The sequence below is a fragment of the Notolepis coatsorum genome (genome assembly GCF_963971535.1).
Source record: "Notolepis coatsorum genome assembly, chromosome: 1".
NCBI lineage: Eukaryota > Metazoa > Chordata > Actinopteri > Aulopiformes > Paralepididae > Notolepis > Notolepis coatsorum.
Genome location: NC_140165.1, coordinates 143,904,358 through 144,028,470, shown reverse-complemented (window position 1 = coordinate 144,028,470; position 124,113 = coordinate 143,904,358). Strand labels below are relative to the sequence as shown.

Here is a 124,113-nt window from a genome sequence, read left to right as displayed (position 1 = left end):
GAATAACTGTCATAATTAAATGTTTGTAAGAACAACAGTAATGATACTAAATATAACGTGTGATTTTTTTTTTAATGTGTGTGGGATGGCCTTTTTCTTTATTTTGTACTGTGAACCTGGGTTGAGCCTGACTAGCATGGCAGGTTCCTTGCACAAGCGACCGTAATTTATTCATGACAGGAGAGAAGATCATGGCTGACATTAGATCGGGGTGTCAGTGGAAATAATAATAATAATAATAATAATAATAATAATAATAATAATAATAATAATAATAATAATAATAATAATAATAATAATAATAATAATAATAATCACGGATGGATAATAATTCAATTTGCTGTGCACATTCATGACCCCATATTGAAAACATATTGATTTTGGTGACCCCATAACCTTTCTGCCGCCATCAGGCCAAGCTTTCAATTTTCTAATTGGTGTATCTCCTCAGCCACTATGGCCTGGAACACAGCAGCAGCATGTGTGCACTGTGGAACACCTTGCTTTTCATTTCAGCACTGTGTGAACAGGTTAGAAAAGCAGCACGTCATCTAGAGATTCAGCCTATTTTCAGACAGAAATGTTCCCATTAACCCCACCTGCAGTATCGAGGACAAAATGACTGGTAATGGGGAAAGACCATTAATTTTATAGGTGGGGGATATGTCATAATGACATGCAAGTGTGAGAGGGCAATATTGGCAACTCTTCTCTGTCGTCTACCCAGTCAAAAATGTTGAGCATGAAAGTAATGGCAAAATGGGGAGATTGTGAGGCCGTGGTGGAGATCTGCACTCTGCTGAGTGCATTCTTCTGGTTGTATACTGTTTTCCATACTCCTAATGACAACTTAGTAAATAAATATATTTTTAGATCTTCCTTTTGTGACTCATGCTATGCCTGCCCTTGTGCTGGTGCCGCAGGTGTTAAAGGATAACTCCACTATTTTGGGAAATTAGCTTATTTAACATCTTCCCTGGAGTTAGACAAGAAGATGCATACCTTTTTTGTCTCTGTGCGTGCATTTTAGCTTTGGGAATAGATGCTCCGTTAGCATAGCTTAGCTTCATCACTGGAAGTGAGGCAGGACAGTAGCCTTACAGTGCCTTACAGTGTATTGCAAGGTCTGACATTGACCAAACTTGATATGCATGACCTTGGTGGGCTCTAGGTCAACTCCTGAAAAGGGGGTCAATGTCAGACCTTGCAATCAAAAGTTAGGGGCGCACTGAAATTATGGCAAGGGTTATTAGCCCCCTAACTTTTGATTGCAAAGTCTGACATTGACCCCCTTTTCAGGAGTTGACCTAGAGCCCACCAAGGTCATGCATATCAAGTTTGGTCAATGTCAGACCTTGCAATACACTGTAAGGCACTGTAAGGCTACTGTCCTGCCTCACTTCCAGTGATGAAGCTAAGCTATGCTAACGGAGCATCTATTCCCAAAGCTAAAATGCACGCACAGAGACAAAAAAGGTATGCATCTTCTTGTCTAACTCCAGGGAAGATGTTAAATAAGCTAATTTCCCAAAATAGTGGAGTTATCCTTTAACTGAATGGAACTTTAGGAAACATACTATTCTTGATTTTTATTTTATTTTTTTAAGTCTGTTAAGTCTGTTGTGGGATTGACACAAGGGAGAACACTAGCATATCTGTTGATTGGCCATGTGGGCGTAAATATTGGCTGATGCGGATTGCTTCAAAGTGCCAGATATCGATCCGACTCATCAGTTGACCAATGAATCGGTATCCTATCAAATACGGATAAGATCGTATAGTATGATTATGGTGCAAACCCAAACTCGTTTTTCGTTTCCATTTATTTTTCTTTCTATATTGTTGTCTGTTTTTTGTTGTGTATCTGTGTTTCACTGGAGATAAATGATATGTCCAGGTTGTGCTGAGAAAAATCCAATAAAAAAAGAACTGTAATTTCCAGCAAATTCCTGATTTGTTTAGAGTGAATGAGGCTAATATGCCAATAGTCACTGCAACGCCCCCATAACAATAATCCAATTTATAATAATACATGCTGTTGTTATTATAACTACTACTGTTGCTGTTATTATTATTATTATTAGCCTATTATTGTTGTTGTTAGTAGTAGTAGCCTAGTATTCCCAGTGATACCCCTATCTGATGTCAGCCAAACCCTTGATCTGCTCTCCTGTCATGAATAAATTAGAGCGGGTCTATTGTGGAAGGAGCCTGACTCAACCCCATAGTTAATATATAGCCTAGTCCTAAATAAAGCCATCCCACATCCAAAAAAAGAATCGTACTTTAAATCCAACATCATAGTTTTCTCAGAACCATTCTTTCTCGCAGTATATTTGGCGGGTATATTATATTGTGCTTAATGACTTCAAGAAATCGGGTAGTATAGTTACTACCTTTAGCTGGCGGCCTGGCTTTCTGCTTCACAGAGAGAGGGGGGGGGAGAGAGAGAGGAACCAAAAGGGGGCAGAGAAAGAGCAGAGCAGAACAGGCAATACTAGCTTGTACAGATACTGCAGCCGTATGCTCAGCTCAAGATCTCGCTAGAGGCTTTATTCTCAGCGAGCAATTAAAGGCCACAGCTCAGCAGTGAAACAAGCTGTTGAAGCGGATCATGCTCGTTAGTTAGAAGCTCATTTGGTGGTTATTTGACCGGGTGGGAACACGGGGATGGTGCCCCATATCTGCTGGAGGTTAGAGAGAGGGGGCTAGCTTGAGCTAGCTGGCTCGTGCAAGAACCAAGTTCCCTGGATATATATCGACCTCTCTTGGATGCTATTTGGACATATTCGAGAAGTTATTTCCATCAACGTCTCTGTGTTTTACCGACACACGTGATTATTAATGCAACGAGGGCTGGTTTGGCGGATTACAGACTGCAGAGCTACGGCAGGAGGGCTGGAGACGGAGGAAGTAGGGACGGTAGGTCTGGAAGCCAACAGGAGCTAACATTACAAGGGCCGTCCGGGCATCTGCGGGGCGCAGCTAACTGGCTAATGATGCTATCAGTCCTCCTTCGGCTCGCCTGTTAACATTACAATGTTATTATTTAATATGACCCTTTACGGTCTGGTCATAGCGCTAACAACCAAACACCTCACTGTTAACATAGCTGACAGCATTATCGACTAACGTTTTTTTTTAAATGTAAGTTTATTCTGCCGCCGATCTAAAAGTAGGTGATCTGGATGGGAATGTACACAAGTGTGTGTGCCCCGCTTAGCCCCGCCTCTGTGTAGATCCATTGTCACAGCCCGCTAGCTTAGCCAGTTGGCTTGCTAACAGCTGTAGATGTCGTTTTTTTGACAGTCTAATGAATTGCGGTGAATTTCTGATCTGGCTGTTTTGAAAAGTCACCTCACAGGCACACGGGTCGCAGTGGTCAGACATATTGTTGACTACTGTATGTGGAGGTTTTCCACGCAGCTTCTACGCTAGCAAGCTAATGCTAACTAGCAGGAAGCTCGTAGTCCAACTGAATACACATTGATCTGCCATTGTAAACACTCGCCACCGGTATGCAGCTGCTTGCTACTAGTGGTTTGTCTTTGGTGACCAAAACGAGAGCATTCAAAATGTCCTCCCTTGACATTTTCATTATGTCTGTATTGACAAATAATACATGTATGACAGCTTTATTATAAAGAAAGCATGCGTGTGGGCGTGCACACAGGTAACGGAAGAATAGGTGGCTGACTTGCATCCGTGTCATTTCCCCCTCATAGTTAAGTTGAAGCATCTGTTGTTGTTTTTCAAAGTCTGGGTTGGGACCTAAAATGATACCATAATGAATATGTTTGTAAGGCAGAAGTCTTCCAAAGTATCTGCAGTGAAAAGAAGGTTGAATGATGGAACCAGTATAGTTGGTATTTACATTTTAGACACTGTTCATACTAGTATTCTCATGGGTAATGACAACCACCTGCTATTTGATTTAAATCACCTGTGATTTGCGACCAAGATGGCCAAGATTGAATACAATGAATAGTTAGCATGGAAGTTAGTTCGATCTGTTTTGGTTTTCCAAGAAGTAGCCTAATGTTTGTTCCCTGAGAAAAAGTTTGAACCCCACTGTTTGTTTGTCACATATAAAGTACATTACAGTCAAATGCTTGGTTCTGTATGAGCCCCCTGAGGATGTGCTTCATACAGTAAAAAAGTCCAAACACTATACAACATACAATATATAATACTATTGACGCAGCAGGGAACAAAATAAGTACCCGCCAACCGCCAATGGCGGGCAGATTTAAGGTTTGGCGAGTAACAATGAGAGGTCCTCTTATTTTGAAATCCTGTGGCGGGTCTCATTTCCGCCCCAAGCGCAGCTCCAGCTATAATATCTATGGCTCCGGCAGCGACGTTCGGTTCATATCCATATACTCTTATTTTGAAAATCCCCACGGGCCGTGGCAACTCGACAAGTCATATCCGCCCAGTCCGTGCTGTCTGCATTAAGCAGAGCAGGGCTACAGAGCAGTGCGCATATTTTGCGACCCGAAATAAGTCTGTGGTGTTTTGAGGAAATGGAAATGGTTGGGGGGGGGGGGGACGCGTTATTTTTTTTCGTAGCCGCATTTTGCGGAGACACACTCTGATTGGCCACTGACATGTGCGCCCAATCGCGTGACGAGCTGTGTCTTTGCCCATTTCCGGGTCTAACAGCCTGCAAACTACCTAACGCCTAGTTTATCACTGGTTAAGCTTAGGTGACTCTTTCGAAGTTGGTTAAGGTTAGAGTTTGGAATCAGGGCTGGTGTTCTATCGCCCTGCTCTAAGACAAACTCTAACCTTAACCAACTTCGAAAGAGTGCCTAAGCTTAACCGGTGTAGAAACGGGTGTCACACGATTGGGCGCACAGGTCACATGAAGTGGCCAATCAGAGAGCGTCTCCGCAAAATGCGGCTATGAAAAAAAATAACGCAGGGGGGACTCTCCCTTTCTCTGTGTGTGCGTGCGTTTGGAAAGACGATGAAGTCACTAGTCAGGACTCAGGACAGGAGTATATTATAGTAAACTGAGGATTACTGAGGATGGACAGATAATGTTGATATTCAAATATAAAAAAGTTTCGAGAGGAGTGGAAGTTTGAAGACAGACTAGACTACAATATGATGCGGGGGTGGTGAGTTGAAACAGTGTGTGTGTCCCGAACCCACTTCTATGTTTCAATAAATGATTTGCATTTAAAACTATTAACGCTGACTCATTCCTTCAGTCCACTCAAAATTATGCTAATATTCCTTATGTTGTTTATGATATTAATTGAAAATAGCATATGAGAGTATTATAACACATGGCGATATACTAAAAAGCTATTTATAATTTTTGGCTGGTAAAAAATCTGCCTGGCTGGTAGTTTTTAAAATCTACGAGCCAAATGTCTGGTAAGTCAAAAAGTAAATTTGGTTCCCTGATTGACAGTGTCTTAATGTTAGGATACTGCAATGTATGGTTTGGGTACTCAAAACCAGGCCCATTACTGAATTGATGCATCCCTGCATGAGGAGAACAGGCTACTAACATGTGTTAATAAGGCCGCTGGGGCCCACTGGGCTAAATTTGATCAAGTTGGGTCCCAGAATAAAATAAGTTGAAAAGGCTCTTTTTTGTCTGAGTCACAAGATTCCAGTGGGACGAGACAGGAATACCATGATGTATACCATATAGGCCGACTATTATTGTTAGAATTGTTATTATTTATATATATATATTTTTTCCCCCTGCCTGTACCCCCCCCCCCCCCCCCCTCCCCTATGCTGCTATGACACCTGCATTTCCCCAAGGAGATTAATAAAGGAACACTTGACTTGACTTGGGCCTAACAAAATTAATAGTTGGTTTCAGGTTGGTTGTCAGTTTGGCCATGGGTAGGTAGGGAATTTATTTTATTTAATTTTTTTATTTTATTCTTTCCCATGGCGACTATGGATAGGGAATTTCTTTATTTAATTAAAATGTTCACAACAACATGGATGCATGTACTCTGCCAGCATGTTTAATATCCATAATACTAAATGTTTGACTAAGATTTCTATGAAACTTTATTCTTAAAAAAAAAAAAAAAAAAAAAAAAAAAAAAAAATCGGATTTTATTTTTTTTATAATTTTTAAAAAAAACTCATAAAATATATTGGGTCGCACCTAAATCGGCAGGGTCGGTCGGCAACCTGAAACCAACTATTATTTTTGTTAGGCCTTAGGCCCCGTCCACACGAACGCTGGGTTTAATGTAACCGTGATTGTATGTGCGCAGTTGCACTGTTCGGCCACACACAACCGGGGATTTGCTACACTGCAACCGCGGTCTTTTGAAACCGGTGGCCAGGGTGAAGTTGTGCGGTTTTGCAGTTGCGTGTGGGCATAGCAACCGAGGTTATTCCCAGTGTTTACAGCAGAGCTGTCGCAATTATTCCCCATGTTCACGGCAGACCGCGGGGTAGAGAGATTAGAGCAGAGCCAACTACACCAGTGTTTACAGCAGAGCTGTCCCAAGTAGCGTTATATGAAAATGATTGTAACAAACTTTTGTTCAAAACGTATCGTCTGTGTTGAAGAGTGTTGTGATCGACTGATGTCCGTTGACGCTCAGAGTAAACATGTAGCTGCAGCTAAACTAAACTCATGTGTTGTCAAGTTATTGTTATAAGGAACCCAGTCCAGACTGCATCCCCTTAACAATTGTTTGTATTGAGCCGTATTGTATTGTACCCATTCTGCAATCTGTTAAATAACGTTTACATCCATTTCATATCGGTAACGTTACTTCTTCTTCTTCAGTTAATTAATGGCAGATCGCGACCCAACAGGAAGTTTAGTGAGCGTTCAGTCTTTTCTGATTGGTTGAAATGGCCTTCATGTCTGAACAACATCGCCGCCTACTGCTTTGGCATTGTATTACATTGTACTAAATGTATCGGTTGCTGGGTTCCAGCTCTGCCGTGAGTACGCAGTTATACACGGTTGTCCACCTGTGTTCACCGTGTGGACGGAGTTTTATTTTTTCAAACTTCGGTCATATTAAATCCAAACTCTCGTGTGGACAGGGCCTTAGGCTAAATAAAAATCATTACCGAATTGACATAATGACGATGTCCACAGTAAAAAACATTGCGATGGGCAAGTATTTTGGGGGGTGGGGGTTGTGTTATGGGCTACTCCTATAATTAGACAACATCACACTTAACACATTGGGCGCCGTGGGTTGTGCCCATCTTATACCACTCTCTGCCACCGTTGAAAGCCTATGGAGATGTTTACCTTCTTTGCAGGGCTATAACTTTTTAAATTGTATTGCTATATTGACATTACTATGGCCCATTCAACATCGATTATCTATCGTTCAGGATGTGGGAACGTTATATTTTTTCATTCATACATTGTTGTGTTAATACCTTCGAGAATATAAGTATGTTTTTAATCTTTTCTGCTGTAATTCCAAAAACAGTATAGGCCCTGAAGCATATAGATTATCGATTGGCGTTTCTTTCCCATACACGCTATATTAAAAAATTCAAATGTATATGATCGGTATACATTATGCTTCATCATGCGGGGAGGATTGGGGGGGGGGGCGTTTATAATTCCCTATGGGTTGATATATTGATCAGACTGTTTGCAAACAAGGAAATGCACAATTAGGTTGAAAATAACGTTACTGCCCTCTTACCGTGCGCCGATGAGACTGGCGGAGAAAGATCCCAATTATTCGACGCCGATCACCTAGATCCATTTCCGGTTTGTATGGCGCAATAATAATAATCATATAGATTATTGCGTTATGGCAGCAATCCATATGCACTATAGTGTGTCTCTGGACCCACGTAGCGAGATGTGACTGCCGGAGGAATTTCCTCGACGCACCGATGACACTTTCCGGTTTTTGAGTGTGTAACTCGCCCGACCATCCACCAGGCGGCGGTATTGAGGCGTTGCAGTCCCATTTAGGGTCCCGCTAGACAGTGTTTTTGTCGCTGGATATGTTAATTGTCTTGCTGTTATACTGAATATCAACACAGCTGTGTGCAGGGGGCGAAATTAAAGCCCGCCACCCGCCATTTGCGGGCAGTTTTTACGTTTGGCGCCTCCCACTGAGAGGTCTGCCCGCCGTGTGGCGGGCAATCAAATAGTCATGTGAAAACCGAAAATCATGATCCAATTCTGAGCGGAGTTCTCACTCGCTGTCTCAGCACAGTCATGCAGCGCACCGCGCACTGCTCCTCCTACCCCTCCCGCACCTGTTTCTGTATGCTGCATGTAAACAGAGGACAGTCACCGTGACGTTAGTCTAGTCAGAGGGACCTCCGTGAGCTAATGTTAGCTACTGTTACAAAATTACCCAGTCAACTATTCACTTTTAGTTTAATACATGAGGCATTGTGTAATGTTATCCAGTCGGCTAGCTACTGATGGCTCCCGACATCAACAACTGCTCCAGCAAGTGTCCAGTGCATAATACCTCCGTTGGCTAGGTACTTAGCTCATGTTAGCCCACGTTAGCTCACTAGTCACTACGAAATGTCCCAGTAAACTAAATAGTTCAGAGGCGTTGTCCTAACGCCATCCAGCAGTAGCTACAGATAGCTCCTGACATCAATGTCCTACAACATGCGTATTCGAGCCCCTGGCTTACATCGCATGAGGGCTGCTGAATAGGGTCCAGCTGGAGCGCAGGAGAATCCTTTCATGCTGAATGTAGAGTTTAGGGTCCAGCTGCAGCGTCGGAGAATCCTTGCTGGAGCTGGAGGCCACTCGAGTATACACACAGACAGTGGAGCTGTTTGCAGACAGCGAGGTGGCGATGTCTCGCAGATAATACAACTACAAGTATGATTATATAATATATATATTTTATTAAGAAAAATATTTCTTTTATATAAAATAATAATTATTATTTTTTTAATCAAAAAAAAGTTGGCAGGTAAGAAATATGCTTGGCGGGTAGATTCTTCCCATCTACCCGCCACTGGCCGGTGAGTCAAAAAGTTAATTTCGCCCCCTGGCTGTGTGTAGGTACGAGGATAATCGCAGCCGTGCTGATATTCAGTATATATCCAGTAGGGATGTCCCGATCACATTTTTTTGCTCCCGATCCGATCCCGATCATGTGATTTTGAGTATCTACCGATACCGATCTTTCCCGATCCGATCAATATCCCAATTTCTCACATTACATTCACCTTGAATGTTGACGTTATCCAGGTGAAAAGTTAACTTCATTTCCTTTGATTTAATTATACATCAAATGATTTATGAAGTTAACTTTTCACCTGGATAACGTCAACATTCAGGGTGAATGTAATGTGAGAAATTGGGATTAAAATAAAATATATATATTTATTTGGGTCTGAGAGTGTGGCTGGTCTGCCGTTCTGCAGCTGGATACTATTGGTTTGTTTTGGCAAAATTCTTCTGCTCTGTGTGACAATAAATAAATGAATGATAATATGCAATTTAAAACCAAAACTAAGGCCTCAGTATGAGTTTAAGACGTGAACATGGTCATGTTTGTTGAATAAAAAAATTCCCCCTTTTTTTTGCCAATCCCGATCTTCGGAAAATCACGTGATCGGCCCCGATCATCCCTAATATCCAGCATGAACTCAAGTGTAATATTGCTTTTATACAACAGTTTTACAATCACCATTTATTAGTTAACAGTAATAAGAGACAACAGATTATGATTTGTTTATTTAATCATTTATTTAGTTCCGCCAACAAATAGTTCCACAACTGCACTCTTGAACTTGGATCATTGCCAGGCAACCTGAACACAAACATTTTCCTGCACGTCTTGCTACTTTGTATAGGTCTACTATGCTTTGCCACTGGCTAGCTACTTTGTATCAGGGAAATATATCCACCTTTGCTGTGCAAGTTTGTTACAATCTGTTATTGATAATGGCCGTTATTGTAGCCTAATTAACGGTTATTAGAACACCTGTGCAGCGGAGTAATACCTATAGTTAAAGGTCCCAGTGCTGTTATACTGAATAATAGCACTCATGGAATGCCTCTTGTCCAATCAAATTACTTGGTTGGAACTAACTGTTCTATTAAGGTACTATTTTTATGTAACACATTTGAGCCCATTCACAGCCCATCCTCACTGTCTCACTTGGTCTTTTCTTACTTTCCCTCCCTATAGCCTAAAAGGAGTCGACTTCCACTGGGAGCGGGACAGGGGGATTTCGTTCATTGAATCACAGGAGCAGGACGGGATGGGAGTAATCTTGCGGGAGTGAAAATCCACTCAGGCTCTACTAGTCTGATTATTGTTACTTTAGATGCCCAGCATCTCTATACTATTTCTCACTCACTCACTAAAACACACACTTTTACCCCATACTTACCCCCACTATCTCTAGGTGCATTTTTACACAGGAACAGATCATCCGATTTTTTTTACCTTGTGACACAGATCTGATGGGTTTTCCATGCTAAACCAGCATGAAAAGATCAAATAATGAGATGGCAGTAATATAAAGGTTACTGTGACTGGAGGGAGCGTTGCTGGTTCAAATCCTGTTAGTGGTCAACAGTGTCAGACTGTGGTTGTACTGGGCAGTTGTTAGTGGTCAACAGTGTCAGACTGTGGTTGTACTGGGCAGTTGTTAGTGGTCAACAGTGTCGGACTGTGGTTGTACTGGGCAGCTCCTAGTGGTCAACAGTGTCGGACTGTCATTGTACTGAGCAGCTCCTAGTGGTCAACAGTGTCAGACTGTGGTTGTACTGGGCAGCTCCTAGTGGTCAACAGTGTCAGACTGTGGTTGTACTGGGCAGCTCCTAGTGGTCAACAGTGTCAGACTGTGGTTGTACTGGGCAGCTCCTAGTGGTCAACAGTGTCGGACTGTCATTGTACTGAGCAGCTCCTAGTGGTCAACAGTGTCAGACTGTGGTTGTACTGGGCAGCTCCTAGTGGTCAACAGTGTCAGACTGTGGTTGTACTGGGCAGCTCCTAGTGGTCAACAGTGTCAGACTGTGGTTGTACTGGGCAGCTGCTAGTGGTCAACAGTGTCAGACTGTGGTTGTACTGGAAAGCTCCAGCTCTTAGTGGTCAACAGTGTCAGACTGGTTGTACTGGGCAGCTCCTAGTGGTCAACAGTGTCAGACTGGTTGTACTGGGCAGCTCTCAGGTGTGAATGTGGAAGAGTGGGTGTGGAGAGCATGACACTGCTGTGTAAGAGCATGCATGCTGAGTAAATCTTTGATGTAGTGAGGAAACCTTGTATCTCCAGAAATACAACTTTTCACTTGTTAGGCCTATGTCTTCTTGAAATTCTGTAGTGTTTTTTTTTATTATTTTTTAAAGATTTATTTTAGCATTTTTACAGCTTTTTCTGGCCACGCAGGACCGATAGAGGAGAGGGAGAATGGGAGGAGAGGTAGGGAAGACATGCGGCAAATGGTCACCGGGTGTGGGAAGCGAACCCAGGACGACCGCTTCGCGACTCAGCGCGCTATATGGTGTGCTACTGGAGCGCCCCTTCTGTAGTGGGTTTTAATGGATTTCATATGAGAGCGAGAGAGAGTCATGAAACACCAAAAATGTATGAGTTACTAGTCTTTCACGTGGCAGCGGCAATGTATTCTCTGGATCAATAAATGTAAAAAAAAATATCTCGGTCACATGGCGTTAGGCTAAATATCAGATTTTCCTATGTTAATCCACTCCCCCATTGCTCTCTCTCTCAGTCTCTCTCTCATTCTCTCTCATTGGATGACCAGATCATGGTGTAATCTGAGGTCAAGCCGTGTCTCTCCACAATGTGCACCACAGACAGACAGATGGACTAACAGACAGGCAGACTGACTGGTGGTGAACAGAACAAACAGACTTGCAGTCAGACGGACATCTTCTTCAGGGGTTCTCAAACTTTTTTATACCACAACTCCATTTTATTTAGGATTTTTTTTTGGCGACCCCACACTTAATGTATCGTGTAATTTCAAAGAATATCAAAATAAAAGCACACGTTGTTGAACTTGATCATTTTCAGAACTTTTTATTACAGCACTATGTATACACATTTATAAAACAAGGCATATTTAGCCAAAATATGTTGCCAGAACATTTAATAAAAAAAACGTGCCAACTGTCGCCTACCCATGACCCCACTTTGGGTCGAGACCCATAGTTTGAGAACCGATAGTTTTTGTTTTTAGGTGAGGACAGCAGGACACCACACACTACATGATGTATCTGAGAGTGAGATGTCTTGTTTTTAGGTGAGGACAGCAGGGTACCACACACTACATGATGTATCGGAGAGGTCTTGTTTTTAGGTGAGGACAGCAGGGTACCACACACTACATGATGTATCTGAGAGGTCTTGTTTTTAGGTGAGGACAGCAGGGCACCACACACTACATGATGTATCGGAGAGGTCTTGTTTTTAGGTGAGGACAGCAGGGTACCACACACTACATGATGTATCTGAGAGTGAGATGTCTTGTTTTTAGGTGAGGACAGCAGGGTACCACACACTACATGATGTATCTGAGAGGTCTTGTTTTTAGGTGAGGACAGCAGGGCACCACACACTACATGATGTATCGGAGAGGTCTTGTTTTTAGGTGAGGACAGCAGGGCACCACACACTACATGATGTATCTGAGAGGTCTTGTTTTTAGGTGAGGACAGCAGGGCACCACACACTACATGATGTATCGGAGAGGTCTTGTTTTTAGGTGAGGACAGCAGGGCACCACACACTACATGATGTATCTGACTGAGAGGTCTTGTTTTTAGGTGAGGACAGCAGGCTACCACTAGGGCTGACCTTCGAAGTAGGGCTGGGCGATATGACGATATTATATAAATATCGGGTACAGTTCATTAACGATACACTTTTTTAACGTATCGTGGATATCGTGATGTTTTGCCCAAGAGGATTGTGCCGCGTCAATCTGGTCCACACCCGTTCAAACGTTTGAACAACGCCGCCCCCACACACACACACTACTGCATCAAAGTTACTACTTATTATTAACAAAGGCATTCGTTTTGTGGCATTAACGTTATATAGTTACACGTTCAATAACATCAGCGTATTTACCCAAACATAGCAACGTCCGATGACGACATAGATAGCAAACATTACTGTTCATATCTCAGCCCGTGCTGAGTTGTGCGTGCCCATTCTGCGGTCTGTTAATAAAGTTTTCAATCAGACAGATGTATGGAAAGGCTTTTATTATAACATCCGTTGCAGTAAAATCATTATGCCTCGTTTAAGTCATGCTGCGGTGCGCTGGTGATCACTCGTCGGCCGCGGGGAGCTGTTGTTGTCGTTGAGCTGAGCTCTCGTTAAAATCAATGGCGGACAGAGTGGAAAGTAAAAAACGCATAGCGCTTGCCGATTGGTGCTAAGAACAGCAGGGCGGGTGCAAGCGGTGTGACGTAATTGGCAGACTCGACTGTCAATCAAAATTATTCTGTTGCCGGCTGAACGATTGAATGAATGAAAACGTTATTAACGATTGCAGAATGGGTACAATACAGTACAGCTCAATACAACAACAGTGGACTGACTGAAGGATGAAGACCAGAAAAAGACTTTCAGCTTTTTTCATAAGGGTCCTCTATTTTCAATTCATCAAAACATTTAGAGACATACAAATATACAGTAGTTTCATAAAAATGCTATTGATTGATTGATTTAAAACTTTAACATATTGCAGAATGGGTACAGTACAGCTCAATACATACAATTGTTAAGGGGATGCAGACCAGAGAAAGACTTTCGTCTTGTTTACATCAGGGTCCCCCATTTTCAATTAATCATATTTCATATCTAAATTATATAATATCTCATTGCTAAATATATGCAATATATAATCTAATCCAATAATCTAAATCTAATATATAATATAAAAATGCTAAATGCATGGGTATTTTATTTTGTCTTTAATGTTAGCTTGCAAACTCAAATACATTCTTGGTAAGCCTCATAATGAATTGTTTGGGGAAAAAAAGAAAAACATTGTGATGTGTATCGTGTATCGCCGAAAGGTCAGAAAATATCGTGATATCATATTTAGGCCATATCGCCCAGCCCTACTTCGAAGCTTTTTTTGGCAATTGAAGCTTCGGGGCCGAGCTTCGATTTTAATTCGAAGCTTAGAGAAAAATAATATATTAATTTTAATCTTATGTTGTGGGACTTGTACAGCACGTTGGTAAACTTTGTTGTTTTTAAATGTGCTCTATAAATAAAGTGGATTGAATTAATTAAGTAGCCCCTTTCGTGACTGACGCAGCCAACAAGGTTTCACTCGGCTGCGCTGCCTGGGTGCAGTGGGGCTGCTCTCACAGCCAACGACATGACATTACATAATTATGTTGCAACCTTCGTCTTATCAAGCAAACAATTATATTATATTTAATTTATCATTTATAATTATATCAGACAATGCACCTACAAAAGCAGATGATTACAATTAAATTAGCCAACTTGGTAACACATTAGTCATAGCAGCATAGGCCAGGGTTTCGGTTAGAAAAAATTGTTGCCGGCCTCAGTGTCCGGTAGATTTCAATCTACCGGTCAAATGAGAGAAATTCCGGTCAGAGTTTATTGAGCTTAAAAACAATTGATAGGCAAAAGAATGACAACAAAACAAAAGAATGACATCATCAAGGCATGTAGATTTATAATATTTTAACTTAAAACTAGGCTACTTTTGCGTATAGTCATTATATTCCAAATAAAATAAGTCCAGAGACTCCGTGCTGCTGCCGACTTTAAATCAAATAGGTGTCTGTGGGCAGTCGCCCGACATTAATAAACAGCAGTCTGTTATAATCACATTTTTATGAGCTAACGAATTCTGTTATATTGGACATTTGTATTAATTATATCAAGCGAAGAACTGAGAAATTTGGCAGAGAGAGACGGCAACATTATCGTGGGTTTGCGTGACGACTCTCTCTCTCCACCTCCCAACGACTTATTTGCGAGAGTATGTCGATGCAGAGCAGCAGATTCAGCTGTTTTCTGGCTCTATCTGGGGACGCTCAGCAGACGCTCAGCAGCGCCCCCCACCCAACAGCTGAATTGCCAATGGCTGAATTGGAGTACTGCACTGTGCCGCTGCAGCTCCGGCTCTGCAGCTGCACATGCATTTCGCAAACCCAGCACTAAGCTCTCGCTGACAACGTCGTTGTCATTATTAGAAGCAACGATGAAACAAATGTAATGATTGTTTCGTTCATCGCGTAGGCTATTTAATTTTAGCCTATTTTAATACAATTTAAATAATCAAATTGTGCTTAGAGGGAATTATTTTCACCGGACATTAAGACCGGAGAGATTAAATATGTCGGACTTCAACAGATTTTGCCGGCATAGGCATAGCCTTATTAATGTTTTGTGTGGCGTCGCCGTCGTGTACAACGATACTTACGTTTTTTAGGTGATTTGACAAAGTTGTTGTAGAGTTGTGATATGCCATTTTCTTCTGGCATATCTGGCACTCTTCTTTTTGGGCATTGTCTTCGCATATTTTAAAGTGTAACCACACGTCTGATGACTTCTTCGTCGACATGTCTGCTGCTTGTTGTTTTCAACACAGATAATCTCCACGTGCTTGTTGTAGAGAGGTGGAGTCGAGGCGCCGCTTACTTTCGTTTCATTTGAATGGAGGCGGGAAGGCGCCGCTTACTTTCGTTTCATTGGAATGGAGGCGCAAGATTTTGGAAGCAAAAAAAAAAATTTTTTTTTTATTAAATTTTTTTTAAAGTATTTAAGACAGCCCTAGGTACCACACACTACATGATGTATCTGAGAGGTCTTGTTTTTAGGTGAGGACAGCAGGGTACCACATAGAGCTGCCGCGGTATTGATATTTTCCTTACCGCACACATTTGCATAATATTTCATACCGCCGGCAATATAACCGCAAAAATAAAATAAAATAAAAAAAAGTTGGAATGCATTTTTATTTATTTTTTAGTAGTAGTAGTAGTAGTCTACTCTTTATAGCATATAGCCTGCCTCTAGTCTAAATGTCTATCTTTAGAGGATGACTTTGCAGCATGAATATTGTTTGGGATTCGGCAAGCACGCATTCGTTATTGAAAGTGAAACACTGATTCGAAGTCTCCCCTCTGGTTGTGCGCCGTTCACTCGGTGTCGCGGGCAGGGGTGGTAGGCTGGTAGCGCCCGGTGGTTACCCCCCCCCCCCCCCCCGACCCTTTCTTCTTATTATTATTATTATTATTATTATTATTATAAAGTTACTACTTGATTAACAAAGGCATTCGTTTTGTGGCATTAACGTTATATAGTTACACATTCAATAACATCAGCGTATTTACCGGACCATAGCAAGGCAAGCATTACTCAATTCATATCTCCGTTCCTTCCTTTGCTCAGAGCGTGCTGAGTTGTACCCATTCTGCGGTCTGTTAATAAAGTTTTCAATCAGACAAGTGTATAGAACGAAGGGCTTTTATTATAACATTTGTTGCAGTAAAATCATTATGCCTCGTTTAGTACTCCTGTGGACTGGAGCTCTGGTAGTCCACTCCGGCGGGCAGCTAATGTTATTATTAGCCTTGTTGTGATCAATGGCTAACATCCAGGAAGTAAAAACCGAATAGGCGCTTGCCGATTGGTGGTAACAGCAGAGGCGGGTGCAAGCGGTGTGACGTAATTGGCAGATTTGACTGTCAATAAAAATGTTCCCGTTGCATTGCTTTGGTTGAGAGTATTATTATAACAAACAGCGTAGGGCTGGGCGATATAACGATAACGATAAATATCGCGATATATTTTAATAATCGATATCGAATATCGAAATAAAATAAAAAAATCGAAAAATCGTTTTTTTTTATATATATATATATATATATATATATATATATATTTTTTTTTACCTGCAACAGGGCAGTTTTAAAACCAGAGACAGTGGACAGAATTGTCTTTCTTGCCTGCAACTTAAAGTAATGGCTTTGCTTGTCCAAATGACAATACTGACCAAATTGAGATTTATTTTTCTCTTGTCCATTTATTTTGTTTGCTTTCTAATTTAAAATACAGTTTGAAACCATCTCTACACAGTAGGCTATGTGTGCTAGCAGAACTAGACTCCAGTCATGAGTCACGGTGCACATGTGCGGTGGTTTGTCCACCAAAAAAGCGCCAAAATATCAAAAATAAACTAGCAGAGCCAGAACTGTTCAACTCCCCTGGAGCCACAGCCAGCAGAGAAGCCGGTTTACTTTCGCTTTTAAACCAGCTGCAGCCTGAGAACTGGAGTGTGAGGGGATGTAACACTAAAGATGGCGGCAATGACAAAGAATTGCTGCAAAATAAACATACATCTGTTGTTAAAAAAAAAAAAAAAAAAAAAAAAATTTAATACTTGTAACAATTCGATAATTATTGATATCGAGAAATATGATAACATTATCATATCGTTATCGCGATATGATTTTTTTCCATATCGCCCAGCCCTAAAACAGCGTTGATGCGGTATTCAGTTAAACGCTGCGGTGGGCGTGACGTAACAGCGATACCGCGGTATTGCGGTAACCGCGGCAGCTCTAGTACCACACACTACATGATGTATCTGAGAGGTCTTGTTTTTAGGTGAGGACAGCAGGGCACCACACACTACATGATTTATCTGAGAGTGAGAGGTCTTGTTTTTAAGGTGAGAACAGCAGGGCACCACACACTACATGATGTATCTGAGAGGTCTTGGAGACTCTTGAGACTCGTCCCAAGTACCTCTAATCTGGCAGAAAGTTGCCTGGTCCAACATGACACCAGTCAGAACAACAACGATTGTCCTCCTGATCCTATTCTGTCCCACATTGACTGCGGTGGGACTGGGCGAGACTGTGTCATGGCCAGACAGTTGACCTGTCTTGTCTGCTTGTGTATATGTTTGTGTTTCTGTCCTTCTTTGTGCCTGGAGGTCTCTCAGCTTGTGTAACACTCCCCCCCCCCCCCCCCCCCCCCCCCCTCTCTCTCACTCTAACGCACACACACACACATTTCAGTGTTGGTCCAATTAGCCAGTCAAGACTGAGGCACACCTGTCTGGAGAGAGTAGAGCTTGTTGGAAGGTGACCTAATGCTGTGTTCTTGTTGCTCTCTCTCTTCCAGGTGTGTGTGTGCATGCGTGCGACTTTGTGATTGAGACATCTGTTCTGAAAAAACACTATAACTATCCCCCCCCCCCCCCCCCCCCCAAACACACTCATTACCCATTCACACAGAAAGTCGTCCAATTGGCATAGTGTAATGTGTAACTAGACTGAAGTAGATGACGATGTACAGCACTGCCTGCATGGATGTTCATTTAGACATGACAACGGACAGAACAACACCCACACACAGATACAGAGATGCATACACACACACAAGCTCCATACTAACTTTCTTATGTGTGCGAAGGATTTATTTGTGTTTGCAATGTTTCTATGCCTGTGTGCAGGGCTTGACATTAACACGGTCCGCCAAATGCGGGTAGAATTTGGCAGTGGCGTGTAACTCTTACCAGCCACTTTGGCGGGTAGACCGTGCAGTGTCACCGTTTTTGAATCGTAGTGAAGAGTCTCTTTCTCTCTCTCTCGGAACACAGTGCGCGCTTACTTACATCGCACGTAACTAATGAGTGTCTCTTTCTCTCGGAACGCAGTGCGCACTTACTTGTGTCGCACGTAATGAGAGGTGGTCCATCTGTGCCTCTGATCACTTCCTTTATCTCTCTCTCTCTCTGTCTGTCTCAAGTAGCCAAACTTTACACTATAAAAACGAACTGGATATTTGGATAGTGTGTGTGTGTCTGTGTGTGTGATTTTTGGCTGGTGAAAATGCTGAGTGGCTAGTGACTTTGGAAAACCACTAGCCACAGTGGCTGGTAAGCCAAAAAGGTTAATGTTAAGCCCTGCCTGTGTGTGTCTCTGCATTTGTTCCTAATACTGTCTCTGTGTGTCTCGTTTGCTTTGTGTGTATGTGTGTCATTACTAGTAGGCTGCTGCAGGTGACTAAACTCAGAAACCCGAAAAACACTGGAGAGAGAGAGGTTACTACAGTTGTGTGTCAGCCTAAAGCCAGGGACACAATGTCAACATTGTTGCTGATTCAAAGTGGAAAGAAAATGACCAGGTTTCATGCATTGCCTATGGAGAGTGAGTGAAATCTCAGTAGTTGCAACTTGCAAGTCACAGTGCAAAAGACTAATCTTCATGAGTTGACTTTTGAGAGTGAACTCCATCCGAGAGCCTTTGTAAGAGGTCAGTGGTCCATCTGTGTCGCGTCTATACTTTCCGTAGCCGCATTTCTGCAGGACGCTTTCTGATTGGCCGACGCCAGTTTCTACACTGGTTAGGCTTAGGCACTCTTTCGAAGTAGGTTAAGGTTAGAGTTTGTCTTAGAGCGTGACGGCAAGTTATTTCGACGGTTAAGCTTGGGCACTCTTTCGAAGTTGGTTAGAGTTTGTCTTAGAGCATGGCGATAGAACGCCGGGTAGTTTGCAGGCTGTTCGACGCGGAAATGGGCAAAGACACAGCTCGTCACGCGATTGGGCAAACATGTCAGTGGCCAATCAGGGAGCGTCAGTCAGTGGCCAATCAGAGAGCGTCCTGCAGAAATGCGGCTACGGAAAGTATAGACGCATCTGTGCCTCTGATCACTTCCTGTCTTAACTTGTTAGGCCTGAACCCGTGTGCATCCTTTTATCAACGCATCACATTTTGTAAACAAAACCTTTGTTCTTCGGAGTGACTGCAGGCAGTGCAGGGTTAAGATTAAAGCAATATTTCCTATTTGAAGTGTAGTTAAGTAAAAGGGCAAAGGTCTCTAAAACTTTTATATTCTTAACCCGTAGAATACAAGTTACCAACTTTCCAGCCCTGATTCAATGACCTGTTTCCGGCTCAATCTTTTAGGGATTTTCCAACATTGTTTTGTGTCATAAAATGTATGAATGAAAGAAAAAATTTGTGAAGAATAACAAAGAACACCGCTATATGTTTGGTTTTGGCTATAGTGTGTGTGTGTGTGTGTGTTCTAACACCACAGAGATGTTGAGGAATGTGTGAATTTCCCTCCCCCACCCATCTTCCTCTCCTCCACCCCTCCCCCCTTCTCTCTCCTCCCTCCTCTGTTCTAAGCTGCCCCCCCCCAATTCTCTGCTCTGTAGCAACTTCAGTCTTTCTCTCTCTCTCTTCTCTCACTCTCTCTTTCTCTCACTCTAGTCTCCAACACACACAGGGACCAAAAAGGCTTCTCCGCTGTGTGTGTGTGTGTGGTTATATTTCTGATTTGGCACGGCATAATCTGGAAAATTTTGCACTTCAGCACACACACACACACACACACACACACACACACACACACACACACACACACACACACACACACACACACACACACACACACACACACACACACACCTCCCCTCCCTGTTGGTTTATTTACACAGTTTGGGGAGGGACAGTAGGGGCCATGTTACACAGCTAATGGCCATTGGACATAGTACTTTGATAACTTAAACTTAAACATACTTAATAAAAACTATTCTTCCAAAAAGTTCCAGATAGCTTCAGCCTGTTTCCTTTGATGGAGAGCACCCCTGAAAGTGAAATCGTCATGGAACCTATTCTGAATGGCTTTACATTGGTGGACCACGTAATAGACACCGCTGGTGCTGTAGGGGTAAGTTTCCTCTGTTTATGGAGTGCCCTCAAAATGTTGATTGAAATTGAAAAAACCACTAGTACTGCTTTCAGAGTATTTCCCCCAAGTACACAAATTCTGTCACATGACAAAAGATGAGTGTCTTATTTACACACTGAAGTATGTTGGATCTCTCTAATGGACAAAATGGATTAGGCTATATCTCTATAGTTTTTTTTGTCCGGTGACTTCAAAGAAGAGATTGGATTGGTCCTCTAGTTACAGTAACATCCAAGAGTAGTTTTTAAAGCAACCATCCACCTTTTTGATCCACCATAAGTTCAGTCTGCAGGGAGAGGCTGCCGCTATTTCCTGAACTAGCTTTCGGAGCGTGGAAAAATCAGGTTGTGTCATTTTGACGTAGCTTCAAGTTTGAAAGACAATAGGGGGGGTTATCCAAAACGGTTTTAGTAGAACTGGTTTTGACTGAAAGAAATGTGTTTCCCACTCAAACATTTCTATCCAGTCAGTCAGCACACCCATCACTCCTTGGTAGTTTAGTAGTTGAGAAAGACTGCTTTTTGCTGGTAGCGCAGTAGTTACTCAGGCTACGTTTAGACGGAGAGAGTCTGAACAGAAACCGCAAAAGTCGTCTTGCGGTCTCACTTTTAATTTTGCGTTTAGATTAGTGTTTTGGGATGGATTTCTGCGTGCAGACGAGGCTGAAAGACTCGAGACGACGGAGCCCCGCTGTCACACGATTGGCGCAGATGTCACATGACCAGAAACGTCAGTGGCCAATCAGATCGCCTCAGGTCGTTGAGACCATAGATATCTATAGAACACTAGATAGCTTAAGGCGGAGTCACCAGCGTCACTGAACCGCCGCCATCTTGCCAGGGGCAGCCTTGAGTGAGAGTGAGTGAGCTGCACAGACAAAAATACTCATAACTCGCTGAAATATTGACGGATTTACAAACGGGTTGGTTTGCTATAAACATCAAAGATGTAGTTATGATACTGCATACTTATAAAAAACGAAATTTTTAAAGATGTTTTTTTTACAAACCGCTTGAATCATAGCCACGTTAATAATGCTTGTAATAAACCAAACAGTTTGCAAATCCGTCAATATTTCAGCGAGTTATGAGTATTTTTGTCTGTGCAGCTCACTCACTCTCACTCAAGGCTGCCCCTGGCAAGATGGCGGCGGTTCAGTGACGTCGCTCTCCAGTTTCAAGTTTCAAGTTTCTTTAATAGTTGTCATACAGAAGTACAGAATACTTTTATACAAAATGCTTCTTACTGTTACGCTCCAGGCCGGCAGCGCGGGCAAGCTATCTAGTGTTCTATATATATCTATGGTTGAGACAACCAGACGTGCTGTGAAGACCCGCCCTACTCTGCCTCTGATTCGCAGACTGTGGGTGGGGGAATGTGATTGGACCAAAGCAGAGTCACTCACAGACAGTGGGTCCAGTCACTAATAGTTGTGATAGCCGCGGGACAGATTATTGTGTATTTAAAAGTACTGCCAATGTAGCCTTCAGGTGATCGCCATGGATAGAATCAGACATGCTTTGTTTACGCTTCTAGGCTACTGGCGCATGCCTGTGATGTAACCGTACACGCGACGAGAGCCTTGAGAACCCTTTCGTCGTCGTTTTATGCGGTTTGACAGTTTAGATGATAGCGCAAAGGTTTATCGTTTCTAGGAATTCCACCCTGGAAGGTGGTCTCACTTTTTTGCGGTTTTACCCCGTAAAAACGCTGTTGCCGTATAAACGAAAGGCACATCCGAAAAAATATTTTTGCGGATTCACCTGCTAGCGTTTCCGTCTAAACAGGGCCTCAGAGAGACTGCTCCTTGGTAGTTGGTAGTTACAGAGAGACTGCTCCTTGGTCGTTACTAGAGTTGGTAGTTACAGAGATACTGCTCCTTGCTGGTAGTGCAGTAGTTACAGAGAGACTGCTCCTTGGTCGTTAGGCCATGTTTAGACGGGAACGCTTGCGGGTGAAACCGGCAAAATATTTCTTCGAATGTGCCTTTTGTTTATACGGCAACAGCGTTTTTGCAGGGAGAATCCGCAAAAAAGTGAGACCACCTTCCTGGGTGGAAATCCTAGAAACGATAAACCTTTGCGCTATCATCTGAACAGTCAATCCGCATAAAACTATGACGAAAGGGTTCTCAAGGCTCTCGTCGCGTACTGCTTACATCACAGGCATGCGCCAGATGCCAGTAGCCTAGAAGCGTAAACAAAGCATGTCTGATTCTATCCATGGCGATCACCTGAAGGCTACATTGGCAGTACTTTTAAATACACAAGAATCTGTCCCGCGGCTATCGCAACTATTAGGCCCTTGTTACACACACTGTTGTTGTGCTCGTTTTTATACGTTTTTGAATACGTTTGCTGTAGGGATGCCCCGATCCATCGGCCACCGATCGTTATCGGCCGATAATCAGTATAAATATGCGATCGGTGATCGGTGATAATGCTTTATTTTCGCCTATCGTCAAAGCCGATCTCACTCGCTGTCGCTGAGTTCTGTCTCAGACACCGGGAGCTGTGCGGCGTCTGCTCATCCCTCCAGCACGCATGTAAACACGGGTCTAGTAGTCTAGTGGGACGGGACACGGGAGGACGGCGTCTCCCTGAGCTAACGTTAGCTTAGCTACTAGGGATGGGTACCTTTCACATTTGAACCGATACCGGTACCTGTGAATTGATACCGGTACCCAACGGTACCTTTTTTCTGTACTTTAGTCTCAAGAAATTTAATTTACCTACCTGAGTCGTGAAAAAAAATAATCCAAACTTCAAATAACTACAATTTCGACAGTTTTCGGCTTGCCATTGCTCCGACTGCTTTGTTGTTGAATCAAGTCAAATCCTAGGTAAGCATATATTGTGCGTGTGCGTGTGAACGTTGACATGAAAAGAAAAAAAGTAAAAAGATTTTTTTTTATTTTATTTTTAATTTTTTTTCAGTATCTCACTTGATTCGATACTCGGTAGTACCGACGTGTTTCGGTTCGGTACCTCAAAAGTACCGAATTCGGTACCCATCCCTATTAGCTACCATTACAAAATGACCCAGTCAACTATTCACTTTTAATTTAATACATGATGAGGCATTGTCTAACCGAACGGTATCTAGCCGGCCAGCTACCGATAGCTCCTGACATCAACAAACGCTCCATCAAGTCTAGTAGAGACGTGTATACCTGTTAGCTGTTAGCTGTTAGCGCAAGTTAGTTCACTGTTCAAAACGAAATGTCCCATTGAACTAAATAATTCACTGAGGCGTTGTATTAACGTTATATATCCGGCTAGCAGTAGCTACAGATAGCTCCTGATATCAATGTCTTATAACACTGATTCGATGCGTATTCGAGCTGAGGGCTTGCTGAATGTGATATGACCACAGTAACGTTATACCAATAGGGTCCATCTGCAGCGCAGGAGAATCCTTGCCGTAGCTCGAGGCTACTCGAGTATAGGGTCCAGGTGCAGCTCCGGAGAATCCTGGCCGTAGCTGGAGGCTACTAGAGTACACACAGACAGTGGAGCTTGTTGCGTGGTGGCGATGTCTCGCAGATAATACAAGTACAAGTCTAATTATATAATATATATATTTTATAAAAGAAAATTATATAAAATTAAATTAAAAAAATTGTAATCAAAAACGATCGGTATCGGATCGGTATCGGCCGATATGGCTCACGACGATCGGTGATCGGTATCTGTGGCAAAAAACGTGATCGGGGCATCCCTGGTTTGCTGTCCCTATTAGATAGAAATGCCGTTTTTGCCGGAAACATTGTGGCCCTACTGAAAACGCTAAATTGTGTTTCCGTTTTGGAATAGCGGTAAAAACTCGCCGACAACATGGCGGAGCCGCTGTTGCTCAATGCCCATGCGCAGTAGATACCATCTGCGTGCCCTTCCGGTGACAACAGAGCTGTCCCAAATAGCTGCAGCTACCATGTGTTGTCAAGTTATTGTTATAAGGACCCCAGTCCAAGCTACAACAGTCTGCATTCCCTTAACAATTGTTTGTATTGAGCCGTATTGTATTGTACCCATTATGCAATATGTTAAATAAAGTTTACATCCATTCATTCTGCTAGCATTACCGATTGCATGAGCACTGCCGCTGGCTAACGTGAGCTAGCGTTAGCTATCAGACCCTGTTAGCTCAAGCTCCTCTTTCAATCTTAACAAGCATTAAACAAGGGGAGCTCCAGTAGCTCACCATGTACCTCGACGCGATTTTTCTCCCATCCCACCCTTCCTGGTTGTTGCGCACTTTCCCCTACTGTTGGTCCGAGAGACCGGAGACTGTCGCATGCTTTCCTCCGACGCATGTGCAGCCAGCCGGCAGGCCAGCCTGGCCGCGCAGATTCTCACCGGGGAGAGTGTAGCGTGTGGGAGGCCGGCCCGCACTATCTCTCCCTAGATACTACCCTTGCTGAGCAGGCGCCCCGACCGAACTGTAGGGGTCGCTGTCCACAACGCCCAGGACCCACCCTTCAGCTTTCCCACCCTCTAATACTGCCAATTGTATTAGTGTGAACGACCAGCAGGCCACGTGAGCGGATCGGCGCGGGCGAGAAATCCGCTCTTCGCTCTTTAAAGCTTGGTCCGCTCCGCTAATCGCTCATGTTGACCCCGCCCCCAAGTCGCTCACCGCTCACCTTGAATCGAGCGCTCCCCGCGCCACATCGCGAGGCAGATTTTTTTTAAAATTTTTGGAGCATGGTGTAAATTAGCTCAAACTACAACAGTCTACACCCCCTGGGCCCCTTAACAATTGTTTGTATTGAGCCGCATTGTAATTGTACCCATTGTGCAATGTTAAATAACGTTGTTTATCCATTCACTAGCTCTATTAAGCGATGATAGCTAGCCTAGCCACAATGCTATGGTCGCTGCCATTAACGTTAGCATGTAAGCTAACAACAACAACAATGGCGTCAAAACTTTTTCTAACTTTTTCTAGTGAGTGACAAAGCCTGAACATGAACAGGATATCACAGGTTCACCCTTCTCATTGGTTGAAAATGGCCTTCATGTTTGTACATCGCCATCTGTTGCTTTGGCATTGTACTACATGTATATTACATCAGTGTTAAACCACTGTGAGCGGCCTGGAGTGGATTGGAGCGGAGGAGAGCTCTCGCTCCGGACGTCGCGCCGACCCATTTTAAAACCCACTCCTTGCTCATGTCAAAGCCGCCCGCTCCGCTTCCCGCGCCGCTCACGCGCCGCACCGCTCACATGCCCTGACGACCAGCCAAGCTGATAGCAACGCCGGGAATCCAGCATGTCCGGCGTTGGTGACGAACGCAATCTCCGCTACGCCACCTGACCGCCCCTACTTTTTTTAAAGGATGACAAAATAAGAATCGTGATCTCAATTCTTAGAGAGAAAAATCGTGATTCACATTTTAGCAAGAATCGTGCAGCCCGAGACTGCTCCTTTGTAGTTACTAATAATTACAGAGGGACTGCTCCTTGCTGGAGAGAAATGTACAGATCAATGTAGCTGCAGCCTAGACCTTTCCATCTTTCCATTACTTTGAACACTAATGCTCACACTGTCCCTCTTATATATTTAGTGCATTGTGCATTCGCTGCTACGGGGCCTGACTGGAGAGGACATTTTGGCAGACGCGGTGTGTTTAGAAGGTGTGTGTGTAGATTAGAGGTGTTGCCTCTGATGCTGCCACCTTCATCATACAAAGTTTACAGATCGCCTCATTAACATCCCTATTAGCATTGGGTTTTGAATCCCAACAACCATTACCAAATCCTCCGCTGTCGTATAGAACCTTCTTCCACTCCGTCACATGAAGTGACGCTGCTGTGAGCAGATTTGAACATTGTCTGACTAAGTATTGATTACACGCTTAGGCTAGTATTTTACAAATATGTATTTACTATTTTTATTTGATGGGCACTGCTATATGAAAATTAACTAGATGGGTTTTACACCGCGGCAAGCCTAGTAGCACCCAGCATAGTGTTGATGGGCAGGTAAGGCCTAAAAGAAAAAATGGTTTGTTTCCGGTTGCCGACCGACCCTGCCGATTTAGGTGCGACCCAATTTATTTTATGAGTTACATTTAAATTAAAAAAAATTTTTATACAATAAAGTTTCATAAAAATCTTAGTCAAACCTTTAGTATTATGGATATTAAACATGCTGGCAGAGTACATGCATCAATGTTGTTGTGAACATTTTAATTAAATAAAGAAATCCCCTATCCATAGTCGCCATGGGAAAGAATAAAATAAAAAATTAAATAAAATAAATTCCCTACCTACCCATGGCCTTAACCCTTTCAGTGCCACGGACGACATATCTCGTTTTATTAGCCCCCCCACTGAGTGCCGACGACGACAAATATAGTTTTATTGTTTTATTAGCGATCTGAAATCATATTTCATCAACCGAGTCTCCCGTTGGTACAGCAGCTCCTACAGGAGCTCAGAATGGAAAAAAGCGCCCCCTATCGTCTATCCCTGTGTAACTGCAGGTCAGTCGCTTAGACTGACCTGGGATCTGTAGCTATGTAGAGGCGGAGCCAGCTGGTTCCTTGTGCTGGCAAGAAGTCTGATCAACATGGAAGTCATCGCGGGACGGGAATCAGCCTGGAATATATATTCACAGCAGCCAATACTCAATCAATAAGCGTGTGATCGATATTTGGAATGGCGAGCCGATCAGGAATTGGAATGATCTTTTTGGAGAACATCTGATCTGAGGTAAGGAATCTATTTTACCAGTCTTGGGATAATCAGAGTTGTATTCGCTGAGATCTCAGCGTTTGCCCTAATGTGTGATGTGTCTGTGTGCGCGATCTCTGATGAGGAAATAAGATAATACATTTTTCAGCTTGCGTCCATAGCGTGCATCATATACTATCGATAATCTAGCGTTTATTTGAAAACGATTCATAAATAGGCCGAAAAATTACAGTTTTTGTGTATTCTAGAATATTCCAGTAAATGTTTTTATCATGGAATCTTTATATTTTCCTTGAAAACGAGGGCTTTTCAAAATGCTATAAAACGAAAATGAACCGATAAAAAACCAATCCGCTTCGACAATGTTGACTGCAAACGAGTCATTGATAAAGCGACGGGCAGATTAGACACATAGCCATAATTTAAAACATAGATTAGGCGTTTTTAAGCTAACATTGAAGTGGATGGTGGGCTCTGAAAGTGTTAACTGACAACCAACAGGAAACTAGGGCACGTCATTGGCGAGAAAAGGGTTAATAATCTAATTTTATTTTCATATTTGAATCCCATGCCCATCGAACGAAGCTTCGAAGTATTTAAGACAGCCCTACAGGAAACAAACAATATTTGTTTTATGCCTAAGACTAGAACAGTGATTCAATTTCTCAACAGTTTTTTTCCCTTCGAGACACATTTTGTACCTGGGCCACGATGTTGCTACCAAATATATTTGATGATGTACATCCCACCATATGTTGATCTTAGTCCAAACTTCTTGCCACCCTGTTTTGAGTCTGGAAAACAAATGGTTCAGAGACACTGGGCTTGAGGATTTAGGCCATGTCCAGATGAAGATTATTTCGGTTGTATCCGTCAAAGTATTTTATCGTATGCACCTTTCGTCCACACGGAACTAGAGTTGTTCCGATACCGATACCAGTATCGGAAATGCCGCGGATACTGCCTAAAATGCTGGTATCGGTATCGGCGAGTACGCCGAAAGTCTAGCCTCCGATACCATATGACGTAATTTATCAACAACACTGCAGTCAGCTGAATTATAAAACAAACGTGTTTTTTTTTCCCTCCTTTTTCCTCCGATTTTCTCCCATCTCAATGTTAGTCGTTATGCCAATTCCCAATCCCCTTCCTGGTCGCTGCGCACTTACCCCCCACAGTCGGTCTGGGAGAGTGGAGGCTATCACGTGCTTCTTCTGACACACGTCCAGCCAATCAACCGCTTCTTTTCACCTGGCAGCGCGGATTCTCACTGAGGGCGTAGCGTGTGGAAGGATCACACTATCCCACTTAGTTCCTATCCGCGCTTAGCAGGCGCCCCGACCGAACTGTAGGAGTCGCTGTTTACAACGACCCGGACCCACCCCGCCAGCTTCTCCCACCCTCTAATACTGCCAATTGTATTAGTGTGAACGGCCAGCCAAGCTGGTGACAACCCCGGAGCTGTGAGCTGGATTCGAACAGGCGAATCCTAGCGTCTCCGGGGTTGGTGACGAACGCAATCTCCGCTACGCCACCTGACCGCAAAACAAACGCGTTTTTAATCGACGTGAATTAAAGTGTCAATGCTGTTTGTAATTTTAACAGCAGATACTTTCTTAAATGCCATCGTCCCGAGAGAGGGGTGTTGACGGGGAGCTCTGATGTGTTCGTTGCTTGCTGGTGTTATTTAGCATTAGCTGAAGCGCTAACTAGGGATGATCCGATTTTCCGAAGATCGGGATCGGGAAAAAAAAAAACATGACCATGTTCATGTTCATGTCTTAAACTCATACTGAGGCCTTAGTTTTGGTTTTAAATTGCATATCATCATTCATTTATTTATTGTCACACAGAGCAGAAGAATTTTGCCAAAACAAACCAATAGTATCCAGCTGCAGAACGGCAGACCAGCCACACTCTCAGACCCAAATAAATATATATATTTTATTTGAATTTTTTTTAATCCCAATTTCTCACATTACATTCACCCTGAATGTTGACGTTATCCAGGTGAAAAGTTAACTTCATAAATCATTTGATGTATAATGAAATCAAAGGAAATGCGTTTGAGTCTGAGAGTGTGGCTGGTCTGCAGTTCTGCAGCTGGATACTATTGGTTTGTTTTGGCAAAATTCTTCTGCTCTGTGTGACAATAAATAAATGAATGATGATATGCAATTTAAAACCAAAACTAAGGCCTCAGTATGAGTTTAAGACGTGAACATGGTCATGTTTGTTGAATAAAAAAATAAAAATAAAAAAAATATATATTTAAATATTTTTTTTATCTGATCGGGAAATATCGGTATCGGTAGATACTCAAAATCACATGATCGGGATCGGATCGGGAGCCAAAAAACGTGATCGGGACATCCCTAGCGCTAACCGAAAGCTAGTTTTAGCTTTAACGTTACCTTGGCTAAAGTTGGGGCTATTCATAATCCAGCAATAATGGCTGCAGACCTGCAAGCAAAGTACAGCAAGTTGGCACAGGAGTATTCCAAGGTAAATCATTTTTTCATCAGTAACGTTACATTGTTTGTATTTCCATCTAACGTTAGCTAACGCTAACCTAGCTCACGCTAATGTGGCTAACTGATCAACCTCTCGCACACAATTAATGACATGTTGCGGACAGCCATATCGGTGACAATGTTTAGCTTTTAGTGCCAAATGATAAGAGTCTGAGGCGGAGTCTCAAAAGAGTGTTGAATATTTATTGTGCATTAAAAATCACAACAGCGCCTCTGCTACAAACTGAAGTTACCGGAGCCTTCTGGAGTGCAACAACGTATAACGTCCGTGCGGAATCAATGTCCCAACAACCATTCCGTGGGTGAACTCATTGAGATAGTTGTCAATTAATGATACTAATACTAATCTATACAATCACCTGTTGTTGAATAAATACCATTACTTTATAGTTATTACAAAAAAACTGTATATATATATAAAACAGTAGCTGTAAAAAAATAAATTAAATAAAGTTTTATAATTTTTTTTAATGTGTGCACTGGTATCGGATCAGTATCGGTATCGGCCGATACCCAAAGCTTAGGTATCGGAATCGGATCGGGAAGGAAAAAATGGTATCGGAACATCTCTACACGGAACCGTGTTCTGGGACCCTGAATACGCTATTTTCTGAGAACGGGTCCCAGAGCGGACAAATCTGAAGACGCAATCAATCAAACGCCACCCTTGCGTTCCCGTCTTTACAAGCCTATACGCATCTTTCCTGAACCGTTGACGCGATAGCCCACCTCTCCCTTATTCTGCATGCGCAAACCCAGCCAACAAAAAATAAACACGATACAATTATGTCCTGGCTAGAAGTGTTTATTAAACACTTTAAAAGCTAAAAGCTAAACATCAATCAATTAATTTAATACAACAGGTAGTTCGTGCCTACGACCGCACTATATTATATTTATATATAATATACGGCTTTGACACGTTCTCTCTCCTGCCGATTAAAATCAGCAGCTCTTCCTCCTCATCGATTGCCTGTAGCTGCATTTTGCGCATGTGAGCCACGGTATCTCTCTCCTCTCCTTTGGAAAACTAGCGTTAGCTCAAAAGCACAGAACCGGACACCACAAGTTGTTCCGCTAGCGAAAACAACGATAACACTTCCGGCCGGGGGGGTTTCAAAATAAAAGAGCAACGTCTAAAACAGGAAATACTTTTATTTTGTACATTTGTGGCACACACTTATTTCTTGAGATGATTTCGTTTTACGGAAAACTTTTTTGAAATGAAAACTAAATGAAAACGAAAAGGATCCATCTTCGTCTGGACAAGGCTTTAGTTTGTCGGCTCTCTTTAGTGTGAGAGTGGGGGTAGGGAGTGACTTCATGAAGAGAGCGGGAGGGATTTTTTATTTTTTTTTAATACAAGCTATAGAGTTGGTTTTGGTGCTACTAGGCTGCTAAAACTAGTGCAAGGCCAGCAGGTTATATGATATTATTACATGGCGTTTTAACATTCGCCGAAATGCTTGATTGTGATTGGTCAATAGCGCTCATCAGAGGTCCGTTGTTACTCGATAACGGACCTCTGCCGAGCAATAATGACCACTGTGCGCAGCTGTAGCAATCAAGCCCACTGTCACACTGCATCAGTGCAGCCAATCAGACACACCTGCCGGCTGCTAGGGAATCTGCCGGCGATGACAGCGGAGCAACAGAACTGCGTTTGCATTTGATCTCGTCCTGTCGATGGTGTAAAATTAATTAGGTATATTGTTAGTAAGTTAGCCATGTAATAAGCGGGATAATGTATAGCTATACTCGGTCATTGTCGCAAAATAATTGACCTTCACTACGTTTAAAGAACACCTCTGCGAGGCGCCTCTGTGTTCTAAACTCCGTGTCGGTCAATTATTTTGCGACAATGACCTCGTAGCTATACATTATCCCTTACTTATATATCATTATGTTCTCAGAACAGTGTGTGGATGATGAATCCAGTGTTGCAGGTTGGATAACTGACTGAAGAAGCGATTGAACCACACATCCCAACCAACCAACCCACAGAGCTTAGTGGTAATCGAGGTGCTCTTATACCTAATAATTGCAATTATATGATATGTATATATAATATTATTTATATTTATTTTATTTGTTTGTTCACAGATATCTCTTTTTCAGGAGGGACCTGTGTACAAGACATTGGACAAACAAGTAGGCCTACAGCTCAGACAAAAAATTTGTAGAATATCAATAGACGTGTATATCAAATGAAACAAGTACAAGCAACATCTAAAATATCAGAGTTAAAAAAACGTAAAGCTTTTCTGTAGTTCATTCCATTTGTACGGGGCGTAATGTTTACATGTGGCTTGTGGCATATCTAAAGCTAAGTAATCCTGTGACCTAGTACCATATGACCTGCCTAGTACCATATGTGCTGTATTTAAAAGCAATCAAGGAGCAGAGACGATACACAGCATCAAGGGGTTATAAGGTGGAGGGAGAGGCACACATGTACAGAATGGCACCATAATCAAATACAGACATAATTGTTGATTGTAGAAAGGTCTTCCTACTGGAGGAACTATAGAGAATGTGGAGTTGACGTCACATGGGCGGGGAGCAGTCGAGAGGATTACTCTGGTTGACTGTGTGTGTTGACAGGCGGGTTTTAGGGTTAAAAGATGGTCTGGGAGTCTTGTTGTGTGAAACGCTGCCACAGACACTGACATTTTGCGGTTTTAGCAAATTTCTCTATACAAATTGATGTGTTCCTTCCAAGATGGCGACCAGCGTTCTGTAACTCCCCCCCCCACTTTGCATTCTCTATACAAGAATCAAATCTTTACTTTCAACTTGTTTTGGGAAAAGTTGGGGACCTCTGCAAAAATACGTTCTATTGCCAAGGACCATATCTTTCAGCCCTGCTAGGAGTAGGGTATATCTGCAGTGCCGCAGCCCCATACATAGGAGGGGCCTGTACTGTGCGTTGGGGGCCTGTACTGTGCATTGGGGGCCTGTACTGTGCGGTGCACTACTGTGCATGCGAGAAACAAAGTAACATATAATATAGGACACTAGAAACATAAAGTAACATACGGAACATAAAGTAACATACGGAAAATAGGACCTAATGTCCAAAATATTATATATATTTAGTCTTAAACTGAATATCAATTGGATTAGGAGTAACCAAATAAAGCATTCAATGCAACCTTATCTTAAACTGAATATCAATTGGATTAGGAGTAACCAAATAAAGCATTCAATGCAACCTTATCTTAAACTGAATATCAATTGGATTACCAGCCCTGACTGTTACTCTAAACTTAACCTCTTCTGGATGAGGGCCTAAACTTAACCCTTAGACTAGATTAGAATGACTTTACTTTGTTTCTCGCATGCGCAGTAGTGCACCACACAGTACAGGCCTGAGTGAGGGAGAGGGGGTCAAGGGAGAGAGGGGTGGAAAGGAGGAGGAGGAGGAGGGGGGGGAAAGCCATTTAAACAAAGGTCCCCAGAGGCTTGTTAACCCGTTATTCTATAGTTGTGTGTGTGTGTTTTCTAAGGTAGTAGTATACTGTGTCTGGGGTTGTGTGTGTTTTCTAACACAGCATATTTGGGTGTTCTCCAGCATTTTCTGTGTGTGAGAGAGAGTGATTTGGCACAATAGTCTGGAAAATATTTGAGCGATTCTTTCCAGCTTGCTCCACCAGCCAGTGCTGCAGGGTGCATACTGTTATCTAGAAACATATTCTTTTTTTTTCTCTCTCTTATTTAGTCTCTTTCCAGTTCCAGTTCCACTCAGACTTACGTTTTTCTACGAGGACTTCCTTACAGCTCACTGCTGCACACTTTTTGATATCCTAAAGTCTGTCTTGAAATTTGATTGGAAGTCTTGAGTGTTTTTTCTGTTTTCTGGGCGACAATCATTGTAAAGATTAACAACACAATTAAAATTCTAAAGGGATATTCTGCAGAATTGTAAACAAAATATTGTGATAATCCGACATACAACTGAATTTACCAACGTGTTCCGTATCTTGAGAGCTCCACCGCTAGCAGCCGAGGCTACGGCGAGGTCCACGGTCAGCTGGTTAGAAATGTAACGTGTGTTTGGTGACGCCGGCATCGTGTAGGTCAGGGCCGGGGTTTTTAAACTTTTTTATACCACGACTAGGGCTGAACGATTTATCGATTTTAAATCGAATTCGCGATTTGAAATGATGCAATTAGCAAATCGCTAAAAAATAATATATATATCGCAAATTTAAAATATATATAGATATATATATATAAATATTTTTTTTTTAACCAGAAAGTCCCATTGAGATACAAGATCTCCTTTGCAAATTGTTGTTATTGTTGTAGGAACGGTAAACATGATCACATAACCCCCATCCTCCACTCACTAGTCACTACACTGGCTCCCCGTCTCATCCCGGATCAATTACAAAATCCTGACGCTCACCCATAACTGCATAAACGGACACGCACCCCTCTACCTTCAGGAACTCATCATTCCACAATCCTCCACCCGCACCCTCAGATCCGCAGGTAGCCTGCTCCTTCAGGTCCCCAATACCCGGCTCTGCACCATGGGTGACCGAGCCTTCTGCACGGCTGCACCACGCCTGTGGAACAGCCTCCCCATTCAGCTGAGGGCACCACAGAGCCTGGACGCGTGAATACTTTCGGCAAGCAACAAGCCCTTCCGTGTTGCTCTGATTGGCCGAGCGCGCGCATGCGCATGAGCCGCGACGCCCTCCTCAGCCAGGCAGCAATACTAAGCTCCGCTTAACGCAATTTATAGAAATGGAAGTATTGATTTCGCCGTAACGAATCATTAAAAAAAATATACCGTTAACTGGAATATGTTGTGCCTTTACACATATGTTGGATTATGTAATTGGTTTGTCATGACAAACCAATAAAAAATCGCGAATTAACCGGTGGCTACAACAACACACAGTAACTACATGCATCATTGTTTACAATGAACGGTGGGGCTAATCGAAAGGACTGGACACGGACAAGTTAAACTAACCTAAAGTTAGTTGTTCACCAACAATCTACAGACACAAACAAACACAGAACCGGACTGTTATATTAAATTAATTGATTGCTGTTTAACGCGTCCGTGTCCAGTCCTTTCTATTAGCCCCACCGTTCATTGTAAACAATGATGCATGTAGTTACTGTGTGTTGTTGTTAGGGATGGGTACCTTTCACATTTGAACCGATACCGGTACCCAACGGTACCTTTTTTCGGTACTTTAGTCTCAAGAAATGTAATTTACCTACCTCAGTCGTAAAAAAATATCCAAACTTCAAATAACTACAATTTCAACAGTTTCCGGCTTGTCATTGCTCCGACTGCTTTGTTGTTGAATCAAGTCAAATCCTAGGTAAGCATATATTGTGCGTGTGAACGTTGACATGAAGAAGAAAAAAAGTAAAAAAAATCTTTATAATTTTTTTTTTTTTTTTTTTTTTTGGTTTTTCACTTGATTCGATACTCGGTAGTACCGACGTCTTTCGGTTCGGTACCTCAAAAGTACCGAATTCGGTACCCATCCCTAGTTGTTGTAGCCACCGGTTAATTCGCGATTTTTTATTGGTTTGTCATGACAAACCAATTACATAATCCAACATATGTGTAAAGGCACAACATATTCCAGTTAACGGTATATTTTTTTAACGATTCGTTACGGCGAAATCAATACTTCCATTTGTATAAATTGCGTTAAGCGGAGCTTAGTATTGCTGCCTGGCTGAGGAGGGCGTCGCGGCTCATGCACATGCGCGCGCTCGGCCAATCGGAGCAACGCGGAAGGGCTTGTTGCTTGCCGAAAGTATTCACGCAGCCTGGACTCTTTTAAAGCAGGCCTGAAAACCTACCTCAAAAGGCCTTTGACTGTTAGCTTTTTATTTTTATTTTCTTGTGCTGTTGTTTTTAAAATTTTCTGTTTATACTATGTTTTTAATTAACTATTCTATTTTTATCTTATTTTTATTCTGTATTTTATTTTATTTGTTTTACTAATAACTTATTTTTTTAACTATGCTTTAACCCTGTACTGTAGTGTAGCACTTTGGGATCCCAGTGAACAAAAAGTGCATTACAAATTCAATCTATTATTATTATTAGAGTAAAGTTTAAGTACAGAAAAAAGGTACCGTTGGGTACCGGTATCGATTCCCAGGTAAAAAGAAACATTTTCAGGCTCGGTGTCCCGAACAGACCCGGTGCAAGCCGCATTTTACAATAAACCTCTGTGGGACTGCTTAAAAAAATTATTATTATAATCGCAAATTTAACCGCAATCGCAATATCTGTCCGAAAAATCGCAATTAGATTATTTCCCAAAATTGTGCAGCCCTAACCACAACCCCATTTATTTTCTTTTTTTTTGCGACCCCATACTTAACACTTCCGGCGCCAACAACATAGGGCGCTGATGGCCCTTCAGCGCCAGTGCTTTATCCAATGTAGGATAGGACTTATATCAAATATAATAGCAATCGATCTAAATAACACAGTGATCGTCAGTGAGTTGCTTCCAGTCAACATGCACGAAACAGATCATTTTTTCATAAATTTCCGTTTTATACCATGATGAATATGAATATATTTCTAGAGCGTTCTGTCTCATCTCAATAAACTCCAGCAAATCGAGCTTCAATGTATTTAGTTAGAAATCGTGCCATTTGTCGCTTGATTTATGAATAGTTTTCAAATAAACGCTAGATTATCAATATTATATGTGTCATCATGGGCGAACAGAAGCAGGGTCTGAAAAATCTTTGGTCGGCGCGAACCTCACACACACACACTAGTGTTGTCACGATACTGGAATTTCGAACTTCGATACGATACCTTGAAAAGTATTGATATTCTACCATTTTCGATACCACGGGGAAAAAGGTTCAATCTTATAATGTATGTATGTAATGTATTTTTTTTTTAAATACATTTTGCTTTTGTTGCTGGTTGATTATCCTCAGCTTCTCTCTGGTACTATAAGAGAAGATAAATATAACGCTTTTAAAACCCTTTTGTGTCTTTAGATCACACATTTAAAAATAACTGTTCATCTCACTTCAATAATTTTTATTGCAGAACATGGTATTTTCTCAAGCAGACAGATGTAAACACTGTGTTGCATGTACCTGACAAACTGAACTGAATGCACATGTGTGTGTGGACTACTGTACTATTACAGGTATTGAAATGAACAATGCAACTTCCTTATACAATTTTTTTTTTATATTTTTATGAATAATTAAATATCGATATTTCGGGAAATGAGTATTGAAACCGTTTTAAATATTCAGAATCGATATGTATCGATTTTTTGATATTTTTGACAACACTAACACACACACACACGCTCCGATGGCGGTGAAAGGAACATCTGATTAACCCAAGATTGGTAACATATTCCTTACCTCACATCTGATGTAGTGCAAAAAGATTAATCCAATTCCTGATCGCCATTCCAAATATTGATCGCGTTTATTGATCCAACGTTATATGTCCAAAACACATAATCCACGCTGCTCCGAGTGTCCCCAGTCAATGTGTTATAATGATACTGCATGTCCAAGAAGGAAAACCTGGACCGGACTTCTTAGATTGATGCACAGCCCCAGCCAGAGGGAATTCCAATGATGTGCAATACCATCCGGGAGACATTAGGCAGCGGTATTTTCCCTTTGCGAGCTCAGACCCATTCCCAATGATAACGTCAGGCTGGATGGATGAAAAATGAATGGATATAGCGAATAAAAGACATATCGATTAAAACCCGGGATTTCTCTGGTTTGGCGCCCAGAGCATGGCGAGTTAACCCGACCTATCTCGGGTTTGGCCTCCAAAGGGTTTGTATCGTGGAATTTCAACATGGAATTAAGGAATATCAAAATAAAGGCAACACCCTGAAGAAGGCCATGTAGGGCGAAACATGTTGGACTTTTAAAAGATTTTTCTAAATAATGTAAGCCACTTATTAAAGGCTTTTTAAAAACTGTAGAGCTGCCTTGGATCTCAACCTTTCTTATAAAAGCACATGTTGTTGAACTTGATCATGCATATTTATTAGAACATTTTATTACAGCACTATGTTATCAATACACATTTATAAAACAAGTCATATTTAGCCAAAATATGTTGCCTGCAAATCATTTTTAATAAAAAATATTGCTTTATTTCTTAAAAAAATTTCCTCAGTTTTTCTCCCATCCCAATGTTAGTCGTTATGCCAATTCCCAATCCCCTTCCTGGTCGCTGCGCACCTACCCCCTACGGTCGGTCTGGGAGAGTGGAGGCTATCGCATGCTTCCAAGTTCCTCCGACCAGGGCTCCAGACTAACTTTTTTCACCACCGTCCCGAAATACAATTTTAACCGTCTCAAAGTGAATGTAACCGTCCCAAAAATCAAATGTCGTTTATTTACTTTGGTTTTGTCGTCTATAGTTGTTATTGCCATAAGAAACACCATTCAGAGAAGGGGAGAATAAATTGATTTAGTCAAAAGGCTCCCAGGTGTAAAGATTTCACAAGAATAATTATGATTAAAAATAAATATATATATATAAAAAAAAGTGTTTAACAAGGTGCTAGTATAGGGATATTTGGTCACGGTGCTGTTATAGTCAACCAATTGGAGCCATGTTGATTATTCCTTCCATAGGAAAATATATTTAAATGTATTTGTATTTTATTTCGTTTTAGTTTTTTTTGTTATTACAAATGTGTGTGTTTATGGTTGAAAATGTTAGAGATAAATAAAGATCAAATAAAATCTAACTGAATAAGTTATCCCTCTTCTAACAAGAAAGAAAAACGTAGTTTAGCTTTAAACTATATAATGTCATTGTGTCCAGAGATTCCACCTTTGATAACTAAAGTAATGACACTTGACTAGTAATGAAACATGTCCCTTAGATCGCGCTGTCCTCCTGGTCGATATTGATAACTGCTGCTAAAATAAAATAAAATAAAATAAGTCCCGAGTCGAGACTCCGTGCTGCTCCCAACGAATCCCAATAGTATGCAACTGCAGGGGCGCTTTCAGGTCCGGTCACAGGCTCGCTCAACAGCGCCCCCCACCCAACGGCTGAATTGCCAATGGCTGAATTGGAGTATTGCACTGTGCAGGCACAGCGGCCCCGCTCTGCGGCTCTGCAGCTGCATGCTTGTCACAAAATCCAGCATCCAGCTCCCGCTGCCCAGCCGTCGTTATCAGAACACTACACGCATATCATAATGTTCACAGCAAACTGTAGTTGATCACCAGGTATGTTTTATTAACGTAGAATAATTCATATATATATATATATATATATATATATATATATATATATATATATATGCGCGCACTGACAGTCGGCTAATTGACATTTCCTGTGAAAAAAAATAAAATCCTCTCCGTCCCGTTTGCGTCCCAAAAAAGATTTCTGTTCGTCCCAAATCAATATTTGATCGTCCCCGGGACGACGGGACATCGTTAGTCTCGAGCCCTGCCTCCGACACATGTGTAGCCAATCAACCGCTTCTTTTCATCTGGCAGCGCGGACTCTCACTGAGAGGGTGTAACGTGTGGAAGGATCACACTACCCCCCTTAGATCCTTTCTTCGCTGAGCAGGCGCCCCGACCGAACTGTAGGAGTCACTGTTTACAACGACCAGGACCCACCCACCAGCTTTCCCACACCTAACACTGCCAATTGTGTTAGTATGAACGACCAGCCAAGCTGGTAGCAATGCCGAGAGCTGGGCTCGAACCCAGCATCTCCTGCACTAGTGGCGAGCGCCTTGCCCACTGCGCCACTTAGCCGCCCAACATTTCTTTCTTCTTTTAACTTGCCAATGCACGACCCCACTGTCACCTACCCACAACCCCACTTTGGGTCGCAACCCGTAGTTTGAGAACCGCTGGTGTAGGTACGATGGTCTGAGAAAGGAGCCGCAACGGCTCACGAAGAAGTATAATTTGGGCCTTAATACCCTCACCGGCTTCCCACCCGCAAAAATGCGAATAGTGTTTGTTGGAACGCCCAACCAAGCCGCCAGTACCGCTACCGGGACTTGAACCCACGGTCTCTGGAGTTAGAAGAGTACATTTTGCTCTACAGTTGTTTAGGTCTGCTACAGTTGAAAAGGGTTGAGGAAATAGTGTCTTCAGTTCAGTAGAGCTCATCCGGCAGATGCGGCCGACCTCTCAGGACGCAGAACATGTTGGTACATTTTATATCCCGTTGCCACACGTCCTCTTCACAACAGAAAGATAGGATTCAGGTAAAAAGAAAAAAATGTATGCCTCTTTAACTCACTTCTATTTAATATAAACCACAAATACCTCGTTTAGGAGGTTATCTAAACACCTTTTAATTTCATGGAAATTGTTGCCTCTTGTGACTTGGAAATCGCAGAATATTTTATTATTATTGTTATTAATTGTACAGTTCTAACCTACAGCATACCTCTGTTTGTGTCATTGTTTCTCTAGGCTGCTGTTTCTTAGTGTGAGGAGTCTGGGAGCTCCCCCGGTTCCACCCCTCTGCCCCACCAATGAACCCCCACATGAAAGCTGGCCTGGCCAACAACCCACACAGGTACAGTCTATTAAACAGCCTGACCCCAGTCGAATAGTATTCTGGGAAATGAATGAATGATCATTACATTTATATAGCGCTTTTCTAGACACTCAAAGCGCTCCCCACAATGTAGGGTGGAAATTGCCTCCTCCACCGCTGGTAGCACCCAACCTTGGGCTATGCAGGCTCAATGGCTGCCATACACTGGCACCAGGCACACATCACACTACACTAGGGCTGACCTTCGAAAAATATTTTTTGGCATTCGAAGCTTGGGGGCCGAGATTCAATTTTAATTCGAAGCTTCGAGATAAAAAAAATAAAATGATAAATTCTATTCCTTTAAAAAATAAAAAAAATAATGTTGTGGGACTTGTACAGCACTTTGTTCAACTTTGTTGTTTTTAAATGTGCTCTATAAATAAAGTGGATTGGATTAATTAATTAAATTAATAATGAGTCAGGAGCTGCGCTGCCTGGGCGGCTGCTCTCCGTTACACAGCCAACAACATTACATTACATAATTATGTTGCAAGCTTCGTCTATAAAGCAAACAATTATATAAATATTTATATGTAGTTAATAGAGACAAAGGCAGAATTCGACATAATTTTTTATTAAGACATGTTTTTATATGGGTCGGGAGTCGGACACTATAAAAAAATACTATAGAGAATTGTCAGTGCTGTAAAGTTTAAACCTTTTTAAATCTTAGACAAACACTTTGCTTTCATGAAATATTGTAAGCCATCATTTGAGGCTTTATAAAGGCAGCACAATGAACACAAATCTGTCAGTACCGAGTCCGACCTCATCTTAACACATTGGGTGCCGTTCACGTAGAACTACGCTTCTGTCGCCCGGCGGTTGAGTGCCGGAAACTTAGAACTACGTTTTTCTCACAGTATTTCTTGTATTCGCTATTGCCATTCATAATTCAGTGGGCACCTTGTGCATACTGTTCCGAGTGTGTCTGAGCTGGCAGACGGTCTTATACCGCCCTCTAACGCCTTCAGCCATTATTGCACTCCATTAGAAACAGGGTTGTTTCTTTTCTCTACCGAGCTGCGGCGCCGCGTGGGGCCGGATCCTAAACACTCCGGCAAAACACACGCTTGTAGGGATGGTTTGGACAACTGACCCCGCCCGCCCGTTCATGTGCAATGCCCAACAACGTCGGAGACAGGATCGCTGTGGATAACTGGAATGGCGATCAGATAATTGGATTCTTTTTTTTGCATTACATCAGATACCAGGTAAGGACTCTATATATAAAATCTTGCGTTGATCTGATATTTATTTCTACCGCGATTGAAGCTATCTGTGTTTTATGTGTGTGGCTGGGTGCAGGAGGGGAGGGGGGGGAGCGCCGCGGTCCAGGGCACATTTCATGTATGCACGAGGAGATATAATAATTATAATCTAGCGTTGATTTCAGGAAGATTCGATAATCAGGCGAAAAATGACAACGTGTTTATTGAATTACACAAAAACGCTGTTTTCGTGTCTTTTTCCTGGAATTACTCAGAAGCACCCAAACTATATTCATATTCAAAACGGTATAAAACGGAAATGTACGGATGAAAAAATTATCGTTTTTTTGCACGTTGACTGGAAGCAACTCACTGACAATCAACAGCGTTATTAGACCCATAGCTATAATATAAAATATAGGTTTAGCTCTACAAACTACTACTACGTTTACATGGGGTTTATGGACTGCAAGGCCAGGTCACTTCCCGGAAGGGGCGTGGCACTCAATGTGTTAAATAACAAACGCATTGCTTGTTGTAGTTAACAAAGAGAGGCAGAGTTGATTTTGCAGGTTACATTTTCCCTTCGAATCCCATGCCCATCGAACGAAGCTTTGAAGTATTTAAGACAGCCCTACACTACACAATGGCTGAACGGCTCAGGAGACAGGGATTTATATCAGCTAATTAAGGGGGGAGGGATGATTAGGTGGCCTTGATGTCAGAGACCTGATTGGGAATTTTGGCCAGGAACGTCAGGGAACCCGCTATTCGTTGACAGGACCTAGGTTTAGCGTTTCATCCGAAGGACGACACTTGCAGCTGTACGATGTCCCTATAGCCGTAACCGAGGCCTTGTTACTGACCTTGAACAGGGATCAACCCGGTGATCTTCCGATCATGAGTCCGGAGCTCTACTCATGTAGCCACGCTGCTGTAAATTATGCTCATGGGTTTAGTTTGAACCTGCTTTAGACTAGATGGGGTTTTACTGCTTTTAGGTCAGTCAGTCATAGATTCATCATACCAAATGATTTACATTTAGCTGACGCTTTTATCCAAAATGACTTACAAATTGTGAACAACAAGTCAGCAAGAGAGGTACCTCTCTGGCAGCTAAGGGTCAGTGGCATTGTTTGTCAAATAGTATCGAGCTTGGGCGCTCCAGTGGCGAACCACATAACGCGCTGAGTCGCGGCACGACCGACCCGGGTTCGATTCCCGGACCCGTCGTTATTTGCCGAATGTCTTCCCCCCCACTCTGTCTCCCGTTCCTCCTCTCTCTCTCTACTGGACTGCCCAGTAGCAAAAAGCGATAAACGCTAAAAAATAAATCTTAAAAAAAAATAGTATCGAGCTTGATACCATGTGGGGGTTACATAGTATAGACATGTTAGTATGATAAGTAGTATTATAAGTATAATAGCATAGTAGTAGGGTACATAATCTAATAGTAAAAAGACGGGTTCATTTCTAATTCATGGTTTGACATGGACTTTAGGAGAGGGAGGCAAGTTTGTGTGTAGCTCTGCCTGTGTATCTATTGCAGTAGAATTAACTACAACTTAGTCTGCAAATAACTAAGCCGTCCTCCTCAACCTATACTAACTAACCTGTGCTAGTCTGAGCACACTGTTAGGGTAAAAGCTACTACTAGGGATGTCCGATACTCATGTACTCATACTAGTAAAACGACTCTGATACTACTACTCAGTGCCATGTTTGTTCAGGAAAACACAAAGTTGAATGTAAAAAAAAGTGTTTTATATTATTTTAACTTCAAATGTCAGCAACGGCATCATATTTAATTTGTTACAGTCAGAAAGTGAGAAACATCTGATGAAAATAAAACATGTTCAAAGTCAACTCTATTGATATATATATTGGTACTCTATCAGCAAGTACCCAAATGTAGGGGAGAACGGGGATAGTTGTCACACTTTTTACTCTAGTGTGAATTGCTCATCATCAAAACATCTTTCAATAGGCATTCCTACATTAAATTGAAGCTTAAGATGTTGGCTTGAAATGTGTGTCCCTCTCATTTTCCAACGTATTGTAACAACGAGTTAATCGCCTATCAAAGACACTCTGACACAGGCGGCTGAGTGGCGCAGTGGGCAAGGCGCTCACCACTAACGCAGGAGATGCTGGTATCGAGCCCAGCTCTCTGCGTTGTGGCCGTCATACTAACACAATTGGCAGTGTTAGAGGGTGGGAAAGCCGGTGGTTGGGGATTGGACGTTGTGGACAGCGACTCCTACAGGTCGGTTGGGTGACGCCTGTACAGCAGAAACAGGAAGTATCGGGGGCAACGTGAGCCTCCCACGCGTTACTCCTCGCCACTGAGAGTTTGAGCTGTCTGGTGAAAAGATGCGACAGGCTGCCTCCTCGTGTACCGGAGGGGACACGTGATGCAAGGCTTCTATCCTCACTACAGCCGACCAGTGGGAGGCATAGTCTAGCAACGTTCAAGACAGGGGAGGGAAGAATTGGAATCATGAAATTGGGATGGGAGAAAAATTTAAAAATAGGAGAAAAAGTGGATACAAAAAAAAAATAAAGACACTCTGACACATTGTGACAACCAACCCCATCATGGGGATGGTTGTCACACACTATGGGGTTGGTTGTCACCATGTGTTTTAATAGGAAAAATCTTAAAAGACAAGAAGGCAGAACTAAATTTGAAAGTTTAATTGCATTGACACGATGACAAATACATAACTTAATGCATCTTAACATGAACATAAACAGGAAACACATCTTTAGGCTATCCTATATAACAAAATAAGAACACAATAAATCGGCCTAACAATAATAGCCTACACAACATGTGACAACCAACCCCAAAGAAAATGTCACGACCAACCCCAACTGGAATGTCTTGATAGCATCAAGGCTAACAGCCATCTAACAACTAGTTAGCTAGCTAACGAACAATCTGAACTATAGCTATCCCTTCACACTTTTAAGGGTAATAATTGTTTCCTTATAAACCAATTGTGTAAAAGCCTAGAAGAAAAATACTGGGGAGCGGAATATTTACAAATGGACATGAAAAACACAAAAAGTCCTCTCACCTCAAGTTCAGCTGTTTCACTCCAAAGATGACAATGTAGGTGAACTCTGACCCCAATTCTGGACATTTAAATACCAAAATATGGGAGACGGGACCCTCTGGTGGGGAAATATAATGAATGTGACAACCTACCCGTGTGACAACGTCCCCCGTTCTCCCCTACGGTCAGTCTGTCAGTACTTGTACTTGGTCTGAAGAAAAGTGGTATCGGGACATCCTAGCTACTACAATAACTAAGTATGTAATCTAACAACCTACTGTATATCATTAAGTAGCAATAGCAATGCACACTAGTCATGACACTGTTCGAATTAGCTACACTCGGCCGACCGAGTGGCGAACCACGTAATGCGCTGCGTCGCAAATTTCCGGACCCGGCGAAAGTTAGAATTGGCTACACTAACTACTAACCTAAACTATCAACCACTAAACTAACCACCTATATTATTAAAGGGTTACATTGATATTTTGAACTCTCTCTCTCCATCCATTCATTCATTCCTGTCTCTTTCCATAGCGAGGGTTCATACACTTATGACCCCTCCAGTTGGCAGCAGCCCACCAATCAGCCCACAGGATCTCTCTCCGTGGTAACCACTGTCTGGGGTGTGACCAATCCCTCCTCGGCCAGTCAGGTATGACGTCGTCACCAGGAAGGAATGTTGGGGAACATCTGTTGAGTTCCCAACATTCCAAAGTCCAGCAGTGTTCTATTCTTTTATTCTCCCTAGAAAGGCATATAGAATGTTTCTTCAAAAACATCAGACATATGTCTGAGTATTTGTATGAAGCTTTTGATGTTTTTGAGCTCTATATATTGTGTGAGTGTAGGCTCACAGAAGGCATCCTGAATGCGGTGGTGAAAACTGAAAACATTGTTACACTATTATGCCTATATTATCCCCTATGATATTGTATCACTGTTGACACCTAGTATTGTCACAAGGTTTTTATTCACATTTCAAGTCTCATAATAATGGTTTATCGAATAATGTCCTAGAAAATGTGCAATTTAGCACCTTCCATTGCCGATGTTCCTGATCAGACACTTTGGCGATCAGCTATGTCAGTTATGCCTCCATCTTTTAAATTAGTTGAATGTTGCTTTGTGGTGGAATTCCCCTTTAAATAATCACTGAGTGTGAGTTTAAATAAACACAGTATTATTGGTTCAGTTGTACACTCAGGATAATCTCTTTATGAATCTTCATATCTCATTGAATATCCCTGTATACTTGAATAAATTGAATATTCTGAATATTACCTTGGAAACTGCAGAGATTGTCAAAACCCAACAGTACATAGGATATGGTGTGTATACTATATGTCTTAACATTCCAGATATTATCGGTGTGTGCTGGGTATCTTATTTATATATCTCATATCTCTTTCTTCCCCTCTCTATTTCTCTCTCTCTCCACCTGTCCTCCGTCTTTCTCTCTGTGTTTCTTTCTCTATCTCTCACTGTGTGTGTGTGTGTGTGTGTGTGTGTGTGTGTGTGTGTGTGTGTGTGTGTGTGTGTGTGTGTGTGTGTGTGTGTGTGTGTGTGTGTGTGTGTGTGTGTGTGTGTGTGTGTGTGTGTGTGTGTGTGTGTGTGTGTGTGTGTGTGTGTGTGTGTGTGTGTGTGTGTGTGTGTGTGTGTGTGTGTGTGTGTGTGTGTGTGTGTCTCTCCCTCTCTCCCCCAGGGTTTGGGTGGAGGGGTGATGGGACCGGGGGGTAACCCAGGTGGGGGTCCCATGCACCACGGCCAGGGTCCTGGAATGGGAGGCGGTCCCGGAGGGTATATGGGCCAGCAGGGCTACCCTGAGCCCAACAAGGGTTACATGGGCCAGGGCATGTACGGCCGGAACACTGGGAGCTACCCTGGAGGACCTCCAGGATATGGGGGAAAGTAAGGAGTGAGGGATGGAAAAGTGGAGAGGGAGAAAAACAATGCAGAAATGCATGTTTCGATAGATGGATAGATAGATGGATAGTTGGATAGTTAAAGGAACACTCCCAACATGTTTGGAAATTCACTTTATTTGCCATCTTCCCCAGAGTCGGACAAGAAGATCGATGTACATTTCCTCTCTGTGCCTCTAGGACAGAGAGATGTCTGGTTGCATGCTAGCTTAGCTTAGCACAAGAACTGGAAACAGGTTATGGTGGCTACTAGTAGGGCTGCATGATTAATCGGGAAAAAAATCGCGATCTCGACCTATGCGATCTCATAAAAAAATTATTTACATTCATATTTTTGTACATTTATTAAAATTATTTTTACTTTACTTTTTTAAATGATGACAAAAAATAAGAATTGTGTGAGAGAATCGTGATCTCAATTCTTAGAGAGAAAAATCGTGATTCACATTTGACCAAGAATCGTGCCCAACTCAGTCAAAAGTGAAGAAATACACCTACATCAACTCAAAGGGTCTTATTTACACGCTGTTTTGCATTTACCATGTGTAGAAATAACAATGTAAAATAACCATTTATTCACCTGCTGGCTGTAATTATGGTTAATCTATTCAACAAGCCTATATCTTGTTGAATCCGTTTATTGTACTCAAACTAGCTAGCTGATGCCCTTCGCAAGCGTACCTGGCAAACCCATGGACCAACCCCACTGCAAGCGCATCACTGCCCAGCAAATTAATAAACATTGTTTAGTGAAGAACTACAATGTCAAATTTTTACAGTTATTTCTACACGTGGTAAATACACAAGATACAATGTGTAAATAAGTTGTTGGAAGGTGTTTTTCTTCACATTTGACAGTTTGGCTAGCCACTGTAACCTGCTTCCAGTTCTTTTGCTAAGCTAGGCTAACGTGCCATTGGATCTCTCTGTACTGGATGCGCAGAGAGGAAATGTATATCTATCTTGTCTTTGTGAAGTGAGTTATTTTTAAGGATGGATAGATAGATGGATGGGCAGATATATAGATAGATAGATAGATAGATGAATAAATGAATGATGTTGGTGTTAAATAGATGTTTAGGCTTTGAGATGGATACATATGTTGATTACTACTATTTCCTCCTCCTGACCAAGACATCCGACACACTCTCTCTCTCTTCTCAAGTTACCCTAACAGTGGTGGTGGTTCCATGCCCTCCCACGGTGTTCGCGCCCCCAACGACTTCACACAGGCCGCTGCCGCTGCTGCTGTTGCCGCCGCTGCCGCCACGGCAACTGCTACTGCCACGGCAACTGTCGCCGCCATACAAGAGAAACAGAACCAGGAAATGAGCTATGGACAGGTGAGCAACAATGTCTTTTAGAAAAGATGAGGTTGAGACATTGACACCATTTCCTTGACAACAATGTGGAAATTGGGCGACCACTGGGACTAGGGCTGCAACTAACGATTATTTTGTTATTGATTAATCTGACGATTATTTGATCGATTAGTTGATTCATCTAAACAATTAATTTACCAAAGAAATCAACAACAATTTATTCTATTTGCAATTTAAAGCCTCTGGTCACATGGGTAGTTACCTCTTTGACACCACCTACTTAATACCCAGAGTAGGAGATGAGACATGAAGTTTATTTATGTCTATATAAATGCTGTGTAGTGTGGATGCCTACTGTACATGAGTAGGGTGAGTAACCTACATGCCATTACTGCTTTTTATCTATTGACTCCTTATAGCTACTTTATTATCTTGATATATAATATAACACCTGCCTGTTACTATGACATTGTTTATCATTACATTATACAATGTATCCATGCCTGTAGCTAAATGCTGAAAAACAGGCAACAAAATTAACTTTTTACCTTTAAAAAAAACTTTACTGGTCAAAAATTATAAATAGCTTTTTAGTATATCTTCATGAATTATTATATGTATTGTGTTTTATCTCTCCACTCCACACTATGGTAGTGCTTGTGCCAGCACAGGAGATATGATAAAAAAAAATTAAGAAAATGTTTTATATATAGGCTGCTATATACATATTTAAATCAATATCTTCCTTTTGAATAAAATAGGCTCAGCAATCAGGATTGTTAAAGCTAATTAGCCTAATCCATGTCAAAAAGAGTAGCCTATAGTAAATGTATACACACACACACACACACACACACAGAGGGTGAATAGCTTATAGCAGACGTAATGCTTTTACAATATTTTATATTTTATTTAATTTTTATTTGTCTCGAACATAGAAACATAAAACAAGTAAAAAAAAAAAAAAAAAATATGATGACTATTTCCATACAGTTCAATAAGTGTTCGAGAAAGAAAAATTAAGTATCAAAACAATATTTTACATTATAATACAAATAAAAATAATATTTTATTAAAAGCTAATGTCCCTCTAAAATTTTAACCACCCTCTCTAGCCATGAATATTTTTTAATGTTGCTTGGTAATATGTTTTTTATTGCCAGAAACATAATTTGTACGGTTTTGAATACGTCCAATGTTTGACTCTTTACAGACTATTTGTGTGATCTAAATATCTACCATGATGTACTATCCGTATGGCTCTTTTTTGCAGTGTGCATATCTTTTGTAAGTTGCTTTTATAAGTAAGTATAAGTATTTCCCCAAGCTTAGTTTTTTGCTAATGAAGTCATCAACTATCCAGTTAGTTTTTATAGTGTAACGCTACTTCAAATCATTGAACGTACAGAGGGAGAGAGAGACAGGCTCAGCCCCCCCCCCCCTTTCCTCAATATTGGAACTTGATCTCCTGTGTCATTGAGCGTTTCCAGGGTTAGCTTAGTTAGTGTTAGCAGCTAACGTTAGTTAAGGTTTTTTCCCGCGACATGGGCATACAGGAATGGCGAGGATGTAAAGCATGTTAGACGCATTGGACCTGTTGCTCGCAGAGTTTTCATTGCACATCAAATGCGAGCGAAGCGTGCACTGTTGAGTCCTGGCTCTAAGCAGAATCGCAAATAGTGGTTTAAGAGAAGTTATTTATATTTTGAACGTGATTCATTGCGCACTAGTTAGATTACATGTTGCGCATGTTATGACTTTGAACATCTGCCATTTCCACCGCAAAAGGCACATACAAGTAACAATACGATGCGTCGGTCAGGAATATGCAAATGTGTACAATTTCATGGTCCATGACGTCATTGCAGGCCTAGCTGGGACCAGGTTTCTATTTAAGTGAATGAAACTTTCAGAACAGTGATCCCAGTCAGGACCCAGGAGTTGTTTACTTCCACATGTGTGACCACACCTTCATAATAAAAGAACCTTGGGTGAGAACAGGAAATGACATTCGCAGAGCCAGTGTGCTTTCTTGTCCTGTGTCCGCTAGCGTCCATGGAGCAGCAGTTTGGTAAACCAGAAGGTCACCGTTTCGATTCACCACATTGCCAGGATAAATCTGGGCGTGTGAATGAGCACTCCCCCCTTCCATCAAGGTGCCCTTGAGCAAGGCATGACCCCCAAATTCTCCTGCTCAGTGTCCAACAGTAGAACACTGTGGTTGTACCAGGGGTGAACGTCTGGAACTGTTTAAGTATGAAGCAGGGAAATGCTGAAAAATACCAAGGGTGCTCTGTCACCCGTCCCTGAATAAATAAATTGGGCTGAATACCGGGGTTCGGACTGGGGATTTGTAAACTGAGCCCTCGTGGACTTTCCTGATCCAAGAACCCAAAAGGGGTGAGATTGTTGAGACCTTTATTTTTTTGTTGTTGTTGAGAAATTCGGCTAGGGCCCCAGTTCCAAATCAAGAGAATTAACACCAGTGTTGAAAGTGCTGCATCAACACACCCTCAATACACAATATGCTTGCCTCTCCGTTTGCATATCTGTCTTGCTCATTTGTCTGTCTGTATCTATGTTTGACTGCCTGTCCCTTATTTTTTGTGTGAGTGACTGAATACGGCTCTCTCTGCTGGACACAAGAGGAAGTGGATTTTAAAGCCTTATTTACCTTACTTTATTTACATAGGGAAGGTTGGCTGAGTACACTTGCTCCTTTTCACCATTGCCCAGCTTCACACTCATACACATACAGTGCCACTAATTTACACCTGGGAGCTTCCTAGTACAGTCCAATTCTTTTACTGACCAGCTCCACTAGAGCGCTCGGGGGCTGCTCAAGGGCTGCTCAAGGCCACGCCAGTGGAGGAGTGTTATTCATTCCGCAGATGTTCCTACTATGACTACAGCACTAGCATGTTTTAATGAGCCTCAGTTTCACGGTGTCATTTCTCAAACATTGGACTGAAAAAGTACAAGATCTATATCAAATCACACTGTAACTGTACCATAAACTGACCTCGACTTTACCACTTTGTGTATGTGTGCCACAATTACATCTTGGTATATACCATAATATGCTTATGATTTAAGCCTATTCACAAATTGACCATTATTGTGTGGATTTACTAAGTTAATAGAGTGTGGGTTTATTTGTTTACCTCTATCATTTTCAGATGGGTGGGCCAGCGTATAACAGTCAATTCATGGCCCATGCCGGCCCTCGGGGGCCCCCTGGTGGTATGGGCCCTGGTGGTATGGGCCCTGGTGGTATGGGCCCCGGCGGTATGGGCCCCGGCGGTATGGGCCCCGGCGGTATGGGCCCCGGCGGTATGGGCCCCGGTGGTATGGGCCCCGGCGGTATGGGCCCCGGCGGTATGGGCCCCGGCGGTATGGGCCCCGGCGGTATGGGCCCTGGCGGTATGGGCCCCGGCCCTGGGCCTACAAGAGGACCCCCCTCCATGGGCCCTATGTATGGTCCTGGAGGAGGCCCCCAGAGGATGGTCCAGCACCCAAGCTATGGCCCCGGGCCCCAGCAAGGTCCTCTACGGCCTCCTCAGGGCCTCAAGCGACCCTACAACGCTGAGGTAAGAGAGAAGTGCAGCACTAGCGTTTTCTACTGCTGTTTGAATGTGTGGATGACAACTCTAGTTTTGAAGCTTGAAACCCATTCATAAACTACTGTATAATAGAAATAAATGGTTGATTATTCAGAAACATAAGCTGTTTTTCATAAATTCTTAAAAGGGTGTTTGGACATGCAAGGTTACAATAAGCTGCTGAAATGTAATCACACCTTTACCATGTGCGTTAGTTAAAATGTTATGGAGACTTGCTTCATGTCATCCCCAAAGCAACTTGGCTCCTGGTAGATCATGTTATCTTTGAAGGAAATCAAATATAAATATATTTTGTAGGAACCCTGCTATTACTAAGTTTAGGGAGAAATGTGGGGAAATCGGTTTACTATCTTTCCTAATCCGTCTTCAAACGGGGCACTAGGGCTGACCTTCGAAGCTTTTTTTGGCAATCGAAGCTTCGGGGCCGAGCTTCGATTTTAATTCAAAGCTTCGGGAAAAAAAAGATTTATTTATAATTTTTTTTTATTTATCTTATGTTGTGGGACTTGTACAGCACTTTGGTAAACTTTGTTGTTTTTAAATGTGCTCTATAAATAAAGTGGATTGGATTAATTAATTAAGTAGCCCCTTTCGTGACTGTGACGCAGCCAACAAGGTTTCACTCGGCTGCCCTGCCTGGGTGCAGTGGGGCTGCTCTCACAGCCAACGACATGACATTACATAATTATGTTGCAACCTTCGTCTATCAAGCAAACAATTATATAAATATTTATATGTAGTTGATAGAGACAAAGGCAGAATTCGACTTAATTAAGCACGTTTTATTAAGACATATTTTTATATGGGTCGGGACACTTTAAAAAAGCAGCACAATGAACACAAATCTGTCCGACATAGTCTTAAATAACAAACGGCATTGCTTCGCTTCTTCATCGACATGTCTGCTGCACATGTCCTTGTTGTTTTCAACACAGATAATCTCCACGTGCTTGTTGTAGAAAGGTGGAGTCGAGGCGCCGCTTACTTTTGTTTCATTGGAATGGAGGCGCAAGATTTTGCAGGCAAACGATATATAATAATAATTAAAAAAAATTAAATTAATATTATTATTAACACTATGATCGCCGGGACGAGTTAAGACGTCATTCCTAGCCATGCTCATTCTGCCGAAGACGCCGTAACTCGTCTTTGATGTCAATATTTCAAAAATCTGTGATCGAAATCATATTTCCCCTCCGGAGCCCTGAGATGTACCCGTGAGCTCCACTCAACTGTCTAACGGTTCGAGAGCGCCATCTGGTGGCCGATCGGCAGATCGGCCAAGAGGGAGGGCCGCGCCAAACAGGAAGTGCTCATCCATATGTGCTCCGGGCACTCGCGATCGGTAGCCGGACTCCATCTCAACACACTGGATGATCAATCGCTCGCCCTAACTCAATAAACAACGTTATTTGGACGTATATAGTATTATACAACCTGGAAATGGTTCATCAGGATCAACATCCCATAATCGAAAACGGTCTACTCCACGCTGATCGTCCAACGGCGCGAGGAACATACGGTAAGATTCAGCGTTATTTTCTAACGTATTCCATATAAACTGCTATGATGAACATATGACCCACTCTGGATGAATCATCTAACGCTGCCCACGGAATTATAAACGATCCCCCGCCCATCCGGTCATCATCAGATCATACGTAGATCATTCTAGAAGTACGTCCAGTTATAGCTATAAATCTATAAATCAAGTTCTGGATAAAGCTGCAGAAAACGATAAAAACATACTTATACTTTAGACCATATTTTAGTATGAATATGTGAATGAAAAAGTTTAACGTTGCTACACCCTGAACAATACATATAGGACATTGAATGGGCCATAATAATGGCAATTTAGCAATAGAATTTAAAATGTTATAGCCCTGCAAAGAAGGGGAACTTCTCCATAGACAAATAGAGCTGGCAAGGGATGGTAAATTATGAATTTAACCCATGGCGATCAAAGTGTTAATAATTTTATTTTTACTTCGATTTTTTTTTATGTTCGAAGCTTGTGCCATCGAACGAAGCTTCGAAGTATTTAAGACAGCCCTACGGGGCACGTAGAGCAGGTTATTGTCGGAGCTCATGTGGGTTTTGATTTTTGTGTAAATGTCAAGCCAGAGAAAAGGAGGGTTAAAATATCCCGGTTCTGACCCACCTCACCACCTGGGAGAAGATACCAACGTTTCAGGAGAGAGTGGAGATATGTTGATTTCCACTGATTACTCCCAGTGTAAAGATGATCACACTGGGTAAAAGGCACATAAATAACAATTGTGGAAATTGATCATAGGTTAGCAGTGAAAATGTATTAAGTCATTAGGAGGTACATTTTCACTTCAGAAAAGTTGTTAACTTCTAGTGTATATTTTCATAAATTAGTAAACAAACTATTGGAGGAAAATCGTCGGAGGAAAAAAACTTCTCTGGAACACATGCAGTGTTTACATGTGTGCAGGGTCTACAGTTTAATGTACTATGGATATTTTCCGTACAAAGTTCTTTTAGGCTTACGTTGTCACGGTGGTCTCGAAAATATATTGGGTGTACTTCACGGTGACACGTGATAGAATAATTCTGGTGATTTTCAAATGATTGCTCTATGAGTCATGTACCCTCCCAGCATCACAGTGGAGCTTTAAATGCCAACTTTCTTTTATTACTGTTTTTTGTAATATCAACATGTCTCTCTTTCTATTGTCTTCTCTCTCTTCCTCCTCCACCCTCTCTCTTTCCACCACTCTCCTTTCCTTCCCGTCCTCCACTCTCCCTCCCTTCCTCTCTATCACCATGTTGGTGGCGCAAGTTTTTAAAGTGTGATAACTGTTGAAATGCCTGTTAGAACAATGCTGCCTCCTCACATGCTCTTCCTGAAGAGGTGCTTTGTCTGTTTCTCTGCTTCACTCCGACTGAACCCAGTTTGGCTGGTTTGACTTATGGCGACACCACAGTGTTGGTGACGCCCCTTTCCAATTGACAGGATTTTTTCTCCAGACATATTGGCAAGAAGTCCAACAAGATTACACTGTGTGTGTGTATATGTGTGTGTGCGCATGTGTGAGCAACATGTGGTTCTGTCGGGGTCCAGTCATTGTGAATGTTGTGTTCTGCACGTGTCCTCCCTCCCATAAATCTCCCCACCTCTCTCCCTACTCCCTAGTTCCACCCACACCTCCTCTACATTGGTGTTTGTGTGTGTGTTTGTTTTGTGTGTGTGTGCATATGAGCAACATGTGTTCTCTCTTTTCTTCCCTCATCCAATAAAAGTGTCTAAAAGGCAGTAATGAAGTTGTATTGTAGGATGGTCCAGCCACTGTTAATGTTCTCCTCTCTTCTCCATCCTCTCCTACAGTCTTACCCAGGTATGGGTCAGCAGTATGGGGTTCCAGTAGGGTCCAGTGTCAATGTCCTGTCGGGTCCTGGTGGAGGTGGTCCCGGGGGTCCAATCCCTGGTTCTGGAGGTCCTAACCACCCCGGGCAGGGCCCATACCCAGGACAGAACATGCAGTATCACACAGGTAACGAGCAACGGAAAGTCAAATATCTTTCTTTACCCGGAGGTTGATTCACTGAGCATGTATGCTCTTTGTCAGCAACGCCCTACTTCACACTCTCACAGTTCCACACATTCACACCTGCGAGTTGCCCAGTATAACATGCTGTCCAGTGTGACATTGTTGACCACTGAGCAGCTCCACTGGAGCAGTAGGGTGTTTAAATGCCTTGCTCAAGAGCACTTGGTGGGTGTTGAGGGAGAAGAGCCAGTTATTCATACACAGAAATGGCAGCCAAATGGCTCTCATCGTACAATATATCAAAACTCATTGTACAATCTATCCAAACTCATTGTACAATCTATCCAAACTCATTGTACAATCTATCCAAACTCATTGTACAATCTATCCAAACTCATCGTACAATATATCCAAACTCATCATACAATCTATTCAAACTCATTGTACAATCTATCCAAACTCATAGTACAATCTGTCCACACTCATAGTACAATCTGTCCACACTCGTAGTACAATCTGTCCACACTCGTAGTACAATCTGTCCACACTCATAGTACAATCTGTCTAAACTCATCGTACACTCTATCCAAACTCAGTACAATATTCAAACTCATCATACAATCTATCCAAACTCGTAGTACAATCTGTCCTAACTCATAGTATAGTCAGACCCAACTCAAAACCCACCTGTTCAAACTGACATACTCAATGTAACTGTACCCTATGTGTCACTGTTTTATACTTCCTGTTGTTTGTTTTGTTTTTAACTTCACTGACACTTTTGCCAAGACAACCTTTTTTTACTGTCTTGTTTTCATGCCCTGTAAGGTGACCTTGGGTGTTTTGAAAGGCGCCTCCAAATAAAATGTATTATTATTATTATTATAATCTGTCCAAACAAAATAATAATCTGTCCAAACTCATAGTACAATCTGTCCAAACTCATAGTACAATTTGTCCAAACTCATAGTACAATTTGTCCAAACTCATTCCACCAGTGGCTCCAGTTGGATTGATAAAAAATCCAAAGGGCTGTCATCTTTTATTTTTTGTTTATTTATAATTTACATTTACATTTAGTCATTTAGCTGACGCTTTTATCCAAAGCGACTTACAAGTTTTGTACGAGAAGCCATCAGGAAGGGCACAACTCTTATCAGCTGAGCAACAATGTTCATCAAAGTGTTGAGTGCTACAGTGTAGGTTAGTTTATTAGGACAAGTGCATGACAGTACGGTTAGTTAGGGTTAGATATTTTTTCTTTTTCTTTTTTTTTTTAAATTCAGATAATGGTTGAAGAAGTGCGTCTTTAGTCGACGGCGAAAGATTGGACGTGATTCGGCTGTCCTAACTGGGGTGGGTAGTTCATTCCACCATTGTGGGGCAAGGACTGAGAATAGGAGACTTCTCTTTGATGACCCTCCCGGAGCTTGGATAGGAGTAGGTCTGAGGCGGCCAGAAGATGCAGAGCGTAGGGGTCTTGAGGGTGTGTAGTTGGAGACCATTGACCGGAGGTAGGTGGGAGCGGTTCCCTTTGCCGCACGGTATGCTAGGTCGAGGGCCTTGAAGCGGATTCGTGCAGCAATGGGGAGCCAGTGCAGGTCCCTAAGAAGTGGGGTGACATGGGCCGACTTCGGTAGGTTTGAGGTCAGGCGGGCCGCTGCGTTCTGAATGAGTTGAAGAGGCTTAGTGGCAGTGGCCGGGAGGCCAGCGAGCAGTGCGTTGCAGTAGTCGAGGCGGGAGATGACTGTTGATTGGACGAGGAGTTGGGTGGCTTCTTTTGTCAGGAAGGGGCGGATCCTTCTGACGTTGCTCAGGAGGAATCGGCAGGTTCTGGTCGTCGCTGCGATGTGAGCAGAGAAGTTCAACTGGTCGTCGAGGACAACACCAAGGTTCTTGGCGGTCGGGGACGCAATCGCAGCTGCATTCTCGACTGTGATTGAAAGGTCGGTTAGGGGGGAGGATTTGGCCGGCAGGTGGAGCAATTCTGTTTTGCTTAGGTTCAGTTTGAGGTGGTTGGTCGTCATCCAGGCGGAGATGTCGGACAGACAGCTCTCATCCCCCAATTTTAGTTGTTGTGCCAATTTCCTTCCTGGTCTTTGCACTGCCATACTGTCAGTCTGGGGAGGGTGTAGACTACCTCATGTGGAGTCGCCACCTGCTTCTTTTCACCTGACAGCGAGGAGTATCACTGCGAGAGCGTAACGTGCACGGAAGTTCACACTATCTCCCCCTGATCCCCTTCCTGCTGGACAGGTGCTCTGACCGACCAGTAGGAGTCGCTGTTGCAATGACTAGTACTTCTGCTGCCATGCTCTCTCATTGTGCTCTTTGTCTACTGATCATTATCATCATATCATACTCACTCACTCTCTTGCGATAGGTCCTGGTGGTCCTGGTCCCGCCCCACAGCGCTCCGGCTCCTCCCCCTCATACCAGAGCCACAAGATGTCCCTTCCACAGTACTCTCCCTCTGGACCGCCCAGCTCGCAGTACTATAAGGTACCCATCTATCCATCTACAACAGGGGTGCCTTCACTCTGACATGGAAGGTCAAGGGCTGATATAACATAACATGTTATGGGGTCTGTGGAAAACTTTTTTTTACCGGACACTAATCCATTAGAAATGTTACTTTATTCTCATTTATTCATGGTGTAATAGGCTAATTAATATGTCATAATGGTGTAGGCTAATATGTCATCGCAGTGTAATAGGCTAATATATTATCACAGTGTAATAGGCTAACATGTCATCATGGTGTAATAGGTAATATGTCATCACAGTGTAATAGGCTAACATGTCATCATGGTGTAATATGTCATCACAGTGTAATAGGCTAATATCATCACAGTGTAATAGGCTAACATGTCATCATGGTGTAATATGTCATCACAGTGTAATAGGCTAATATCATCACAGTGTAATAGGCTAACATGTCATCATGGTGTAATAGGCTAACATGTCATCATGGTGTAATATGTCATCACAGTGTAATAGGCTAATATCATCACAGTGTAATAGGCTAATATATTATCACAGTGTAATAGGCTAACATGTCATCATGGTGTAATAGGTAATATGTCATCACAGTGTAATAGGCTAACATGTCATCATGATGTAATATGTCATCACAGTGTAATAGGCTAACATGTCATCATGGTGTAATAGGCTAATATCATCACAGTGTAATAGGCTAACATGTCATCATGATGTAATATGTCATCACAGTGTAATAGGTACCATGTCATCACAGTGTAATAGGTACTATGTCTCATTGCAGTGTAATAGCCTAATAGGTACTATCTCATTGCACGTGTAATAGGTTAACATGTCATCATGGTGTAATAGGTACTATGTCATCGCAGTATAATAGGTTAACATGTCATCATCATGGTGTAATAGGTACTATGTCATCGCAGTGTAATAGGCTAACATGTCATCACTCACGATATGGAGCCTTTTGGAGAGAACACTTTTGTGGAGGGTCAGAATTGACTAATCTCAAACTTGTTTGTCCGAGGAAAGCAACAGTTGTGATTGGAGGATCAAGATAAGGGGGCAGAGTAACAGTTTGAGTTAGGTCAATTGTCCCATGGGATCTACAAGAATATGATATAATATAGACTGGAATAGTAGAGAAGAAATTTTTTTATTGAATAGATGGTAGACCTTTTGTCTGTTGTTGATAAGGATCGATAACAGGGAATTAATGAGCATACCAGAGTGTGTCCCATGATACGCTATTTTCCATGAATGTGTGCCAGCTATGAGATTGAGCCTGGCTGTGTACAGCTATGAGATTGAGCCTGGCTGTGTACAGCTATGAGATTGAGCCTGGCTGTGTACAGCTATGAGATTGAGCCTGGCTGTGTACAGCTATGAGATTGAGCCTGGCTGTGTACAGCTATGAGATTGAGCCTGGCTGTGTACAGCTATGAGATTGAGCCTGGCTGTGTACAGCTATGAGATTGAGCCTGGCTGTGTACAGCTATGAGATTGAGCCTGGCTGTGTACAGCTATGAGATTGAGCCTGGCTGTGTACAGCTATGAGATTGAGCCTGGCTGTGTACAGCTATGAGATTGAGCCTGGCTGTGTACAGCTATGAGATTGAGCCTGGCTGTGTACAGCTATGAGATTGAGCCTGGCTGTGTACAGCTATGAGATTGAGCCTGGCTGTGTACAGCTATGAGATTGAGCCTGGCTGTGTACAGCTATAATGAATGAATGAAGTTTTATTTTATGGTCTTGTTTACAGACAAATCAAACACCCGTGTGGACTTGCAAAAAATAAAATAAAAAATAGAAAATCACAAATGTACATATTCAAGGCAAGCTCACACACAAATCCAAAATCAACGACCGAAAAAAAGGAATAGGCTGAAGCACATGCTTTATGCTTATTATTGCCTATCCTTTACAAATTCTTAAAAACGAAATATATTTTAATATAAGAAAGAAAAAATTTAAATATGTTGCAAGATATAATTTTTTTTAAAGGAAAAAAAAACATGTTTGATGTTTTACTCAAAACTGTACTCCTGAATTATTTTATCCTTTTAAGGCTTTTTTTTTTTTTTATCTCCCCTGAGAAGTACACAACTTCAACCCGTCACTAAGGCTATTCCTCTTTTTTTATCCACTTTTTCTCCTTATTTTCAATTTTTCTCCCATCCCAATTTCGCCTCGCCAATTCTCCCTTCAATTCTCCCCTCCCCTGCCTCGAACGTTGCTAGACCATGCCTCCCACTGGTCGGCTGCAGTGAGGACCAAGCCTTGGATCGCGTGTCCCCTCCGGTACACGAGGAGGCAGCTGTCGCATCTTTTCACCTGAACAGCGAGATCTCTCAGTGGCGAGGAGTAACGCGTGGGAGGCTCATACTGCCCCCGTCACTTCCTGATTCAGCTGTACAGGCGCACCAACCGACCTGTAGGAGTCGCCGTCCACAACGTCCAATCCCCACCCACCAGCTTTCCCACCCCTAACACTGCCAATTGTGTTAGTATGAACAACCAGCCAAGCTGGTAGCAACGCCGAGAGCTGGGCTCGAACCCAGCATATCCTGCGTTAGTGGCGAGCGCCTAGCCCACTGCGCCACTTAGCCGCCCTCACTAAGGCTATTCCATAATTTAACTCCCAAAATTTAAACACATCTAGCTTTTACATTAGTTCTTACCTTTTTACATGTTTTAAGAATACACAACCCTCTTAAATTATACAATTATACTTTCCTTCTCTTGGCTGAAAGAGACATTGAATACAAACTGGTAGGCTTTTACTCTTAAACTTATTTCCAAGGTTTTTATGTACACCATATATTATCTACACATTTTAATTTGCAGGACTTTATGAATAATGGATTTGTCGATTCAAGCTAACTAGCTTTGTTTATTATTCTAATAGCTCTTTTCTGTAGTTTAATAATAGGATCTATATATATATATATATATATATTTTTTTTTATCCACTTTTTCTCCTTATTTTCTATTTTTCTCCCATCCCAATTTCGTATTTCCAATTCTCCCCTCCCCTGTCTTGAACGTTGCTCGACTGCCTCCCACTGGTCGGTCGTAGGGAGTATAGAAGCCTTGCATCACGTGTCCCCTCCGATACACGAGGAGGCAGCCTGTCTCATCTTTTCACCAGACAGAGTGGACTCTCAGTGGCGAGGAGTAACGCATGGGAGGCTCACACTACCCCCGCTACTTCCTGTCTCTGCTGTGCAGGCGTCCCCCAACCGACATGTAGGAGTCGCTGTCCACAACGTCCAATCCCCACCCATCGACTTCCACCCGCTACCTCTGCCAATTGAGATAGTATGACGACTGGCCCAAGCCGGAGGCAATGCTGACAACGGGATTCGAGACCGGAGTCTCTTGCATTGGTGACGAGCGCAATCTCCGCTGCGCCACCCCGGATCTATATTTGTTTTATAAACATTCCCCCAGACCTCAACACAATGACATGTATGGCACAACAAGTGAAAAATACAATATATGCAAACATTTCTGATTTAACACTTTGATCGCCATGGTTAAATTCATAATTTACCATCCCTAGCCAGCTCTATTTGTCTATGGAGAAGTTCCCCTTCTTTGCAGGGCTATAACTTTTTAAATTCTATTGCTAAATTGACATTATTATGGCCCATTCAATGTTCTATATCCATTGTTCAGGGTGTAGCAACGTTATACTTTTTCATTCACATATTCATACTAAAATATGGTCTAAAGTATAAGTATGTTTTTATCGTTTTCTGCAGCTTTCTCCAGAACTTGATTTATAGCCCTAAATGCATTATATTGATGATCAAATACAGTTTGGTAGCGATCTGTGCCAGATAAAAAATGTCAACTGGAGGTACTTCTAGAAGTTACTACGTATCATCTGATGATGACCGGATGGGCGGGGGGTCGTTTATAATTCCGTGGGCAACGTTATATCATTCACCTAGTGTGGGTCATATGATCATCAGAGCAGTTTATATGGAACACGTTAGAAAATAACGCTGGATCTTACCGTATCTTCCTCGCGCCGTTGGACGATCAGCTTGGAGTAGACAGTTTTCGATTATGGGATGTTGATTTAGATTAACCATTTCCAGGTTGTATAATACTATATACGTCCAAATAACGTTGTTTATTGACAGCTATGAGATTGAGCCTGGCTGTGTACAGCTATGATCAACAGTGCGAGGATACCACTTAGAAAACATGTACTATATAATGTCAAATTATAGCACATCTAATGATTATGTACGTAGTGAGGTTTATAATCCAAGAAAACTAAATGTGATCTTTTGAAGAATCCTCAAGAGGCAGACATAAATGACCATGTAAAAGCGTAATTCTTGCTGAATAAATATCAAATAATCTAGATCTAGGAGGAAGCCTTATGTAACTGACTTCCTGATTTGAGCTGACTGAATGATAAACATCTGTGACTAACCCAGTGTTTCTCAAAGTGTGGGGCGCGCCCCCCAGGGGGGGGCGCAGAGGCATGACGGGGGGCCTTGAGATTAAAAAATAAATAAAAATAAAAATATTATTACAAAAAATTATCACTAAAGTGCTATCTGTTGCAGCTGCACTGTTCTCCATGAAAATACCATATTTGGATAAGTTTGACCATTTCTCAAAATCTGAAAATCATTATTTAATAAAACACAAAAGGATCACCAAGTTACTCTGGATAAAAAAAAACTTTACAGACAACATTGAGACAAAGCTTCCTGACACATCTCTATCCAAACTCTTGGAAGAACTCATTGAAATCTCATCTGATACCACCTGGAGCTAGTTTCAGAGTGTGGTGCTGAGTACCAAGTATCTCATGATGCAGCAGTTAAGGTGTTGATACCATTCAGCACCACATATCTGTGTGAAGCTGGCTTTTCATCCATGACAGCTCTGAAAACAAAATATAGGGCCAAGTTGAGCCTTGAGGATGACATGCGTGTTGCCTTGTCAAAGACTGACAGCAATAAAGACTGTTTGCTTATTTCCTATGTTCGCTTTGTAAATTCCCAGTCACTGAGTGAAGATCTGCTGTTTTGCAAATATGTCAAAAACAGAGCGACAGCTGATGAGCTCTTCAAAATGATTGACAGTTACCTGACAGAACATGGACTGAAATGGGAGAACTGTGTGGGCTTTTGCTCTGACGGTGCGCAGGTCATGGCAGGGAAAAGGAGGGGGCTACAGGCGCTCATCAAGGGGGTCTCGCCAAACGCGCAATGGACGCACTGTAAATTCACAGAGAGGCGCCAGCGTCAAGACAGCTTAGCCCTGAGCTGAATGAGGTTTTGACAGAAGTTATAAACGTGGTAAATTTCATCAAAACCCGACCCCTGAAAGCGCGCCTGTTCTCTGCGCTGTGTGAGGAGATGGGAGCTGACCATTCTGCAGTGCTGTTTCACAGCGAGGCAATTAAGGTGGCTCTTGCAAGGGAAGGTGTTGTCAATTTGAAAGGACACGATATTGGTGTTATTTCAATACATTTAAACATGGCCCATTTTAAGACTATTTTGTTGGGGCGAGGGGGGGGGGGGGGGGGGCCAAAATATTTTGGTCAGCCAAAGGGGGGCCTGACAGAAAAAGTTTGAGAAGCACTGGACTAACCCAACCCTGTGTCTAAAGTTCTCTCTCTCGCTCTCTCTCTCTCTTTTTGTGTGTGTGCATATACCTCTGGTTGCTTTGCTTGTGTGTATTTATGTTCATGCACTTCTCTGTGTGTGTGTCTTTGTGTACCTGTGTGTGTCTATCTAGCAGGATCAGTTCAATGGTCAGGGGGGTTCATTAAACGCTTTAACAGCAGGTGGTGGCGGTGGGGCCTACAACTCCTTCAACCAGCCCACAGGGGTAAGACTGTTGGTGTGTGTTATATGACTGCCATATTATTGTCCTTGCTTTAAAATACAGATAATAAATTAACTCTTTCTCTTCCTCCTTTCCCCAACCCCCCCCAGCCTGGTCGAGGGTTGCCAGGCTACCCCAGCTCCCCCCTCCCCGGTAACCCCACGCCGCCAATCACCCCTGGCAGCAGCATGGCCCCACCCTACATGTCGCCTAGCAACAATGATGTAAAGCCACCATCTTCCTTCCTGCAAGACATCAAGCCCAACATGGCTGGTCTGCCCGCCCCTCCACCTACTGGTATGTATGGATTCTTATCCTGCATGGGGAATAGAAAACAAGTGGCATGTGACCGTTAGCAGTCGACACGTATAACTGAAATTATGCTAATATTACTAAATGTCCCGTCTATTGCTGAAACACCATTGGTGCTACGATGAGAAACGGGCTAGATCAACTTGACCATGGAGCACTAGTAACATGGCAATTAGTTGTTTGTGGTCTGAATGCCGTTAGTTAGGATTCTGTCACTTCCACATGCTTTGGTTACTTAAGAGGACAATATTGTTTTTTGACTGAAATTGCTTAGACAAGTCACGGATGCGATGCTCGCTCTGCGGCAGGTAAACGCAGCCGACAGCATGATTTTAGAATATTAGCAATCAAAGAAAAGTCTTCAAATGAGTCTTCAGAGACATTGCTATGGCTAAACACTTTGAACATGGGACATGTGAATTTCCTCATGACGTGGGAAATTTGCAAGATAATAATGTTGAAAATGTCATCCATCATCTCCACGTTTACATTCTTGCAGCTGTTGGTGAGACTGAAAATGAAGTGGTCATGCAACAGAAACAGAATTGCAGGGAAACTTCCTCTTGTAAGCCAGGAAATCTCATGAGCATAACAACAGCTTTCCCCACTAGGGGTGTTTTCACACCGAGGTTTGCATTTGTAGTCCATTAACTAACCTGTTTTGTTTCTTAACTCCCTGGTCATGTTTTTAGGTAATCCTAGTGATGACCTGCGGCTGACCTTCCCGGTGCGAGACGGTGTGGTCCTAGAGCCCTTCAGATTAGAGCACAACCTGGCCGTCAGCAACCACGTCTTCCAACTCAGAGACTCGGTCTACAAGACTCTGATGTTGAGGTATATTAACATTTGAATACACCATTCTCATTTCCATATATAATATTCAAATATTCCAGAGGTTCAACGTGAGTTCAAAGAGCATTGTCTCCACCACACGGCTTGCCTGCTGATTACAGCAGAAGCTGAACAGAATCTTGCTAGTAGTTTGACCGCTTGCTTTGGTGGGTCTGCAGTTTTCTAAGCCACTAACAAAGATTACCGGGTATGAACATTTCCGAGACTGCCAAATATGAAAACATACACGCAGATACACATACTATGTAAGCAGATCTACAACAATCACAGAAGCATACAGATCCACAGTGCTACCTGCACATGCTTCCGACAAAACGTCCCTGCCAGAGAGTAGGAGAGTGAGTGATCCCAAGTTGCCACACATAGCCCCTGGTGGCGCCATGGGGGAAAAAGACAATTTACACAGACATACACAAACACACTGAGATGCACATACAGTATATACAAACCCATCCAATGACCATCCACACAAGCGCACCACCCTGCAGCGAGGTGCCAGATTGTCAGATCTGATCTGAATTCTGCCTTAGGCATGTATGCAGACACGCTTTAGCAGATATGATGTCCAACATGGAAACTCATGGTATACATACCATTGTGTGTGTGTGTCCACCTGTCTTTCCCTCCTCAGGCCAGACTTGGAGCTCCAGTTTAAATGTTACCACCATGAGGACCGTCAGATGAACACCAACTGGCCTGCCTCTGTACAGGTTTGTGCACATGATAATAATATTCAACTTAAAGCAATCAGTCTTTTATTTTATGCAAATTTGTCTTCTGCGAACGGATCCTGGGCTGCCAGGAAACCTCCAGTTCCACATATGAATTGAATTGAATATGAATTGCAAGTGTGTCCATGATCCTTCTGGCGTGTTGTACAATCCAACTTGCTGATAGTACATTTTAATTTGTGGAGCACTCAAACTTACCTCCTCTCGTCTCGTCTCCTCTCGTCTCGTCTCCTCTCCTCTCCTCTCCTCTCCTCTCCTCTCCTCTCCTCTCCTCTCCTCTCCTCTCCTCTCCTCTCCTAGGTCAGTGTGAATGCGACTCCTCTGACGATAGAGCGCGGAGACAACAAGACATCCCATAAGCCTTTGTACCTGAAACAAGTGTGTCAACCAGGCAGAAACACCATTCAGATCACTGTGACCGCGTGCTGCTGTGTGAGTCTACGTACATAGTCAATAATCATTTGTTATCATGAGCAATGACTTGTCTGTCTGTCTGTCTGTCTGTCTGTCTGTCTGTCTGTCTGTCTGTCTGTCTGTCTGTCTGTCTGTCTGTCTGTCTGTCTGTCTGTATATAAACATGAGTTTATGCTGGAACTAGGCATGTTGACTATTTAATCAATGATTGAATTTGATTGATCCCATGGAATTTGATCGATCTAACGTTGGTATCAATTAACTTACAAATATTCATTATGAATGAACAATGTGTAGTGTCCTCAATGCAAGGAAATACAGTATTTTACTACATGGCAGCAATGAGACATCTTGACAATTGAACTATTTTTAGGAGACAGAAGACTATCCTCATGCAGCCATACTCTGAATTGTGATCATGCGAGTACGTGGGACCATTAAGAAAAAAAGAAAGACCGCGCCTGTTGTAATCACTGCGCTATTTTTCTCCCATCCCAATTTCGTATCATCCAATTCAACCCTCCCCTGTCACGTACGCTGTTTCTTGCCTCCCACAAGCCGGCTGCAATGTGGACTAAGTCATACATAGCACAAGTCCCCTCCGGTACTTGAGGTAACAGCAGTTTCATCTTTTCACCTGCGCAGCTCGATCTCTCAGTGGCGAGGAGTAACGCGTGGGAGGCTCACGCTGCCCCCGACACTTCCTGATTCTACTGCGCAGGCGCACCAACCGACCTGTAGGAGTCGCTGTCCACAACGCCCGATCCCCACCCATCAGTTTCCCACCCCCTAATACGGCCAATGTGTATTAGTACGGACGACCAGCTAAACTGAAAGCAATGTGGAGCGCTGGGCTCGAACAGGCGAGCCCAGCGTCTCCGCATTCGTGGCGAGCGCCTTGCCCACTACGCCACGTAGCCGCCCAGGTCTATTATGCTTTTATGGCATTATAAATGTTCTATTATACTATTGCAAATATGAATGCAATGTTGTCTGTGTAATTCTCGCCATGGCACAAACAACAGACGTTTATGCCAATAATGTAACGTAACGTTATATTTGGAGGGCAAAAACTGGCAAGTCTTTCAAACACCACTTAAAATGTATGTGAATATAGCATTAGCAGATGCTTGACTGTATACAGCATTAGCAGACATAGGCTAAGGGTTTATTTAGCATTTGACACCTAATGCCTAAAAGCATTTTGTGTTAAGGGAGGCAAGTGAGTCGAATTCGGTTTAAAACTTATCATTTCAAAATGTTCTAAGTGCCCCAAATCAACAGCCACCTATTGCTCCTTTATGATGAATCGATTAATTGATCATTGTCAGTGGTTGAGTAAGGACATGTCTTTGCTGTAACTGTATATTTTTCTCTCCGTCTGTGTTTCCAGTCTCATCTGTTTGTCCTTCAGTTGGTCCATCGACCATCGGTTCGCTCGGTGCTGCAGGGATTGATGAAGAAGAGGCTGCTGCCAGCGGAACACTGTGTGACGAAGAGTAAGTATCCCTCCAAACGGACTGGAAGCAGAGCGCACATCAAATGAAACCCACATAACTTCGCCTCCTTGGCCTAACAAAAATAATAGTTGGTTTCAGGTTGGTTGTCAGTTTGGCCATGGGTAGGTAGGGAATTTTTTTTTTTTTTTTTTTTTTTTTTTTTTATTCTTTCCCACGGCGACTATGGATAGGGAATTTCTTTATTTAATTAACCCTTTCACTGCCACACGACAGAAGGTTAGCCCTTTACTATCACACAACCGACGGCGATGCTCCATCATTAGCATCATTAGCTCCGCGGATGCGGAGCTAATGATGCTAATGATGGAGCATCGCCGTCGGTTGTGTGATAGTAAAGGGCTAACCTTCTGTATTGTCACAGTGAAAGGGTTAACCGGCTGTCGTGTGGCAGTGAAAGGGTTAAAATGTTCACAACAACATGGATGCATGTACTCTGCCAGCATGTTTAATATCCATAATACTAAATGTTTGACTAAGATTTCTATGAAACTTTATTCTTAAAAAAAAAAAAAAAAAAAAAAAAAAAATGATTTTTTTTTTTTTAATATATAATTTTTTTTTTAAACTCATAAAATATATTGGGTCGCACCTAAATCGGCAGGGTCGGTTGGCAACCTGAAACCAACCATTATTTTTGTTAGGCCCAATAGGCACATAGTCAATTGGCGCTGTTGTCCACACCGTGGCTCGTGGAGGCATAGGGAGATTCACTTGCAGGGATTCCAGAATACATAAAAAAGATCTTTGCTAAAATAGACTGTGCTATACTGTTAATCAACTAAGAGTGAACACTGGCCATACTATATTGTTAACAAATTGTATTGTTATTGTATTGTTATTAAACTGTAGTGTTAACACATTCCCTGCCACGGTTATATCCATCAATGTAGCCTCACTGCCGCCACTCTAAGCCTATGGAGATGTTCACCTTCTTTGCAGGGCTATAACTTTTTAAATTGTATTGCTAAATTGACATTACTATGGCCCATTCAACATCGATTATCTATCGTTCAGGATGTAGGAACGTTATACTTTTTCATTCATAGATTCATACAAAAATACCTTCTAGAATTTAAGTGTTTTTATCGTTTTCTGCAGTCATTCATAGAACGTGAGTTATAGGCATAAACGCATATATAGATTATCAATTGCCGTTTATTCCCGATACACACTATATTAAAAAATGCTACTGTATATGATCCTATACGTTATGCGTCATCATGTGCGGATGAAAGGGGGGGGGGGGGTCGTTTATAATTCCGTGATCGTCAGTAAATGCTTTATGTAGTATGGGTGATATATTGGATCAGATCGGTTTGCAGTGAAATTAATGAACAATTGGGCTGAAAATAGCGTCAGCGTCCTCTTACCGTGCGTCAATGAGACTGGCGGTGAAAGATCCCAGGTATAGGACGTCGATCGCCTAGGTCCATTTCCGGTTTGTATGTCGCAATAAACACCGAAATCATATCGATTATTAAGTTTATAAAGCGATCGATATGTACATAGTGTCTGTCGGGAGCCTTGCGACAATATCTGACGGCCGGATGAATTTAATCGACGCACACCTCCCACTTCCTGTTGTTCGAGTGTAACTCGCCCGACCATCCACCAGGCGGCGGTATTGAGCAGTCGTTGTATTGAGCCGTAGGGTCCAGCTTCAGCGCCGGAGGTGTATATATGAATTATGAATGCCATGGCGAAAAAATGAAATATTGATCTCAATATCGCTGTACAGCGTGGTCTGGCGGTCAAAGCATGGCGGGCAATAACGTTTTAAAGCGTTTCCGGCGGTGGATGTGTTAATCGTGAGGAGGAGACTGCTATCAGCCAATCACAGTGTCACCAAGAGCCATTACTTATCCTACTGGTTCTTAATTAATGGAAGGCTGCTATACTAATGACCTACCTAAACTATTAACTACTGAACCAATAACTACTTTACTATTAAAGGGTTACCATGACTTTTTTTCTCTCTCTCTATCTATCTATCTATCTATCTATCTATCTATCTATCTATCTATCTATCTATCTATCTATCTATCTATCTATCTATCTATCTATCTATCTATCTATCTATCCCTCCCGCCCTCCCTCCCCCCAGTAAAGAGAAACTTCAGTAGTGGTACCATCCCAGGGACCACAGGGTTGAACGGAGAGGACGGAGTGGAGCAGACGGCCATCAGGGTCTCTCTCAAATGTCCAATCACCTTCAGACGCATCCAGCTGCCCGCAAGAGGCCACGACTGCAGACACATACAGGTAAGACCCTAGCTGTGACCACCGACCTGTCACTTCTCCTTTACCCCTGACTCAGGCTTACCTAGCCTTGGGATCGGAGGACAAGTGCGATCCCTTCATATGAAAATGACGTCCATAGAAAATGATGAAATGTAAAATGTCTGCAGTAACATTTAACCCTGATAAGCTAACCATAACCCTAAAACCATGCCACTTGACTAGGCCATACTGCTGCCACTGATAAGCTGACTATGCGATACAGCTGTCATTGATAAACTCACGAGAGTAACTTGATTTGTGCGGAATTAAACAGTATCAGTGTATACAGGATAATCCTTTATTAAAGTGGAGTGGGCAGTCCACTCCCCTTAGCCTTTTTTTTTATACAGTAGGAAGGTGTAGGGGAGATTCCGGAGAAAAGGTTCTGGCAGGATCTGATCCTAGGCCAGCAGAGGCCCTTGAAGCCACACAGCCTGACTAGGCCATACCGCTGTCACTGGTAACCTAACCATGAAGCCATGCAGCCTGACTAGGCCATACCACTGTCACTGGTAACCTAACCATGAAGCCATGTAGCTTGACTAGGCCATACCACTGTCACTGGTAACCTAACCATGAAGCCATGTAGCTTGACTAGGCCATACCACTGTCACTGGTAACCTAACCATGAAGCCATGCAGCCTGACTAGGCCATACCACTGTCACTGGTAACCTAACCATGAAGCCATGCAGCTTGACTAGGCCATACCGCTGTCACTGGTAACCTAACCATGAAGCCATGCAGCTTGACTAGGCCATACCACTGTCACTGGTAACCTAACCATGAAGCCATGCAGCTTGACTAGGCCATACCGCTGACACTGGTAACCTAACCATGAAGCCATGCAGCCTGACTAGGCCATACCGCTGTCACTGATAACCTAACCATGAAGCCATGCAGCTTGACTAGGCCATACCTCTGACATTTGATCCTAGTCCAGCAGGGGTACATGTTGTTCCAGGGGCCGGGGGTCTTTAAACCACAGCACTATTTCTGGTCAGACAAATTCTACTCTGTATATGGGGTTGCTTGCCAAAAGAGGTTGGCAAACTCTGCTCCATTCTAAGGCTGTGAGCGATGCTCCTGTATGATATTGGACTCTGTTTCCATGCTGGCGCGACACCAGAGCAGGTGCAGACAGATTGGTAATTTAATCAGGTTCCGGGCGAATTCTCTCTGCCTGCACCTGTTTGGTAATTTTGTGGAAAGGAACCCGATTGTGACAAAAATAGGTTGGGACACACCCATGTGTGCCCGCACCCTGAGCTTACCGTCTGTTTACGCATGCATCTATATTCATGAGAATAGGGCCCATAATAGGGCTGTACCGAATGCTTCGAAGCTTCGATCATAATGTTGACATTCGAATTCTAAATCAACATTTGAATTTTCTATTTTTAATAAAAAAATATATATTGGCCTATATATATTTTATTTTTATCTTTTTATTTTTTTGTGTCTATTCATTCTGTTTAAACCAATGGGGGTTTTCTTCACAGTTGTAGTTAAAGATTAGGCTACACTAATATTATAATATTATACTATACTATAAGACGTCACCATCACTTTCATACCAACCGTGCCCTTATTGGATTATTTATGTTGACGAAACTGATGAGTTATATTCATTAAAGAAAGTTGATTTAATAAAAGAAAAATACTAATTTAATCAGATTAATTTATTCAAATTGAGGATTCGGTTAAAAAAATATATATATATTTGTTGGGCCATAATACAATGATATTGTAATTTTCCATGTTTTGTTATACACAATGCTTTGCCACTCAGGAGGACTGAGATTTTCCTTTTCCATAAAAGGTCAAATAATTATCAATGAATAGAAATATATATAATAAACCAATTACTAGTATAAGAAGGATAATTCTGTTTATGTTCTACCTTGACCCTGTTTTCCTTGTTTTCCTGTCATCTGGCAATCATTACAAACAATTCTGACCAACATCTCCTTCAACTGGACCACTTATGAGCAAATTGCATTTTACCCGGTGCTTGAATTGGCTGCATCTTTCTCAGCTACACCAGTGCAACAGTCAAAATCAAATCTGGCTTTTTTATTTAACCTGAAATGACTTCACTAATGGAAGGTTTGTCTCTGTGTGTCTGTAGTGCTTCGACTTGGAGTCCTACCTGCAGCTAAACTGTGAGAGAGGAACGTGGCGCTGTCCTGTGTGCAAGTATGTTTGCACTCACTCACTCACTCACTCACTCACTCAAACACTCACTCACACAGATAGACATGGTGCCCCGCTGCCACCACTGCTACAAAACAATGGCAGAGGAAACACTGGACTATACTGACTGTGGTTGGTGGACAAAAGAGTTAATTTCCTGTGCTGCACACATGCATGTTCACACACACACACACACACACACACACACACACACACACACACACACACACACACACACACACACACACACACACACACACACACACACACACACACACACACACACACACACAATTATTAAGGCTGTGTGTGTGTGTTAGGAGTGGTGGGTTGTGGCACATTAGTCCAGCTTTTTGTTAAACGTGTGTGTTTTTCTGTCTCTGCAGTAAGACGGCTCTCCTAGAAGGGTTAGAAGTGGACCAGTATATGCTTGGCATCCTCATCTACGTTCAGAAGTAAGAAACATTTTATACATTACAACATTATAATAATTATTTTCTGAAAGATTGTGAGGCAATTTGTACATTTATTTTAATTAAAAAAAATTTAAACCTGCACCATGGAAGTTTAGAAATATTGCTTCTTTAGCAACTAAATTACAGAATTGGGCCTAATTAGGCTAAACAAGATAAACTTCTAACAGCAATCCATGAAATGTGGTTAAATTCCCTATACCAGCTCTTCTGGTTGGCTATTACCAGTGCCGCAAAATCCATAAAAGGCTACAGTCTAATTTCTAGATCATCAAATATCAACAACACAAATGTAAAACAGTGCCCGAAGTTACCTTGCTTGAAGAAGAAATGTCTTCTTTTTTTGTGCCATTTTCCCTTATTCGCCGTTTTAACAAGGTGCAGTTACCAATAACAGCCACAAGGTGCCAAACTTCCATAGTGCAACTTTAAAAAATAAAAATAAAAAAACTTTACTCCCCGGGGAAAGTAATTGGTTACATGATTCATTACATGAAAAACATCTGCGATGTACTGCCGTTCAGTGGGCCATGAGATGGAGGTTTGTTGAGTGGAGTGCATGACACTCTGTAGTCAGCGGTGGTGTTATAGTATCCCTCATCGTCTCAGCACAGCGGTGTGACGGCAAGCTGGAAGAACAGAGGTGGTAAACCTGAGGCATATTATGCAGAGGAAGAAGGAATCGTCACAATATTTAATTGAATCCATAACAATGCAGACAGAACGATAATGCAAGTAACAACCTATTTGTTGGACGAGTAACTAATGTAATGACTCAAGTTGGAACAGTACTCCCTTACATTACTTAGTTACAGGTAGAAGTGGTGTGATTACACTGCAATATCCTCATGTAGAACCTCTGCAGAAAATGCAACAAATGAATGGATTTGGACTTGTGTTCCGACCTGCCTTCACGTCTCCTCTCTCTGTGTCTCTCCTCTCATGCATCACTTTCTCTCTCTCTTTTCACCCCTCTCTCTTCCTCCCTCTACCTCCCTATCTCTCCCCCACTCTAGTTCTGAATATGAAGAAATCACCATTGACCCGGTGTGCAGTTGGAAACCTGTTCCAGTCAAACCAGACCTCCATATAAAAGAGGAACCGGACGGGCCCGTTCTGAAACGGTGCCGCACGATGAGCCCCAGTCACATGGTCCTGCCCAGCGTGATGGAGATGATCGCATCGCTGGGCCCCTCCCCCGCCACCAACACATCCTCTTCCTCTCCGATGCCGTACTCCTCCATGGCAGCAGGGGGCAACGGCAACAACAGCCACACCCCAGACTACCCTGGACAAGGTATTGTAATACCAAAGAGCCTTAGAGTATAGGAAGAGGGCAACCCGCATGGAAAATGAACGGGAGGCGATGTCCTCAACTGAAAACTGAACACCGCGGCATTAATTGAAGAAACTGTGCGTACCTACAATTGTCTGTGGAATAGCAAACATGTGCTTAAATGTCAGGAATGTCAATTTCAGTATTGTAAAAACATTTCTCATTTTGTTACAACTAGTGAAATCGTTAGCCTAGCTTACTTTCCTTATCCTCAATCAAAATTGGTCTACACAATTTTACATCCCACTCCATTCATTTCGGAGCTCTCAGGTCAGCATATTTTTCCAGCACACATGACGGAAGTAGCCAGGGACAGCTATGTCTCAGGTGATACTACCAAAAAAAAAACGTTCATGAAGTGACACGATTCAGGTCGCCTTCGTTTCCTGGAAGGCGCCATGTGGGTTTTGTCTTCGGAACATTCTGACACTGAAAATACCTTTTTTCTGATAATGTTTTTTGAGACTAGCTACAATAGCTCAGATTGTCCATGCCCCGCCCACTTTGGAGACAGCAACTATTCCATTATAATCCTATGGCCACAGCTCCAAAACGTTCCTGTAAACATGTTGTGACCTGTGTATTTAGCACGTGGAGAAAAAAGAAATTAGACTTTTTTTTTTTTTTTTTTTTTTTTTACATGGGTCACAACATGTTTACAGGAAAGATTTGGAGTGTATTTCATGACTGTTGGGAACTAGGCTACACTGGCACACCTACTTCCAGTGAATGACGCTAAGCTAGGCTAATGGTTCGGCTGTTCCCTAAGCCTAATGCATGCACAGAGAAGAAAAGGGTATGTATCTGCTTGTCTAACTCCAGGGTAGATGGCAAATAAGCTAATTTCCCAAAAAGTTGGCGTGTTCCTTTAAGTGTCTTTGAGCATGTGGAAAAGCCCTATATAAATCTGATGTATTATGATTATTATCATCATCTTCCTTCATATCAAATATCCTTGATACATGAGACTAGCTTTTTTTTTATAAATTTTTTTATACTCCTGGCCACAATAACTAGTGGATTCAAAATTTCACCATACACCAAGGGAAAAGGTTTGGGGGGGCGGGGGATGTTGTTATTGTAAACTCATATAAATAGTATGGGGGACAGAAATAGGCTTTCAGAAAACGGGAAGGGATGAGTATGGTCTGCCTGGTCTGCTGACATGCTCATTAATATTCATAAGTCAAGGTCGGCCTTCTGTTCCATGTGCTAATTCCCACTGGGTGGCTTTAAATAAAAAAGAGATGCTACACCCGCACTACAGCACAAGTCAACCTGTAAACCCATTCTCCTGTCATAAATATTAAACAGAACACCAAGTAATCTAAAGAGTGCAGGTGTTTTACTCACTGTGATCCTATTCTATAGCGGCACGGTGGCACAGTGGTTAGCACTGCTGCCTCACAGCAAGAAGGTCCTGGGTTCCAACCCCAGCAGGGGGCCATTCTGTGTGGAGTTCGCATGTTCTCCCTGTGTTTGTGTGGGTTTCCTCTGGGTACTCTAGTTTCCTCCAACACCATAAAGACGTGCATGTTAGGCAGGGACTAGAGATGAAAACTAGCTCATTAGCTAATTCTGGCACATTTACATTGATGTGGAAACTGAAGATGTTGATTAATGTGCACTGTCCCTGGGTAAAAGATTAAGAAATAACCTAAACTAGTGCAGGTGTTTGGCTCACTGTGAACCTATTCTATAGTGCAGGTGTTTGGCTCACTGTGAACCTATTCTATAGTGCAGGTGTTTGGCTCACTGTGAACCTATTCTATAGTGCAGATGTTTCACTCACTGTGAACCTATTCTATAGTGCAGGTGTTTGGCTCACTGTGAACCTAACGGGGTGCATTTGCCCCATTTTTCATAGTCAACCATTCATCCTGTGTCCGCAGGAGTGCTAGGTTATTAAAGCTTTAATCTCAGTTACAATCTCCTGCAAAAGCAGGCATTTGCACAAGTTATTTCTCCGTAATCTAATAAAGATCTTTGCATTGGACGTATCAACTGTAGCCCGAGCCCTTCAAATAATAATAAAAAGCATATTCATTCATGGTGCAATGCCACAGTTCATTGACCACGGTCGTCATTTAATGATAATCATTGATAAATTATTTTTTTGGACGTTTGATTTGAATCTTTATTTCGAACATGCAATGAATACAAACAAACAATAACAAAAAGCAAAACAACTCAATCTGCATGTTCGAACATTTTAATCAACTTCGTATGATATAGATATGGGCAAAGGATCACAACATATTTAATGAAAAACAAGCAGGCCTATTTAGCCAACTTTTATCCAACTAAATACATTGCATACAAATGGTGGAATGGAAAGAATTTGGCTCATGAATATATAGTATAAGTCCTGAAGATAAGAGCATGTCTGTCACGACCAGGGAGGAGTGTGGGTGTTGATGGTCAACATGCAAACAGGGTTCTAGTTTGCAACTAGAATGCACTCGTCCTGTGAATATATTTTCATCTCCATCATTTGAATGTTTCTTTAAGATAAACGTTCCATGGGTGCTGCCCTATCCGTGCTTTATCTGGGTTGTGGGGGCTCGCGTCTAGTTCGTGTTCTCAACAGTCAAATCTGACTCTTATTAAAGTATGACCGCGGGCCACAACATATTGGGCAGCATCTAGAAGTTAGCTGCTAAACGGCTAATAACAAGTGGATTGTTGTTTTGCCGCAGCAGAGACCAAGAGTTCCACTTGCTTTTGAGTTTGGTATTGTATATATTCCAGGGTTCGAAATTAAGGGGGGCTTGGGGCAAAATGCCCTCGAAAATTGACCAAATGCCCTCGAAAATCAGTTAAGGGGGGCAAGAAAAGCCCCTGACACTTTGCACAGATGTTTAACCCTTAGTATGCACTAGGGATGGGCATTTTAAAGAAAAATCCAGATCGATTGATCGCATGCTATACTCGAGTGATAGTGTATTACTCGAAAGGAGATTTTTATTTTTTTTAAATAAAAATTTAAATTTTTAATTTTTTTACTTATTTTTGTTCATTCACATATATGTTTAAGGAAACCAACAAACAGTTATAATCTTACACATACATGTGAACAAATATGTAAAAAAAATATATATATGAAAGAAATGTTATATATTTTTTTCCATAAAAATTATTAATAATTTCGATTTTTCTCATAGCTACGAGTAACGATTACTCACGCCCATCTCTAGTATGCACACGCACAGTATAATATGCATGTAATAAATAGTTTGTTAATAAACTCTGTTAATTTTCACTGTGCTCCTAAATTTCTTTGTGTGCTCCTAAATTTTTATTTAGATTTTATTTATTTCAATTTTATTTAGGAGCACATGTGCTCCTTGGGAAAAAGGTTAGCGTAGAGCCCTATATATGGAGAGAGACATTAACATTATGTTATCAAACATAGGGACGAAGACTGTAAAAAAAAGTGTCGACAATGTTTTATAATCTTTATGTTAATTTATCATAAAAATGCTGTGCCCCCGAAATACAAAAAAAAGCCCAGAAAATCATTTAAGTTTTTTTTTTTCTAACCCTGATATATTCTGATGCATCCCTCCAAACTATCCACCAAGTTTGAGCCAAACTGAATCAAAGATGCATGAGTTACTGTGGTTATGGACAAACAGACTACAAGGGGGATTACAATACATACCCCTTTGTGCTTCATGTGCAGATGGAACAATACGGGTGCTCACTGGGCGCCCAACACATACTCATCACACTGTGAGTTTGAGTCTGGTTCTAGACCTGTGTCGCATATCACCCTCTATCTCTATCTCTCTCTCTCTCTCTGTCTCTCTCTCTCTACTGTCCCTGTCTCTTTCCACTGAGTATTATATAAATAAAGCAGAAACGCCATTAGAGTAATATTTGAAAAAAGAGAATTGAGAATAAAGTGGGTCAAATGTGCATGTTGTTCTCCTCAGGTTCAGCCTACTCCAACCAGCCAGGTGGGTTTACAGATTTCCCTGGCAGTGGTGGTCCTGGAACCCCTGGCGTTGGAATAGAGTTCTCCTCTGGTCCCCCCTCTCTCTCCTACCAGTCTGAGCTCCCCAGCGGCCTGCTCACCCCAGACAAACCCTCAGCGCACCCCATGGCTGGACAAGTACGTACTTTACACCAAGAGCATATAAAGGCACAGTTGTATGAAAAGGATACATTGATGTTGGGAATCTTATTATTCTTTATTTTTTTTTAATGTTCTTAAATTATTGTTGGACTCCTCTCCTCTCCAGATGTCTCTCCAAGGCCGTTTGGACTCCACTTCCCATGGTTCTCCTCTCTCCCAGCAGCAGCAGCAGCAGCAGCAAGGTCTCCATAGCAACTCCCATCTGGGGGGTGGTAACCAAGGCAATCAGATGATGCAGCGTAGCAACCAGAACCCTCGTCTCCAAGGAGACAGCTCCTTTGGCTTGGGAGGCCCAGGGGGGTCAGATGTTCCAGAACCATCTCTGGACGTGAGTAGAAACCAGAGGCCAGCTGCATCATCTTCTTTAAGGAACACATTAGCCTTTTTTCCCATGAGGGGAACTTCAGCTTAGGAATGTAAAAGCCCAAGAACTGAGGTCTTCAAAGTTCCCCTGTGAAAAGGGGGATAATGTAAATTTTAGGCTATAAAATTTTGGCTTTTTTCTTCCTCAAACCAACGAAACTATAAAAGAAGGAAGGGTCATGGGCGGCTACGTGGCGTAGTGGGCAAGGCACTCACCGCGAAATCTGGAGACGCTGGGCTTGCCTGTTCGAGCCCAGCGCTCCACATTTGCTTTCAGTTTAGCTGGTCGTCCGTACTAATACACATTGGCCGTATTAGGAGGTGGGAAACTGATGGGTGGGGATCGGGCGTTGTGGACAGCGACTCCTACAGGTCGGTTGGTGCGCCTGCGCAGTAGAATCAGGAAGTGTCGGGGGCAGCGTGAGCCTCCCACGCGTTACTCCTCGCCACTGAGAGATCGAGCTGCGCAGGTGAAAAGATGCAACTGCTGTTACCTCAAGTACCGGAGGGGACTTGTGCTATGTATGACTTAGTCCACATTGCAGCCGGCTTGTGGGAGGCAAGAAACAGCGTTCGTGACAGGGGAGGGTTGAATTGGATGATACGAAATTGGGATGGGAGAAAAATATAGAAAAATGGGAGAAAAAGTGGATAAAAATAAAGGAAGGGTCATCACGTCAGAATACCACCCTTCTATGCTCTGCTTGGTGCCAGACTTTGGTGTCAGTTCTATTAAAGTCTATATTAAAATTCTAAATATATAAGATGAGGAAATATACCAACTAATATATCAAACGTTGGCTAGTTAACAATGCAACAAATGGCCAATAATTCTGACATCCGAGGTAATAACTTCGGCCAAAACTGAAAGTTTCCACCAATGTGCAATCACATGCTACAATGTGACGTGATGACCCCCGGGAGGAGCGGGAATTGAACCAGGAACCTCTGGATTACCAGACGACTGCTCTACCTTGCAAGCCACTGTCCCCCCCACTTAACCCCAAATTGCTCCCGATGTGCAGGTTGGCACCTTGCATGGTTGCCTCTGCCATCGGTGAGTGAATGGGTGAATGTCGGGAACAAAAATTGTAAAGCGCTTTGGATAAAAGCATTATATAAATGCACCATTTACCATATGGGAAATGTATTGAAAACAGAGGAAGTACTGCTTGCGGCCAGCAGGCGCCACAATTTCACATTATTGCCTCAAGTAGGGGCTTAAACCTGTCTCTGTCTGTGTCTCTGTGTAGTTGCTGCCTGAGTTGACCAACCCAGATGAGTTGCTGTCCTACCTCGGCCCACCGGACCTCCCCAACAACAACAATGACGATCTCCTGTCACTCTTTGAGAACAACTGACACGCGTTGCTCACACACCCCATACAGAGCGTTTACACACACTCGCACCCACCCACCATGAACAATGTGCACACTCGCATGCACACAAATATACACACACACATGCATACACACCATCTGCACACATAAATGAAACCCCCTGAAACATAGACACACACAGATAGAGTTCTCCTCAGTCCCTTACTCTCTCTCTTCACAACACACACACACACACACACACACACACACACACACACACACACACACACACACACACACACACACACATGATCGGCATATGCTTACACATCTACAGAATAATAAATTCCAATGGCGTGGGTAGAAAAGACTTCCTGTAAAATATGAACTCTCTCTGAGCCATCCAACATGGCCACGCCCCGCGATGGACGGACGGAGCAGGCGAACAAAAATAACAAGGAAAAAGAAAAGTTTTAAATATGAGAATCTTTGATGTCTGACTATGAAGTCTATGGTAACATATTTTATTGTTTTATATCTTCTCTCTGCAAACTTAATGAATTCATCATGATCCATTTCCTGTTAGTTATGTAATAACTACCTTTCTCTCAACTGTGGCTGGGGAATGGGTTGTGGGCCCTCCTCTGGTCGAACAGGATTATGTTTTAATGAGCTATGAGCCCCAGGGCATGAGACTACATTTACGGTTCTACGTTTCGGTTCTGGGCAGAATACGTTTAATATAGCCATGGACCCTTAAACTTTATAGGTGTTGATACATTGGCAAATATTTTGACCAAGTGGCTATGGGCAATATTTCCAGTGTGTAATGTGCTTATTATGGCACCTTCAGGTGCTGTCAGAAATATCATAAATACTGTATGAGTTTAGCGCAAATGAGTCTAGTCTAGTGAATATAATTTATCATAGAAGTCATCACTATTGCCTCAAAAACTACTTATTAAAACATAAATTACATTTGTTATTTGCATGGTTTTGGAGATCAAACAAGCGTCCATATTGTTATTTTCAACCAAAAGCACTTCAATGCGTGACATGTCATATTTCTGACTTATAAACATGGGAATAGGAACTTTCCGGCAGACTTTGAAGGCAGCATTATGCTGTGGTTAGTTCATGGCACACATTGTTTGCACGCTGTGATGGTTGAGTGTAGGGTTGGCAGTTGGAGCCTTCAGATGATCAAGACATTTGGAGGTTCACAGGTATCAAGTTGATCGCCATTACGAAGGTTGTTTATTTTGTGAGCACAGACGACCACAAAATTCCAGCAAAGATCAGAAAAATTGTCAGCTTTTATGTGGTGTTACAGATCCAACACAAAGAGATGATTACCAGTCGTTTTTCTTTTTTATAAACATGTGGATCCCAAGTCATTCTTGCCTTGATACAAAAATCACTGCCGTTCCTTTTTCATAATCTTTCACTGTTATTCTCTGCCGATTCACCACTGCCATTGGCTTCAAGTATATCTGAAAATGTGTAGAGACACTTTTCAGGGGAAAAAAATACTTTTCAGGAAAATAAATGTACCTCAGATGTTAGCATGGCATTTTAGTCAGATGTGACTTTCAAGGGTTTGTGTGATGTTCAAGACACGTTTACAGATACAACGGAAGCCTCTGGCGCCAGTGAATCAGCAGGAAATAACTACCACATTTTTCCGTAATGCTAAAAGATTATGAAAAAAGAACGGCACAGTGATTTTTGTATCGCAAGAATAATGACATGGAACCCACATGTCAAAAAGACTGCTATGGTCCAGTTTGGAAGTTTGCTTAAAGCTGTATTCTCATTGGTAGGTCAGTGGCAATAGAGGTCAACGTTTTTTGAGAGCAATGCTCGTGGCAATTTGGACCGCTGCACCACGCCAAGGGTAGCGCTGCCACCTAGTTGGGCACTACTGCTCTCCCCATAGGAAAACAATGGCTTGGCCAGTGCAAAGACATTTTGCAGGTGGTCATCTGTAGAGGCCTTAAGGGTTGAACGCCAGGTGCCTGACTGTGACAAGATCATTGATTACACCAGCCTTTTCCAACCTTGGGCTTGGGATCCCTTGTAGGGTCCCCTGGTTTAGAATCGAGGACCCTTGAAAAATTCGTATAAAACTGAAATTACCATTATATTATTTTCAATTAGAAAACCACATCCAACAGCTTTTGGACTCCATAAGTGCAACTCAATTTCTGTCCTCCTTAGTATTTCCTCTGCCCACCGTAAACACGAGGACAACATTAGAAATTAAACGTAGTATTTACTCTATACACTGCCCAACGAAAATATGAGGACGATATTAGAAATTAAACTTAGAATTGACTCTATATTGCAAACTGCCCACTGTAAACATGAGGACAACATTAAGAATTTAACTTAGTATTTACTTTATAAACTGCCCACCGGAAACATAAGGAAAACATTCAGGGTTTCAAAGTAATGACCTCAATATGGGATCACCTGCCCAAACAGGTTACATCAACAGAGGGGATTTAGCCTGCATAGAGCCCCTTGAATTTTGGGGGTTTGTGATTGCTGTCAGCCATGCCCACTTAAACCCCTTTTTCACATTCCTATAATAACTTAATATGATTCAATTAAATTTGGTAAAGAAAGGGCTATGGGTCTTTGTTATTTTGGAAAATCCACTATGGGGTGACTATTCTATGATGATGGGATATCCAACATTTTAAATTGAACTAGCCTTGTGCTGAGGCTTTGCACTAATACACATGGGGTACAATCGCATGTCATACAAACAAACAAATGTTTTGCAATTTTTTCAATCTCTGCCTTAGCAGAGCAGTCAGCCAAACGTTCCTTATCCACATGCAGTACATGGTCAAGCCTGGGAAGAAGAGGGTTAGCTGACAACAATTTAGGGGTCTGGATCCCGGGGACAAAACTATTGTGTGTAGTATTGTTGGCTCTAAGGACAAAAGTACAACATTTTGTATACTTTTGTAAATAAGCATTATCATCCATACTTGCTAGCAAAATTACCCATCCAAATGGCCTCAAAGTTTTGCCCATGTATCACAGCCTAGGGGCGCATTACATTGTATGTAATAATTACCAAGGGGTCATCATCCTCTTCATCATTAATATGTATGTTGTAAATTGACTCCAGTCCAGAAGGTTGTGATGTAAGTCTCTATGTCCAACTGAATCGGTTGGGTTTTGAAAACTGTCCATGAACACCCAATATGAATCGGTAATGATGATAATAATATCAACATTTTTTATTTAATAAACAGACGAAGGAAAGACAACGAAACAAGGAGGGCCTGGAAGTATTTGTTCTAAAAGAGAAAATGTGTTTTTTATTTTCAGTGTACTAGTCCCTTTTCTGGTAGCAGTTTTGGTTCTAGTGCACTCAAATGTATTTGGATATTTAAATATGACCAGAATTCATTCTAAACATTTCTCATGAACTGAATGCGGCTGATTTGAGGGATGGGCAGATGCTATAGGAGCTGAGGTGGGCAACTGATGCGATGTTTTTGAACCCCAATGTCTTGCACTGGGAACATGGAGCTGAGCGAATATGAGGTTGAGGGGACATGGAGCTGAGGGAATATGAGGTTGAGGGGACATGGAGCTGTGGGAATATGAGGTTGAGGGGACATGGAGCTGTGGGAATATGAGGTTGAGGGGACACGGAGCTGTGAGAATATGAAGTTGGGACATGGAGCTGAGGGAATATGAGGTTGAGGGGACATGGAGCTGTGGGAATATGAGGTTGGGACATGGAGCTGAGGGAATATGAGGTTGGGACATGGAGCTGAGGGAATATGAGGTTGAGGGGACATGGAGCTGAGGGAATATGAGGTTGAGGGGACATGGAGCTGAGCGAATATGAGGTTGGGACATGGAGCTGAGGGAATATGAGGTTGAGGGGACATGGAGCTGAGGGAATATGAGGTTGAGGGGACACTGTGAACATGGAGCTGAGGGAATATGAGGTTGAGGGGACACTGTGAACATGGAGCTGAGGGAATATGAGGTTGAGGAAACATGCGGGTGAAGGAATATACATCAGATCCCCTGAAGGGACACTATGGTCATGATCAATAGTGCTCTAAAGGGATACCTGGACATTTCTTATTGTATTTATTTTCTTCACCAGACACTTGCACATTCTGGGGGGAAAGTTTCAACATTTGTTGTTCATTGATCATATTCACATGGTGGCTGTTTTTCTCTTCTGTAATTTCTTTCCACCCTGTTCCCACCTAATTACTTCTAAAAAATAAAATGTTTGATATCAAGGGGCACCATTAGCTGCAAGCAGCCTATAACGTGTGTCCTTTGATGTGGGAATTTACCTATCCCAAGCTTCTCCCTCTTTTCTTGACCTTCAAATCACAAGCGTTGTTTTCCTCTGTCAATCTAAGAGGATGGAGCTTGGGATAGGTCAATTGTGCTGTCTCTACACCTGTACAGCCTACTATGTTTGACAGTGGAACGCAAGTGGAACATCGTCCAACTCTGCATAGGAGAATGAGCAGTAACCCAAGGTTTATAGAAGCTTGTGACCAGAATGGGTCATGTAACACGAGTGTGATGTTGCTGGTATTTCTCTTAACTAGTCAGCAGTGGTTATGAAGGTCAGAGTAACGGGCTTGTGACTAGAAGGTCGCTGGTTAGATCCCTAGATTTACAGTGTCTCCTCCAACCAGTGGTGCAGTCGTAATATGGGAACTGCCCAAACGCGCATACATGTTCCCTCGGTTGCGCACAGAACAGATGATTATTATGCATAACAATGTTTTAAATGTAATTGTAGTTACAATTTCTTTAATTGAATTAACTTAAACTAGAAAAGTAAATACAAACTAAATTAACAATGTAACTTAGAGTTAGTTTACAGAAGGACAGTTTCCTTCAGACTGAAGCACAACTTGTCTCATCCTTCCAGTCGGGACCACAGATCAAGCAACCCCCCACCAATTGGTAGCCTACAGGGCTTGTATTTTGGTTTGGCTCTTCTCGTTGTTATGCTATCTGTATCCTATTATTATGCAAAGTCTAGGTGATAAGTGCCGGCCGGGTACTTGCAGCACGGCGCGATGAGTCCAGTGACAATTGTGAATGCATTTTTGTGTGCGCACGTGCACATCATTGCGCGCACTTCTGCCTCAGTGACCTACTACAACGGCGTGTAACCGCGTGTGTGCACGACTGCATCGCTGCCTCCAACACCCACTGCTGCTGAAATGCCCTTGAGCAAGGCACCGTTTCCCACTGCTCCATGGAGCTGCTCTGTGGCCAACAGTAGACAGGTTGTCCGGGGCCAGTGTCAATGTGTGGAACTGTGTGGACATTGCTGAAAAAGAGCGGGTGCTCAATTAATCTACATTGGGTAAATAAAGGTTAAAGTAATATTTTGCCACTCATCACCAATTGACATAACATAACACAATAATAATAAATGTATTTTATATAGCGCTTTACATTAGGCATCTCAAAGCACAATAGTGGTTCTACCTATACCCAGATCATGAATGCTTTTACATTTGCTGTTCTAAACACAGGAAGTGATACATTTTGTGTCAATAGTGCTTGCACATTGTGAGGGGAAAGTAAACAGCTGTTTATGTGAAATGACTAAAAGACTAACTCAGTATTAAGCATGACATTTCTAAATGGAAAGCAAGTCAAAGCCTAAATGTAGGCATTACATGTTTGATTCCTACCATAATGAAAATCAACTCCAAGTGCAACAATGACCTATTCTGAAAGAGTATAATTTACTTTGAGTATAAATAAATCAGGAATTGTTTTTGAGAGGGATAAATATTTACCATATTTACAACATTGAGTATTTGAAATAGTGCAAAGACTGATCAAATGATTGAACAAGGTTGCACTTCTGCCAAACCTTTATGGCCAAGGGCCTAACGCCTTAAAAAGCTGTCTGTCTGTTTGTCCCCACAAAAGTAGACCAATCAGAGCTGAAGTTTTCCCTGACCTCGCACACTGAAACAGATCACACTGGTCAGCAGAGCTGCCTCTACGCCTGTACATCACACAGCCTGCAGAACAGCTTTGCCTCAAGTGACCAAATTAGTTTGAAAGAAAATGCTGTAATAACTTAAGTTAGCCTTGCCTAGCCTACTTTCCACCCCAGGTCGGCATGCACATGGTTCATAGCTGTACAGTAGTGAAGGATGTCGGTGTTTTTCAATGTATGTAACGTATATATTGGGGGGAGATGACAGCATCTAACGGTGCCAGGTCAGAGAGGCAGCTGTGCATGGTGACAGTGGGGGAGGCAGTTTAGAGGCAAGCAGGAGTCAGTGGGAGCAGCGAGCAGGGTGTTTGCATTCCACAGCACATAAACAACTGATAACAGCGGCAGGAGGTTTGGGTCAGAGCGATGGAGAGTTTGACATTAATGAAACGGCAGTTTAATGTGTGTTAAAGGTTAAAAACCGTTGCCATGACAGCGCGTCACATGACAACCAGAAGAGAGGCCGGGCCTGTCGTTGCTATGGCGAGAATATAGAAAAGTGAGTTTCTTCCGGGTGTAAGGCAGACTGAGAAACGAACCACACAGAAGAGAGGAACCATCAGAGACTTTGAGAGACTTTGAGACAGCTCCCTCCTCCCATCACAGAGAGGGGGGGGGGGGGGCAGCACTAGAGAAGTGCCACGACGACAGGCTTTTGGAATAACCATCAGGCCGCGATGATCACCGAGCGGGGTGAAAGGAGAGATCTTTAGAATAGACTTTTCAAGGACAATACGAATTGGTTCCCATCTGATTATGAGGTTTTGTTTATGGAATAAACAACGTTTTCCGAGAAAGGTATCACGCTGTCGAGTGTTGAATTCTTACGAAGGTGGTGAATACTTATGGTTACGGAGTTGCATTAAAGGGGAATGACAAAGATTGCACAGCCAGTATGACAAGACGGAGGGAAATAAACACAACGCAGACACTACACGACGACAACGATGCAGAGGTGATAACACAAGCCAAACAGATGAAGAAGTGATACTGGCTGAACCATCAGAATCTAACAGTAGCCAATAAAAGAACATGAGGTAACAAGGCCAGGGTTAACTCAAACTAAGTTTTTGAGTAGGCCTAAAGTAACTGCAATTTTATGATTTGAAATTATTTTAAGTTAGCAATAATAGTAGGGTACCACAGGATAAAAGGGCCCCTGGCTTATATTTTCTCCCATTATTATTTCAATGCTTTCCCAGAATGCCACTAATATATATGAATGCGTCCCCAGTGTGCCACTAATACAGTATACAGTATATAACCAAGACATTTTTGATGACACATCTCAGTTATTCCACCAAAACTTTAAAGCTAAATTGATCTAATATTTTGTCATTTTAAAAAGATTGCAGGGAGTGGCTGGGTAGTGTAGAGGTCTTAGCATTCGCCTACCACTGCAGAGACCCGGGTTAGATTCCCAGCAGCGGCACCTCCGAGGTCTGTCGTCCCTACAAACACAATTGGGTTTTCTCCCACAACATAAAAGGCATGCAAGGCATTTGCTAGCTACATACTCCTACCATTGCCCTTGACCAAGGCACATTAGAACTGGAGTTGTTGGTCCCCAAGTGCTGTACTGCAGCTGCACCCCTCTCCATTTCCCATTTCCCCACGTGGAATCCACGACATCTTGTGGCTGAATGTTATCTATAGCACCTTTAAATTAAGAAAATACATTCCTTGACCTCTCACCTCAAGATATCGGAATGAAATGGGTTCTATCTATGGGTTGCCATGAGTCCCCCTTTTACATAAATGCCCACTTTATGTGACTGGAAAATCTGAGACTCCTATGGACCAAATGAGCCCAATTGTATTTATATGTGATGATGTTAATCCCCATAGTGGCCATTTCATTCATAATTTTTTATTTTTATTTTTTAACTTGACCTCGGGCATTCAGAAGATGTATGGTTTATTGACTATAAGGGGGGTTTCTGAGCAATTTCTAGAACAGAAGTGCTCACCATCCAATCGCAGAGAAATGCAATAATTTTTTGTGATCAAATTTTTCTTTATTTACATGAAATAAGACAGGACAGTAATAATAATAATAATAATAATAATAATAATAATAATAATAATAATAATAATAATAATAATAATAATAATAATAATAATAATAATAATAATAATAATAATAATAATAATAATAATAATAATAATAATAATAATGACAAGACAATTAAATTAAGTAAAATTTTATTAAATCAATCAATTATAATAATAAATTAAATATATTAAAAAAGAAGAAAAATATATATATGCAATGCATACAACCATATGGTAAATGGCTGCTTTTTTATATAGCACTTTTATCCAAAGCGCTTTATAATTTGTTACTCACATTTTACCCATTCACTCACACACACATGGAGGCAACCATGCAAGGTGCCAACCTGCTCATCTGGAGCAATTAGGGGTTAAGTGTCTTGCTCAAGGACACATCAACACGCTGCCCGAGAGGAGCGGGAATTGAACCGGGAACCTCCGGATTGCCAGACGACTGCTCTACCTCCCGAGCCACTGTCTGAAGTTCAGCAGACCAGAACACCCCTGCTATCCAACCCAAAAACAAGACCCCCATAGATCACAGGCCCACCGCACATAAAGCGGAGCATCCCAAGCCCCCAGCCAGCCCCGACAGCCACGGCTCCCGGCCCATGAGAACCCAGAGTCCAGCATCCCAGGGAACCAGAGCACCACACCTCAATGACACTCCGACTCCCGAGACCCCGAACCCGGGGCCCCACGGCCCAAAGCCAAACGAAAAATGCAATTCTTATAGAAATCTCCAAATGTCAAAGGTTCTTATTGTCTTGATGTGGTATTTTGAAGGGGACATGTTTATAAATTCTTTGAGTGGTCAAAATGGTTACATTTTGTACCAGATCTATGTAACAAATGGTATTAACCCCATAATTACTGCAACAATATGAGCCATAACATAGCATGGAAATGGTATCACACACTTTGATCATAATGTCCTATAAGCCCATATACTCTAAACTTTCAAAATTGTAATGGGTGTCTAATCAAAATACAATGTTTAGATGTATGACTTTATGACTGCATCTCAAATTAATCTTCATGCTTTCAGATGATGTATACCACTTACTGTGGCATCATAATGATTTGCAACTTGTAAGTATACTGTAATGTATCATCATCATCATCTGGACCATCTACAGGCTAAAGGCCCCCCTTCAATATTTTTTTTGTATTTTATTTTTTTATTATTTTTTAAACAAACATATAAACAAACATGACAACACACGATAAGATATACAAGCATTAATTGTCAGGGCACATCCAATGAGATCACATTTTAGTTAGTTGTCTTATATAAGATATACCCCTAATACCTGTTATCTAAAAAACCTACACACATATGCTCCAGCTCGAACCCCCCCCTCCCGGACCCCACCTTGAGAAGTACCTCCACTATCCCTCGCACCTAACCAGACACTACCATTATAAGCTAGCTTTTATTCTCTCCACCACTTCTAACCACATTGACATTTTGGATTCATTGAGACCCAGAATTCTTGCTGTAGATATTTCATGGTAAATTACATCGAGATATGTAAGAAACCAAACTTTACGGCACATTTTTTCCGGTTGAAACCAGCGTGATGCGATCAGCTTTTTAGCTACTGTGATACCCGATAAAACCAATCTCTTTAGCTGTGGATTCACTGCAAACTCAAAAACATCATTCAATAGTAATACCGAGGGGTGTACAGGTATATTCCAAGATACGAGTTTTGATATTTGTTGGGTCACATCTTTCCAGAATGCCTTAACTGGTGAGCAGTCCCAATACATGTGCATAAATGTCCCTTCGTCCCCATTTGTACATTGGGAGCATTTGGAGTCTTGTTTAAGCCCCATTCGGCACAGTCTTATAGGAGTCAAGTATGTCCTGTGAATATAGTTAAGATTGATTTGTTGATGATCCGGGTTCCTTGATGTAAGTCGGACATTTGCCCAGGCTCCTTGCCAATCAAAGTCATTTTCCAGGTCTGGTATATCCCTCCTCCAGACAGAGTCTAGTTGGAGGGTTTCATACGAGGACGTTAGTAATTGATGATAAAATTCTGAAACAAAACCTCTCGATGTCTCTCTTTTGTAGAAGAATTTGTGGTATCTGTGGTGTTCAATTGGTCTGTCTAATGGAACACCGTGAGACTTCAAACATAGCTCTAACTGTTTGTAAAAAAGCCATGTGGACTTGGTGAGATTAAATTTTTTGCGTATTTCTTTATCACTACAAAAACCCTGTTTGTTAAAAACATCCCCTAATGAGTGTATGCCTTGCTCTTCCCATATATGGAATCTTATAGGTCGTTTTCCAATTAAGAGTGCATTGTTATTGAATAAGGGAGTATGATTGTGCCATTTTTGTGGGTTAGGATTTTTTTTTTGTGATTCACGCCATATCCGGATCGCATGAGTAATTATGGGGCCAAATTTTCGTTCACAGTGCTTGATTGGTAGTTTAGTGTATGCTATGTCCTTCAGTCTATGTGGGGCTACTATGTTTTCTTCTAATTTTCTCCAGGATACTAATGCTTGGGGTCAAACCATGTTGTCAATGGACTTAATGTGTACGCCTTAAAATATAGGAAAAAATCTGGAAATGCCATGCCACCATCTGCTTTATTTCTCTGTGTGGTGGATCTTTTTATACGTGGTGGTTTGTTATTCCAAATAAATTTGTATGTGGAGGAGTGTAATCTTTTCCAGTAACCCTCTGGAGGGGGTAACGGTAGCATTGAACTGAAGAAGTTGATTCTAGGTAGTACATCCATCTTAACTATTGATATCCGTGCTTGTACTGTGTTTTTAAGTTTTGCCCATCTATCAAGGTCGTCTTTGATTTTGTTTTGGATTTTTGTGTAGTTGTGCTTCACCGTTTGTCTTATGGTGGGGAATATTTCCACTCCCAAGCATCTGAAATGTTTTACCATCGGTATCTCTCCTGGGAGGGTTGTATCTTTTTTTGCAGGGGTGTTAAGTGGAAGGAAAGCCGACTTCGGCCAATTTATCTTAAATCCCGATAAATCACCAAAGTCCTCAATCAACTTGAGCAGATGAGGCAATGTGGTGTTGGGGTTTTGCATGAACAATATTACATCGTCCGCATATAAACTAATTTTTTGTTGTGTGCCCTTGATTACGATTGGTTCTATGGATTGGGATTGTCTTATATATTGTGCTAAAGGCTCTAATGATAGATTGAACAGTCCGGGACTAAGAGGACAACCCTGTCTGGCTGAGCGTGATACCGGAAAGATTTTGGAGATGATTGTGCCTGTTGTAATCATGGCCGATGGGTCTTTGTATAATACTTTAATCATATCGATGAATCCTTTTCCTAACCCCATCCTTTCTAGTACTGCTCATAGATACGACCATTCCAGCCTGTCAAAGGCTTTCATAGCATCCAGGGACAGCATCGCCTTAGGTATGGTGTCCTCCTTGTCGGCATCAAGTACGTGCAGTATTCGTCTTATGTTTTCAGTGATCAGGCGGTCTCCTATGAAGCCAGTTTGGTCCGGGTGAACTAAAGACGTCATATGCTTTTGTAATCTGATGGCTAATACCTTAGAGTACAGTTTGATATCGGTTCCGAGGAGGCTTAAAGGTCTATAACTACCGCACTCGTTGGGGTCTTTGTCTTTTTTAAGGAGGACTGTTAATGTTATGGTTTGACACCGACCCCAAACGCTAACGACACAAGAGAGTAGGATTCAGAGTTGCCAAATACGAGGGCTTGTTTATTTGGTAATAAGAATAAGTGAAACAGGGAAAGCAGGTCAACAAGAACAGGTACAATGAACAAGGGGCTAAGTTCTGCTGCTCTGCAGCTTCTCCCGGAAGGGTAGTCTTGGGAAGCAGGAGCAGACCTCTGTACCGCTCTGCAGAATTCTCACGGCGGATCTCTCAGATGTTGTGCAAGACCGAGAGAGGGAGAGGGAACGAGTCAGTGACAGAGCAGACTTGAAACGAGCAGGAGGACAGGGTGTAATATTCTTCGTGTTAACAACACAGTGATGTGCAATATTCCAAAAACAGCCCAAGTGAATATCTTCATGTAAACACACAGTGAGCAAAAATCCAAACACTGTCCAAATGTGAAATAATATCTTCGTGTAAACACACAGTGAGCAAAAATCCAAACACTGTCCAAATGTGAAATAATATCTTCGGCGTGAGCAAACACACAGAGGGAGGTGGAAGATCCCAAAAAATATTATTCCATAAAGGAAAGAGCAAAAATCGATAATGGCTGGGTGAGTGACTGTTTGACAAAAAGGTGGTAGACTTCAGTGTAAAGGTTACACACGAAAATCGGAAATAGGTCAAGACAGTCAATCTAGAAAACTCACCCAGACGAGCTGCGTAAAAGGAACAGGAACAACAGAGGAGGCGAGCGCGCGCCACGGAGCAGGTATCCAAGCGAAGGCTTCTAGGAATTCCTGGAGAACAGCACAGTGAAACAGCAGCAACGGGGAAAAACATCCAGCGACAAATCAAGACGATCCAACAACTTAGGGTGGGGAAAACGGGGTATAAATAATGAGGGATCGATTGATTGAAAAGCAGTGACAGCTGGGGAATGTGATTGACAAGCGTGGGGAAGTGAGAGAACCAATCAGCGACGTCTCAGATGACGTCAACGGGGAGAAACGTGTGAACGAGGGAATTGAAATACTTGACAGAAAAAATGAATGAAAACAAGGCGAGGGTGGTTAAAGGAACAGAACGAGTGAGAAAGCAAGGACAGAAACCTCACAGTTATGAGTGCAATATTGTCATTCTTATGGAAGTTCCCCTCCTTGACTGAGTATAAGATCATATTTAGTAATAAGGGGCCAATTATGTCCCAACAAGAAAGGTACATTTCTGATGGGAAACCGTCTATTCCAGGAGCCTTACCACTTTGCATTGCGGTTATGGCCTTCTTGAGTTCCTCTAGTGTGATCGGTGTTTCTAACTGTTTAGCATCATCCTCTGAAAGTTTAGGGAGAATAATTTGATTAAGAAATGTGTCCATTTTGTTTTGATCGAAGGTCGTTTCTGATTTATATAAGTCGGAGTAGAATTCTTTGAATGTATCGTTTATTTTTACAGGATCTGTTACAAGTACTTGTTGTGCTCTAATGGTAGTTATATCTGCAAATTTTGCATTAATTCTTAATCGCATGGCTAATAGGTGGCTGGGTTTGGAACCATGGGAGTACTGCTGTTGTCTTGTGCTGCGTATTTGTATTTCCGATTGTTGTCTGTATATGGCATTGATCTCTATTTTTAGTACGTTGACTTGATTCTCTAGTCGAGTTGAGTTGTTGTATTTTAGAGAATTAAATAACGTTGAGTAAAGCGTTTCCAGCTCAGCCAGTTTTGTGCATTGATTCTTGCGCATTTTGGAGGAAAAGCTATCCGTGAAATCTTTGATCTTTCCCTTTACCGACATCCATATTATTCTGGGGTCTTGCACCAAGTTTGCATTCTCCCGTTGGAATACTATAAGAGCTTCTTTGAGTTGTGTAATGAATTCCTTGTTATTAAGCAGCAACGAGTTAAATCGCCATCTTGGGGCTCGGGAGGATAGTATACCAAATGTACCTTTAAGGAGTAAATAACAGTGATCTGATAGTGCGTTGGGTATCATTTCCACTTCATAATTATCAAATAGTCTCTGTGATGCAAAGACATAATCTATTCTGGATAGTGTATTATGTCTCACAGATCGACAAGAGTACTTTCGGGTTGTGGGATTAAGTAACCGCCATAAGTCATTTACACCTGTAATCTTCGACCAATCCTTTAATGCCTTCGATGAGTTTTTTTGTTCGCTGGAAAAGGCGAGGTAAGATTTGTCCATCCTTGGGTTCCAGATGGCATTAAAATCCGCACCTATTATAAATGAGTAATCGGGAATGTCTAACATTGCATTGGTTAGTGTAGTGAAGAAATCTTCTTCGTACAAATTTGGGGCGTATACCGCTACCAACGCTATTTTCCTGTTCTTATGTTCAATCTTAGCTATAGTTATCCGACCTTCTACATCAGACCATACTCCCTTTAGTACAATATTCAACTTACGTTTAACGACTATGGCTACACCCCGAGTTCTCGTACCAATAGAAGAGTGACTAATATTATGGTATGTGTTGTCCGCTAATTTATCTATGTCTTTCTCTAGAATGTGCGTTTCGCTTAGCAGAGCAATGTCCACATGTTCTTTTTTCATCAGTGTGAGCACGCTTTTGCGTTTGAGTTGGTTATTTATTCCCCCGGTGTTCCATATCATTATATTCAAACTAGCCATAATCTATACATGTTGTATTGTAATTTTTGGTAATGCTTCTAGAGTGCGAGGCAGTAATAGATATACTTCCCACTAGTGAGGTCCCGTTGAGAGCCGAGCTTAAAAACATACATATATACAAATAAAAATCCCCTACCCTTCCCTCCCACCGAGAGTCGTACAGGATTGTGTTCCATGAACACAACCTTTGCGTATGACTCCCTCCCTTGCACCACCGGATATCCCAGAATGATCCAATTATCCTTAACATTCCTATGTATACCATAGGATCTAACACTCTAAATTCTACCATAAGTAGAATGTCGACTGTGGCTTGGCCACTTTCCCGTAAAATAAAAATTTAAATAAGATAAAAATAAAAATAAAGACCAAAAATAAGCTTAATTTGTCATGCCCTAATCACTTACATTTTATATGAACTTGTGTAATTTATAGTAACCCATGAATAATATGGAGGTATTGAATCATATAATAAATCAGAGAAAACGGATGAAAAAAAAACAAGTAAAAGGAAGAGAACATTAACTTAGATCTTAAAAGAGCATTGCTATGCTTAAACATCTAAAGTATAAATTGGAGAAGTAGTAGAAATATTTCCAATTAATAAAAAACAGCTTTTAAATACGTATATGCAGCATTTCCCCTGACCGGGGTGGGCGATGATCGTTGTGTAGAATGATCTTTCAGCCGGCCGCTGCTATGATGGTTCTGTGGTTCTGCATATAGATCTGTTGATTATTCCCCCGAGGGGCTTCTGGTAGAGTGACTGACCACGTATTGCTGTTATTCCAGAATGTTCCCTATATCAAAGAATGCTCTAGATGTTCTAGATTATTCCAATATGTCGTTTATACATTGTTTGAATGTTCCAGTATGTTCTGTAGTGTTCCAATCTTGAATCCAATATGTCCGCAATAATATAAACCCGACGGGGAAAGCATTCACTAACTCTGAGCACGTAGGTCTCTCTGTCCCAAATCCTCGGTTCATTAAAGATTGTACTATATGGTGACCTTGCATAACAGAGATTAAAAGGCCATTTATACACTATTCTGCGTGTTGTGCAGACAAGTATTTGGCTGCATCTTCAGGCGAGTTGAGGAAAACCCTTGCTCCTTTTCTATCGACAATGCGAAGTATTGCGGGGTATGTTAATATGGGTCTGTATTTCTCCAGATATAGTTGAGACATCACCGTCTTGAACTTGGCACGCAGGTCCACTACATCACGACAATAATCTTCAAAGCAGTGTATTGGTACATCCATGTATTTCAGATTGCCTTTCATCCTGTGAGTTTCACGAATGATCATTTCTTTTATTCTGACTTGGCGCAGGATAACCAATACCACTCTGGGCTTAGCGTTATTGCCAATGGAACGGGTCCCCAATCTGTAGCACTGTTCCACCTCTGGTACATTAGGAAGGATCTCTGTTCCCAAGATTTTCTGTAATTCTGTGGCAAATATTTTAGTGTATGTATTTATGTTGTGTCCGAAAAAGAACAACTTCCTTATGGGCGGATTTTAGCCCTGTGGTACCCTATGCAAAAAGAACAACAAAAGCATGGGAATAGGGGACACTACATGCATATGAAATTAACAGGCCGTTTTTTCAAAAACTAGCTATGATACGTCATTTTCCAAAACAGGAAGCTCACACTCACAGTATAATCAGATGTGTCTTCATGTTATACTGAGGAAACGGTTGCACATCGTATACAAATGAGTTTCATAGGCCAGTTAACTGCACTGGGCATGGGGAACTTAGATAGCACAAGACTCATGAAACTCATTATGTTTGATAAGATGTAAGGTTTGCAATCATTTCCTCAGTAGAACATGAAGACGTATCTAATTATAATGGGTCAACTATGATATGTGAACTAAAAGCCTACTATCGCATGTATTGGGGCATTGCTTACAATTATTCATAAAAGTCAGACAAAGCTTTCCAAAAGCTCAAACAGTGAACTCCAAGCCCACGTGGTTGAACTAAAAACTCAAAGAAACAGACTAAGAAATGACGTAAACACCATGATCAGAACCGCAAAAAGAAATTTCATCAACGACAAAACTGAGGAAAACAAAAACAAACCCTGCGAACTTTGGAAATTACTCAATAATCAACTAGGCTGCAGTAAAAAACTTAAAACCAGATTCTCAAACATAAACATAAAGACGGACAACACGCTCATCACAGACAAGCTGGATGTAGCCAATTACTTAAACATCTTCTTCACAAACATAGCCACAACACTGGTAAACAAACTACCCTCCCACTCAGGGCATTATGGGGTAGAACACATAGTAGCATACTACAAAAACCTAGGGGTCCACAAAGACGACTTCAAACTTGAAATGGTAACAACCGATGAGGTACTCAAAAAATTGAGCGCCCTCCAACCTAACAAGGCCACTGGCCATGACAACATCCCCTCCAAATTCCTCAGAGACGCAGCAGCCGCCATCACCCCAGTCATCACACACATAATAAACCTCTCTATAAAACAGGGGCACGTCCCCAAGGACTTCAAAATTGCAAGAGTGACCCCTCTGCACAAAAAGGGCAGCAAATTAGACCCAGGCAACTACCGCCCTGTTTCTATTCTTACCTCCATCTCGAAAGTCATGGAGAAAATAGTCTACGAACAGGTCGAAAAGTACCTGGCGGAAAAAAATCTAATCTACGAATTCCAATCTGGCTTCAGAACGTCCCACTCCACTGACACATGCCTCCTCTATTTGAACGACCACATCAAACAAGAGGTGGACGTGGGCAAATACTGTGGCATGGTCATGCTGGACCTACAAAAGGCCTTCGACACTGTCAATCACTCCATTCTGATGGACAAGCTAAAAGCAATTGGTTTTGATAGCTTATCAGTGAGCTGGATGCAATCCTACCTGGAGAGGAGAGAACAGGTGGTAGAGGTAAACGGTACTCTATCCCCCCCCCCTCACAGTGAGCTGTGGTGTTCCACAAGGAAGCATACTAGGACCGCTACTCTTCCTAATTTATGCAAATGACATGTCGTCAGCCTGTGACTGCAACTTGTTCCTGTTTGCGGACGACTCAGCCCTGCTGGTCTCTGACAAGAACAAGTTGCAGGTTGAAAAAACCCTCAGCTCGGAACTAGGCAAAATCTGCATATGGCTCGCTGATAACAAACTATCATTACACATGGGCAAAACAGAGTCCATTCTCTTCGGTTCAAATAACAAACTCAGCAAGACCGACGGCTTCTCAGTTACAGTGGGTGACAATATTGTCACAAGGAAAGACGAAATTACCTACCTGGGATCCATCCTAGAGGCAAATCTTTCCTGTGACAAAATGGCATCCAATGTAATAAAAAAAGTCAACCAACGAACTAGATTCTTGTACCGGATCTCCTCTCTGGTAAACAAGAATACCCTGAAGACTCTGGCAGGAGCACTCATTCAAGGGTACTATGACTATGCGTGCACCTCATGGTACCAAAGCACCTCAAAGGCGCTTAAAACAAAATTACAAACATCACAAAACAAACTGGTCAGACTACTACTTGACCTGAACCCCAGAACCCACCTCACCCCTGCCCACTTTGACAACCTAGGATGGCTTAGAGTAGACGACAGAGTACAGCAACTTGCAATGGGCCTGGTCTACAAGATACACTATACGACCGGGGTGCCCATGTACATGTCAAAATACTTCCCAAAGGTCAGTGAATACCACAACCACTACACCAGAGGAAGCTCCACAAATCATGTTAAACCCAGATTCGGCTCAAACAAGGGACTAAACACGTTTCGCAATTATGCCACAACAATGTGGAATGCCCTACCCAAAGCTGTAAAGGAATGTGAATCCCTGCCCACATTCAAAACCGATCTTAAAGAGCACCTACGGGAGGCTGCAATTCAAAACTGGCCACCGTAAATGCCCAAAACCCCCACCACCTCCTAATAGATATTCCCTCCCCGCCGTATGTATATTTCTCTCCCACCCACTCACCCCCTCCTAATGTACAGTCCCCTCCCCATCATATGTATATACTCTGTCAGGATCTAGGGGTAACAGTACTGTATATTTGAATACCGTTTATGTCACAAATGTATCAGTACTAAATACCTATATGTCCCTATGCCATAAATGTCATGTATGTTGTGTATGTCATAAATGTCTATATGAATTGAAAATGGGGGACCCTGATGGAAACAAGACAAACGTCTTTCTCAGGTCTGCATCCCCTTAACAATTGTATGTATTGAGCCGTACTGTATTACCCATTCTGCAATCTGTTAAATAAAGTTTTCATTCATTCATTAGCTGTCTTGTTAACACTAATTAAAATGAAAATCTTAGAAATGGTTAATGAAGGGAGATTATCCAATTTATTGTAGGCTATCACAGGACTTGATTCGAGGGAGAAGAGCTTTATGTCCAGGTGACGAGACCAGGCAGCCTATAGTCTAATATTAATCGGAAATTCTGTTTTTGTTGGGTGCATCATCAGAACACAGTGTACTTTTTAAATCTTCGTTCAATTGGATCAGAATAAAAGTTTCCTCTGGTTTCTTTACACGGAGAGAATCCACGGCCGCGCCCTGATTGCAAGACCTCCACAGTATCACCTCTATTGGCCGCGCGCTGTTCCTAGCTTGGGGAGCGTCGGGTTTTCTTACCCTTTACGCTGAAAACAGGCGTTGTATGTTTCTTGAACCAACGACCAAGCCTGAAATGTTAGACTCCGTCTATCCGGGACAGTGCAGAAACATACTAAAACACACCCTTTCCATTTCCAGAGACATGGGCGGGAGCTTTTTTGGCTGAAGTAGCTTATGATTCGTTGACTCACACCTCAATCAAACAAAGTGGCTCTCATTTGATTCCCTCGGATTTTAGACCGGCCTCCGGCTCTCTATATAAAATTAATTCAAGCTCCTCCATCTTTTTCGGTTCCTTGCGGTAGAATCTGCCGGAAAACTCTCTCCAGTCTGCTCGTCTTCTCCAACCCCAACTAGCGACATGGCGAACCCAAAAGTCTTCTTCGACATCAACGCTGGCTCAACTTTAGTTGGTCGGATAGAAATGGAGGTAAGGCAGGATGCAGATTCAGAGAACAACGTTAAGTTACTTTTGTCTTCATTATTGTCATTCGTGCAGCATTCTTTGTGTTAGCACGATGTCGCTGTAGTTAAACGTTAACTTAATTTCCCTCAGCACATTGTAATGAAGTTCAGCTGATAGTCTCCTGAGTCCTGAAGAAGCCGTGTGCTGCACGTGTTTAATGATTCTAGCGACACTAACTGAAAGCTGCATGAACTACTTTCAAACCATCACAGAGATAACCCTGTTCATAAAGCAAGCTGGCGCGACTTTTAAGTTATACCACTGTTTGTTATATAGGTTTATTCTGAATTCGCTCTATTGGCTGCATGGTCTGCGTGAATAATATGGCATAGCGTTACTTACAGCCAGTAACTTGAACCTGAGGCGTTATTTCCGCAAGCTCATCCTGATATCGTGCCATGTTTGGTCACAAGCGGGACTATGGGCCAACTCGAGCATTATGTCCACTGTAACGTTCTTCATTATAGGTTCATATGATGATGACCCCACGTCAACATGGCCCAGACGGTGTGTAAAGCTAACTGGTACTTGTTGTAATGCGGGACGTTACTAGAAACGGGACTGATACACGTTACCTCGACCCCGGCCCTAACTAACGTTAACTGAGTTTAATTAATCGCTATTTTTAACGGTGCCACATTGAAATTGAGCCGCAATTTGTGTTAAAATTGGCCCAGAAAGCCATGTAGATAGAGTGTCTGAATGAATGAACGCGCTGCTCGTCGAGCTAGAGGCCGCGCCGCTCTTTGTCTCCTCGCCCCGGCGCCCACTCGTCAGTCAAATAGTTGTTCAGTTAGAAGTTGAGGATGGATTTCTACTATTTGGTTCTATAACGTTACCTATTACTAATTCAGCACTGGATTTTTGGCCGCTAGTTTGTAGCTAAATGACTGGACGTACGGCTGCCTATCATGGAAGCTATCAAGCTGTGTTGTACACCGATTCTCATTATGGATGAGAAATGTTTCTGGAAAGTTCCATGCGGCTGCGGGTTTTTTTTTCGTGTTTCTTACTCGGATGTAGCCTAGGAAACTCGATGGCGATATCGCGTAACTATAGACTAGCTCGTCGAGCATAACAAGACATTCGTTGGCATATACACTACTTGACTAATTCAACTAGATTCCATTGATTCCTGGTAACCGAACTTGCTAGCATGATGGTGGGTCCAGCCATTTTGTTTGCTGTAGCTGTGGTTCCAATGCAGCATTTATTCTATTAGCTCTATAATTGGTATAGAAACCAGTCTTGGTAAATCATATAACTGTACTAAACATTCAGACCATTGGATTCTGAAATGCAGTCACATCATAGGTGTGAATCTTAATCTAATTTCCCTGACATGCCACCCCAAAGCCCATGCGTATGGTGTGATTTTCTAGAAGCCACAGCTCTAGTTACTGTGCCATGTTGGTGAGCTAAAGCAGGTGCAGTATGGAGCTGGGCCTGTACATCTGTGCTCAGCACTAATGCCTGCAACTGCAACCCACACCCTCTTCACACATCCACACAGCTGCGCGCGCACACACGGTCCCAACTGCGGCACCGCCATCATGACACCTCCACCCCTCCATGCTTGACACGCATGGTAACGCTGCTGTGGTGCATGCAGTGCAGATAATTCTTCAGGAGCTGCTGCACCTCAGCAGGACCTTCTACTACCACACACCCCCAGTGAAGAATGACTATGTTCCTTTTTTCTTGTAATTTGTCATGAGGATGGCATTAAAAGTGCTGCAGTCTCTTAGTCTTTAATATTTAAAACGCATATGTTGTGCACTTTGGAACCACAGTATTTAACAGTTTCGCTTTGTATCCGCTACAGGCCCACATGTTGTTGTAAGAGCAATTGTGCATTGTATAGTTTACATTATATAGTTTTAAACTTTCCAGGGCTTGGACATGCATTGGGGCCCACCATTGATGTAGTTGTGGTACATGTGATGCCATAAGCCTTGCATCACAGTGCAAAGTGCATTACTTTGATAACGGCAGTCTGGCTGTGAGCCTAGAGGCACAACACTGTATCCACTAGTGGAAAAAGTCTGTTGCACGTGGAAATCGTCTTAGGATGTGTTATACAGTGGGAACATTTCTGAGATGTTTCCAAAAAACTCATTACTTTGAACATTTACAACTTGAGATTCAAGTAATAAGAACAAACGCTTTCTTATTTGAAACTGCCATTTGTAATACAGTTGCTTTATAATTATTGCCCTATTTTATTTCATTTGGGTTTATGCTGTACACCAGTTCTTTGTTATCCTATCTTATTTTATTTATGTATTGCTCTAAGCCTCAAAAGCGGTAGGGGGAGACTGGTAATGGTTGAATAGTGTATTTATAAAAACTACAACCATGTCTTTACTGAATAAATGTATTAATGGAACATGCTCAGAAATGTGTGCCTTTTTTATATATTTTTTAACATGGTAATTAAGTCTTAACCTTGTTAAGGCCCTTTTTAGGACGTTTAGGACGATTTGCCCAATCGAATTAAAGCTCCATTTGTTGCCTGTCAATAGCCCTTTCAGGTGACAAAATCCGCTCAGTGGTTCTCATGCTGATATTTGAGGCTTGTGCAAAGTACCACTCCCGACTCCTGGGGCTCTAATTCCGTCAATCATTTGGCGATCTCGAAAATGGTTGTAGCCAATGAGTGGCTTTCCAATGATACCCCAACTGAGGATGTACGAATCTGGGATCTAGGTGGAAAACGGGAGGAGAGAAACCGCCGAATGAGCTATTCTTTTGTACACGGTTGACCAAACTCAAGTTCAGACCTATGTTACTCTTATTTCATTAGCACTAAAAGTGAATTTTCTTTCTGGGATCAGAAACTTCAGAATGTTCTTTCAAAAGAGACCAGGCTCATGCATGTGCATAAAGTATGGTGTTTTGGTTTGCAAAAAAAGTATGCAGTCCTCAAACGAACTAAAATTGCCAATTTTGGGGCGCTTGTTAAGAGGTTACAATAACTGCCTGTTTTGTGGAGAAATGGTGCCCTCTATACCTTCCACCCCTGGAATCGTACATTGAGATGTACTGCCAAATTGTGGATATTTCAGGTTGCCAAGAGATAATTGAACTGAATTTTGTGTGCGGTAATTTTGTCTGTCCCAACAGCTGAGGGCCGACGTTGTGCCAAAGACTGCTGAGAACTTCCGTGCTCTCTGTACTGGGGAGAAGGGTTTCGGCTACAAGGACTCTACTTTCCACCGTGTCATCCCCGACTTCATGTGCCAGGTGAGCAGACTGTTCTTAAAATAGGGATACTTGACTGGATACTTCATGAACTTCATCTTGCATGAGTAGAAAAATTCCAACAATTCTTATCCCATTTTGGTGCACTTCACTAAACCACCTACGTCCTCTTCCTGTGTCCCCTTGCGGTGGAGTATTTGCATTTTCTGACTATGGGTTTTTGATATCTGACATGATTTTAATGCAATGCCACTGAATTGTCAGTTTGTCAAATGTTCTTCAGATATTGAGTGTCACTAACAGGAGGACTGCAATGGAAATTAGTGGCTTTCATAATTACCTTGTTCACATTTTGTATGTGGTGGTTCTTTTCTTTAAAAAAAAATATATATATATTAGGGATGCTCGATATTGGCTTTTTTACCTATACCGATATTGTCCAACTCTTAATTTCCGATACCGATATATGCAGGGTTCCCCCCCCATTTTTTTTTATAATTTCAGGTCATTAACATTACATATCTCTTGTTGTGGAATTAACACAACATTATGCATACTTTTGACAATAAATAAAATCAGAATTTGTTCTTACTTGCTTGCCTGGGTAAATAAAGTTATAGAAATGTAAAAAAAAAAATGAGAACCGATATTTGCTGATAATATCGGACATCCCTATTATATATATATTTGCTAACAAAAATAACCCCCTCCTTCTTCCCTGCACCACCAGGGTGGCGACTTCACCAACCACAACGGAACTGGTGGCAAGTCTATCTATGGCAACAAGTTCGCTGACGAGAACTTCACCCTGAAGCACACCACTGCTGGTATTCTGTCCATGGCCAACGCCGGACCTAACACCAATGGTTCACAGTTCTTCATGTGCACAGCCAAGACCGCCTGGTGAGGATTTAACGCACGCTCCCAGCCTTTTACAGTGACTCCATAGTCCTCGTGCCACTTGGGCCAGCGACGAGGACCTTGTAGTCTACTAAATGACACGCATGTGTCACATAATTGACTATGATTTGATTCTGCATAGTCATCATTCCAAATGTTTTTACACTGAAGCTTTACATTAAAACATGGATCACATTAAGTGATTTTAATTTGATAATTTTTTTAAGTTCCAACAACTCTGTAAAACCTGTGGGCATCACTAAGGATGTTCACAAGTACCAAGTTGGTGATGGGACTAGTTGTTGACCATACAACTCGGCAAAGACTTAATTTAGTCAGCTTTTATCTCGAGCGTATGCTTGTGTTTAACAGTCTATTGTCTTGCAGGCTGGATGGCAAGCACGTGGTGTTCGGCCAAGTGACTAAGGGCCTGGATGTGCTGACAAAAGTGGAGGGTTATGGTTCCCAAAGCGGAAAGACCAAGGTCAAAATCACAATCGTCGACTGTGGACAACTGTGAACACGAACCGCTCTTTAACCTTGCCAGACCCGCCCCCCACCTTCATCCTACCCCCCCCCCCCCTTCCTCTGCCATTCAACATTCCTGTCGATGGAGGTTCGATGCAATTGACCCCCACCCCCTTCACCTTCCTTCCCAAAAACTTGTTGCTGCATTTGTGACTTGCCTTAGAAGTTTCTTTTGAATTTGTTTTGTTTTTGTTTTTTCAAGAACATCCCATCGGTTTTTGTTAATTCAAAATTATGAATGAATAAATGACTGATTTGAATAAAAGGGGAACAATTGCCTTGAAGATGGAATCTTGAGTGGTCGTTTTATTTCTTACAGATATTTTGCTCAGTTTGTCATGCAGATTTCTTCTAACCTTGGTCTGTAATCCATGGTGCAGTTAAAGGGGAACTATTTTACTATTTCTTTCACTATTTGGGCACTTTTACACAATTCCTGAGAGTCTATGGAACACCTCTGTAATATATATATTTTTTTTATTCATTGTTTTGTATTTCTAATCGAGTCCTCAAAAACAGCATTTTTCTACCTCAAGATCTCGAGCTGTTTTGAGCCTGGGCTCCTAAACCACGGCACGGTGCCGGCCCCCCTGAACATTAACATGCAGCAGTGACTATATGACATCACATATAGGCACATTTTCAAACGACTCAGTTCAGTGAGGGTGAATATTGTGAGAGGAGAATTGGAAGAATGCGCCAATATGAGAATTTTGAGACATAGATCATATTAATATAAGTTCACATAGCTAGGAAACAATGCTAAACACTCAAAAAGGCCATTTATAAGAGTTCCCCTTTAAGTACTTTCTTCTGTTCACAATCACTCTTAACCTGAAGATGCTAAATGCCATAGAGCATGACAATGAGATTAAAAACCTTTATATTTTTTTTATATATAGGGATGGTTCTGATCTTTGTAGTCCTATTCCTCACTTGCCAATGATGATGTCCTACTAGCTTCAGCTGTTTAGCCACAAACCAATCCAAAGTGGATTGAGGTCGAGCGGTTTGTTAAAGCTGCCTGAAATCTACTTGTGTGCAATGGAGTACATTTCAGTGAGCCTCAAGTTGGCTTGTACAGACGGGCGCTTGTCCCGTTGACTTTACATTAGTTTGTGGCCAACTAGCTAGAACTAGTATGAGAGACGCCATGGTTTGTGCTGAGAAGGGGCTCTACTGATCATTGGTAAATGTGGCTAGTTTTGAAAATCGGAACTATCCCTTAATGCCAAGATATTTGAACATTGGCCAAACTTCTGAATTTCATAAAAGTGCATTTACTATATATGGTGCATAAAAACACCCGCCCTTTCCGACAAAATTAAGGTTTCTGACTAGGGAGAATTTTGGATTCTGTTTTACAAGGTATGTCATAGTTTCTTTCAACTACGAGTCCCTGTCCTGGAACCCAATCTAATTCCAACTATAATCTCATATTGCTTGTATGTTGGGACTCACTGGAATAAGATCCACAACCCGTTTTGAGTCCTGACTCCTAACTCATCGTTTAAGAAACTAGGATGTAAATGAAATGCGGATAGTTTTAATGAAATGCGATGACTAGGTGAAAATTGCTGTTCTAGTATGCAAAGGACATTAGGAAACTACTGCCATATCCATGTATCTAGGCAAAAAAATCATAACTTGTCTCCTCACCATCTACATTTACCCTTCATGATTGAAGTGGACTTAACATTGTATTTAGGCTGTAAACTTGTTGAGCCATGTTCTTAGTGCACATTCCGTTACTAAATGCAAACGTGAAGGAGCCTACAGTAACCGAAGAAAAGGAGTACTTTTATGGATTAGTTGTTAGCCTCTGTTTTGGTCACCCGTTTATTGAAATTGATTCTCAGTGTGGTCTGGGGGTCCTTGAGGGTCTGCAGAAAGTTAGCCAAATGACAGAATATAAGGACTATAATGATCACAGCTTTTCACTGTCCTGTTATAGAAGTTAGTCAAATTACAGAATATAAATGACTACAGTATAATTTCATAGCATTTCACACTCTCCACCTATAGAATTATGAACTTATATCTAACAACAAATCTTCTCAGGGGTCTCTTGAGATGAGACTTCTGCAAGTACTTACATTTGAGTACTTGCTGATACAGAGTACCCATATGAGTATTTATTAATACCATCACAGTTCTAATAGTGGTGCGGCATAGCTAACCTATTGTTCAATTTGTGATAAAAGCACCAAATTTGGTACATATTTAGCTTAATATATTTAGAAAAGATATGGATATTGGGGCATTGCAGATTGGCATTCTGGTGACCATGGTAACCATTTCCAAAAATGGCTGCCAGTGGTTACTGGCATAGAACACTTTGGCCACCAAAGCTATTGTTTCCATGTTTTATAACTTCTATATACATGCATCTTTTATATATATATTTCAACAATTATACAACCATTTACAAAACGGTATCAAACATTTCCCTTTGTATCCCCCCCCCCCCCACACACAAAATGGTGATAGGCCTATTGCCCAATTAAACTGTAGCAATTACAGGGTTCAACTGGCACATTCTCCATCACAGAAGCAGAGGCCTGTGCACTGAAGTGCAGCCTTCTTGCACCTGCAGCACTTTTTGCAACAACTCTTGTAGCCACAAGAGATCAGCTCGTGGCAGGATTGTGGTGCTTGTGGCAATGTTGTCCAGTGGGGCTCATACATTTCTTCTGTCTTCAGCCACCCCCAGCCAATTGGTGATGGGAGTTCCACAAATCATGTTCAACCCAGATTCGGCTCAAACAAGGGACTAAACACGTTTTGCAATTATGCCACAACAATGTGGAACGCCCTACCCACAGCCGTAAAGGAACCATCCGGAACATTCCGGAACCATCTGGAACATTCCGGAAACATCCGGAACATTCCGGAACATTCTGCAGGAACCATCCAGAAACATCCGGAACATTCCGGAACATTCCGCAAACATCGGGAACCATCCAGAAACATCCGGAACATTCCGGAACCATCCGGAACATTCCGGAACCAACCCGGAACCATCCGGAACATTCCGGAAACATCCGGAACATTCCCCCATCCGGAAACATTCCGGAACATTCCAGAACATTCCGGAAACATCCGGAACCATCCGGAAACATCCGGATAGTGGTGCGGCATAGCTAACCTATTGTTCAATTTGTGATAAAAGCACATATTTAGCTTAATATATTTAGAAAATATATGGATATTGTGGCATTGCAGATTGGCATTCTGGTGACCATGGTAACCATTTCCAAAAATGGCTGTGGCATAGAACACTTTGGCCACCAAAGCTATTGTTTCCATGTTTTATAACTTCTATATACATACATCTTTTATATATATATTTCAACAATTATACAACCATTTACAAAACAGTATCAAACATTTCCCTTTGTATCCCCCCCCCACACACAAAATGGTGATAGGCCTATTGCCCAATTAAACTGTAGCAATTACAGGGTTCAACTGGCACATTCTCCATCACAGAAGCAGAGGCCTGTGCACTGAAGTGCAGCCTTCTTGCACCTGCAGCACTTTTTGCAACAACTCTTGTAGCCACAAGAGATCAGCTCGTGGCAGGATTGTGGTGCTTGTGGCAATGTTGTCCAGTGGGGCTCATACATTTCTTCTGTCTTCAGCCACCCCCAGCCAATTGGTGATGGGAGTTCCACAAATCATGTTCAACCCAGATTCGGCTCAAACAAGGGACTAAACACGTTTTGCAATTATGCCACAACAATGTGGAACGCCCTACCCACAGACGTAAAGGAATGTGAATCCCTACCCACCTTCAAAACCGCCCTCAAAGAGCACCTACGGGAGGCTGAAATGTCCAAACCCACCCACCCAAAACCCCTCCTAATGTACAGTTTCTTCCCCCTCAAATGTATATATGTTCTTTTATGATCTCTGTTAAACAGTACTGTATATTTGTATATCTTGTATGTCATAAATGTCATGATATATATCTGTATAACAATTGTGTGTATTGAGCCGTACTGTATTGTACCCATTCTGCAATCTGTTAATCAAATTTTCAATCAATCAATCAATCAATCAATCAATGGCAGCACCGGGTCTGGAAGCAGTGTCTTCCCCCAGATGTGACCACCCCGGTAGACTGCTCTCTTGACATGCTCCACCAGAGCAGCTCGGGTAGGCGGGATTTGCTGTGGAAAGAGTTTCCTTTTTGCCTGGTCCACCTTGGTGCAGGTGCTGGTTCTGTCAAATAGAAGTATGACAAACTTCTCAATAATGTTCATTGCATCATCTGAGATCTCCGTTGGTCCATTTGCCAGCATCAGTAGTGCATCTGTCAGGTCCGGCAGTGACTTCTATGTTGACCATGCTGCCTTCTTTCCGTGTCCAGCAAAACTGGATACAGTGTCACAACCTGTCAAAGCATGGACCATTGGAAGGGCACATGACATCTCTGGTCCGAGGCACGCAGCTATTTGGTGGGCTGCCAAGTAGCGAAAGCTTTTGCCAGTTCCGAATGCTAGCCACAGTTCACAACCAGCTGGTAGTTGTGTTATGGCAAACACAGCCAAGACCACAACACCAGTGTGAATGAGCAATTGGTGGTGGCCATGCAGTGCAGCTTGTGATACATGCAGTAAGTAGCATACCATTATCTGCTTCTTCATGGCTGCATGGGGCCAAGGTGTGGAGATGCTCCATCAGAGACTGCTGGTGGCCATGCTTTTGCAATGGAAGCTTGGAGCTTATACCTCATACACTGTACTTAAATAAATAACATTTGCACTTTAGTATGCTATAATATTGAAATTACGTCTTTAAGTTGCAGGAAATAACAGCCTGCTACGAGAACTGTTTTACTGATTCACGCCACTATATAGTAATAACCTCTTTAGCCCGAGCGGCAGATGACATCACGTCATAAATCAATCTCTCCAGACTGTATGACATAATGTTGCGTTTTTTTTCTTTAAATGTAGCCAAGAGTAAAGACCCTAATCCTGTCAAAACAGCGGTCATAGTGTATATTTTCAACAATACGTTTGTTTACCAATAGATAAAGTGTTATTAGTGAGATTTTAGTTCATGGAATGTGTTCATAATTTGATATTATATCCACCATTTTGAATTCACATCACTATGCGTTTTGTAGTCATATGAGGAGAGGGCATCCAGAGCTCTCAATGAGCGTTGAAATTTCGAAAAATTTCATTACCTAGCCGATTCCAGCTTCCTGCAAGCAAATCACTTGTGTATGAATTTTCTTTATTTATCTTATTTCTCTGGATTATCTATCACAAAACGGAACGTTATTGGCATAGATTGGAGCGCAGTTAGTGTGTCTACCTTCTGTGAACGTTTAGCAACAATGCGTGTTGCAATCCGATCCAAAATTACGGACCTGTCTCAAAAGAAATAAACGGACTGTATTTACAGTAGTTTTCATTCACGGTTCTTGCCGCACGCCTGGAGATACTAAATCCAAATTGACCTTTGCCATTTGAAAGAGGAGATTTGGCCCGATCCATAGATGTGCGAGTTGGCTATAATAAGGTAATTTATAGGCCTGGTATTCTATATTCTATAATAATATTTCAAATTGCATGTGTCTGGATGGAAGCATTCAGTACTGTATCTACAAAACCTTCTGTTTAATCATATTCCCTTTATTCATTTGCTTAGACTTTTTGTACACATGATCTCAAGAAGGTGCTGAACAAGCTCAGTGGCAGTTTTCCATGTCTGGTCATTTTTTGCATGGTGTTATTCACTGTCAAAGATGCAAAGAAAAATCATAATTTATATTCTCCTTTGTTTCATCACAATTTACTCAAGCCTAGTAACAGACACAATATTTCTGACACTGGGAATACATTCCATGAGATCCATAGATGTCCCTAGATATCAAGACCAGAATTTAGAGCTAGGGCTTAACAGGTTAATATAATATATTAATAATAATAATATAATAAAATTACCAATTATTTTGTAAATGTCCTTAGAATGGTGAGTGAGTATTTTATTTGGTTCTCAGGGTTAGTGGGATCTAGATTATATCCATTATTGCATGCAAATCCAATGTGATAAGAAAGTTTGACCAAGCGCTGGTGGCCATTTTGAAAAATGCCTGCCACGGCCACCAGGGTGCTAGTTTGTAACGCCCCAATATCCACTTTTGTTCCCAATATATCTATCAACACATCTGCCAAATTTGGTGCTTTTATCACAAAATTAACAATTGGTTTGATATGTTGAGCTATGCCGCATCACTATAATGACTGGAAGCATGTTTTATTTTCATTTGATGTTTCACTTTCTGACATAATAATTTCGATATACAACATGACGCTGTTGCAGACATTTTAAGATTCAATGTTGTGTTTTCACTCAACTGACAAGAGGTTAATGTCACATTGCTGTAAAGTGTTATCGGCTGGGGTTGTATCGGAGTAGTTTTACGAGTGAGTACATAGAGCACGGTATTGGACCCATGTCTAATTTGTGCCAATTTGGGGCTCTTGTTGAGAACCATAGATTTAAATCACAGTATGTGTAGCCTACAAGCAATTGTAATTTTGACTTTTTTCAAATGTGCACATTTTGACACCCTTAGAATATTGATAAAGAAAATATTGATCACATATGCTCAGGTCCCATATTATACAATGGGGTTTGCCTTGTCATGGTGTGGATGTAGTGAAACGTTATTTCAGCTGCTGGAAAATGTTGCTAGGGTTACCAGCTAAAGAAAATCTCAAGATTAAAGAAACTATTCAGAACTGGCCCTGTGTCCTTTGTCATGCCTGTCAGTCATCAATGAAGACAACCAGGCAGTTTTAACCTAACAATTTTGGACCCCAGGAGCACTGTCTTTCAAACTGCTTGCATAAGAAGGGATGTCTGCCTGTCACATCAAGCTGCCTATCAAAGAAGGTAATGTATTTTGGGTGGGGGGGTCCATACATTTCATGGAATTATACAAATAGCTGAAAATATACAAAAAAGGTACCTTTACTAACTTGAACACTATATTCAGGTTGCCAGGAGAATCCAAAATTGTAACAACTTCTAATAAAATCAACCATAGCTGTAACACATTTATGTTTGGCCTTGTGAGATTTCTCAGTTTTTATTTTATTGGAAGTATAGACCTTCATAAATGTTGTTTTAGAATGCTTAAAGGCACGTGTAATCTCACATATCAACAAAAAGGTAACCCCAACACCAAAATATAGTTAGGATACACAATGCTCTTTTGTGGCTGTAAAATGTTTGTTTACATTGGTAATGTTTGTAAACATTGAAGTAAAACATCTGTATTCAGATTTATAATATATTTTTAAGTGAATATACAGTGCAGTCTGTCTTTGCTCTGGCTCTTAATTTGGGGGTGGTTATATCCACGTAGTTTCAAGTTTCTTTAATAGTTGTCATACAGAAGTACAGAATACTTTTATACAAAATGCTTCTTACTGTTACGCTCCAGAGACTGTGCAAGACAAGATAAGTATGAAATAAAATAACATAGTATAGCATGTAAATTAGAAGTAAAAAAAATGAGGTCACAGTGTTCAGTATAGACATATGTACAATGTTCGATGCAGAATAGATGTAACTGAGTTACCATATAATATACAATACTATGCAGTGTACTAATATACAATACTATATAGTGCAAGGCAGAAATGGGATGAGGTGCAATTTAGGTACAATTTACAGTAGGTGTACGAGTTGTAGTGCAAATCCTTTATCAATAAATATAAAGTGTGTGTGTGATCTAAAGTGTGGAGAGTGGGTGCTGCAGTGTGTTGTTTGTTTAAGTGAGTGTGTGGGTGTGTGTGCTGTGTGCATTTGATGGTTGTTGCATAGTGTTTATTGTTCGTTTAGCAGCCTGATGTCCTGGGGATAGAAGCTTCTTCTGAGTCTTTCTGTGCTTGCCTTAAGACTCCGGTATCGCTTGCCTGACCGCAGCAGTTCAAAGAGGCAGTTGTTCGGGTGGCTGGAGTCCTTGATGATTCTCTTAGCCTTCCCCCTGCACCGCTTGTTGTAAATGTTCTGGAGGGTGGGAAGCCCCCCTCCAATTGTGCGTTCGGCTGAACGTGTCACTCTTTGTAGTCTGCTACGGTCTTGTGCAGTGCTATTCCCAAACCAGGAGGTGATGTTGCCAGTCAGGATGCTCTCTATTGTACATGAGTAGAAGTTCCTAAGGATCTTCTGACTGACTTGGAACTTCCTTAGGCGCCTGAGGAAGTAGAGGCGTTGTCGTGCCTTCTTCCGATCGCGGCAGCTTAAAGGGGTTAGAATGGACACCCGCATTGCTGCGGTGTGACCGACGCACCGGCAGCATGGTTATCTCCTCCGGTTCCCCCCGTGCTATGTGGGGCCACGGTTTCACCGGTTCAAATTGTGCTCCCTGGTCTCGACGATGGGATTGGTCCTCAGAGTCATCTGAACTATCATGCTGGCTCCACTCCGAACCCCCTTCCTTGGGATCTGCTTCTTCTGACCCACTACCAACACCAATCCAAATCATACTACCATCTTCACTCTCTTCGCCTTGCACCCCCCTGACATCCTCCCTTTCCCCCAATACCCCGGCACCACAACGCCGGATCTCAGAACGATGAACATTCCTGGGTGGTCCCGCAGCACCCACCGGCACCACGGTATACACCGGCTTTTCGGGGCCCAACCGCTTGACGACCCGATGGGGAATGGAAAGCCATAGATCCTGAATTTTATTCCTACCAATTACCTTCCGATTCCGCACATAAACCAGTTCCCCTGGCTGCAAGTCCGCGTCCTTGGACGTCGGCCCCCAGTGCTGACGCCGAGACTCTACTGCTTTCTGCATCTGACCACTAGCCTGCGCATATGCCACCTGTAACCGCTCTTGATGTCTCTGCACCCACTCTCCCACACCTCCAACTTCCTCATTGCCCCCACCAAGCATGAGGTCTAGAGGTGTGCAAGGGGCTCGGCCAAACAGGAGAAAATATGGGGAATAGCCCGTGCTCTGATGTTCTGTCGTATTATAAGCGTATACCACCTCCGGCAAATACTCCGCCCACCTCCTCTTCTTCTCCGGGGGAAGACCACGAAGTAAGTCATGGAGGGTTCGATTAAACCGTTCGCACTGCCCGTTACCTTGTGGATGGTACGGACTTGTCCTACTTTTCTTCATCCCGTACAATTTACAGAGCGATCGCACCACTTCGCCCTCAAAGCACCTGCCCTGGTCGGAATGCAACCGGGCTGGCACGCCATAAGGCTGGATCCAGTGCTTAACCAAGCACCTGGCAACCGTGGTAGCCTGTTGGTTCCGAGTCGGGACTGCAACGGTAAATTTCGTAAACACATCAGTGAATACTAAAACATTCTCTCTCCCATCTGAGGAAGATTCCAATACTGTAAAATCCATGGCCACCACCTCCAGTGGCCTGGATGCCAACACGCTCCCCATGGCAGTCACTACCCTTGGCTGTGGGGCCTTTGACACAATGCACCGCTCACAGGACTTACAAAAATCCTCCACATCCCGATACATTCCGGACCAATAACACCGACCACTCACCAGCTTAAAGGTCCGCTCAATACCTTGGTGACCATGCCCTCCATGCATCTGATCCAACACTTCTTTTTGCAATGCCCTAGGCATGATTACCTGCTCCTGCTGACCCTCCCTTGGGCCCTCTCGCGTTCGATACAGCACCCCCCCTCGTTCTACCACCCTTTCCCACTGCCGCAACAGTTCTAATGCCCTAGGGGACTCTGCCCGTCTTTCCTCTCGACTTGGCCTCTCCCCTCGCCGCCAATACTTAAGAAAAGACGCCACCACTGGATCGGCCTGCTGTAACAGAGACAAAGACGCTGAACTGTAAGACGGAAAGGTAGTAGTAGAGACATTGGCCGGAGGGGCCACCCCCACCTGCTCCTCACTCCGCACAACCTGCCCACCCCCCGGCGCAGAGTTGTCATCCTCTGGACATGAGCCGGGTGTTGCCGGTTCTGGGTTAGAGTCCAAGACAGAGTACTGCCTGGATAAAGCATCTGCAGCTGCATTCTGCCGACCCGGCCGATAAACAATATCATAATCAAACCGGGCTAACTCTGACACCCACCGCTGTTCTACAGCCCCCAATCTCGCGGTTTGCAAATGGCTCAACGGGTTGTTGTCCGTCAGTACGGTGAACTTGTTACCAATTAAATATTCCCGAAATTTATCGGTCACTGCCCATTTAAGGCCCAGCAACTCTAACTTCATAGAACTATAGTTCTCCATATTGCGCTCTGAGGACCTCAACCCCCTGCTGGCATACGCTACCGGTCTTCTCCGCCCCTCAACCTCTTGAGACAGCACAGCTCCCAGACCCTGGTGGCTGGCATCGATCTCCACTGTGAAGGGCTTGGTAAAGTCCGCGTATGCCAACACCGGAGCCGAAACCAACCTCTGCTTCAGGCCCTGAAACGCCTCCTCACATGCCGGACCCCAATGCTGATGAAACAGGTGTGATGAAAGAGGACGCCTCTCCTTCTTGGAGCCACCAAGTGCCGCGAGAGCATGAAGAGGTGCTGCCAGATTGGCAAAGTTCTTCACGAACCTTCGATAGAAGGAGGCGAAACCTAGAAAGGATAACAACTCCGCCCCATTCCGGGGATTTCTCCACTCCGCTACCGCACGTATCTTCGCTGGGTCAGTCGCCACCCCTTGCGATGAGATAACGTGCCCCAGATATTTTACATTTACATTTAGTCATTTAGCTGACGCTTTTATCCAAAGCGACTTACAAGTTCTGTGCGACAAGACAGCAAGAAGGGTATAACTCTATCAGCTGAGTAACAATGTTCATCAAAGTGTTGCGTGTTACAGTGTAGGTTAGTTTATTAGGACAAGTGCATGACATTAAGGTTAGTCGGGGTTAGATTTTTTTTTTTTTTTTTTTTTATCTCAGATAATGGTTGAAGAAGTGAGTCTTTAGTCGACGGCGAAAGATTGGACGGGATTCGGCTGTCCTAACTGGGATGGGTAGTTCATTCCACCATTGTGGGGCAAGGACTGAGAATAGGCGGCTTCTCTTTGATGACCCTCCGGGAGCTTGGATAGGAGTAGATCTGAGGCGGCCAGAAGATGCAGAGCGTAGGGGTCTTGAGGGTGTGTAGTTAGAGACCATTGACCGGAGGTAGGCGGGAGCGGTTCCCTTTGCCGCACGGTATGCTAGGTCGAGGGCCTTGAAGCGGATACGTGCAGCAATGGGGAGCCAGTGCAGGTCCCTAAGAAGTGGGGTGACATGGGTCGACTTCGGTAGGTTTGAGATCAGGCGGGCCGCTGCGTTTTGAATGAGTTGAAGAGGCTTGGTGGCAGTGGCCGGGAGGCCAGCTAGCAGTGCGTTGCAGTAGTCGAGGCAGGAGATGACTGTTGATTGGACGAGGAGTTGGGTGGCTTCTTTTGTCAGGAAGGGGCGTATCCTTCTGACGTTGCTCAGGAGGAATCTGCAGGTTCTGGTTGTCGCTGCGATGTGAGCAGAGAAGTTCAGCTGGTCGTCGAGGACAACACCAAGGTTCTTGGCGGTCGGCGACGCGGTCACAGCTGCATTCTCGACTGTGATGGAGAGGTCGGTCAGGGGGGAGGATTTGGCCGGCAGGTGGAGCAATTCTGTTTTGCTTAGGTTCAGTTTGAGGTGGTTGGTCGTCATCCAGGCGGAGATGTCGGACAGACAGGCCGAGATCCGCTCAGAGACGTGGATATCTGAGGGAGGGAAGGAGAGGAAGAGTTGAGTATCATCGGCATAACAATGATATGAGAAGCCATGAGACGTGATAATGTTACCCAGTGATTTAGTGTAGAGGGAGAAGAGAAGGGGTCCTAGGACCGAGCCCTGGGGGACACCCGTCCGGAGGGGGCGGGTGGCCGACAGAGTCCCTCTCCATGACACTTGGTAGGAGCGGTCATTGAGGTATGATGTCAGCCATGTCAGCGCAGATCCAGCCACTCCCATTCCTGCGAGGGCCGCGAGGAGGATCTGATGGTTGACTGTGTCGAAGGCTGCAGATAGGTCTAGGAGAATCAGGACAGAGGAGAGGCCTTTTGCTTTTGCTAAGTGAAGTGCCTCTGTGACCGCAATGAGGGCCGTTTCTGTGGAGTGGCCAGTCCGGAAGCCAGACTGATTGGGGTCTAGGAGGTCATTCTGTAAGAGATAAGCAGTAAGTTGGTTGGATACAGCACGTTCAAGTGTTTTAGAAAGGAAGGAGAGAAGAGAGACAGGACGATAGTTGGCTATGACGGTGGGGTTCAGGGTTGGTTTTTTTATGAGGGGCGTGACTCTGGCTTGTTTTAGGGAGGTGGGGACCACCCCCGAGTTGAGTGAGGAGTTGATGGTTGCAGTTAGGAATGGGAGGATGTCCGGTGCTATGGTCTGGAGGAGTGGGGAGGGTAGCTCCGATCTGAAGAATGAACACTTACTGAACTTCACTTTCAGGTTGCACTGCTCAAACCGTAACAAAACCCTCTCCAACCGACGTAGATGTTCTGCAAAGGTGGAAGAGAAGACCACGACATCGTCAAGATAGAGCAACAATGCTTTGAACCGCTGGTCACCCAGGATGCGCTCCATGAGCCGCTGAAATGTCCCCGGTGCGTTGCACAAACCAAACGGCATCCGGTTGAACTCATACAGCCCAAATGGCGTGCAAAAGGCCGTTTTCGGACGATCCCTCTCAAGCATCTCCACCTGATTATACCCGCTCGCTAAGTCCAGTGTCGAGAACCATGTTGCACCACTTAGAGAGTCCAATGATTCCTCAATGCGAGGCAGCGGGAACGCATCTTTGCGGGTTTTGGCATTCAACCGCCTATAGTCCACACACAGCCTAATCGAACCGTCTTTCTTTCTCACGATCACCAAGGGGGAAGAGTACGGACTACTGCTCTCCCTAATCACTCCCTGTTCCAACAACTTCTGGATGTGGCTTCTCACTTCCTCATACTGACTGGGCGGGATCCTTCGGTACCTCTGACTCACCGGGGCCTCATCAACAACTGGGATTTCATGATAAATCAGATTTGTGCATCCTAATTCACTATCTGAGGAGGCAAACACATGAGAAAACTTGTACAACAGTTGCCTGGCTTGTCTTGCCTGCTCTTCCGACAAACCCGGGAAGCACAGTGCAGCGATCTCGGGGGACAGCTCCCCGTCTCCTCGCGACCCATGCTGCTCCCTAATCATAACCTGCTCCTCCCGTGGACCCACCCGCTTAAAATGGACAGAAACGCCCTCCCCAGCCACTACCTCAGCCAGATGTAACGATGCGAGGCGTGTCTGTGGCTTCAAACTAACATCTGAGGAACCTACATTAATGACCGGAATAGTCAAATGTCCATTGTTAACTTCTACATAGGCACTAGAGACCACTAACCCTGCAGGCAAATTCCCCTCTTCCAACCCCAACGGCTCTATAAGTACAGATGTCCTAGACAGGCATAGACTGTCAGGTCCGGCCGCTGGAACAAAACACATCGATCCTGCAGGGATTGTGAACGGAGAGACAGCAGCAGCAAACATGTTCCTTTCCAATGTGACAGTTTGTTCATTTAGACAGGCTGCAAAAGCAGTCTGCCAACCTGGGGCCTTCAGGAGGAGCGGCGGTGGGCTAGGACCATGCGCAGGGCATAACAGCTGATAACACTCCTTAATAACATTCATCCCGAGCAAGCCCGGCACTGCTTGTTTGCGCACTTTTGCGGCTTGTCCAACGGGGTCTTTCACCACTAATATACCCCTCTGCGGTATGGTCCTATCCAACGCCACCGCCTCCACATCAACGGTGAAGTAGCCCAAATAGGGGATACTCAATCCATGGGCCCCACTCAATGTCAGCCACCCACAGTCAGCCAAATCCCCCCCCCACTTTGGCAGTAGATGTTTAAAGAAAAAACTTTCGGTAACAGTCGACACATTTGACCCGGAATCGATTAAACATTGAAACTTCACCCCCCCCCATAGAAACTTCCACAGTGTCACACTCCCCCACCAAACACTCATACACGTGCGGATCAATATGGGGTACTGTTACCGAGCCTGGCTGTACTCCACCTGTGGTTTGGCTCTTCACCACAGAGGGAGACAGTTTCCCTGCTGCTCCGATATCTGAGCTGCCCCATCCCTCCCTGCAGCCAAAGCAGGAGACCAATGGTCTTGACTACGGCTAGGCCGTGGGGCCACACAGAATCGTGCGATATGGCCAGCTTTCTGACATTTAAAACAAATGGGCTGCCCTGAGGCATCGTACCGTGGCTGCCATTTACGGGCGTCTGTTCGCCTAGACCCTGATGCCTGCAAAGTGGTTGAAAGGTGTTGTGATAAATCATCAATTAGAACCTGTTGTTTCTGTAACATGTCTAAAACTTTGGCAAGCGTAGGATCAGGCTTCCCCTCCATCGCAGCAGTAACTACACTCGCCTCTACTGGCGTGGCCTCCACCTTCTCACAGGAACCCACCACCCGCCTTCTACGCTCTCCCCCCCACTCCGCTTCCTCTCCCCACTGAAAAGCTTCTCTACGGAGCGCAAAAAACGACATGGTGGGTTGCTGGCGGGTTTTTTTTTTTAATTCTCGACGGAGACTGATATCGGATACATTTTCTGCAAACTGGTCACACAATGCAAAATCGCCACACCACGCCTCCTTCACCTTACAGTGATTGATCTCTTCCATGATAGCCATTAATGCATGTGAATATTCCCGTACAGACTCCCCATCCTGTTGTCTTCTATCAAAGAACTGTCTTTGTAATTTAGTGAGTGACGGGGGCTGCCCGTATACCTCTTGGAGAATGTCTAAAACTTGCACTGGACTCGATCGTTCAGCCTGTGTGCGATACTTTATCTCCTGCCTTGCTTCCCCCCCCAGATGCTCGTAAATGTACGCCGCTTTTTCGGCGCCAGCGTAAGCGCGGTAGATCAAAGTAGCATTAATTTCGTCCAACCAATCGTAAAAAATAGCGCTGGAGCCCCCAGTGAATACTGGACATTTTCTCTCCTTTGGCAGGTATACAATCCGTTCCCTGGTACCAACAGGCAGACTCTCCCCCCCCACATGCCCACCCGCCCCCGACCCCTGATTACCAGAGGACTGAGCAGACACAGGAGATTGATTCTCGCCCAGCTTCTGTACTAAAGACTCATTGTCAGTTTTCAACTGGCTGATGGCCTCTTTATCGGACTGCACTCTGGCTTTCAGAGCATCAAGTTCATCTTGTAAGTCCTTCAAACTCATTTTCGTGTTTCACAAAGCCACCTGAAAACAGCTGTGATACGTCACTTCACCAACGGTCCTCTTGTCCACCCGGCCGCCAGGAGACTGTTGTGACGGCAGAGTCTTCTGTTGACTGACTCTCCGGCCTTTCTTGGACGCTGTGTGGTCACTGTTTTTAGCCACTCTGTCCCTAAATTCTCCCCCTGTCTGCAAATCCAATCTGTCTCTCTATGTGCTGTTATAAATACCCAAAGCCTAGGTCACAAAATCAAATTAAATCCTGTCAACTGCGCCAAACTGTAACCAGGAGGCTTAAGACATATAACAGACAGACAAAGCAATTATGTTTAATATAATTACTTTATTTAAGCTATGATATCAGAAAGGATTCGTTGAATTCTATACAGAAATAGAGGTATCACTATCACCATGTATACATCGGCATGTATACATTTAGCACAGAGAGACAGACTGAACTCACACTACACCCTAACGTGTAATAGCCAAAAACAGTGACCACTTGTTGACCAGGACCACCACCTGTCATGACACAGAAATTACAATAAATATCAAGGCATAAAATGCTGGCTGTTGCACAGTACAAAACAAACATTTATGAACACCCCGGTCATACAAACTGACGAGAGAGAGAGCTAGACTTACACTTGAACTGAATGAACGAAACACCCGGCGCCGCACACACACACAGCACACACCCAGGCCGCAATGGTACATCTAGTTCCCCAGCCTGAGGGAAATCAGGACAGGTCGTCTGTATTACTATTTATCCTAAACAGTCTGAGTGTGTAATATGCATGTGGGCAAATCATAAACAAAAGAAGTGAGCGATACCTTTGCATCGCCAGGCTTAAGCACAACGCCTCGCCTCTTCACCGTTCCCTAAGTAAGACCATACGCAGTATAAACACCTAAATCGTGCAACCTATCGACATGAAAATGCAAGCTCCGCTCTATAATACAGTCAAGTTACTCACCAGAACTCTCTCTCGTCCCGTCACAGGGGAATCAGGTGTCGGGAAATGTTTGCTGCTATCGCCGCCGCACACAACTAGGAAGTGTTTGTTTCAGCCGCCATCCGGTCAGACTGAAATACACGCTGACGTCAGAGCCACACCCACAATACCCCCAGCTGGCCACACTCACAACACTGTCAATGTGTGTGGTCCATGTCAAGTCCTCGGATATGTGGGCTCCGAGGTACTTGAAACTGTTCACTCTCTCAACCGGTGCCCCGTCGATGCTGAGGGGGCTGTAGTCCTTGACCTCCGACCTCCTGAAGTCCACAATCATCTCTTTTGTTTTGCTGACGTTCAGGGAGAGGCAGTTCTCCTGACACCACTGTGACAGATTCTCTACCTCTTCCAGGTAGGCCCAGGGGCGGACCTTCCTACAGGCGATATAGGCGGTCGCCTAGAGCGCCACCCAGAGGGGGGCAAAAAAAAAAAAAAAAAAAAAAACGTTTTTTTTTTTACTTTTTTTTTTAATTTTTAATTTTTTTTTTTTCTCTGTGCAGTTTTGGCGCCCCCCTCTATATCTGCAACCATTACTTTTACATAAAAAAATTCTAACATAAGGGAAAATGAGCCAAAAATCTAAAACGGTCGGTCGGTCTGAGCCTCAGCTTTAGGTGTTCACAGTCAGAACATGCTAGAACGCTGTGCATTGATGGGTATCGGTCAAGTGTTTATAGAATTGAGCGTTGAGGAAAGAAAGACTAACGTTAGAGAACTATGAAGAGGTAAAAGCCATAAAAAAAAAATTACAAAAAAAAAAAAATTACAAAAAAAAAGTGCAGGGCGGCGCAGTGGTGAATCTCGCCTAGGGCGCCAAATGTGCTAGGTCCGCCCCTGGGTAGGCCCTCTCGTCGTTGGCAGAGATCAGGCCCACCACTACTGTGTCATCAGCAAATTTGATGATTGTGTTGTTGTTCCGCTGTGCCACGCAGTCATGTGTGTACAGGGAGTAGAGGAGGGGGCTCAGAACACAGCCCTGGGGGGCCCCTATGTTGAGCGTGATGGATGAGGAGGTGCAGTTGCCTGCTCTTACCACCTGGGGTCTGCCCGTCAGGAAGTCCAAGACCCACTGGCAGAGGTCATAGTTCAAGCCCAGGTCCCTGAGCTTGGCTATGAGTTTGGAGGGGACTATGGTATTGAATGCTGAGCTATGAATCGATTAACAGCATTCTCACATAGTTCCCCTGCCTCTTGTCCAGGTGTGATGCTGCTGTGTGCAGCACATGGGCTATGGCGTCCTCCGTGGACCTGTTGGGGCGATATGCAAATTGCAGGGGGTCCAGGTTGATGGGGAGGGAGGAACAGATGTAGCCCTTCACTAGCTTCTCAAAGCACTTCATGGCTATGGAGGTGAGGGCTCACAGTAAGTGAACTGTGTAGCCTAGGATTTATAGCCCTTTTATACTGATATAGATATGAATATGATGATGAAATAGATCCAAATGTTTTAATATGTTTTTAATTTAACATTAAAAAGTGAGTATTTTCATAGGACAGGTATCACACCAAAATAGTGGAGTTCTGCACACCGTCTTCTCTAAAGGGCAGTTTTTCACTTTTAAATCAAACTTTTCCCACTGGTATTTATAAATTGTACCCTAGAACTTACAAGTGAAAAAATATTATATAATAAATATAAATTATAATTTATATATAAACTGAAAATGAATGAAGGGATCTGCTCATTGTGAACACGTTGTCCAATTTGCACCAAACTTGACAAATATGTTTGTCTTATCGCAAGGAGCCCTATGAAGTTTTGAGTAATTTGGCCTCAAAGCGATGACCTCAACAGCTTGACTGATCATGAATACATCTGAAATATGTTGTCCCTTTGTGATATCCTCCTGATGGTATCAATGTATTATGTAGTTAGTTGTATGATGCCCGTATCCAATCACATTTTTGCAAAAGCCTGGTAAGCAGGAGTGATATGCTTGTGAATGCTTGTCTGCCATGCATCAAACTTTACAAATAGTATGACAGTGTGATTTGAGGTAGTATTGTTGATACATTAAACATGGATTTCAACCTGGGTCTGTTGAGACTGGCAATATAGGCAACTCTCATTTCTGTCATCTACCCAGTAAATTGTTGTGTGAAAGTAATGACAAAGTAGGGAGATTGTTAAGCTAATTTACAGTTAGTTATATTGTATAGATTCTTCCTGACTGAACTCAAGGTCCTTTATAAAACCAGAGCTTTTTATCAATTACTATACTGTCCATATGGGTATGCAGTGCACTGTAGACCCAAATAACCCAAATGACGCCATCGCTTGCGTGATGCCGTCATTTTCCTTGACGCGCCCGTGGCGTTCAAGACAACGGTAACTAGGGAAACGAGAGTGATGTTTAGAGATGGTAGCTCAGTTAACATGGGCTAGCTAGCTAACGTTATTTAAAACGGCAGTCATCTTCTGATTCCTATATACGTATCTAATCCGTACATTTAGACGCGTATGAACAATTAGTCCAGCATTCAGAAATGCAACTAAAATATTTGAAAACGCTTTTACCACCCCAGGTAACGTTCGCTAAAGTTGCTAGCTAACTTACATAGACATGAGCAGAGCTAACCTAATGAGTGAGCTAACGTTAACCAATTAGTTGACCATAATCTACAGGTAGCCAGTTAATTAACGTTAGTGTAGCTATATGCTATGATATAAATTCTCAGTAACCTTAACGGTCACACATAATCACGTATTCTAGCGTCGTTTGTTGCTAATGTAACGTTATATAATACATATTTGCTGTAAATGCGTAAAAAAATACGGCTCCACTAATCAGTCAACAAATGCATTGATTGGTGGTTCACTGCCTGAGTAACTTCATGCTACTGCTACATTATCACATTTGTCTTGACTTTTTCTCTCCATAGGATCGTATCGCCATTGTCAGATGTATGACCTGGGCCCCAAACAACAGCAAGTTTGCAGTATGCACTGCAGAACGAGTGGTACTGCTCTATGACGAGCAAGGAGAGAAGAGGGACAAGTTTTCTACGAAGCCGATTGATGCTAAGGTAAGATGAAAGATGAAGAAATTGGAAATCCACATTTACTTTGAGAATGTAATCTTGATTCCATTTGTCCAGAGAGTAGAAATACATTTTCATGATGAGCAGCTGTTCTTACATGTAGTACTTCTTTAGGGAATCCAAAAACGGCATGTACTGCACACATTTTTGCCTGTATTTGTTGGACAGGACTTCTATATTGTCCAGCTACAGACAGTATATCCACAAGGCTGTCTATGCATGCTCTTTTTCAGCAACTCCCTGCTACACACTCGTACACCTGGAATATTTAAAATGAGCCATCGACAGTGAACTGTAGAAATTAGATAGTCATTTGTTTATAAAAACAGTTTAATATCTGTGCTTCCACAGAGACCATGAGTTTATAGAGAGACACACATGTGTACACACAAGCGTCTGACCAAGAAGTCTGGTCAGACACAGATTAAATACATAATCGAAATGACGTACATACATTAGACATCCAGATATGACAAAGGTAAACAAAATCTGCCCAAAGGTGAGAAATTAATAAACAAGCCTTGGCTAGGCGGTGTTATTGTCTTAACTGGAGAGGGAAATAGCCTTGCTATGGCTCACACTAGGACTGAAAGAGATAGGCCAAATGTCATCTCTCCCCAAGCTTGGTAGTTGTTAAAGAGAGACAGTCAGACTGTCTCTCCTAGTGTCTGAGCTGTTGTACTAGTTGACCTATATTAAACTAGTCAAGCTGTACAGAGATTTAAACACAGATGGACATAGATAACATTTCCATAACAGCCCCCTTCGTGACTGTGGTGCATGCCAACAAGGTTTGGCAGAGTGTGGATTCACTCGGTCAAACCTTGTTGGCGTGCATTACAGTCACGAAAGGGGCTAATGTATACCTGGGAGCTGTGTATGTCTACAGTTGGCCACAATTAGCTTCACTGTAGCAGTTGTAGATTCATTGCCTTGCTCAAGAGCAGTAGTAGTTAAATGAGGAGAGCAATAATCATTCGCTTTCCCCACCCAAATTTCTCTGCAGGGGATTAGATCTGGCAACCTTCCGGTCACAAGCCCAGATCTTTAACTGAATTCAAATTAATCAAACTATGGTCAAAATCTAAGACATCATAATGCATCAAATCTTATACTCTTGACATTCATAGGTATTTAAAACTATAATGATAATAACTGTAACTGCCCCCCGGCTTGGTGGTGAAATAAAGATGCGGTTAT

General features: G+C 42.7%; 3 protein-coding genes across 6 annotated transcripts in view; all 3 read left to right on the top strand.

Moving 5' to 3' along the window:
• The first annotated feature begins 2,476 nt into the window (after positions 1–2,476).
• Positions 2,477–82,764, top strand: LOC311243444 (zinc finger MIZ domain-containing protein 2-like). 4 transcript variants are annotated; one of them, XM_084332675.1, is made up of 22 exons: positions 2,477–2,922; positions 40,388–40,493; positions 45,328–45,445; positions 46,496–46,701; positions 47,881–48,058; positions 51,217–51,627; positions 55,019–55,184; positions 57,565–57,683; positions 63,454–63,543; positions 63,651–63,837; positions 64,352–64,417; positions 64,545–64,686; positions 65,336–65,414; positions 65,736–65,867; positions 67,243–67,348; positions 69,474–69,631; positions 71,779–71,846; positions 72,230–72,298; positions 73,333–73,613; positions 77,591–77,769; positions 77,900–78,121; positions 79,410–82,764. In XM_084332675.1, the coding sequence occupies exons 2-22, from the start codon at positions 40,450–40,452 to the stop codon at positions 79,515–79,517; spliced, it is 3,129 nt and encodes a 1,042-aa protein (XP_084188801.1). In that variant the 5' UTR covers positions 2,477–2,922; positions 40,388–40,449; the 3' UTR covers positions 79,518–82,764. The 4 variants fall into 4 exon arrangements, with proteins under 4 accessions (XP_084188801.1, XP_084188800.1, XP_084188803.1 ...); XM_084332674.1 differs by having other exon boundaries at positions 63,451–63,543; XM_084332677.1 differs by lacking the exon at positions 64,352–64,417.
• Positions 82,765–98,770: 16,006 nt separating this feature from the next.
• Positions 98,771–103,889, top strand: ppiaa (peptidylprolyl isomerase Aa (cyclophilin A)). The gene is made up of 4 exons (XM_084320181.1): positions 98,771–98,930; positions 102,093–102,212; positions 102,901–103,073; positions 103,458–103,889. The coding sequence occupies exons 1-4, from the start codon at positions 98,862–98,864 to the stop codon at positions 103,588–103,590; spliced, it is 495 nt and encodes a 164-aa protein (XP_084176307.1). The 5' UTR covers positions 98,771–98,861; the 3' UTR covers positions 103,591–103,889.
• An 18,388-nt stretch (positions 103,890–122,277) lies between these two features.
• LOC311227382 (intraflagellar transport protein 172 homolog) overlaps positions 122,278–124,113 on the top strand; it is an 80,934-nt gene continuing 79,098 nt past the window's right edge. The window contains exons 1-2 of the mRNA XM_084312998.1: positions 122,278–122,397; positions 122,755–122,898. Of these exons, the coding sequence (XP_084169124.1) occupies positions 122,359–122,397; positions 122,755–122,898 (183 nt within the window). The 5' untranslated portion in view covers positions 122,278–122,358. The remainder of the gene's footprint in view (positions 122,398–122,754; positions 122,899–124,113) is intronic.

Excerpts from the sequence above, each read along its gene's own strand:
- LOC311243444 (XM_084332674.1), top strand. The coding sequence starts at position 40,450 with ATGAACCCCCACATGAAAGCTGGCCTGGCCAACAACCCACACAG. Across the intron at positions 63,544-63,650 it reads CCTTCAACCAGCCCACAGGG|CCTGGTCGAGGGTTGCCAGG; the intron begins GTAAGACTGTTG and ends AACCCCCCCCAG. Across the intron at positions 78,122-79,409 it reads TTCCAGAACCATCTCTGGAC|TTGCTGCCTGAGTTGACCAA; the intron begins GTGAGTAGAAAC and ends GTCTCTGTGTAG.
- ppiaa (XM_084320181.1), top strand. The coding sequence starts at position 98,862 with ATGGCGAACCCAAAAGTCTTCTTCGACATCAACGCTGGCTCAACTTTA. Across the intron at positions 102,213-102,900 it reads TCCCCGACTTCATGTGCCAG|GGTGGCGACTTCACCAACCA; the intron begins GTGAGCAGACTG and ends CTGCACCACCAG. Across the intron at positions 103,074-103,457 it reads TGCACAGCCAAGACCGCCTG|GCTGGATGGCAAGCACGTGG; the intron begins GTGAGGATTTAA and ends ATTGTCTTGCAG.